Source organism: Tachypleus tridentatus, chromosome 8 (assembly GCF_004210375.1).
Source record: "Tachypleus tridentatus isolate NWPU-2018 chromosome 8, ASM421037v1, whole genome shotgun sequence".
Lineage (NCBI taxonomy): Eukaryota > Metazoa > Arthropoda > Merostomata > Xiphosura > Limulidae > Tachypleus > Tachypleus tridentatus.
The window spans coordinates 93,322,997-93,467,175 of NC_134832.1; the positions used below are offsets into that span (position 1 = coordinate 93,322,997).

Here is a 144,179-nt window from a genome sequence, read left to right on the forward strand (position 1 = left end):
CAAGTTCCACTTTAAACAGAATATACTAATTTTAGAAATATATTTGGTATGTGATATTCTTTATCATTTATCTGTATTTAATAATCTGTCTTTGATATTTATGGTCTCCCCCTTTCTTACTTCCTCACTGCCTCACATTTTTCTTGTCATGTTTTTACAACTCCTTTACTATGGCCTCATTTTATAGCTTTCATATTTCTTGATCCCCAATCTTGTGTGTAATTTCTTTCTGCTTGGGTTACTTTTATTTCTTTATTTTTTGTATTATCTGTTCATTTTTGTTTATCTTTACTCCTTACTCTGTTCTGACCTCTCACCTCTTAACTGAGGCGTCCCGGCTTGGCCAGGCGGTTAAGGCACTCAACTCGTAATATGAGGTTTGTGGGTTCGATTCCCTGTCACACCAAACATGCTCGCCCTTTCAATCGTAGGGGCATTATAATGTCATGGCCAATCCCACTTTTTGTTGGTAAAAGAGGAGCCCAAGAGTTGGCAGTTGGTGGTGATGACTAGCTGCTTTCCCTCTAGTCTTAATTACTTTATATTAGGGACAGCTAGTGCAGATACCCCTTGAGTAGCTTTGTGCAAAATTCAGAAGAAACCAAACCTAAATGAGGGCCTTCATTATGACCTTAGCAATTTTGGCAGAGATATGTATTCTTCTTTGATTGCCACTTTCTTTTTTATTTCTCCTTTCCTGGTTTCCTCTTTTTTTGGGGGGGGGATCTCCTCAGCTAAGTGTCTGCATTCTTTCTCTTATCTTCAGTGCTTTATGTCACCCATTTTCATGCCAATCCAACTCCTTGGAATCCCAGGCTTGAACTGTTTGTCTGCAACCTTGTATTCTTTTTTGATATTTTGGCTCACTAGCCACAGGTAGCTCTATCTGTTACCCATCTTCAGGAGTCATTTTGGACTATTCTTCCCAGTTTATGTACTGTTGTTCATCTGCTCCATTCCCACATGACTAGCTGTAATGTCTCTCAGTGGTAACTCCTCTTTAGAACCAATCTTGGGTTCTCCTACTTTACTCTCTTGGGTTCTTTCTCATCATTTCTCTCTCCACTTTCACACAATGTACCTTACTTCTGCTCACATACATAGCTGTTCTTGTTCAGTGCTGATCTTTATTTGGAAAATTTTTTGCATGCTACGAGCCTTTTATTTCTATATTCCCTCTCGGTTCATGTAGTTTAACTGATTCTCTTGTACAAATTATTGTGTGACAAACCTCTCCTGTAGAAATTATCATGTTACAAATGCCTACTGGATGGTCATATTAACTATTGACATATACATGAATCAGACAAAACTATGTATACAGTTTGATTCTTTAGGTTAACGTGAAAAACACTTATTGTCAGGATTATTTATTTATAACATAAAGTATGGATACTCAAAAATATAAACTATAAGGTAAAATTATACTTTATTACAAATAAATAATGTGATGCATACAATATATATAGTAAAAAAGTAGAGTGAAAGAGATTTGGAATGTTTTATAATTAAAAAATAATCTTCTATATAGAATTCCATGAATAAATTATGGGGAATGTTATATAGATTATATAAATTTCAACTATTCAGATGATTTGTTTGCTATTAATAATTGAATGCACAATCCATTTTTGTTTGGGCAAACAACTTTAGTTAATAGTTTTATAAGCCCAGTATGGTCAGGTGGTTAAGGCTCTTGACTCGTAATCTGAGGGTTGCAGGTTCGAATCCTTGTCACACCATACATGCTTTCTGCCGGGGGGCATTATAATGTTATGGTCAATCCCATTATTTGTTGTTAAAAGAGTAGCCCAAGAGTCTAGCTGCTTTCCCTCTAGTCTTACACTACTAAATTAGGGACAGCTAGTGCAGATGACTCTTGTGTAGCTTTGCACAAAATTCAAAAACGAATGAAATAAACTAACTAATAGTTTTATATGATATATATCAAGTGTTTGAATGCTCTAAGTATACTAAAAAACAATCCTTTAGCTAGATTATAAAGTAAATTAATATATGGAAATTTAATAATTATAATGTACAGAATAGACAAACTGTAATATATAAAATATAAATTTTACCTGTGCAAACACTTTGTTTATTATTGATATTGAACTGAAAATATAAAGCAGAAAGTTCACCTTAACAATAATGCTGTTACTGTTATCACATTAAAAACTATTGAGAATGAAATATATATGTTTTATTGTTTTACAATATTAACCCGCAGTGGCACAGCGGTATGCCTGCAGACTTACAATGCCATAATCCAGGTTTCAGTACCCATTGTTGGCAGATCATAGATAACTCATTGTGTAACTTTGTGCTTAATTACAAACAAACATCATAATATTATGTATACAATACATATATCTAGAGCTACACTGTTTTATATTAATGCATAGAGTTTGAAAATTTTGGTATGAAGTAACCCAACATTTTAGCTTAAAATAAATGTATGCGTGATCACTTGAACAAATCACAAATTATACTATACAGATAGTAAAATGCAATGAAACAAAATATTAATTTTACTGAAAACATTTTGTTACTATGATTTTAATATGTAATTTATATTTGGTTGTTTACATAACTGTAGTTAATGGTTGTATTTTAAATCTATAGTTTCAGGCTAGAATTGAGAAAAGTCCTCTTTGTTGAATGTAAATCAAACAAGTGTATGGATATTCGTATGTGTAAACCATGGTATGTGCTACACATGGTATAACAAATGTGAAGCAACTTCTTCATATTTCCTGGAATATGCTATTAGTTTTAAATTGTGTTTGTTTGTTTGTCAGATACTTTGTTTTGAAACCATATGAAGATAAAACATTAAAAAATAGGTTTTGATACCAGTGGTGTGCACAACACAATCAATCCATTGTGTAGCTTTGCTCTTAACAACAAACAAAGCTTGGTTTGTTTTGTTTTGAATTTTGCAAAAAGCTTTACAAGGGCTATTTGTGAGACAAGGGCAACAAACAATGTCTAAAGGAAGTAATGATCACAACATTTCTTATATTTTTTATTGAAACAATATCCTTCCACCGACATGAGTAAAAGTAGTTGAGCCTGGCATGGCCAGATGTTTAATGCACTCAACTCATAATATGGAGGATCACTGGTTTAAATCCCTGTTGCACCAAATATCCTCCCCTTACCTGCCGTGAGGGTGTTATAATGTTAAATTCCCAATATTTGTTAGTAAAAAGAGTAGCTCATGCAGTGGGTGGTCATGACTAGCTAGCTGCCTTCCCTCTAGTTTTATACTGCTAAATTAGGGAACGGCTAGTGCAGATAGCCCTATTGTAGCTTTGTGTGAAATTCAAAACAAATCAAACCAGTATCTCAAAAACAAGTATATTTCAAGGATACCTGGATAACGCTGACAGTTTGTTCTAGAGGAACCTTTGACTGTCGGGTTCAAGTGATTGTGTAGAAATAAAATTGAAAGCATTGTTTTCTTCTCACTACTTGAAATCTTCATTATCAAATGCTGATATGTGTAGAACAGTGAAAGAATAACCCTACCAGTATCGACTAAAAGTGATATATTCTCATGTGAGTACATTACTATAACGACAAGATCGATGGATTAAGGTATACTTTACACCAATTGTTAATATTGTAAGCAACATTCAAGTACAAGTCACATACATGCTGTTGCACGTACGGAATGCAATGTCTTTTATCTATACGCAAAACACACACACACGTTTGTTCACCATCTCATACAGGTAGTTTGTGGCACTTTATGAACAATGTCAAATGCTTTTGACTGTTTTTCTTTTTTTTTAAAAAGTGTATTAGGTAAAAGCTGAAATATGATGTAACTTACATTATTTTCTCAAACATAATATTTGTTACAATATACTTGTCCCAGGTTTCGATACTTTTGTTTTATTTATTTAATATTACAGCTATAAATCGAGTTTCGATACTCGAGGTGGACGGAGCACAAGCAGCTCTAATTTTGTACTTAATAAAAAGGAAACAAACACATATTATATTATTTTAGCCCCGCAGCCCGAAATAATATACTCTATGTACATAATATATAGATGGTTCAGTCGAAATTTATGATAGCGACTTGCATATTCCAACTGTTACGTATTTTAATTTTACTTCGGACGACTCTCCGATTTATTACTTTATGTACGTTACGTATTACTATCTCAAATAACTAGAAATTTGAAATTCAGCTTATTAGTTAAATAAATGTTAATGTATTAAATTGATGTTATTTGGCAATGAGATTGATATACGCAATTTCGTTTTTTTAACACATATATTTTGATATTTGTTTGTTGGAATTTCGCGCAAAGCTACACGAGGGCTATCTTGGCTAGCCGCCCCTAATTTAGCAGTGTAAGACTAGAGTGAAGGCAGCTGGTCATCACCACCCACCGCAAACTCTTGGGCTACTCTTTTACCAACGAATAGTGGGATTGATCGTAACTTTATAACGCCCCACGGTTGAAAGGGCGAGCATGCTTGGAGCGACGGGGATTCGAACCCGCGACCCTCAGATTTCGATTTGAAAGCCTTTACCCACATGGACATGCCAAGCCATATTTTAATATACAAACATAAAAACAATGCAATTTATCAATTTATAAAAATGGTTATTTCTAATAGTTATTACAAATGATGGTTTGTATACATCAATTTTACAAACACTGAATATATTATCGACGATCCAGGTCCATGATGAATAAATTAATTAGAAGTTGATATTGTTGTACCTCACTTCAGCTAACGTTGTCTTTCTTGACTTGTCTGACACCAGTTAGAAATTCATTTTTTATCGAAGGAGATATTTAATGCCCTCATAGAAATTCTAACGTCTGAAGTAATTCACTGAAGTTGAACGGTTTGTAATGTTTGAAATCTATAACATTCCTGGTCAAATTCTATAGTTATCCGATGGATACGCGTTTATCACAATTATCGCTTCCTAGGCCTATAGCACACTAACTGTAACTGTTCAATAATATTCTTCAAAGTTACTTGGCAGACAGCTTTTTATACAAATCACGCGAGACTCTAGAACTTTCACCAAAGTTCGGTTGGCAACAATATCCTAACGCGTTTTAATTAACAAATATTGTTGCTTTTCACTTTCAAGAATCCTCAGCAAATTTTGAGAACTAGTGGAACTTGTGCAAGAATATATATGTCATATGCAAGAAAGAAAACAATACACAAACAAGCGTAGACACTAAAATAAATGTACAACGGTAAATTCATTACACAAGTGAGTAGGCTGTTGTTACAAATTTGAGCCACGTCGCTAGCATTATGTTTGTCATCTATACATCTGGTTAACAGCGAATTTTAGACCATTCAACAGTGTAATACAGCTAAAATATGTTTATAGCTAAACTATATCTTATAATTATTACCGAGAAAGAATATTCTACACCGAAATTTCTAAACGACGTATATTCAAAAGACAAAGAAATTTGACAAGGAGACGCTTCAGTATTCTTGACAATAAACGACAAAAAATAGTTCATACATTAATTAACAGCAATCGGCTTCAACAAAGCTAATTAAGCCAGTCAGGATAAAGTTCTCCACCGACAAAATAAAGATCGAGTATGGTTAAGAATTGGAAAACACCATTAAAAAAAACGAAACCCAAACTATTGCGATGGAGCAAGCCATATCTATTGGCTCCGAAACATAATAAACAAACATTTGAAGCCAACAAAGACTTACAACCCCAAAACATACAAGCTTTTTCGAACTATACAGTGAAATGTAATGACATATCTTGAGAAAGATGATTCAACTTAATAGCAACCGCATTCGACCGCCTTTAATTGCCAATTCCTCTAACACAGCTCCAATAAATCTTTGTACATCTTGACCTACGTGAACGTGGTCTTTGAAGTCGTAGTTTAGATTGGAAGATTTTTAGAAAATTTGTTATGATGGATGATTGGAGATAGATCTTATTGTTTTACGTAAAACCTCGTTATACTGGACTGCAGCGGCGGTAACAATAATCATAGATATCAAACTAAGCACTATTCGAGGATGGTGGAAGAAATTCCAAAAGAAGGACATAACCAAAATATTCTTTAAAAAAAATAATTACGATTAAACTTCAGTTGCAATGTTGAAAGACAAAAATACGCGTTATAATTACAAGAAAAAAAAATCCTATATAGTGTATTAACGAAAACAGTGACAGACTTATGGGATGTTTAGCCACTCACTTTTTATATTGTTTAGAAAATTACATCACATTGTTGAAAATGTATTATTAAAAACAGTGAAGGTGTAAAAAAAGTGTGGTCAAAAATTGTGAAATAAAAGTTGGTATTCAAGCTAGTACAGTAATGCTTTAATGATAATGGAAGTTTTAATAATAATTCTTTAGGTAAAGCATCGTGATACTATTCTTCATGTTTCACTTAAGTCTGTCTGCCAATTTATACCAACATAGTGGTTTCATATACTCCCATGAGTACATTTATAAAAACCTGTAAAAATGAACAAGTTTTATTTCAGAAAATCAGTTGTACATTAAATATATTTTCATCACAGATTCAACCCAATAAGTTATTTCCTTTCGGTTTAAAATTGTTTCTTTTCGATGATTAAGCAGGCCATTCTGTATTTTGTTTTCATTCAAAAGAATTTTGTAATCACAATTTATTTGCTCTTAATATATATATATTTTTAGCTTCAACAGATGAATAAAGTATACCAATCTCCTGTGGTCAACGTATATTCAGTCGTTAGAAGTTGTCTAAATAATAAAAAAAAAAGAGTATTACATTTATGGCAAAGCTACTAGGGATATATACCACTGTCTGTAATTTTAATAAGCAACCAGAGAGAAGACAGCGGCTAAACAGCATCCTTTTACCCATAATTAATGCTCTAGGATTAACTGTCATTTTTACAACGTACACGAACATTAAAATACGGGTAATATTTTGTGATGTGGTTTAGGTTTGAACCTGTTTCTCAGTTCCGAAATTTAAAGCTCTTTCACATGAGAAACTCGCGCTACGTAAATAAAGGAAAATGACAAAAGACGAAAAAGTAATCACGTTATTAAATGGAAATGTTATTTTTGCAGTGTTCTATTCATAAAATATGTTAATTTCTTTGGTTTTGACATGGTTCTGTTTCATTGATCAAGTGCGTCACAGTAGATGTTGTAGTAAATTGATAAGCGACAACACGAACAATTAAATTTTATTACATTATACGCCTCTTTGAAATTAGCGAGCAGTGCCATAAGAAATGTGTTATGTGAGGAACTACAGGCATTAATGATATTGTATCACATGATGGGAAGTCCAAAACACTGGAATTAAGTCTTATGACAGTTGTAAGCAGTGGGCTGATAAAGAAATCTTGACGATTAAATGTTATTGTTAGGTTCAGAACAACGTAATACGCTATTTTTGTGTTCAGATTAAGGGTATAAAAGAACACATTTTTTATTTTCGCTGCGTTATAGCATGAAATAACATTTCAGACAGACTATTTTTATTTTTAAAAATGAAAGTTGCAATTTTTATTACGGTTTTAGCATACACCTCTGCGCTTTCAAATAGCAAGTTTAACTGGCATAAACCGAAACCATTGTCGGACTTCGTTTACGGGCAACCAGATTCTTCAAAAATTTGGGCAGTCCTTGTTGCAGGATCGGATTCTTGGTATAATTATAGACATCAGGTTAGAATGAATGTATATCTAATACATATATGTTAAGGTTTCTTCTTCTTCTTGTATTTTATTGTAATTATGTAACTGTCGTATCGTATGATTTTCTTTTGTCATAAGTTAATAACTATCAAGTGATGTCAGTATCCACTAAACTAGTTTTGTGTAGAAATAGAATGATAAAGTTATGATCTATAGAATAATGTTTTCTCAACTATAATGGTATTGATTTTTGTTGGGCTTAGACTTGTTCCTACTTTTAGTGAAGCTCATGCTTCAACAACAGAATAAGCTATTTATCCTTCATCATCACATCTGTGAGAATTACGTTGTGGAACATCTGTGATCCAAAGGAACCCCAGCACAAAATTACTATTGTAGTTATAGTAAGCTGTGGATTGAAATTCCAAACACCAGTTTCATTAAAATAGAACTTTTAGTAGGTTAGTATTCATTGTGAATATAAAAATATGTGTATTTTATTTCTAGAAGTGGAAGAAATAAGTAAACAAATCAAATTACAAAATTACATTGTTCCTCAGTATGCATAAAAATAAGTAGTATTAAACCATTTCTTATGAAAAACAGTGTATGAAACAAATGCTGAAGTGTTATTACACTCCTATATTCAAGTCATCATCCACCAATATATGATGACATTACCACAATACTGAAAATTTAAATTTAAAGAAAACTGAAAGTGTATGTTATGGGTTAACTTGGGTCTGACCAAATACAAGTGTATCCTTACAGTAGGCCATGGGATGAAAATCCAGTAAGTATGTTATTTGCAACAATTATCAAACAAGGTTTCTATAAAATAAGGTATACGTAGACATTACAGAGAACACTTGTTGAGGAATGAGACACGCGTACATTCTTACAGCAGTGATCTTATAAACAAGCAGAATAAACGATACTCTACTCTGTTGAAGTTTGGATTGACTTCTACAATTCTCTATAGTGAAATAAATGTTTAGAGTTTGTTTCATGTGGTATAGGTGAATTGCAGGTACAGTGATAGTCAATTATAGTATGGGGTTCATGGTGGCTCCATGTATATATAAGATTATAGCCACATATTCCATCTACCTGTTTCAAAAACAGTAGTATCCTATTGATCTATATTTTATGTTTGACAGTTGTGTGAGTTGATGTAAATTTGTAAAGAGGTATAAACCAAGCAACTTGTTGACGTCAATATGGGCCCCAGGTCTGCTGATGAGGGTTAAATACCAAGAACGCTTGAGTAGTGATTCATTTCAAGCTAATCCTTAAATATTTAGTTTCCTGGTGAATTCATTATATGATAAATCATTTGTAGGCTATTTTAAATTATTTTAGTTATGATCAATGTAATTGTCTCACTTTTGATCAAAAGATATAAAAATTAGCATTTATTTCAACACAAGTAAACTTTTTAGATATTTACATAATAACACTAAAGTAAAACCAATAATATTATTTATTGTTAAGATATTAATTTGGTTTTTATGTAAAACCTGGCTTGCATTGATTTCATATGACATTTTGGGATAATATAGGATGCATTGGTCCATTTCAAGTCTTGTAAACTAAGTTAAAATAATTAAAATAAAAATATTAAAATCATCCCTTATCTTTCATATACTTACCTAGCTTGTTCTTAAACTCACTTAAATTTACTGTCTCTACAGTATATGAAGGCAACTCATTTTAAAGACCAACTGCCCTTTTAGAAAAATAAAACTGCCTTAACTGAAGATGATCTTACTCTGCCAAAATTTATATTCATCTCCCAGCCTTAGTGTTTGCCCTGATAAATATAAAAAAGATGATGCATCAACACTATCAATTCCCTTACCTTGTATGACAACCTTTCCATCCACCATTCTAAAAACCCTAACCCTTCTCTGAACCATTTTCAACAATTTGGTGTTTCTACTAAGGTAAGAAGCTTAAAAATGAACACAGTATTCTAAATGTGGCCTAACCATTGGCCTGTATAATGAAATTATAACAGCTTTAGACTTGTATTCACTATTTCTGTAGATACGACCAAAATTCTATTTGCCCTACCACAGACAACAACTCACAGCTATGATGGCTTTAGAGACTGATCAAGTATTGCACCCAAAATATTTTTCCTTCATAACACTGATAAGGGTAATCTCATTCAAATTATAGTTATAATCCAAATTAAGATAACCCACATGCATTATCTTGCATTTATCATAAATAAAAACCCATCTGCCATTTATTTGATCTGAATCAATTTGTAAATTAGCAGTATTCTCTTCAAAGCCAGCAACACCCAAGATCTATGTATCATATCCATATTTAAGTAACTTATTGACTACTCCTTCAAATAGTTCAAATTAAAGAAGAAGCACCCTAAAATAAGCAAAACTGCTTCTTATTTAACACCTGTGTAAGTACATTACACAAACCTTTAAGTAATAAAACATGAGAACAGATTTCAGCCATTAGCTTGTGAGGCTTTATCACATAGTCAATATAGTTTTACAAAGGAAAAATATTACTTACAGATCATTTGATATTCTTTGAAAAGCTTACTACTTATGTAAATGAAGATAAGTGTGTACATTTGGTGTTTCTGAATTGTCAGAAAGCATATGACAAGATGTCATATAAAGTGTTTATAGAAAAAAGTTATAGGTGTAAGGGATAAGTTAGCAAATTGAATAGAAAAGTGGCTGGATAAAATAAGGCAGAGGGTTGTACAAATGGAGTTCAGTCAAACTGGATTAATGTCATAAGTGGGGTATCTCAGGATCTTTCTTATTCTTGATTTAGATCAATAACAGATGAAGGAGTAGTCAATAAGTTACTTTAACTGCTGATTATATCAAGTTCTTGAGTGTTTTTGGCTGTGAAGAAGATTCTGATGCTTTACAAAAAGATTCATGTCATTTAATAAGTTGGGTAAATAAGTGCCAGATGAGCTTTAATTATAATAAATGCTACTAATTGCATATGAGTTATCATAATTTGAATTATAAGTATAATTTAGATGCAAACAACCTTAACAGTGTCATGAAAGAAAAGAATTTTGGTATAATGATTGATCTGTCTCTTAAGCCATCCAAGCAGTGTGCTGTTACTAGTTTTAGGGCAAATATATCTTTAGGTTGTATCTACAGAAATATTGAATACAGGACCAAAGAGGTTATAATTTCATTATATAGGTCACTAATTAGGCCACATTTAGAATACTGTGTTCAGGTTTGCATTCCTTATGTTAGGAAAGACTGAATTGTTGGAAGGGGCTCAGAGAAACACTACTAGAATGGTACCTGGGATGGAAAGGTTGTCATATAAAGAGAGGTTAATATCCCTGAAATTGTTTTCTCCTGTAAAAAAGAAGAGATAGAAGGGGTGTGATTGAGGTGTTGAAGATTGTTAAGGGAATTGATAGTGTTGGTGCATCATATTTTTTTTTGTATTTAATGGTGATAATGGTAGGACTAGGGGCACAAATATAAATTTAGGTTGGGTAAGAGTCATCTTCAGTCAAGACAGCTTTGTTTTCCTTGACAATGCTGTGTTAATTACAAAATGCATAGTAATCAGAAAGAGCATGATTGTATGTGTAAACACTGTGTGGAGTATGATGACTAAATGAGGATCAAAAATCATTTTAATATAATGTGTTTAACCTGTTTATGTGATTTTATTTGATACTGTTTACATTTTAAAACTAGTGTTCAGTTTCTTGACTTATTTGAAACATAAAGAAAAAAATATATAAAAAGTGATATGTGTTCATTATGGTGTTTTAGCAAATTAATTAGTAATTTTGCTGTATTGTGAATTGGGATTTTTATTTTCAGGCAGATATTTGTCATGCCTACCAGATTCTTCATTCCCACGGAGTGCCAGATGAACATATAATTGTTTTTATGAAGGATGATTTGGCACGTAACACAGAGTAAGTGAATGCTGTATATGTAACATAGATGTTGTGTATATAAAATACTTTGCAGATTTTAGTTTTAATAACATTACTTAAATAAGAACAAGTTTATTACTTTATTGACATTTTATGCAAAGATTAACTTGTTTAAATATTTAGTAGACACATATAAGAATTGTACTGCAACAATTCTTTTATTGTTCAACCAGATTGATCAATACATTAATACAAAGATTCTTATAAACACTAGTATTTATTAAAACTTTCACAAATGAAGAAAGTATAACAACAATTTGAGAATATCAGGCTCATATTTTTACAAATTACATATCTGAACTTCTAACTCAACTACACAATTGTGGCATAAGAAATTAAGCCTCATGAAGAAACTCATCCAGAAAAATAAAACCTAATTTGCAAAATTGTAATTTTCAAACTTTAAGAGTAATCCTAATTTATAAGACATATAAAGTCTAATCACATTTTCAGCAACACCCACTCTATATTTCTGTTTTCAAGTCTCACTTATTAGTCTCCAGTTCCCTTTTATTTGCTACTATACATTAAGATTACATTTAAGGAACTATTACAGGCTATCAACAAAACATCTAACTACCTTATTTACATAGATTAAAATAATTATTTGCACATGATATAGTTATGGTGACCATGACCTCAATGACCTTTTGTCAATCATTTAATGATATTGGATTCTGAGCTGATATCAGGCCTAAACAAAATCAAAAGTTAACCCAACTAAATGACAGAGCAAACATAATAATTAACAGAAAAATGGAATAATATCATCCCACAAGAGTAGATAAAGTTTGAATGTGTTGAATTTCTTGTTGTCTGTTGTTTACTAATCTATGATTATACTTTGTACTTGATGCAAATATATATTACACATTCATTAACTTCAATTCATTGGTCTGGGACTTTGTGTGTGTGTGTGTACATATATATATGTATATTTCTTTTTCGATGCTACATATTAGAACTTACAAGAGAATTTGTAATATACTGGAGTGGTGTTTTTTGTTGCACTTATTTTTTCTAGAATAATAGAGTAGGAAATTACAAATGACAGAAGGTTTTGAAAGAAAATTTATTATGGAGTGATTTTGAATTATTTCATTCTCTGTGGGTTTGAAACAAAGAAAGAGACTGAATAAAATGTGTAACACATTGAAACAGTCTGTATTTTAGGCAAAGATAACTTAGGTTTTAAAAGATGTGGACTACATGACATCTTTTTTGGAAAGTACTCAATATATTTAAAGAAAATCAATATTTGCAAAAATCTCAAATCATTTTTTTCCAGACTGAGAAAACACGGCATTATATTTTAAAAATGAACAAACCCACTTTTAACAGGATGCAGGCACTCCTCATTTCATTAATGGTTATGGTTATTCTCACTTCACTAAGAAATGTTGTCAGGAAAACATCGTCTGACTTGAAACTAAAAAGATTACTGTTTTTTCTACACAGTACGCACTACTTTACAACTATCTTTTCCATGAAAAAAAAGTGACACTCCAGTTGAATGATCCAGTTTAGTTGATAAATAGAATGAAAGAAACTTAGTTGCTCCATTATGCAAGTGTTTTTGACTGACTAAATAGACAATATGTAGGGAAATTTTGAAAAACCTTGTATAAATTAAAGGGATAGAAGACACAAAGTTTGCTTAATTACCAAACTAAAACATTGTGAAATCATTATTATCTTACAAAATAAGTCTGATTAAGTTATTGTCGTGAATATTATTTTCTCATTTTTCTTCATCTTATAAGCAGTGTACATAGTTTGAGGTAAAATATTTGTAACTTAGTACAGATTCTCTTGTATTATATTATCATACTATAATGGAACTCTTGCTTATATGATACTGGAAAAACTTTTTTTATTACACAATGTGTAACCTTCACCTTCACAAAATTTTTATTCTGTGTGCACATAAATTTGCAATAGGGGTCATGATTTTCCTGTTTTGCCTCTGTTTCCCATCATGGAGAACTTTATTTTTCTCCATTCTCAGAGTGCAGATATGATGTCATGAATATGTCACACGGATCTAATGCAGTGATATAATTTAGATTAAGATATAACTAAACATTAAATTCTTCCACTTATTTATGAGTACCTCTGGTGCCAGGCTATATACCTTTTCCTCTTTTTTTCATAAATGTCATTGGCATGCCTGTACTTGAATAAGTCTTTCTTCATTGTTAAGTTAATGATATTAGTTTTACAGAATCATAACTGCAATTATAGAAAAATAAGTGCAACAAGCCCAGTTACTTTGTGTGTGTGTGTCATAACTGCAATTATAGAAAAATAAGTGCAACAAGCCCAGTTACTTTGTGTGTGTGTGTGTAGTTAATCCACTGATTAGTTTGAAAATTATATTTATGTTTCAATTATTTTTAATAGCAAAACTCTGTGTAAGTAGCATCAACATCATGTTTCAGTTTATGCATAGGGCAAAAAAGTGATTTAAAAAATAAATAACTACACTTGCTAGACTTAATGTAAACAGAGGTTCTGTTAATTTGAGTTTTTGATATATTACAAGGGTTTCCTGTTCTTAAATACTGGGTATTTTATATTTTGTTCAGAATTTTTATTGTGTTGCTATAAAAACTGTAAGTCTTATTATTGTTTTCTGTTATTAAATTTTTGTTTATATTCTTATAAGATGTAAATAACTTGATGTTACTGATTACGTTGTTCTCATTGAAAGTAACTTTTTTATGTCACACTTTATCAACACATTTTTATTTGATTTCTATTATGTATTTTAGGAACCCAACACCTGGTAAAATTATCAATAAACCCAGTGGTCCTGATGTTTATCAAGGTGTTTTGAAGGACTACACTGGAAAGGTAAGTTTATTAACACAACATTTAACAATTGTTGGTCCACTAAGATTGTCCCATCCACTTTTAAAAGAAAAAGCTTGAATGCAGCCCAGATACTTTACATATTTATTGAGCTTTTATCCTTAAACTATGATACATTTACTGCATCTACTAGGTTTGAATGCAACTCATTCCAAAAATTAAAAACAAATAACATGTTGGAAAACTAAATTCTTCTAGGATGTTTTTCCATAAATAATTTACATGAAGTTTCAATGTTGATAACATTGCCATAATGATTATGAATTAGAGCTAGAGCACTCAATCATTCTTTGGTTTGTATACACATCAGGTAATTATTCAACCAACATAGAGTAAATGCTGAATGTTCATATGAACATGAACTTAGTGGCAGTGTGTTTCGGTAACATAAAGACATTTGGTACATTATATCATGCTTTTAGGAGGTCAGTCAGTATCTGGGACCTGTTCTAGAGAGATATAGAAAGTCATTTTGTCTTCCATCAATGAAGTTCTTCATAAAAAATGTAAGGATTTGGCAAGTCTTCCTTGTAAAAGTCCATAGTCTGTTAGATATCAGATATAAATCTCTGATTTGAGTTTTGCTGGTATATATTTCTGAATTGATGTTGCTTTCTCTACATGTTCATCAAATCTGGAGGAAAAAATTACTGATAATGTAATAAAGAAAAGCAGTGGTTACTGTTTGCTTAAAGTAATCCTCTACAGAAGTGTATTCTGCATTTGCACATTGGGTTTATTATTGACTAAATCATCACATGCTAACATTAATAGTAGATTTGTTTATAATATTGCTGCTATGCTTAAAGGTATGATGTGAATAATTATCTCAGTTCACTGTTAGTGAAGCCAGTTCTTTATGTTATTGTTCTCTTAGAGAAACACCAGAAACAATATCTTGGCTTGGACCTTGCAAATTTACAGAAGTTTCTTTCAGATAGTAAAGGGAATATTATAAAGTTGTTAAGCAAAACAGATGAATTCAAAGGATACCAGTATATTTAAATAAGCCATAGTTTTTTTCTTATCTTCAGCAACCCAATTGTCATTAAACATTTAAAAATTATCATTGTCATACAGAGTAATCTGATGTGTGAAATAAAGATGGATGACATTAACAGAACTTTTTGCAACTTTCAATATTCTCAACTCAGCATGTAATACACACACATTAAGTAGTGGAAGATGTAATGAAGCTGCTCCATGCTGGATACATTTTTCAGAGATTGTCTTTAATAGTTCCCCACATTTAGGTGAGGATTTAAACTAAATGGTTATTCCTTTAATTTGTTTAATACAATTTGGTATTGGTGGAAATAAATGGGAATTTTACCTGTAAATTGAGTCAAGCACCCTAAACACCTAGCCATGACAGCCCTAGTAATAAATGAAAAAAAACAAACGTTCACAATTTGAATAGTGGCAGAGCTATTACAATATGTTGATTGTAAAATTCATTATTGAATTCTCTGTTCACCCTTGAGTCTAACATTTCTTGAACTCAAAAGAAGTAATATTTTAGATTAATTTGTGGAGCAAATGTGCTCTGAATGTCAAAGTGAAGAAATTCAACCAAGCATGGGTAAATCGGCGGGAGTAACTATGACTCTCTTAAGGTAGCCAAATGCCTCGTCATCTAATTAGTGACCCGCATGAATGGATTAACGAGATTCCCACTGTCCCTATCTACTATCTAGTGAAACCACAGCCAAGGGAACGGGCTTGGAGAAATCAGCGGGGTATATACTCTGATATGATAGCTTACCTCTTCTCACAAAATAACTGTTGGTGCAAATTTTCAATGCTTTCCATTGTCCTTTCACCTCCCACTTCTGCATATCCCCATGCAACCGCCATCCACCAATAGGAGAATAACACAACCCCCATCATAACCAGAGCTCTCTTCACATTTGCACTCTTAAATCACTTCTCAGTTGCCAGTGGTACTGTACAGATGTGCTTGTTTTAGCTTATAGCAGGGGTTCCCAACCTTTTGGCACTCGCAACATGAAAATGTAATTGATGAAATAAAATTAATGTTATCCCTAGCTACTTCTAACAAGGCTTCGCGACCCCTTAGGGGGTCACGACCCACCAGTTGGGAACCCCTGGCTTATAGGTTTGTTGATTTATTTTATTTATACTACATACTTAGGTGTTTTTTTACTGTTTATTCAAATATTTACATTTTGGAATGGTTGAAAGTTTGCTTTTTTCAATTTTTAATATTTTTCTAGGAAAAATTCACACTGTCTATCCTGTAATCATGCTTAATATCAAGTATGTTGTAACCCTTTCTTCTGTGGACCTAGTGTATAATTTCAGATGCCACCAGGTGTTGGTTGTGTATCTCTGTTGTATGCCTAAACAATTACATCATAGGATTGAGTCATGCACAATGTAGAAATGGAGTGTTCTCTTGGACTGCTAGTAGTTTTATCTAGTAGTTTCTTGCTTCATAAATATGTTCCTCCCAGACCATACATTCATGAACTAACACAAGTAAGGCAGATAGAGATTGCTGCCCATCTTTTATGCTTCATGATGTTTAGACTTATCCTACCACTGACCTGATATACAATTTTAGATGCTACCAGGTTTTGGTTGAATGAGTCCATTTATGTCGTGGCTCTGTTTTTCAAAATAGGGTATTGTAGCCACCTGTTGCACTGTTCCAAATGATGTGGTCCTCCAGACTCTTGAACATGTTTTCCCTTCTTTCTTTAAGTAGAATATGGGAGTCCATATCACTTCCCAGTTCCTAGCAACTTGTTGATGGATTATGGAGACTTATCCTCCTAAGTGATGAATCATGCCACTCAATTGAGAGTAAGGTGGTGGCATTCTGCAGGTGTCAATGGCAAATAATACTTGCTACTGTAAACCTGATGTACAATTCCAGATTCTGCATTGTGTTGGTTGAAGCACTTCACTTATATCTGTAATTGTAGTGTACACCTCAGGTTTAAGTGTTCTCCCAACCATCTTTCAGATGTACATTCTCTGTGGGTCTGGTGTTGGTTGGAGATCGTCCAGCTAAGTAAGTCACGTATGCTGGTTGGCATCCCTCTGCTTACTGGGTGACAAATGCTCACTGCTCCCAGGTTTTGAACTGGAGATGCGCATCATATTTGTAGTCCCTCTTCCTACTCTTTGCTGAATGTTGGTTTCCAGCAGATCTGGTGTTATAGCTGAATGCAACATGTTTTCTTACTTGTGAAGCTGGGTATCCTCATCCTACTGTGGACTGAAAGTACTATATCCATTGCCACCAGGTTTTGGACTGGAGATGTCATCCCACTTGGGCTTTTCACCATCATACAATCCATTGGATATTGGTTCCAAGTTGATTTGGTGGTTGTTGTGTTGAGAATGTGCACAAGTGTAGACAGATTTTGATACAGAAGCTTGTCTTCTCTACTAATTCTTTTTTTGAGGTTAAGAAGTAGGTGATGCTGTATCTTCCATGGGTCTGATGTACAATTCCAGATACTGCCCGGTGATGGAGGAGGTTGAATTACCATTATGGTCTTTCACATTCTAGCCAATAAACCTAGTGGTCCCATTAATTGACCATACTTTTCTGGGACTTCTTCATGTTTTTCCATTTTTTATGTTCATAACACAGTCATAAAAGGGCAAAGAGTATACCTAGATTAGATGTGATGCAGTGTGATGTTTTCTGTTTCAGTTTTGTAAATCCTGGTCTCTCTTTGGGTTCTTTCTGAAGGGGTATCATTTTTGTCACTGGCCTTCTACCAGTTCATTGTGGGATTTTGTTTTTTTTGGAGAGGAGATGAGATGTTGTATTGGAAGTTAACATTTTCCTACACTGAAATGTATTTTTGATAGATACTTACCTCTTCTTACATCTCCCACTCAGTCGCCTCACTTCTGATGATGTATGGTGTATGTCTTTTGATCAATCTAGAAGTGATTAATGAGTGCAACTTTGAAGAGAGTGCTGGTTACAATGAGGGTTGTGTTGTACTCCTTTTGATGGAAAGCTGCTTCATGATTATTTATTTGTGAATGTGTAAAAGCAGGAGGTGGAAGGTTAGTAGCAAGCATTAAAGTTGCACCAACAGAGGGCAGTACTGACTGATAATAGCTATTTTGTGACAGGATGTGTCTATCAGAAATACATTTTCAGGTTAGGAAAATGCTAACTTTCATTGGCATTTTAAGTGACAAAAAATGCACACTCCATACACTTTCCTCTCTTGTGTTGTTGTTATTGAATATTTTTATTATTATACTTCCTTATACTAATATTTAGAAATGGTGTATTATTTAATGTGTAATACATTACAGTAGCATTTTCAAACATTTTAAAGAAAAAGAAAGTTACACTAGGTTGCAATCCACCAATATGCTTGTAAACTGCAGCAGATTTTAACGTATTTGTAATTGAATCTAGTTTTTACAAGTAGAAAAAAATAAAAAGCACAGTGTGGTATTTTTTTTATCAGCCTATTATATAGTATGTGGTTTAATATTTGTTTTTAAAAAATATATTTTTTCTGTATGGAGTTACATGTGTACTGTAATTGGTAGTCTGGTGATTATATCTAAATGATATTCATGCTTTTTTACAATAAATAGAGCTGATTTTTCAGTTTACAAAAGGTATTATTCTGTAAAGGTTTATTCAGATGCTTGGAAAACATTGTGTAACGATTCTTCACATTTTCAACTGTTTAAGTGTGGTTTGATCAATTTCCTAAATTTCATTGCAGGATGTCACACCACAGAATTTTTTGAATGTTCTTCAAGGAAATGAAAAAGCAATGAAAGGAGTTGGTAGTGGAAAAGTTCTGAAGAGGTGGGTGTTAATTATCAAGTGAATATAACTGTTTACTGATATTCTATTAGTACTTGAATGTTTGTTTTCATAACAGTTTTATCTATTAAGTGTAAAATATTCTTTTTAGCTCTTCACTTAGAAATATATTTAGCAAGTTTTTATCCATTTTAGATATAAATTTGACAAAAATATATCAAAGGTTTATACACCTGCTTCTCTGATTGTCACTAACATATATAGTTCCATTTATCCTATGTATAGAAGTAATAAATTTATTTTAAAATTGTTTTAAAACACAACTGATGATTAGACACAATATTTAACACTACATTAAATTTTCTGTCAATTATAAAATACACAGTTGATTAAAATCAGATTATGTTTACTAATAGTTAAGTATTGAATATTCTTTCCTTTACTAGTGGGCCAAATGACCATGTATTTGTAAATTTTGCTGACCATGGAGCACCTGGAATAATTGCTTTTCCTAGTGATGTAAGTGATGTTTATATTTTATATTAATATTAAGTATGTTAATAATTTTTATTATTTGCAAACATTAATTTCACGATTTATCTATTCCTCTCAGTTTGGCCCCTCATGGTCAGGTGGCTAAGGAGCTCACCTTGTAATCTGAGGGTCACAGGTTCAAATCCCCGTCACACCAAACATATTCACCCTTTCAACTGTGCACTTATACCTCTATAGACTTGTACAATTTTTCAAAATGTTTCAATTATGTGCAGAATAGTATATGTGATTAAATGATAAAATTTAATACAAAAACATGGAAAGCTGTAATTTTATCATAACACTTTTTTATAATAAACGTTGCTAGTAACCTTTCACAGAGGCTTTCATAGGATAATGTAAATCTGGCTGAATTTTAATTTTTCTGGGCAGTATCATTACAATTATTTTTGTAAGAGGCATGTTGGAATGGCTGCCCTTTATTTGCAAAATGTTTTCACATAACACAAGCCTTGTGCTCCTGTATACCCAAAGGTCAGTGTGGTTCACTTGTGTCTCACCTGCAAATCATCGTCTGACAACCCTCATCAAGAGGTAGTGTGACACACCCTCCTGGAGCATGTGGCTCCTTTTATTGAATTCTACTGAACTATCACTTTAGGATTTTTCAGGAAATAATAGCACTGATTTTCAGTGGGGAGGAAGGGTAGAAAATGTTGACAGAAGGTAACAGTCTATCAGAAATACATATTCAGTATAGGAAAATTATAACTTCTGGTAAAGTACCTCTGGTCAGAGTAAAACAATGAGTCTTTAGGTGTAGAGTGGCTAGGGTGAGACAGGCCATACATAGCAAGTCAACTGCATTTAAAACCCAGCCATCAGACACCAACATCCATGTGGGGTTAGGGAATAGGATAATCCTGTCAGCAAGTCAAGTTGCACACCCCAACCCCCAATCTGTGAATGGGATACATGATTGCAATGTGATTAATTATTTCACCAATCCAGGAACTCGCTATTTAAATGATCAGTATAGTAAATCTGTCTGTGTAATATAAACTTTCATTTAAAACCAATCTGACAAGAACTACCTCCAGTGCAACAACATCCTTCAGATAGCAAAATTATTGAGTGATGGCTTAAGAGGAAGAACTATATTAATTTGCAAGTTCCACCAATGTGACTCACAGGTGGAAAGAACAAGAGTGTAAAGGAGTGAAGGAACAGGGAAACCTATAATACATATGTGAAAACTCAAATTGACTCATGTTTGGATTTTGGTGTCAAAATATTACAACTTTAGGAAATGATGAATCAAAGTACAGCATGTTTTTCAGACTTAGTGTGTGAAATCATGATTCAAAGTTTTTAAAATCATTTTATCATTTATTGTGAAATATTTTGTTGTATCCAATTGATGTACAGTAAACTTAGAAGTGGCAAGATCTTGTTGAAAATTAGGCTTATGTCATTCCTGAAGCACATTTATATCTACATCTAACAGTTTTAAAAATTTTTTTCATGTTACTTTATGTAGGTTTTGAAGGCAACTGATTTAAATAATGCCATAAAGAACATGAACGATAAAAAGATGTATGGAAAGGTAAGTTGTGTTCATCTTGTTTAAGCTAATTTGGTATAATTCTTCATTATATATTTTTTTTATTAAAGAAAAGAACAATTTTGAGTTAATTAGTGAGCATCTATCATTTGGACACCTTTACTCAAGAATGTTTTAATTTGTAAAAACAAAATTATTTCAGTGTATAAAAGTACCTAGCTCAATTCATTTATATTGCAGTAAAAGAACATAACAGTCATTTCTCTTTTGCATTTATTTTTCATTCTGTACACGTGTAGATTCTACACTACTGAAAAGACCTTTACATTCATTGCAATATAGTTAGTTGCCTTTGTTCCTTTGTCATTTCTGGATAGGTAATACCTGTTCTGCCCATGGGATAATATTTGCTGCAATACTGCAAAAATGTTGACAGCACTGTCTTTCAGTGGTAGTTTGGGTAATATTTTGAGGTGGGATTGACAAACATTAGTGTAGGGATCATGTGTCCTGAGAGTATGGTGTTATAAAATTTGATCTCATAGTTAACTCTCTTTCTCTCAAGCACAAGCTCTTAGTCTGTTGAAATGTAAGCCCCTTCTTTGTAAATAGCAAATACTCTCCTAAATTTTAACCTTTAACATTAATCTATATTTCTTAAAAGTCTTTATAAGTTATGAAAATATAAAAAGGTTAAGTATATAGTAGGATAATGCTCTGTCTCCTGTGTATTTTAATTGCATCTGATTATCAATAAAATTGTTTCATTTTCTTTTAAACTTCTGTGTCTTCAAAATTATTCTGTAATTAATATTTTGTTCATCCTCCTATTATTAAATGATCCTTTCCCATTCTCTAAAGCTTACTCATTTATACTTAAATGTTTCATAGTATTATTACAGATATGTTTGTGGTGTACTTTGCTAGACATTAAAATATTTTGATGTCTTTTCTATCTGACCTGTTTTCTTTAACATTAAAAATATGCTGATTTTGGTATGTAACAAATTCTGAATGTTTCAAGGTAGTTATGTTTGGACTAACTCCTCTTTTTCCTTGTCACATTTCATGAGGTACAGACATGAACTCTTTTATTGGTATTTCACTAAAAATATTATCACAGTAGTGGTCTCAAGAAAGTTTTAAGAAGATCTAAAATTTATTATTATTCGTATTTGTTATGCACATGTCTAGGATAGGCTTTATGTAATATGTGTTCCATATAGCTTGTTTCAATTTGATTTTTATTCTAGTAGCTTTTTAATCTAAGATGGATGCTCAGTGAGTTACAATCAGTAAAAAAAAGAGGATAAAGTCTTTCTAGATACTGGTTTTTAATACTTTAACCAAAGTTTCAGACACAGATATAATAATAACATAATATAAAATTGTTAATTTAAAAAGGGAAATGAAGTACAGAAACAAATTGAATAAAATGCAGAAATTATATTTTCAAGACTACAAGTGTGGATTGAAAAAAGAAGTAAACAAACTAGACTTGAAAAAGTGTCTAAATTATTTTCTCAAACTACAAATCCCATTTTGAATTCACATCTATGGTATTTATTAAATAAATGATTAGTTAAACTCTGGATTTTATTCAAATGCAGAAAGTATAGAAATTAAATTATTCAGTGCAAGAAACAAGGTGCTTGAATTAATTTTAGGACTACCCTGTGAAATACTCAGTACTGCATTCATTACTATTGTCCAAGTTTCAGTAACTTAAAGGGGGTGGGCAAAAAAAGTGGTTCCCCTTGAAAATGTTATTTGTTATATTGTTTATTAGATACAGAAAAATATGTAAAACTATATGTTTTAGATCACCTCTGCGAGATCTGATTTTAACACTAGCTTTTGTAAAGAACTGAACTTCTAATGATTTTAGTTACATTTTCTCATAAAAGTATTGTACACCTATTGTAGTTTGTTAGATCTTCTTGTTCTAATTATTCTACATGATGAATAAAAATGTTTCTGTAATTGTGGAGTTGTTAAAAGATATCTTAGAAATAAGAGAATTGATGTTATGGAATGGCCAGGTCATTCATCTGATATAAATCCAATTGAAAATTTGTGGGCTGAGTTAAACCACTTAATGAAAGATCACAAGCCAGACACGGAAGATAAACTCTAAAAAGTACTCAAAGAAAGGTGGCAATCAGTCAGTCAGGAATATCTGTACAAACTCACTGAGAGTATGCCATGTTGATGCAGAGCAGTACTGAAATGCAGTGGAATGCTAACTAAATATTAACTTGTGAAACTGGTTTGTGTTATTTTGAGTTTTGTTTTTAGGATTGATTATTGCAGAGAAACATGTTTGGTCATTTTGTAGGCTAACTGAAATAAGATCTAAGAATTATATTTTATGAGAATATTGAACTAAACTCATGAAAAATTCAGGTATTTATGAAAACCAATGTTAAAATTAGAATATGAGATCACATTTGAACAGATCTCATTGAGTGCATTTTAAAAATATATAGTTTTGCATATTTTCCTGTTATCTGATAAGAAATATAACAAATTAACATTGTAAATTGTTTTCTGTAATGGCTTGTAAAACTATAATTGATAATAATAATAATGCTAGAGAGACTGTTATATATATACAACTTTCTCTTATAAAACAATTTCCAACTAGTATAAAATAGAGCATTTCAAATTAGTATAATAGTGCTTTAAATGGCTTATACCTTTCTGAGAATCATGAATGGCTTTGAAGAGCTTATGTTGGTAGCAAATAAATGTTAAGAATATTTCAGAGAGTGGAAATATTGACTTTCAGAAATTATCTTTAAAAATAGCCCTACAACCTTCACAGGAATTTGTTTAATAGCTGTGCATACATTTTGGCAGAGCATATCTAGGTGTTTTTGCTGTAAGCTTCAATGTTTGAATGGCAGATAACAATGAAATAAATGATGAAATCTCTCCTTCTCTTTCAAGAATTAGTATAAAAATAGTCATATAATCTGTGCAGGAGTTTTTTTTAGTAGGTTTGAATAAAATATTCATTGTCATTGCATCAAATCGATGCATTTTGAATTTTATTTAACAATTGGAAAATCAGCTATTTTGCTATTATCAATATTTTAGCAGTTTTAGTGAGTGAAATAGAGTGTCTTGAGTGCTGTTTTAAGAACAAGTCTGCTTTTCAAGATGTTTTTCCCCACATGTTCTATTAGAATTTTGTGTAATTCCTGGGTGAACCATATTATGAACAACTTCCTTGGTGACCTTCAAAATCTTTTGAGAAAATAGTACTGAAAGCATGAAAATTGTATGACACTGGGTGGATATAGAATTTCAAAATTATAACTTGCTCATCCAAAAATACTCTAAATAAAAGTTTGCAGGAAAGTACGTTTTAGCAGAAAATAATAAATATGATTGTTTTATACTAAGATATGACAATAGTACAACTTCAGATTTATGTTTAAATCTTTCCAGCTGTATTAAAACATAGTGTTCTATAATAATGTATTTAATGAACAAGTTTTTACTATCTCTCAGTGGTATATATCTTGTGGATCTACATTTTCATTGAATTTTATATTACTTATTTCTTTGAAGTGTATATTTAAGGGTATATACTTTTAATGTTTTAGAAGAGGCTTTTTCTCTCATTTTGTATCATCACAATGCCTTTCTTTATCACACATGGTAATGATTTTAGATGGTGTTCTACATTGAAGCTTGTGAGTCAGGATCCATGTTTAAAAACCTGCTATCTGACAACATCAATGGTACAGTAAAAATTTGATATAATTTATTTAAGCATTTTTGCACAGTAGTTTCTATGATATTCTTTTGCTTACAGTTTTTTTAAATTATCTGTTAAATGTTCATAATGCCATTGCATGATGTGATGTTTAAATGAAAACATTAATAAAATCTATATGTATTTTTATAAAATATTCAACACAATAATAATGTCTTATTCTCCAAGTGTTTTCTCATAATGTTTAAGCTATATAAACAATTACAACAATGCTAAAATAGTGGAATGAGGATGATAATCTGATAGTTGTTAAAGTTTTTCACCTCCAGATATGTAATTTTGAAGAAAAAATCATTTTAATTGTGAAATTGTCTTTATAATCATACTGTACTTTGTTGAGTAAAGGCTCTAATTGGGTTAATTTGGGAAATACAGTTGTAGTGTATGATAGGTGAAGGAATGGTCAGTGAATTGCTTTGATTTGTTTATGATATTAAGGCTTTGAGTGTTGATGGCTGTAAGGATGCTGCTACCTTCCAAATGGATTTAAGTCATTTGGTGAGTTAGATGAATAATTGGCTTTTTATTGCAATAAATGTAATGCGAAAAGCTATGATAATTCATCTAAGTATAATTTTCTTGTGAATAATGTTAACAATGTTATGGAAAAAAAAATCTTGGTGTTTCAGTTGATCAGTCTCTTAAGTGAAGCTGTTGCTATTGACAACAGAAATAGTATTTTGGGTTGTATTTACAGAAATACTGAATATAAGTTTCCAGCAATATAGGTTATGGTCATGCAACATTTGGAGTTCTTGATTGAGTGTTGTTCTGCAAAATCAAAAAAAAATTTTTATAAATAATAATAAAGAATAAATTGACATATCTGAAGGAAAACTTTTTCTAATTTACTTTGTGCAAAATTTTGAGCAGACACCATTCATCAAGTAGTAAAGACCACTGAAGGGTGTTTGCTCAAAATGTTGCACAAAATAAATTAGAAAAAAAAAATTATTTAGATGTCTCAGTTTATTCTTTATCCTCATTTGGAGTATTGTGTTCAATTTTGAGCTCTTTACTTTAAGAATCCTAGACTCTGAGTTGCTGGAAAGGATTCAGAGGAGGACTACTAGGATGGAAAGGTGTCATACAAAAACACATTAAAATCTCCTAAGTTGTTCTCTCTTGAAAGAAGATGAATTAAAGTGTATCTGCTTAAGGTGTGCCAAAAAAAGGTGTGAGTTGATAGTATTGATGAATCATATTTTTGTGTATTTCATGGTCAGAATCTTGCAAGAAATTTGCACATATGAATTTTGACAGGATTTACCTTCAGGTGTGGTGGATGAAATAAATTTGAAAGAGATTAAGAGAATGAAGGCTCAGTAATTAAACATACGATCAGAACTGGATTTCAATTGCTTTATTCAAGTGGATAAGATAGCCTGGATGGCAAACCCTTTTTGTCTCCCAAAGGTTGTGTTAATTTAGTTATTAAACTATCAAAAGGAAGGAAATCAAGCCAATTCACCTGTACTTTGTGCATGAGATCTTACACCAATATATATTTTTATTTTGCTACAACTTGATGGTATAATATGGTATAATGATGTCATCATTATTTGTTTCTTCTTCTAGGTGCACACATGCACATTCAGTATTTTTTTATACTATAGTTTGTCTGTGGTTCGGCAAAAGTAAAACAAAAGTAGCATGGCAGTTTTATATGTATTTCTCTGCCTTCATGGAGAAAAGTAAGATAATTTTTTAACTTAAACATATGGCTAAGGGTGTAGGGTAAACTGTCTTTAGTAACATGTCAGTGGTGTTTTTGTTTTCAGTATTTGCAACAACAGCTGCCAATGATAGAGAGTCATCCTATGCATGCTATTATGATGAAGAGAGAAGAACCTATCTGGGTGATGTATATAGTGTAAAATGGATGGAAGATTCAGATCAGGTAGATCTCCATGTTAAATGATGACTAACCTTGGATTTTGTGTTCAGATCACGTGGATCTTCTTGTTAAATGATAACTAACCATGGATGTTTGTGTTCAAATGAGGTAGATCTTGATGTTAAGTGATAACTAACTATGGATATTTGTGCTGAGACTCAACAGATTTCAGTGGTTAATCTTCAATATATTATGTTGTAGATATCCATAAGAGTTGCACAATTTTTTATTTACTAGCTTTATAATAATGTAAACTTTGAAAGTCCAAATTTTAATATAAATATTCTCATGGAAACCTATCACACTATATACATGTAGATATCTTTTTCCACATTATCATATGTATTAAATTTCATTAATTGTGAATTTTAAAATTTTGTTTAAAAAGTATTGAAAGTTTACATTTAGCTTTGGATGTTGCATTTTGTTAGTTTCTCAATCTTGTGGGGATGAGTGACTTTCATGTTGATTTGTTGTTGATAGTGCTCCATCTGGCACAAAAGTGATAAGAAGTTCAGTACTTAAATTAACCATTTCACAGGTTTAATGATGGTAAGCCTGGTAGTGTATGTTGAGAACTTTTCATCTGGGATGATTTAATAAAATGTATTTATTGAAACAGCAAATGCACATGACATGTAGAAAGCTTTTTTCTACCGTATATGGGGGTAATTTGGACTGAGGAATAGTGCATATTGCAAACTAACTTCATACAGAAATATGAATGTGGGGTGTTTTTAGCTTGAGAGTCTATGATTAGGGAATTAGTTACTATACCAGAAGTTTAATTTTCAATGATTACATAGAAGGCAGACATTGTGTGACCATAAAGTGAAATACTCATACAAGGACTTATTAAAGACAACATTTTGTGACTGGAACACAGAAGAACCAAACACTCCAGTATACCCTTAGAGATTTTGAAAGAACTGTTATGAGAATAAAAACGTCTTCATTTGAAGGGGCATAAATTTATATTCAAAATTTACAGCAAATCGAAATGGCCCACAGTAAAATATGAAGCTGTAAGAGTAAAACTTCCACATCACAGAACATCATAAACAGGCACTACTGTGGTAAAATGTAGAAATGGCCCACAGTAAAATATGAAGCTGTAAGAGTAAAACTTCCACATCACAGAACATCATAAACAGGCACTACTGTGGTAAAATGTAGAAATGGCCCACAGTAAAATATGAAGCTGTAAGAGTAAAACTTCCACATCACAGAACATCATAAACAGGCACTACTGTGGTAAAATGTAGAAAGTTTGACATCAAATTCCTACAGAGGAATAGCAGCTTATCTTATTTACAGGACTAGCGTGATTGAAGCTTTATAGGTTTTAGAAGTGATAAATGCCATAGATTACAACTTAGTCATGAAATTCAAAGATTTATTTTCAGTTGGATTCCAAGACATAGATAAAAGAAGAAAATAAAATATCCCATAAGATTAATATTGGAATATAATCCCAACACATCAGTTAGATAGACGAGTCAAACTTGCAAAACAGGCTATTTGGCTATTTCCATCATTATCTAAGTAAAAAAAAATAGCTTACACTCTGGACAGGTCATGCAGCATTCAATTGGCTGATGAATGTTTGCAATCACAAAGACCAGATAGCAAAATGGCTCCAAAATCTTCAAGAGTATAATTTTAACACTGTGCATAACCACAGGCAGAACCATCTATTATTCTGAACTCCATGTATAATAAGAAATGTATGCACTAGTTAAAAAGAAGAGGAGATGGTAAAGATAATCAGTCAGAGTTACAACAGATTATAATATATGATAAAACATCCACAGGTGATGAAGAAGAATTAATGTGGTTCAACACTCAGATAAGTGTTATTATTCACAGATTCATAACAAGTTCATAAAATCATTTATGACAAAACATTCCATACAGCTCCAAAACAAAGATGCACTGAGCATAATGGGGCTTATTATGCCATCAATAGGGCTTGTTATGTCAAAAGTTGAAGATAATGGTAGACAGAAATAATGACTACAGTTAGTATTTTCACAATCTCTACATTTAGAAGCACTCAAACATTTCAAAATCCTTTCAACAGCTGGGTACTTAGATGTTAAGCACACATTAGAGAGAGTATGTTAAGGAACTGTAGAGAATTGGAAAAATCGTTTCAACTATACTTTGAACTAGAAGGTCCATGAAAAATTGCATAAATGCTACAGCATTATTGTGTTGGAGCATCACTTGGGAGAGTTGCTTTTGATGTTTGGTTCTGTGCTTCAGAGTAAAAGAAAGAATAAATACATCATTCTTTCACCAAATGGCTAGATGAATATGCTTTTGCAAACCAGGAAGAAGAAACCATAGCAAGGAAAATCGTCAATGAATTTGTTTTAAGATTTGAGGTGCTTATGGAATTTAAATTTTTGAAATTTTTAAAAACAAAAAGACCAAGACAACAGCAATTATCCATCTCCTGACAGAATGGTACAGAGAGAGAGACAAATGTGCAATTTTAAATCATTTAGCTATTTATGCTTGGATGAACATCAGAAAATGTGGAATCAAATTCTTTCAATTCTATTTATGAGTTGACAACTGGCAGTAGATGAAACTACAGGCAACACAACACCATTGGTGATGTTTGGTAGAGAACTTAAAGTGTCATTAGACTCTCTGTACTCACATCAGAAGAATAGTCACTCGGCAACATATTAGGTAAAGAGAATAACACAGAGAAAAGACTAAAATCAACTAGTGATAAAACTAAAAGTAGCTGCAATGTTAATAAGACTGCATTTTATCAATGTGGTTGTACAGCCCCTGCCTCAAGAGAGTTGATGGGTATTGGAAAGGGCCATATGTTGTACTATAAAGAATCAGTGATGTGGTTTACAAAATTCAGAGGGGTAGAAAATCCAAGCCATTGGTTGCTCACCATGTTTGTCTTTGGAATTATGTTGTTGAGAATATGGCAAGCTGGGCAACTTCAAAGAAGAATATACCAGTAGAAAGTCAACCTGCTCAAGAACTCTGGTTTAACCATTTCCAGAGGAACACTAAAGAGTGGCAAGAAGTCATTTCATGTGTGAATTTAGTGAATGAATGAGTAAGAAGTTCAGTGTCAGTTGAAAGAGTTTTAGTAAATTTATATACATATTATGGATATGTACAAAAAGTCTTGTAACTTCTGTTGAAATATTATTAGGAGGATCATAGTTACTTCATATACTTTAATAATTATTTTACTTTTCATACAAAGTAAGATCTGTAAGTACTGTAAAAATATTAAGAAAGTTACCAAAGGGGCTGAATGACTGAAGGTTATTGTTCTGTTTGTGTATTGAAACTGTTTCAGGTACTTTACAGTTATGGAAAGGGGCTTTTTGTAAGCTCTATTATTATTTTAATTTAGATATTAATTATGATGATGGAATATTTTATAAATTTTGTGTAGTAAGTTGAAAATGAGAATGATATAAATACCCAAATGAGTGAATTAATGAAGAATTTAGTGAATGAATGAGTAAGAAGTTCAGTGCTAGTTGAAAGAGTTTTAGTAAGTAAGAAAGATTGTTTATTACTAGTCAGGTACTGAGGAAATTTTGCATGTATATTTATAGACATATTATGGATATGTACAAAAAGTCTTGTAACTTCTGTTGAAATATTATTAGGAGGATCATAGTTACTTCTTATATACTTTAATAATTATTTTACTTTTCATACAAAGTAAGATCTGTAAATACTGTAAAAATATTAATAATTGTACAATGTATTAAATATAACTGGAAGTAACAACCTAACTATAAAATGCTTTGTATCAATATCATTTAACTGTAATTCATATTTCATGTATAGTTTACCAGTTTGTGTTTTTGCTGAACTTGTCTACTTTCAGGAACAACTTGCCAAAGAAACATTACAGGAACAGTTTTCTATTGTAAAAACTGAAACTAACACCAGCCATGTTCAAGAATATGGTGATCTGGTAAGTTATATATCTTTAATTTAAATAGTATTCATGTAGTAATTGTTTTACAAATATAAGCAAAAAAAAAGATAAAGATATACATAATATATAAAGACAGCAGTTTGTACATCAAGATTATATAGTTCTTTGTGTGCAAATGATGAGTGAGTGAGCTAAACAGGTGTGTGTGTGTATAAAGTCTTTAGTGGCATCATTTGATGCAGAAATCATATTCAAAACCTGTATACAAAGTAAGACAAGTTTATAATTTTTTGCATGTTATTTTCTAACAAATATTTCAACCAGTAACAAATCATAAAATATTTAAATATAAAGATACATTAGTTATTTGTTTACCAGTGAAAAAAGTTACAAAAGATATTACTAAATAAGTTTTAAAATATAACATCTGAATTAATGAAGTTTGGTGTTATCATGGTTTAGAATGTATTAGAATGTCTACATTATTTGTTTGTTTAGACTATTGGGAAAATGCATGTTGGTGAGTTCCAAGGCAGAAAAAGTGTTTCTGTGAACTACTCTCCAAAAATTCCAGTAAGTACAGTATGTATATATATTTTTCAATTTAAATATGAGAGTCATAGAAAAGTAATGTTGAGGTGTATCTTAATTATGAATCTAAAACTCATTTTTCAGCAAAACATTTTAATTGTTTAGTTGAGAAAAATGAAAACATTAATACAGTAAAGATACTGAATTAAAAAATGTATTAGTGTGAAAATCATATACATTTACAAATTTTCAGTTGCTTTGGATCATTACACAGTGGTACCCAAATAAGACATACTTTATTAATTACATAATAGTTTAAGATATAAAACTCATCTATAATAAACTGCTTGAATTTATTCTTGCACATATGCATTTCACATACCTTATATTATGTGAATTATATTAACATAATTTCACAGCTGTCTGAATTTGTGGTTTGCTTTGATATTTAGTATGTATTTGCTAGCCTTAGTTGTTAAGATGAAAGTTTTTAGTTGTAAAGAAGTTTGAAAGGTTTTCACACATACAGACCATAATTTTAACGAAAGAATAGTGGTCAGGAAATGTTGCTAATTTCCTTTTGTTCCAGGTACCTTATTGGCCTCAGTCATTTCTCTATGGTTTCATGGACACTTTCCTATTGGAAAGATTACTGTAATGTACAATAATTACATAAAGTAGATAGGTGAAGATTTTGTCAAGGCTGGCCAGGTGAAAGCATGAGATACCCTACCCCACTTTGCTATAGGAATAACCACCAGTTACATAGGTAGTGCATACATGTCATAAATGGAAAACTTTTGAACAGTTTTATAACTATTCTAAAATACTTTAATTAAGAAAAATTCATGTAATTTTTTCTAAATTCTCATGTATCTTCTGCACTTAGTTATGCTTGTTCATTTTAATTTCATGTCCGAAGTCTGTAAACATGTGCTGTTTCTTTTATACAAGAGAAAGCTACATACAACAGCCTTTGTTCTTAATTAAGTCTTTAGCTAGCATAATTGTATTTCTGTTTGCAGTTTTTGGAAGGTATTATATTCAAAAGACACTACAGAAACCTATACAGGTTGGTCAGGTTAGCTTAGAGTTCTATATAATCCAGTGGATGAACTATTCACACTGTAAATTTGTCAGTTACCTTACTAAGGTTTCATATTGCCTGACTATATAAGTGGGATATTTCTAGAGTTCTGTCTCTTGTTCTTTATTTTTTTCAAGTTTTTTCAATTGTGTTTTAAACTCCTTTCCTTCAACCTGAGCAACTGTACAATAATCACATGAAGCACAACTAGTTTAGGTAACATCACATCATATTATTAATAAATAATTTTATGTTTTAAAATACATTTTTACATGCTTATTTTCTTTTAATATCAAAACCAGTCTTTTAACATTTTATTTTTCTGTTTGACATTAACCCTTTTGCTTCAAGCTCTGTATAATATACGAGTTTGTTTACACATCTGCACACATTAAGTATTTGCACAATAACTTTTGATACAGCATGTGTATCTTCACAAAATTTAGAAGATTTTTAGTAAAGAATACAAGTATTTTGTATACCAAAAATCTGATTTTTAGTGAAATATTTTTAATAAAGATTTGTTTGTGAATATAATCTTTTTAGTTATTAGACTGAGTGCAAAATGATTTCATGTTATGATTAAAAAAAAACTATTCTTCATCCCAGAAATCTTAAATATTATTTGTGTAATCTCTAGAACTTCCTAAATACATTTCAAATGTCTGTTTTTAGTAAGACTTTATATTTTTATAAACTATAAAGTTATTCCCTATAATCTAACTATGTGGGGTCTGTCATTTGACCAACCTTGCGACCATCATAAAAAAATTTATGATAAGTAACAAAACTTAAATATTAATTAAATGCATATTAATATGCATAATATGACTACATATTATGATGGGAAAATACAAATGCTTATTCTAAGTAGCTTAAGTTTCATGATGCTGTATATACATGCATGTGCCTAGTTAATGTAACATAATATGAATTGACACGGAGCATGTGCACTCATTACATATTCAGTAATATAAAACTGACCTTTAGTCTTTCCTGAGGAAGTCTTGGCTGTGCTTTAGTGGACTAGTATTTTGTAATATACAGCCACATTTCAATTATTATACATTATATATATGTATATAGATTATTATTATTTAGAAATAAATTATTAATCTTTTCTTAAAATATAGAAAGTTAATCAAGCAGTAAAGAAAACAATTATCTCTTCTCACTACAACCTTTGTACTTCGTTGCTGCTGGACATAGGTTGCTAAGCCTTTTAAAATTTCACACATGGAGGATATCAAACATAATTATTTTTAGCTTTATATATATAAACAGTTGAATAATCAAATAATACATAACTATACTCATACCATAGAATTCCACTATAATTTATTAAGCTTAGTAACTAAGATGTATTTAGATTTAAAAGAATATGAAATTTCAAACAAACTAAAGACACAACCTACCTTCTAGAAATCCTGAATTGAAAGAATGTGGTAGCCTTTTCACATATTAAAATGGCTTAGAAAACCCCACTGGGGACATTCTAAATTGTTGATTGGTTATTCACGTGTCATATATTGAAGTAAGTGTATATAAGGGACTGGTTTTGAAAATGGAAAGAGGTGAATGGGGCTATTGTGTTTGATTCAGCACATAAGCCACATCTCAGCAAAATAAAAAGATATGAGGTTTATATTTTATAGTCTAGCTTGATAGTATTAGTAAATTGAGTTCCTAGTTTGTAGACATCACAGTCGTCTAATTTTAAACAGTTTTGCATTCGACATACCATGTGACTCACTAAAATGTATATTTAGATGTGGTCTTTTAATATTTACTTTTAAGTTAAGAAATTAGTTCATATTTAATATTAAAATGTGAATTACAATCTACAATTTTATTTCAAACTTATTGACATAAATTCATAAAATAGTAGTTCAATAAAATTTTGAATGCAAGTTAACAAACATGATGACATGGTCTTTGACCTGTGACCCATAACGAAATGGTTAATGAACCTGAATACAACATGTGCGTTCATAGGGAAGGAATATATATTATTGAATATAGTGCTGGTACAAGTTCAAATGGGTGAAGGTATACCAGTTATTTTGTCAAATAATTCTTAATTTCTTGTAAAAAAAAATGTTTTCTGTTAAGAGCACTTAAGCTAATTTTTCACTTTCTTTACTTTGTATTCAGTCTCTTTCTTGCTTCAAATTCAGCCTGTCAATATTCAGACTTCATAATATATTTTGTAACTGGACTTCTAGTGATTTGTGGATGTTACCTGAGAATACTGCAAATGCTGATTTATATCACATACATGTATACAGATATTTTGGAGAATGAATATTTAATTGTTTAATTATTCTTTTTTATTCATATTCATAAATATGTTACCTTACAGCTTGATGCTGTTCCCAGTGAGGATGTACCTCTAGCTATCCATCAAAAACAACTGGCTAAAGCAGGAGTAGAAGAAAAACCACGACTGCAGAAAGAGTATAACAGGCTAATCCAGGTTAGATAATATAGATAGAAAACATGGATATATAATAATATATGTTAGCATATTAACTCATTCAAAGTAAGTGTCTGAAACCAAAATGGTTTAGACTTAGTAGGAATTAAACATATACTCTCATACTTGTGTGTATTCTTGTATAGAATTATAGAATTGTAGCATTTTTTGCTAACACACATGAAATTTGTTTTTCCTATAATTAGTTAATGCCAAGTTTCTCTTTTCTTTTTAATAGCTAGGATGTTCTTTTACATATAATCTATTTCAAAAAAACAAACAGAAAAATAATTAATACTTTATAATATAGTACTTGAGACTTACTTTATAATTGGAAATTTATTTTGAAATATTCAGAATTTCATTAATGTTTTTATTTATTCACCAGAAATATAACACTTCACTAGTTTCTGGAACAAAATTAATATATATATATATATGTCAGGTACACAGAATATATGACTATTTGATGATGTTTTATGATGTTAATGTTACTAGCTGTAGCTAGTATTTTTTTTAAAAATTGTATAACAATTTCCAAAGGACCTTGTCCCTTATGACTCTTTAGAATAAATGTGTGGGTAAAACTACCATCTAAAAATATTGCTATGTGTGATGAACTTACTCATGGATAAAAACACCTTAAAACAAATTTTTATTATTACAATTATGTGATTATTATACTGTTTCAGTACAATATAAGAATATGCTCAGGAAGTGTATTGAAAGTAATGGCAATGTGCTTTAATTTGCAATAAAAAGTTACAAGAATAATTTACATTTGCTTTAGCCTCATTATTGTTGAAATAATTTATGTTATTATATATCAAGAAACCTCATGAGAGTAAGTTAATTAACATATATAAAGAATAGTTTATTTAGTGTGTTACATATTATAATTTTTCTCATTTATTATGTTATGTATGTTACATATTACAATTTTAAATATCTGGAAATTTTAATTTTAATTTGGAAGCTGATTGAATGTTGATATGTATCACATTTATGATATTTGCCAACAAGATTGATACACAGAATTTTCATTTTTAACACAAATATATTTTAATATACAAATAATATTACAATTGATAATAATGATTATTACAAATAATGGTTTATATACAAATGTTTTAGAAACTATACTGAGTCTTCTGTCTGGTTTGGAACTTAATGTTTTATTGATGGTCCTGGTCATGATGAGTGAATTAATTCTGAGTTGATATTGTTACACTTTGCTTAAGCTAATTAGCTATATATTCTTGGCTGGCCTCACACCTCTTATAAACTGATTTTATACTGATGAAGATATTTAATGTTCTTGTATAAATACCAATGTTCAAAGTTAATCCACTAATTTAAATGGGTTGTAATGTTCAAAATCTATAAGTGTTCTTGGTCAGATATCTATAATTGTCAGATTAATAATCGTTTATCGCAATTATAGCATCCAAGGCTTATAGTGTACTGACTGTAGGGACCAAACAATATTTTAAAACTTTTGGCATGTCGATTTATGAGCTGGAAGGTGAGGTTCTAGAAAGTACTGTTGGCAACAATACTGGCAATCACTGATATTTTACATACATCATATGTTGTTTATTCTTATGCTTGCAAGTCTTCTACAAATTTAGAGAATAGGCAGGACTTGCACAATACATATTTGACAATATAAGTTACTTGCTGAATTTCTAAATATATATTAAACTGAAACAAACATAGATATTAAACTAATATTAAATTTGTTACAAGTGGGATAAGTTGATAGGAGGATCTATACAAAACATTTAACAGCAATTTCATAAAGAAACTTAGGTAAACTTCTTCAGTAATTGAGTTTAAATGAAATCAGATGAGTAGTTCAATTTTACAGCTTTAAAGCTTTGAGACCAGTAACAAAATATATGAATCCATTGCCAAATGAAAGTGGCAACCATATTGCCATGGGTATTCTTTACTGGGCATCATACAATGTTTTAGTGTTTTGTATTCAAAATTTTATGAAACTACTTTTTGTTTATGTTATACCAGTTTGAAGCATAAAATCTTAGATACTAATTCACATTTTAATAGTACATAAATGTTAAATTCATAATTTTATAAGGCAGTATTTTTATAAACCTGAATTCCCAAGTGTGACACATTTTCTTTAGGCATCTTCTCTATTTTATCTGCCATTCTTCCAAAAAGTATGAAAATTAAATATAAACCATTCACTATAAAATTATCATTGCTCAAACAAACCCTAATTTTTATAGCCTTCAATTTTGTTCGGTTACAGGGCTATTAAATATAAAGTCAGACTCCTCCTGTCACATCCTCTCTTTTGGGATTTGTTAATACTTCTCTCTTATGTTTAATTATATATTACCCAAAACCAGAAAAAAAATCAAGGTTTCCATCTATCAAATGCCCTATCTTATAATATTGTGTTCTGAAAACACAATGGTCAATTATGCTCAGAGTACAAGCTTTGTTTGTGTGGGAAGGCTAATGATTAGCTAAGATGAACTTGTAAAGGCTCTTGTTGTATAGCCAGAAAAATTTAAGAGTTAGGGAAAATTGTCTTCATTGTGCATGTTATTAGTTTCTGTTTAGTGCATTATTTAATTTAAATAAATAAAAATTTAGTACATTATGACCATTGGTATAAAAAGTAAGGTTAAGTGATAAGGACAATTGATAAAAAACAAATTGGTTAATTACTTTATTTCATGTTTTTCATGTTTATTTATTATTATAAAAGTAACTAAAATGTAAAAAAATGGGGATCTTTTTAGGCTAGTTTAGATTAGAATAGGTAAAATAAATATATAAAAATATTTCATGAGGCACGAATGCGAGCAACTTGGAGTAGCTTGTGGATAATATAATTTGATAGCATAATGTGAGCTGCATTTCCCCCAGGTAATTTACAGCTTATGATATTTACAGCATGGATAGTAGTTAGACATGGTTCAAAGGGCAATAAAACAATTAAATTTAATTATATATATAGGTGTATACTGTTTGTTAAAGTTTAAAGCTACTTAGAATAAATCAATGTAGTTTCACTTTACAATTTGTGGACATTCTAGAAAGAAAAAAGGGTAATTTAGATGTTGTTTTTTTTTGGTTACGAAATTGATCAAATTGACTGATCTAGTATAGAGACAGGGTAGATAAAATATAAAGTTCTACTGAAAACAAATGTTTGAAATGTATTTAAGAGGTTTTATGTATCACACAAAGGAAATTTGAGATTGTTAAGGTAAAATAAAGTATTTTTTTTTATATTAACATGAAAATCACTTTCCGCACAAACTATTCAAATGAAATATTCAATATATTCCTAAACAGATCTTTATTTTGGTTTATTAAAATATTCACTAAAAATGTTTTCTTTTTATGTGAAAAACTTGTTCAATAAAAGACTGACAAATATTGTGAAAACACTGTATTGAAAGTTAAAAGTATTAAATCTATAAAGACATTAAATTAAACAAGAACAAAGAGGTCACATTGGCTAAACCAATGTTAAGAGAGTTAATCATGCATGGCGTGGGTAGCTTTGCATTGGTTTAACAGTTAATGTGCTATGGCTTGAAATAGTGGAACAGGACAATTCATAGCTATCCAAAATGTTGCTTTTATAAAAACAGAATGTGCCAGGTACCTTTTTATTACACATATTTTGGTTACTTTTAATTTTTTTCATTATGGGCTCAGTCTCAGGGATCAACCTTGTAACCATTTTGTGCTTGTTATTTTTCAAGCTCACTAATGTCTTATTTTACTACTTGGAATCTGGAATGAAAAGAAAGGATTTTCGAGTGCAAATACTTTGCAGAGGCTGAAAAAACCAATAAGGGTACATTCTAAGGTTTGATTGGTTATACACATGACATTGGGCAAAGCAGGTGAACATGAGGAGGAATTTTCAAAAAATAGATAAATGTATTACTATTTCAGAAAATAAAAAAGATAGGTGATTCATATCTTAAATTCTAGTTTGTAATTATTGATAATTTGAGTATCTAATTCTTAACTCATACACATCACAAACATCTAATTTGAACCAATGCTGTATTCAATATACCACATAACACAAAAATTTATATAATGTATAATACTAAAATTTGAATTATAACCTACAATTTGATATCAAAATTGTTAACATACATTTATAACAATATTCCAATAAATTTTTAATGTGAATCTACAAATGAGATGACATGACTTTTGATACGTGATCATAAGTAGACCTGTGTCAGTAGGGTTAAAATGTTTGTGATGATGTTTCATTGTCTGAAATTTTAAGTTGGTTTATTCATTATAACTTTTTTAAAGTATAAGATAAAATTCTGCAATCTTAGTATTTGCACTACAATTTTAACTTGAATCTTTTATATTTATAAATGGAGCAGGGTTTAAGGCTTTCAGTCTTTTTGTATTTATAATATGCTTTCAAAAGTTAATATCATTTTTCAGTCATTGATTACTTCAAAAGTATTTTAAATCTATATGTGATGTATGCACAAATATATTTTTCAAAGGCAATTTCCATGTTCCAAATAATATTTATTTAAAAATGCCAGGATATATAGTCAGTAGCATTTTCACCTGTCTCACCAACTCAAGGAGGTTCATAAAATAGGATTCAAGAAGGAAATGGGACTTGCTTCTTGGTTCTGGCAAGGAGAATTAGTTTTTTTCTCTAAGAATTCTCATAGCAGACTAAGCAACGTTTTTATGTGATTACTATTTTGTTGATATGCAGTATAGCTCATTTACATGCAGTTCATGGAAAAAAAACCTTAATAATAAATCAGTTAGTGGTCATGAGCTTTACAAAATACTTTGATAGGTAAGGATTGTATCAGAGAGAGACCAAGGACAGTTTTGAGGTGGATAGGTTGTAGTTCTGACATTCAGCTACCAATTCCTCAAATTTTTTCATACCACATTATTAGCCAGTTGTTGAATGCTTTATTTTTTATTTTACTCACAAGGTAGGATACAGATCCAACTTTACGAGGTTTGATGCATTTTTTTACTCTTTGGATAGAAAATTTCAAAATAAGATAACCATCTTGTCTAATTATTTATTAATGGTGCCCAAATTATAAAAGTGAAATATATTATGTATACCCAGCAAATATTTATTTGGTTTTTTGTTGTTGTTTTTTTAAATAGGCATTCAGCATGGATATTTCAAGCCATTTTTACTAATACTATTTCTACTATGTAACAGTGGTATACATTGGAGTAAATGCTTTTATTGTTAATTTTTTTATTTTTACCATTTCTTACTTATGATTATTTTACCAGAATCGGAACTTTTAAGAAGTAGAATGATGGAGTTAATTATGCTGCTTAGTCATGAAGAAGATGTTATGAACATTTGGAATGAACGCAGTGAACTGACAGAATTTGACTGCTATTATAAGCTGTTGGAATATTTTCACGAAGAATGTTTCGATGTCACTCTGGTATGTATTAGCTGTAAACTGGAAGCTATAGATAATTGACTGATACAAACCTAAGATTGATAATCAGTTTAAATTTACATAAATTACAATAACTTCTGATTAGAGTATGTTATATACTTAAAGTGAAACTAAAATTTAACCGGGACTTCAGTATATTTAATTGAATATACTTAAGTTTCTTTTTATAAATATTAGAATACAGTGTTTAATTAGTTGGGTACCCTCAATGTTAACAACATTTTTTAACTTAATCCCAATATTATCTCATGGAATTTATCCACCTTAGAAAACTTAGGTTAGTCCTAAACATATATTTTTGGCTAAAAATACAAAACAATTTTCATAATAAAGTATGTAGAAAAACAAATATAAATCATAATAAAAAGTAATGATAATTGATATACTAAACAGTTTAGTGCACAGTCAATACATCATATGTTGTGATGAAATTAATTTTAGTTCTTGAAGAACTGTGCTGAAAAACTTGAAGTTATGTAACTTACTCCTCACTTATACAAATTAAGAATAAAATCCTTTATTAGAATATATACAAATCTAGTTTTTATTCATTAAATCTTAAACAACTTTAAACTTGTTGAATCTTTATACAGTTTTTGTATTTTTGGTTGCAGTCTTAACTAGTAATTAGTATTATATCAAAAATGGTAAAATAAAGATGGTAGCATATGAGTTAGTGTTATTGTGATACTACTAAAGTTAAACCTGCATATAAAGTTCACTGTGCCTCAAGGAATAGTTGTGCAAATGAGTTAGGTTATAATTTCTTTAAAGAACTATTAATGTGAATAAAAATGTACAGAAATTACATGTAAACAATGCACACCTTAGTTTTTTCTCGTGTATTTGAGCCAATAATCTGTTGACCACTTCAAATGAAATTACTTAACTATTTCTTTAACCACCTTACACAAATGATTCTCCTAAACTTCAACTTTGTAGTATTTGAAGCAACTTTTCTCATTAACTACTTCCATTATATCCTTAAACAATCTTCTTTATCTTATTATTTCAGACAAGAAACTTTCTTCATTGGACACTTCTTTTATTACCTTGAAGAATTACCTAATATAAATGAAACCTTATTTAACATATAAAACTTACCACATTTCAAACAACTTTCCTCATTGAGTACTTTAAGTATAATCTGAAACACCTCCTTCTTTTCAATAACCTCTTCCCATATCATCTCAAATTCATAACCTTTCTCATTAGGTACTTGTCTTTTCTCAGTCAAATAACTCACCTCATTAACTCATTCCATTATCATATAAAACAAATAATCCACTTCAGTAGTCACTTTGTCTTGGGTGTATACACAACTACTCTTTGAATTTCCTTACCACTTCAAAAACATTATTTTTCACTAGCCACTTCTTTGTTAGTTGTTTACAGTGTTGTTGTAATTGCATTTTTCTTTATTTGAATAGAATCAGTATACACTACGCTACTTGTATTTGTTGGTGAACATGTGTGAAGCTAAGATTCCAGTGGAAAATGTTCAGCAAGCAATGGACCAAGTTTGTACACATCCATCAGTATATGGTATCATATAATACCATTTTTTCCCAATATTAATAAAACCTATACTGGTATTGAATGTACTGAGCTAAAATTGTAATCATTTTATACAAAAGTTAAAATATTATTGTATATGCAATCTGTCTGTTCAACATATAGTTTCTTTTGTTGATGACTTTCATTCACTTTAAGTTTAACCTGATTATTACTTAACAAAATACAAGGTTGTTGGTATAACTATAATGTTTGGGTACTCAAAACCACAGTGTTTGAATTTACATAAGAACTTTTGTTGTACTTCAAAGTAAATGTGATTATATATGTAATAAACATTTAGAGGTCAGAACATTGTATTATCAGTTAAATGTTTGCTAGTATGTATAATAATATCTTTCAAGTTTGCATTATTAACTGCAGCACATCTGATCATTATTTGGAGCTTTCATATTTTTATCCTTTTACAAAAATAAGAAAAAGAATATATACAGAAGTCTTTCAGAATGTTTACTTTGATGTTATTCAGAACTAAGTTATACAAATTTAGTTAACAGAATAAATTTAAAACATTTAATGTAGAATTTTAACACAGCAAGAAAATACAACATATATGTAACATTTCTGTTAAACTGAATCACAGATTAACATCTTAACTTCAGCTTGCATGATCCACTTACTAAGATATCGTACAAAAGTATTATACAATTTCATGTAAAGGCACACAATTTTGACATTTAAAATGACAAAAGTAAGTAGTTTTTACTGTAGCTGACAGATATTTTTGTCACATTACTCTTCCAAAGGTTGTCAGTTGTTTATTTTGTATTTTAATGTTTTTGTATCATGTTTAGAATCATGAAAATCTTCTATGGCAAAAATAAAAAAATAAACTTTTATTTTTATTGTATTGTTTGAATTACTTCCAGATACTGATAACAAAATGAAACTAAGCATGAAAGTATTTAGATCAGCAAGTGTAGGAAGTGTTTAGAAAATAACAGTATGAACATGGACATTAAAAAAACAATGGGTACCATTTTTCACTTTAAACATTCTTAAGTTATAAACTGTATTAGGTATAAGAAATTTAGTGCTTCATTTTCTTTGCAGTGTAACATAAGTTTGCAAGTTAACATATGTTACAGAAATGGTAAATCAGAAGAAAGGAGATTTAATTACAAAACCAATACAAAGTGTATTTCCATATCTCTGAAATGGATGATGCATTCAGAACTGAATATATGGTTAAATTCTTGAATTTATGATAAATTAAAGAATTATCCTTATAATCCAGTATATTCTTTATTATTAATGGACAATTACATAACCTTTAAAATTTTTTTTCAGATAATAACATCGTATTGCAATAAATGCAGATCAACTTAATAGCTACCATTATTTGCTTAAACATCATAGATTTAATGTGTTTGTTCATTGTACGTTTAAAACTCTACTTTTAACGTTCACAAGAATGGACAAAATATTTCAACCTTTTTCTTCACACAAAATTCTGTCAAGACAGAAGAACTGCAAACACACACTGCTGATTAGTTGTACAGAAAAAAAATATTATCAACAGAGAATGTGTTTTAACAACTTGTGTGTAAAAGTAAATTTATCAACCAAACTATGCCTGTTATATACAGCATACCAATGAAGTGCTTTACTCAATGCTGGAATTCATTATGTCAGCTACAATTGCTATTTTTTTAAAAATTACTATGCTCAACCTTAAATAAGCATATATTGTATTACAAATACTTAAACATTAAGTGTGCTTAACTTCCTAGCAAAAGTATATGTTGGTTAGTAGTTGGTGTAGTAAGCTTGCCTAAGATAATTTCATAAAAATAGGAATTATACATTAAAAGAAGAAACACTGATGTTTGCAGGTTTTTTTTATATCAAATAACTAAAAAACATATGTTCATCACCTACCATAGCAAACATTCCTGCCAAGTTTGAGTGAAAACCCATTGAAAAGTATGATAGATACACATATACTGTAGAACTATAGATATATATAAAATATTTAAATGCCTTTTTAAATGAATCAATAAAAGCCATTTTCTCTAAGGTATGATTGTGTATGCTCCACAGTTTTTTCGTGATATCTGCAGTCATTCTACAGACAAGCTATAGCTATTTCTTAGCTGGCCAATATACTTTCTAGATATATCACAGCCATTATATTAGCTACATTGTAAGCACCTTTTTCAGTCTGTTGTTTCTTTATGCAGTCTACATCCACTTAGAGGAAGGCTATAGCCCTTTACAAACAAAGTGCTGCAGTTCTTTATGTATTTTACAATAAGTTCTATAATAACTTTTTGTTTGTTCTGTTGCCATTATACAGGAAGACTATAGATACATGGTACTTAAGTTTCCTGATATCCAACAAGAAATCATTTAAATCAGAAACAGGCAGCATTTCAGGAAATGTTTAGAAAAAAAAAAATGGACATAAAAAAAAACAACACATTGGAATGAATAAAGACAAAACTTTATTTCCAGATCTAACTTTTACTGACTGTCTTGTTTATGTCTCACATTAATAGAACTTTTTGGCTGCTACAACTGGAAAGTGAATTCTGCACAAGATGGTGACAAGTCAACAACTTCCTATATTACTTCTGTTAACTATCATTTATATTACACATATTCAAAAGAGAGATTAATCTAAACTCATACTAATCTACATAAATAGTTGAAATATCCCTCAACTTGAGTATGGTTCATACCCAAGAGGAGCAATATTAAAGAAACAGTGACTGTCGTGTTATATAATGTTTGTCTGAAATAAAAGATTAGCACAAGTTTATAGCCTTTTACATCATGTCTATGTGGACACCAATCACATAAATGTTAAAAAGTAAAAGTTACCTTATTAAAGACTTTTTTTCTTAACTAAAGAAGGGTGAAATGCAAGTTTTTTGAATTGCAGCAATACTTGCCCCTCTAGTTAAGAGCTTTCTTAGGCTCAAATCCATTCATTGCAGTGATGGGCTGCCACATATGCAGGTCAGATTTTGTTTTTTCTTCTGTACACTGCAGCCATGCTGTTTATAGTATTTTGTTGATAATGAAAGGGGCACTGACAAGAAAAAAACAAACATTGTTTGCTAACAGTACTTGAATGGATGATTATTTGTTGTTGTTTTTAATTTTGTGCAAAGCTACATAAGAGCTATCTGCAAAAGCCACCCCTAATTTAACAGTGTGAGACTAGAGGAAAGACAGATAGTTAGCACCACTGACAGCAAACTCTTGAACTACTCTTATACCAACAAATAGTGGGAATAACTGCCACATTATAATGTCCCCACAGAAGGGTGAATATGTTTGGTGTGATGGGGATTTGAAACTTGCAACCCTCAAAACATAAGTTTCCTCACCACCTGGCCATGCTGGGCCAGTGAATGGGTGAAAAGTGCCTCAATGCTCATAAATGCCCTTTACCAATTCAAGCAGGAGATTTAAAAATTAAATTCCATAAACAGCACATGTTCCTAGGTGCTCTGCTGCTTAGACTTTATAGTAATACTGCCAACCTTCAATTGTCCATATTTTTTAGGTGCACAGGAAATCAGTAAGATAGTGATGGTTAAGTGCCTTGTAGCCTCAATGCAGCAGATACTTGGCCATCAATGATAAGCCCCTTCATGATGGATATAAAAGAAAAAAATAAGAGGTTTACTTCGTTTCTTAGGCTGCTAAATATTGGGTAAGGTACTCTTTAAGATTGGAATTTAGTGAATCTCCTTCAAGTGGTGTATCACATAGTACAGATGCTGAAGCAACCATCAACAAAGCACCAATGATGGGATTAAGGTCATCTTCCTCGTATGAGTTCAGGGCACTGGTGAGTGATGTTATTGATACACAAGTAGTCATGCTTGATGATTCCTTAACGATAAAAGGCCCAAGTCTGGCTTCATCAACTCCCAGCATCATCTGTTGAGTTGTTTCTGTGTCTTAAAAAGTATGGTCTCCAATTGAACTGAAAATTCTTCTTGTGCATTACTTGCATTAGTTACAAATCCTAAATGTTATCATTAGTGTAGTTAAGGAGAGACTGGCAGTCTGAGAAGCCAAATAACAAGACGGTTAATTGTCAAATGCACGAGCATTCCAAACTTGGCAACCTGGCACTGAAGACTCTGCACCCATTTTCTTCTTTATCTTTATGAAGTAGTTTCCTCAGCAATGACTGCTGCCAAAACCAAACTGAGGAGTAGGTTGGGTGTATGACAAGCTTTGTGTTTCTATCTTTACAATCAAGCCAAGGTAGAACTTTATTGTGTCAGACAAGTAGATTCACGGATCTTGCAAATATCAACAATTAGTAAGATAAAAAACATTGATTTTTTTTATATTTTGCTGCAATAATAATAATGTATGAACTTCATATAGCCTTTTTTCTTTCATTACTGTTAACTGTATAGTAATACAAGTGGGAGTAGGGTTGGTGGGATTTTCAATAAAAATACACAAAATTATATATTATCGTGTCTGCCAAAGTTCTTAAAGTTGGTTGGTTAGTCTGCAGCCCTAGAAAGGTTGGGAACCACTGACATATACTAACAAAAACTGAGTATTGAGTGGTTCAAGGTTTTCTCAATTAAGGTAACATATACCATTTACATAGTGTTATTTCAGTTTTGTCCTCTTTATCAGAAAAGTAACATTTTTTACTATTTTTTTTGTGTGTGAAAATATATTGAAACACGTGAAGTTAAATTCTGGCACATATCATGTCACATTAACATTGTAGCTAACTTGCATATTATAAAAATAGAGAAATGCCTTATGTATCTGATAATTTCTAGAAACATAATAGAATACTCCTGAAAATGGGTCCAGTCTTTTATGGGTGTGATGAATTAGTCTGAAGTGAGTAAAATCTCTTAAAATTAATTTAAAATCAATTGTGTTATTTTTTTTTCACATTTATAAGGTGTGTGCTACCTTAATATACCTAAAAATGATGGTGGAAAAACGTATGTGAAGAACTACAAATTACATTTCAATGATGCAACTTGAAGAAAGGAGTAAAGATAAAAAAATTATTAAGCATAAAGCTTTCAGGTCAGTAACAGCCCTTCCTCAGAAATATAAATCAAAAAGAAATTTGAAATTTTATAGACAACAATACCACCAGTAGTAATGTGTGACAAAATAGATATGCCATATATGTTGTATCTAACCGAAAAATTAAAGTAATAAGCAATCACACTGTATAAAGAGAATATCTCAAATATAATATATTGTGTTCAAGATAAGTTCATAACTATCTTAAAACTTAATATGAATCTTGAAAACATGTTAATCTACATAAGATACCACTTTAAATATCAGAATTTTGAAAAGTTAAATGGTAAAGAAGTAAAAAACTAACATAACAGTAAAAGCAGTAAACCAAAATGTTTATTTTTTTGTGAAACACCTCCAGAGAAAGTTAGCAAATTCCTGTATCAAACCCTTCTATTGAGACTGGTGACAGATTTCAGTCTTGTCATTCACGTACCCTTCCATACAATTCTGTCCTGATGCAGTTCCAGTTATCATTGTAATCCCAAACAAGACCTTCCAAATTATGTACATTATGGTTGCAGTGTTCAGAAACAGGTTGAATGGTTATATTTCAATCTTATATCCAAGTGGTCTTTACTATTGGAGTCAAGTGTTTCCTCAATTTCTTCAATATATTACTCATTATATGGACAACATTGTAAACAGTAAATAAGATTATTGGACATACATCTAATTTACTCTTTGGTGTTGTGCATGGACCCATCATCCACTTTGTTTCTGTAGAAAAAAACTTCTTTTTATGCATTATTTCAGTACCAACAGGCTGGTACTACAAATGGTACCCCTGACTGGTAATGTCAAACACTACAACATCAAACTCTCAGTAGTACCAGTATCAACTAATGGATAAAATTACATTTGGGAATCCTTGAACTCCTGTGAAACCCATGAAATGAATGAAACAAGTTGAGGCTCTGTTGGGAAATCTTCTTGCAGCATTTCATCATGATATGCTTCATGAAAGTGCTTAGTAAGTTCTTTGTACTTGTCGAAGATCAATTCAGTAATGTAGTCGATGATCGAGCTTCTCATACTCTAGACGGTTATTTCCTTCCAACTTTTCGTTGTAACTTAAGTTCAGGTGTTAAACCATCAGAAGATTTGGAACAGATTGAATATTTTCTTCCTTTACAATTCTTTTCACATCCTATAAAATTGCGAATGAAATTTTCTGTTGACTGTTATGTATTTGGGTAGCCTACAATTTCAATAGTGGTGAAAACTGAGTTTTCTCTACTTAGTGAAAACAGTGGCTTATTTTAATTGGTTACAAAGATAAACTGTAAAAAATCAACAAGAATTGGTACCCCTGGCTGGTGATGTCAGTGTTAACATTTTGTTGTGAATAGCCCCTTCCAATGAGATTCAATTTGAATTATTTACATCTGACATCAACAGTTTAATAGTGACGGCAAATGTGTCTGTCCTTCTGAGCAGACATTAAGAACGATGAGTGTGCAATGCAGTGGATAACACCTTGTAAGGTTGCTATTGTTATGTTGTGTGTAGGTTAAGCACAAAGCTAAACAATGGGCTATTTGTGCTCTGCCCACCACAGGCATCAAAACCTGGATTCTTGCACTGTAAATGTGTAAACATACTCCTGTGCCTCTGGGGAAAACCTAGTAGGGAAAAGACATTGATATGGGTTTTGTATTAGAGTAGTTACCATTTTTTTTGCCTTGCACGTTCTTTATGATTTTAATAAGAATAATTTGTGTCCATTAATGGAAAACTGTATGTAGAATGAATGGAATGATATAGACATGGTTCATACTGGATTGCATAGATCAATTTCAAGCATTTTATAAGGGCTTTCTGAGCATTCTCAGAATGTTTTTCAAGTACTTTTTGAATCTAAAATCTGCATTAATATAAACTGGGTTCAACTGAAATTTTATAGAATTTCTATTTATTTATTCAACATATAAATATAGACAAAAGAAAAGACAAACTTCATATATTGCATTTAACTCTTGCATCATGCATGAATGTTAGATATATCGATATGTTCTGCTATTACAATATTTTCAAGTACCTTTGAAAAAAAAAGCCCATTTTCAAGCAATTTTTAGGATGCAATATTTGCAGCAGAAATAAAGTCGTCAAGACATACAATGGTCCCATCCTAAGTGCAAAAAACATTGTATACAAGACTCAACCAAGTTAATGGATAAGAACTATTGAATTCATTGAGTTTCTCATTTAACACTTCCATATGTGTTAGCATACACCAGTTCCCTCTTTGTACATAAAGCAATACAATTAGTTTGTATTTCAAATTCAAGGTGGACATTAATCAGAACTAAATTTGAAAGAACTATAAGGTTCACAGAAGGGATAGGCAGATCTCATGCAGTGAAAAATTATCTTAATACGATATGATATGTGTTATCATTGATATGCTATTAACTATAATAATTTTAATGATTTCATGTTTTCTTATAATCTCTATGGTGTCTTGAATGTAAAATAGCAATAATCTCACTACTGGTTGATGGTAACTGTTGATTAATATACTTGCCAATGTTTTCTGTACCAGTCTCATAGTTTAATATTGTCAGCTATTATGTATGATTTGTAAAGGAAACAAAAATTTGTTCTAGTTTTCTACTTTAATTCATAATATATGTATTTAAGTATGTGTGTTACATCTACACATGCACAAACGTGTATATATGTGCATGTTATGTTTCTTAAACACACTCTTGTGTAAAATACTACTTATTTATAGTATTAATTATGCTGCAGTTTTTGTTTTTCTTGAATTCCTTTCACATATTTCACACTAAATTTAATAACAGGAGGGTAACATGACCTTCATACATGGTATTCCTTATGAGCACTAGCACATGATTGCAAGCTCATTCTTAATGAGGAAAGAATACTATGCAAGTGAGAGGAAAAGTAGTGCAGAGAGGTATCTATCTAAAATAAATTTTTAGTTAAGGAAAATGTTAGTTTCAGAAATGCTAACAACTTCTCTGTACAAATAAAAGCTAGAATCCTGCACTGAAAATATTGGAGGGGCAGGTGCTGTCAAATTACACAGATGAGCTTCTTCCTCAAATAGTGACAGAAAAAAGGAAACTTACGGAGTGTGACTTCCACAAGACAAGAGATGGTTAATGAACCAGCTGTTAGTGGGAGACTGCATCCTTCTGAAACAGAGATTACTCTTCTGCTCATTTTTCGTTATCTATTTGTTCAATAAATTTGTAGTAAAGGATTTTAGGTAAATCTACTGCCAGTTGGAATGTGTTGCAAAGGTGAAAAGGAACCTAGAATGTGTTATGTGATCAGGGCGTCAGATCACTTTATCTTAGTAGGTGATATGAAATAGATATTGTAGTGACAAGTGGAGGGTGGGAGGAATTATCATCAGCATCTCAAGGCACATCCAAGTCCCATCTCTATGTACATGCCCACTTGTAACTACTTCGGAGATACTATATTGGTATGTCCTGTATTACACTTCCAGGAAAGGCTCCAAGCCCTATATCTAAAATGAGCAGTGGATCAATCTAGTCTCTTAGCAGGGAGAAAGTACCACTCGTAGAAGAAACTTTCCATACTGACAACACCAGTAGCTTGGAAATAGAAAAGTGATCTCCTGTGCTCATTTCATAGATAAGAACACAGGAAAGAGTACATGGACCACAGTCATCTGGGATTAAGGCTGCACTGAAATAATGCAGTGACTTATTATGATTAAGTACAATAAGCATAAGTCAGTTGTAAGATCAGGATTCCATATGACATTGTCTCTTTTTCAATAAAAAGTACAGAAATGATTTTGAACCAAACAAGTTAAAGTGGAAGGGGGAAAAGTCTCAAGAGAAAGAGTCCTGCCATGGTAGAAATGTGTTATGACAAGTTTCATGAAAATTAGTTGTAAGAGCAAGATTGAAACAGACAGTTTGTATGGAACACAAAAGACAATTGGGATCAGAATAATAATACAATGATCAAATAGAGGAGACAGCAATAGGAAAAACAATCACTCATGCTGGCAGCACAAACCTCTGGAAAGAAGGAAATGGACTAGAAACAACATCAATTGGTATACGGCAGAGTAAAGGAGGCATTTAAGGTGAAAATATCCAAAAAAAAAGAAGAAAAGGAGAAACTCTGTCATGAAAAAAACAATTGATACATGAAGCAGGAGGCCAACAGTTCACGGGGGTAGTTGCCCAAAAAGACCCACACAAAAGTCCCAGTAGGGGTGAGATGAGGGGAACAAAAAGAAACAATTTTGGCTGGTAAGTGGCAAAAACTTGTGAACAATATACAATAGCAACCTGCACTGGATGAAACAGACAAGATGAAAAAGCCAGATAAAGTAGAAAGTAAGATGCAGAGAAGTAAAATGACTTGATTGAAGCGTTGCAAAGAGACAAGTGACATTTATATTGAAAAAAGGCAAAAGTAAAAAGCTTTTAAGAGTGAAAAGAGAAAGTGGGCTATTCTGTATGAAAATCCCATAAATCATGCAGGAGAAAGGACAAATTCCATGTGGGAAAATGAATATGTGACACCCTATCATAAAAAAACAAAAAATGAATGACTGAAGAGAGACCTCCAAATTGGAAGTTACAAAAGTAACATGAGGGGTTCCAAAATGGAAACAAATCCAAGAGAAGGCCACAGAATCTAAAAACCACAGGGTGGATCCTGTCGTTATAAGAGAAGCAATATGTCACCATATTCAAATCCTAGGGATGATTGTAAACTCAAGAATGGAAGTCCAGAGCAACAGAAAATGAGTTTTGAGCTATCATTTTCTGCTTTATCTGTGAAGTCCATTAGTGAGTACAATCCAGACAAGACATATTTAAGAAGCAAGAAACAACTTACAAGCAATCTTGCATAATACCCAGTCTCTAGTATATTACAGAACAGTGTTTTTCAATCCTTTTGCTACAGTATGTCACGACCTATTATAGTCACATTCAACATTTCTTAACTGTAACTCCTTCCTTTTTAAAGTAGTGAATATAACTGACTTAAAGGAAAAACTTGTACTTTCACCAGAAATTTTAGTCAGTTGATTTGTTTTGAATATTGCATAAGGCTATACTGGACTTCCTACACTAGCAAAACCTAATTTAGCAGTGAAAGACTAATGGGAAGGCAGCTAATTATCACCACCCACTGTCAACTCCTGGGCTACTCTTTTACCAATGAGTAGTATGATTGACTATTACATTATAACACTCCCATTACTAAAAGGAGTTAGCATGCTTGGTGCAATGTGGATGTGAACCCACAGATTTTAAGCTTCCTAATCACCTGGCCATACCAAACTACAGACAGTTGAGTAAGTTGTTGCTCTAAATAGAAAAGAGATTTTTAACCCACATATAGCTTAGTTAGAAAGCCAGGTAAATTGTAGAGGTTGTATGTATGTATAGAATTTTTTGGTTTTCTAAAATGCATCTTTGAAATCTACAAAAATTAATTTGAAAATTTAGCAAGAATAAATGAATTTTATAATACTACAAGCACTAGGAATAATTGGTTTTCTATTTATACATTTTTTTATTTATTTATGGCATCATGTTTTAAGAAAAGTAACTTAAAATTAAGCATTTATGAGTAAATAGCAGTAATATTTACATACACGTTTATAAGTAGTTACACACACTTTGTACACTTATAATGCTAAATTTTGGCCACCCCAAGAGAATAAGTAACACCCAGATATCTAAAAAAGTTAGTGGATTGATCTGGACTTTGTATAGAACCATATAATAAACATTTTTATGCAGAATTCTCAATGCAGCTGCCATATAAAAAACAAGTCAGTAAATCCTCTCCCACTGTATTCTGAGAGCTAGGATTATGACAAACTTTGTGGGAATGTTCTAGTAATTGCACCATACAAGTCTACATTGTAATGTAACCTTCAAACATGAAGAAAAGTGTTTTGAATGAACTGCAAAACACACCTCGCACTCTGAACAGTTGACACTCTGACTTCATATATTCAAAGGCCAATTTTCATTTAAATTACTTAATTAAATATTATAATTTTTTTCCTAATGAAAAGTTTAATGAAAACTTGAAAAATTTCGTGACAAAAAATTTAAAAGTTATAGCATGGAAACTTTAATGGCAACTTTGAAGTCACATGGTTGGTGTAATTCATACAGTGAGTAGCAAGACAATTAAGCAATGTCCCTTCCCCCCAGGTGGTAATAGGTATTACCTTTCAAGCGTGTGTATGTTTCGTATAGCAAAGCCACAAAGGACTATCTGTTCAGCCCACCGAGGGGAATCAAACCCCTGATTTTAGCGTTGTAAATCTGGAGACATACCGCTGTACTAGCGAGGGGCGATATCTTTCAAGAACAACAAAGAAAACTTGAACCTGAAATAAGATCAACTTAATGTTATTCTCAACCATGTTATGTTAAATTTGCACATATTTAGAACAAATAATAAATTCATTATAAATACTCTGCAAAGTTTCATTAATTATAAATATTGTAATAATACTGCAAAAAGGTAGAAACCTATGATATATCCAAATACCACATTAATAATATTTTTCTACGTTTTCATACAGTTTTTGCATGTAGGTTAGGACATTCTTGTAAACATTTGTTAATCCTTTTTTATGTGTAAAGGTTACAAACTGCAGCCTTAATTGCAGTATGTCTTCAGCTGTGTATCTCCTCACTTTAAACTAGCACTATGTGTTTCTGTGTGGACATCAAGGAAGGTTGTGTATTCAAGAACGTATAAAAGCTGTTTTGTTATAACTTAAACCTTAACTAAGGCCACGTTTTTCGTAGAAATATAAATATGGTATTTCTTCTTTTTGATTTTCACTCCTATTTTGCAGATTTCTTTATACTTTCTACCTTACACATCTTTAGCAACATAACACTCTAATGTTGTTGAATAATTTTGTTTCAAACTATACTTTTGATTGCTCTATTTTCTACTGCCATTTCCACTTGACTTTTTCTTTGCTTATCAGTCCTGAACTTGAGCTGCTGCAGAAATACTTAAGTCTTTCTGTCAGATATCAGCAAACCTGAATATCACATATGGTTGTAATACATATTATCTATTGACATTACAATGTTTTATTTTAAAAGTCAATTTTTCAGTTTTTTTCATATAACAATTTATATGTTTATTACTTCTAGTATTCTAAATGGAAATCTAATGGCATTCAATTTTAGTTTATCATTCTACATCCATTTCATAACTGTGGAGCAAATTCTGTAGGTTTCAGTGAATATTTCTCTTGAAAATTAAGATGCAACACTGAATTTTTAAGTAACTGATGTTTTTGGATGCAACAGTGTAGATCCTGGAAAAATTTTCAGAAGACTTGGAATTTTGTTCTTAGTTAAGAGTAAAACCCTGGAAAGTGTGTTTAAATTTCTCCTACCAAAGAGTAATTGTACATTGTAATTAATTAAAAAAGAGAAATCTTGTACAGTATCATGGGATCAAAGCATTAAACTACTACTCTCACAAACCCATACTTGTACCTAAATCTGTTCTAACTTTCAAGTGTCACTACTGGTGAACTGTACCATATTAAATCATCTTATGTTCTTGCCTATTACAACAGTCAGTGTTTAATAAATTATCAAATACATTACAAGAAACCACTAATTTTCTATGTAAAATACATGTGTAACCTCATTATTAATTAGTAAGTTTAAATACAATGTCAATGGTAATGTTGTATTGTGATTTTAGTTGTTGTTTTTTTTGGCACCACATGCATATTATTAGAGACTCAATAACTAACAGCCATGGACATGCAAGCAATTTCATTTCTAAATAGTTTAGAAAAATGTGTTTATAAGAGCCAATAATGTCCATAAGATATGAGGCACTCAAAATATGTAAACAAAAAATACTATCAACATGTACCTCATTTTCACTGGCAATTAAAGGTAACATGGGAGATCAACATTTAATAAGCATGTTATCATATAATACTTTTAATGAAAAAATTTATGCAACGTAATGAAGTTGGCATCACCTAAAAATGTTCTCATAAAAAATATATTTCAGGTATATCAGAAACATTATAACCTTTTTTTGACAAATTTTCACATTAACACACTTCAAGTGGCACACCTTAAGGACATTAGTGGATTAGTTTATGTTAAAAATAAATATATAATGTGGAAAAAATTAAGTTTCAGAATAATTTCATACTGAATATATATAATTACGATCTTTCTATAAAAGTTTTGAATATTTAGTAATACTTCACTTTAAAATTTAAATGTAACCACAGATACTCTTTAGTTTTCTCACACAAAGCAACTTTTATGTTAACAAACATTTTACATCACAGTGGGGAACTATCAGATGATCCATCTTCAGTTAAATCATCATCAGGGTTTATTCCATAGTGTACTACACTTCCTTTCCTATAAGCCCACGTCATATTTTCTGTGGTGAAGTGAACACCGATGTCTCCTTTACTGCTAACTACTACTACACCACCATATCCCTGGACACGATTTTTCATGTACTCTAATCCTGCCACTGCTGCTTCTTGAGCTATCATTCCTGCAATTTTGAAGATTATATAACATTACTAAAGCATGGGTAAAACAGTAAACATATACATGGGTAACACAAATTACATAATGTCCTAGACATCTCTTTTCAGCTCTGGTGCAACACAAAAAAAAATGCAAGCTGACAAAAACTTCACATTTGCAGTTCACACACGTTTTCAAACTTACAAAAAAATATCAAAAAATAAATATGAATCCAAATCTGTCATTTGATTCATTGTGTTTCTCATTCAAAGTTCTGTCAGTAAACAGAAAATGCAAGATATATTTATTACAGTAGAATACACTGTTTAACCTATAAATGTGCTGCAATTATCACTCCAACATTGTAAAACTACACAGCTGTAATATGTATGTTAAATCTCACTCATAAATAACTGACATAACTTAATCTGTAATTTTACAAGTTTCATAAATTTCAGTAAAACACAAACACCAAACATAGGCTTTTATTGGTAATAACATGACCATAAATCAAGTACAAACCTAACTTTTCTCACATTAACATCTGGTTATTAACACTGACATCTGTTTAAACTTTAATTAAATATTTCACACACTTTATTAATTTTTACTAAAGATACAAAAAAACGTCTACATGGCTGAACATAAAAACAACCAATGTTTTACTGAAGAAAAATATGTAGAAAGGCTGATTGCAGCAAATACAAATGTAAAAGTTAAGGGTAAAAGAAAGACATATGCAACACACACACATATACATAGAATTGTTAATTTTAAGGACAAATAAGCAGTATTTTGTTTTAAAAATACTGTTACTATCTAATTATAAAACAACAATTCCTATAAGTTTGCAAGTCAATGTTAGAGAACAATATGACATGGATTCTATACTTCACAAGCAATCCTTAATTTATCATGTTTTTGTACCTTGTTGCATCAATCCTGTAATATGTCGAGCTAAACATACTCTCATAATGGCCTCCCCATGACCAGTTGTAGATACTGCTCCAATAAAGTCATCAGCAAAACCTCCAGACCCAACACACGGAGTATCCCCAACACGACCTTCTTGTTTAGCAGTAATGCCACCAGTAGAAGTTGCACAAGCAACATGACCTGCAGAATCAACAGCAACAGCTCCTACTGTATCGTGGTCAGAGCTGAAAGAATATAATAGAGTAACTGAAGTTATTTCACACAAAAAACATAAATATTCAGTTCTTTAGATAGCTAAAATATCTGCATAAAATATTAATAATATTTTGAGATATTTGTAATTTATTATTTTACACGTATCAGTTACAAATATAATAACACTGATACATTACAATAGAAACTCGAGTGCCTACTGGTTGCATGCTGAAAATGGTTATTTTTTCACATAAGAAGTTTGCAGAATGCTTAAAAAAATAACAACAACATGGAGTGTAATAATAAATTAAACTGTTGATAGATTACATATGCTACAAGGTGCCTACTCAGATGTAACTGGATGTAATAGAGTCAAGAAACTTCTTATAAAACCAATTTCAGTAATTGTGCTAACAATTAACCACTTAACATATATTCATGCAATTCCTAATGATTTAGCATATTGCAAATATTTTTGCATTACTAATCTACCTAGTGATGTGTCCATGTACATAAACAATGAGGGTCATTCCATGTCAAATCATTCAGATTTTGGAAAATTTTCCAGGTGACCCCCTCAGAATGCCTTGAAAAAATTCACATGTGCTCATCTACCCATATAATGAAAAACTGCCAAAGATCAGATCAATATCTCTAATAGTTTCTGATTTACAGCCCTGTAAACTTCAGTAAATTGTTTTTTTATTTTTGCCAAATTCATTGTCGGGCAACTTTGGCTGCTTAAAGCTGCAAGAGTAATGGTTGGAGAAGACTGAAATTTGCTACACTGACTGAATTAATCTCACAGAATTCAAAAATGGTCTCAAACCAACTTTATCTCTCTTATGATTTGCATAATGACGCTGCAAATTCACCTGAAAACCCCAAATCCTAAAAAACGTTGGTTTATTTAATAAGCCATAGCTCTAAGACATAATATGATAAAAAGCTGAATTTTGTTTTCAAATTTCCTATAACATATCAGTTGATAAATCAGCAATTGTTGTAATTACAAGTTTCTTAGATCTCCTATAAAAATATTTAGTTGCATGCAACTTTTTATGATTTAGCTAAAAATAGCCCTACTTCAGACCACAGTTTTACCATGTCACCAGTTATTCAGCCTTTTCAGATTTTTACCAAATATTCTTACATCTATGAATATGATCTACAAAAAAAAATCAGGATGGTGTTCAACCTACTTTTTGAGTTATAATTTTTCTAAAATATCCTCTGGCCATACGTTGTTTACTTGAAAAAAAACCCTTCAATTCAGGTGTGTTACTGTGTGCAAATATATCTATACAATTTTGAAATAATTTATGAATACCATTGAAATATTCTAATCAGCCTTTACCATACGAACATGAGAAACGAACTGTTCTCATGGCCTGCATGGCCTACAAAGATGAGAGCTAGATTCCTTTCCAACATATTCTTTGTCTGATAAGTATACCTACCATGCAAAGCAGTAGTGCTCGCCACTATGTTCTAAGTCAAAGTGATCTCAACATAATCAAACTCGAATTTCAGAAATTTATTCAAGCTGTCTGAACAAAGCAATGTTTATTTGATGTTGTTAAGGATAATTTATCACCAAAGCAGTTTTTAAGCCATGCTAGGGGGGTTCAGGGGTATGCCCCCCGGGGAAATTTTTTGATAAAAACATAAAAGAAAAGCCTGAATTATGCATTCTGAGACCACCTTTTTGGCAAGTTTCAGAATGGCACACTGAGGTGTTTGTCTTATTTTTTAAATCATAAATAAACATATAGGCCTATATATATAATATACAACTTAAAGTTATCAGGCCCAGCAAAGTAGACTTCATCATACATTCACCGTGATATTAAAGTTGAATCAAACTGTGTTGTAAATGTCCTGGGAAGAATGAACAGGCGTTTGAGCCTTTCATATATATTCGATTGTATTTCTCTAGTTCTGACAAAACTTGCTGTATGAAAAGAGTGTTCAATCAGAAATTTGCATTTGACCATTTGTTGTGTGTGAAATTATCTGCCATGCAATTATGGATCTTCATGAAACTTCATAGGTGGCAACTGAACTTGTCTAAAAAGTTTGGGTCCATGGGAAGGGGTTTAACACCCAAACCCCCCCTTGACTATGCCCCTGACTCTTGCAGTTTGAAACAGCCAAAGTTGCCCTAAAATGTATTTGCCAAAAATTAAAAAAAAAATTAATTTAATTTTATAGGGCTGTAAATCAGAAACTATTAGAGATATTGATCTAATCTTTGGCAATTTTTCATTATATAGGTAGATGAGCACGTTAATTTTTTACAAGGCATTCTGTGAGGGTCACCTGCAGCCCACTGGATGATTTGACATGGAATGACCCTATTTTAGTTAAAACCTGTGATACCCATGAGTTTCCCTGAAAAACACACTTGGAAAGAATGTTTTCAAGATGTATCTTTATATTTTTTGCACATGTGTTCTGCACAAATAAATCTGTTTTTATATATTTATACTGCTATAATTTATTTAAGAAAGGCTAATAGCTTAACCCTATCACAATAGGTTTGTATATTTTTACACCACTGTGTATGCAAGATATATACTATAACTGAAAGTGAAAGTACTTAATGTATCTTCAGGAAATTTGATAAGCTTTCTGAAAATATTAAGTCTTTTGGAGACAAAAAATTCAAAATTGTAATTAAGTATTTTCACTAGAACTTTGTCTATAATTATATGATATCAGTGTTGACTTCTCAGAGTGCAAAGTGATTTTCATGTTAAAATTAAATTTTTCATTTCAAGGTTTTGAAATTTCCTTTTCACAGTACTTAAAACCTTCTAAATACATTTTATTTTAATTTTCAGAAAACTATATTATCTGTTATGTTCTATACTACAAGTGTACAGGGTTGATTGATTTGATAAGCCTTGTAACCACTATAAAAAGGTCAGTAAATAGTTCTAAATTACCCTTTTTTTATTCCTGGAATGAAAGTTTAACAGTAAACAACAACTGTTATCCTGGTTAGCTTAAAGCTTGTAACAAGATACATCTGTATATACTTAAATTCTATTGTTTAACTACCTGCAGAACTATTTTTTACAAATAATCTCACCAAATAAATATTAAATCACTGAAGGAATAAATGTGTAGCTCATGTTACCCTATCAAATTATGTAAAGTACAGGCTAGTCACAAGCATACTTCCTGAAAAAGTTTTTGTATTACTATTTTTTCTTTACTTTAATTAATCTAACCCAACAAGTTTCTACTTTTCACATTTTAGTTACTATTATAATAAAGAATACCTAAGATATACAGTGCTTATAACAGTCTTCTTTTTGTTATATTACTGTTGAATGTTGATGAAACTGAAGCCTACTTTTTGATATTAATGGTTTGGTTTATTGCAAATTTCACACAAACCTACCAAATAAAATAGGGTTAAAAATGACTAAATAATGTTCTCAAACACACTATTTGTATTTTAAACATCTGAAATACAGGAATATTCCCATATCTTAAATAAATGTTTTATAAAGGTTTTACCTGTGTTTCAATCCATCACTTACAGCAGTCATGAATGTTTTAAAATAATTTAGTCTTTCACAAGCAAATTTTGTAACAAGTGCTTCTGGTTTTGTAGCTGGCATTCCAACTTCATCAGCAAACTTATGAGCCCCATCACCAATCATAAGAACATGATCACTCTAAAAAACACAATAAGATACTAAAACTACAGTCATAGCCATATTACAAGTGTTTGTGAACCAATAAACATCAAACTGAAAATGACAAAGCATCAGAAAAGATTACAAAATTGTACAGGTAAACACAAACAATAAATAATTTCAACTATATGGTCAATTTATCATTAATACAATTCATTATTATACAAAATACTAAAGAAAACAAATTAGATAACATACCACTATTTTTTTAGTTTAAGCATTTATAAGCAGACTTCACTTTTCACTTTTTCTTGTTCCTGAGCAGAAAGTGTTATTTTCCAATTGCTTATGCCTAAAGTAAATGAAAAAATACCTATTTTTCTCTTCAAACTTTGCTTTTGTGACCTGGGTAATAAAATTTTCAAATTTACCCATTTTCCTGAACATTCCAAGTAGATTCATACTACCCCAACCAAAGAGACCTAAATGACTCGATCAGAGATCTTGGTCTAACAAAGTCGAATGCTGAGCTTTTGACATCTAGGCTCAAGAAGTGGGATTTGTTAGATGAAAGTGTGTAAGTCACAAGTCAAAGGAAGCGTCACTGACATTTTTCAAGCTTCTTCACACTTAAAGGTTGGCTCTGCTTTTACCATAATGTAGCCACTCTGTGTGAGGCAACTGGAATTGCCTGTAACCTGAACAAGTGGTGCCTCTTCATTGATAGCTCATCCAAAAGTCTCAAAGCTGTGCTGTTCCATAACTGGAATGAATATCTGTCTTTTCCCCTGGCTCATTCTGTGCACCTCAAAGAGGAATACGCAGTGCCAAGATCTTGTTAGAAGCCTTGAAGTATAATTACTATGGCTGGAAGGTTATCGGAGACTTCAAAATGGTGGAATCCCTGATGGGGTTCAAGGAGGTTTTACCAAGTTTTCATGTTATCTTTGCCTTTGGGACAGCAGGGACACTGCAGTGCACTACAACAGGAAGCACTGACCACAATGGATCAATTTCTCTGAGGAGGCACAATGTCAAGTGGACCTCCAGAAGGTGTTGTTCCCACCATTTTAAATAAAATTGGGTCTTATGAAACAATTTGTCACAGCTCTTGATAAGGAGTGTGCAGCCTTCAAATACCTTCGAGATTTCTTCCCTAAGTTGTCTGAGGCAAAGGTCAAAGCTGGTGTTTTCATTAGATCATAAATAAAGAAGATCCTGGAGTGCATAGAATTCCCCAAGAAGCTCTGTAGGAAGGAAAAAAATCTTGGGGCAGCTATGTTGCAGTGGTTTGGGGCTTCTTGGGTAATCAAAAGGCCAAAAATTATGTGGAACTGGTTGAGGCTATGGTGAAGAACTATGGCAAAATTAGCTGCAGGATGTCCCTGAAAGTCCATATCCTTGACATTCATCTTGATAAATTCAAGCAGAGCATATTCAGTGGAGCAAGGTGAGCACTTCCACCAAGATATATTGGACTTTGAATGCTGCTACCAAGGATCGTATGACCAAAACATAATGGGAGACTATATTTGGGGGCTGATACGTGAAAGTGATTTACATTACAGTCACAAATCTTGAAAAACTACTCACTTCTAAACATTTTTGTTCACTTTTCATTACTTTAGTATAAATACATGTAAATCTTGTTGATTCATATGTTGTCTTATTCAGACCTTATGTAGATGAAAATGTGCAAATTTGCTCGTTTTTACATAGAAAATAGGTTAATTTCTAAATTTTATTATCCAGGTCACAAAAGCAAAGTTTGAAGGGAATAATGATCATTTTCTGTACTTTTACAACATAAGCAATTAAGAAATAACACATCCTGTCCAGGAACAAAATTTGTGTTACACAGTGTAATTATTTGATTTTAATTACAAAAGTTCATGTTTGTCTTTAACTTGTTTTATATTTGTATTTATCAAACAGCCTGAAATAAATATACAAGCTTTTAAGTTGCTGAATTATAACCTTACTGGAAGCTTTTGAATTGATGTTAATACTACAGTTAATAATAGTGTATAGTTATATATATAATAAGTTAATAGTGAAAGTAATAGAAATTTATCAGTAGTGTTAGCAGAATTCCACTTGTATCACCTCCAATCACCATTACAACATCCCAAATCCAACTCTGTTCTGAGTAAAAGTTTCACAAATTACAGATCTTTAATCATATTTAACATAATTTCGAACATCATGAATCATTTGTATGGAAAATGTTTGATAAAAATCCTTTATCTAATGAACTTTTACATTTATTCATTTTATTTATCATATGAATGTCAGTATTATTCTTTACATCTTATATATTTAGTCTTGTACATGTTCTGAGAAACAATTTTATTTCCAACAATGAAAGAAGCACTTAACTAACTGACATATGATGAAGGTCCTGAAACGAGTTATGTTTTTATAAATATTTTATTGATGATGTTATGTTTTTAATAGAATAATATTTATTAATTTTATACAGAAAAACTGTATTTGAAAATAATATGAAGTAATATACTTATATTCATCAACAAAAATTCAGTAGTAATAAAGAAATTTGTACTATTGGAGGGAGAAAAACCACAGAGCACACTAATCATAATTTTAGGTGTTATAAGTTTTGTATAACTTTGCATCTAAGTAGATTTTCATGTACATCAGCTTAGAATAAACAAAGGAACTTACTCCTAAAATATTGTATCTGAAGACAGAACTTCCTCTAACTTTTCAAATGTACATATATTTGCTACAAATTTTAAAATAGTTTTATAATTCTGGTATTTAAACAATTTCAACTTAGATATTTTAGAATCAATATTTTGTCATTTTAAGATATTTATTTAAAAAAAAAAGGTTGAAATTTCATTTCTAATGAATTGTGCCTGGAAATATAATCCCACTTGCTACTTGAAGTTGTCAATTTTTTGTCCGTCCCAAAGAACAACTCTTTTTGCTAAGAACCCATCACCTCTTGAGATATATATTATCCACTTCTTGATTTTCTTATCTTTCCATATTTACTTATTGAACAGTTTTGAAAAATAGCTATAAAAATTAAATATGGCTGGATATTGCAGGAATTAGAATATCAAGTAATAGTAAAAGTAGAGCAATGTATATATATGCAATATGAAACAAAAACATCAAATGAATGGAGGTTGCACACAACTTAATAAAGGCATCTTGCTGATGTTCTTTGTTTAAAATTACAGCTTTTATATTTTAACAGATATACTATGGATTTACTGAGTTGAAATATGTGCAAAGAAATTTTAAAAATTGTGTTCAGTGAATAAAGTCATCATCAAATAAGATAAGGTTACTGTTTAGTATGATAGGTGATTTAAATAATATTCAGAAGACTCAAATCTTCACTGAATATTATTTTTTAATATTTATCTTATTGAAAAAGGGTACATAAATAAATCATCTAAGTGGTTTGTCATTTCTAACTGCAACTGTGATATGTTTTGATGTAAGTGAATCACTCAATAAGTAAAAACTGTCCTTAAAATTTGTGGCAAAATATTATTTTTTAGAAAAAATGTTTTTTCATAAAACACACAAATAGCAGTCTCCAGAAGAGATTTATCATGTGATATCAAGAAAAAACTGAAAATTACTTAAAAAAGAAAAATCAAAACAAGATGAAGGAAAGTAAGAAAATTAATATAATGTTTTTTTTTGTGACATATACTAATTGGTTAAATGTTATCAATTAGTTATCGCCCAGCTTTACCCCACCGGTAAGAAAAGCATCTCTCTGTGAACAGATAGAAGTCTGAAAAAAGTAGAGGAAGAGAGATGCAGGCTCATGAGGAATCAATCCAACATCAGTAAGTTAAAGTCCTGGAAAGTAAGAAATAAAAGAAAATTTGATGATTAGACATATTCCATATATTTGCAGAGTCCATTAAAGAGCATAACTTGCTAAACTAAACAAGCAAAGTCTCAGAGAAAAAAAAAAGGTTGCAGTAGAGGGTGCCTCTCATGATAGGACTAAGAGGAATCAGACCATCATATCTAAGTGAAAATGCAGACTTAACAATTATATCATACATCAAGAAGCTCCAAGAACATAGTTGAAAATGGAAAGTGTTTGATATAAGTAAGTAACTAAGAACCGACATGAACTTTTTTGTTTTCAAATTCTGCACAAGGCTACACAAGGACATTATCCATTTATAATTTAGGAGTGATAGGCCACAGCTAGTCAATATCACCCACCATTGACTCTTGAGCTATTCATTTACCAATTATAGGGATTTGAACCCATGACCTGTAGATTAGGAGTTCAGTGTCATAACTACCAGATCATGCCAAGCCCCAGTAGATACAACTGCAGTAAGAGTTAAATGTGACATACCTGAGCAGCAAAAACATAGGAGGAATTACCTGATCCTCATCAGAGACACAAGTATAAAATCATGGTGTGGGAAGAACTAGTCAAAGTTATGCAAAGACAAGGCAGACACAGCAGAAGCTACAGAACCAGAAATTCATGAGCCCTGGGCCTGCAATGAATAATGTGGAATAGAACCAACTTTGATGTACAATAGTTTTAGCATCACTCACTGTCAGATTAACTCCAGTGACCACTGTAGAAGAATAACATAACTCCTAGTGAGAAATGCCTGGACCTCAGGAGAGTTTAGAAATGTAAAAACAAGAATTTATATGTTGCAAGATATAAGAAAATGAGTTAACTGAATGTATTATTATTAGTGGTTCTGTTTTTATTTATTGTTTTTTTTAAGTTCTTTTGTACAAAACCAAGATTCATTACCAGCATCTGCCTACCCTTCTATCATATCATGGTCACTTCAATTTAAAAGGCAGATGTAACCCAATAGTTATCTTTAGCAAAATCAGTGACAAAGTAACATCTCTAAACAACCTAGTGTCGAAAAAAAAAGTAAAAGCTTTTGGTTTACCCAAAATACTCAAAAAGTACTTTGCAAGGGAGATATACTACCCTTCTATTGGTAGAGGGGTATAAACTAATGCTTCATAGACTAACACAGTTCACATTAATACATTTAGGAGTGAAAGCTCACTTAAAGACTTCGTGCATGCTCTTAAACCTTTCAGCAATATTGTGAAGAGACAAGTAACATAACTTGAGGAATTGTTGTTATAATTTTCCTATACTGAAATTGTATTTGGATAGGTACTTACCTCTTCATATCAAATTAACTATTTAAATCCATTGTTGCCCTCTATATGACACATTTTTTTCTTTACATATGCCACAAATCTTCTGTTGCCCCCTATTGGAATCAAATGATTCCAACTGTCCCTCATGAAAATCATCAAGCATCACCTATTCACAAAGAGGGGCATGACTTCCTCTACATTCCTCTACCCAATCTTCACTTTTAAAGTTTGACAATTATTAAGATTTTGTAAAATTTGTAGTAAATTACAATATTTCCATATTAATGTCAAACTATTAATCCAAAAATTAATATTCAATGGATTTAACAATGAAAGTCTGAATAAAATGTATTAAATACATATAAAAAGTAAAGCAACAAGTTTTGCTTCAAAGTCAAAGTTTCTTATGAGCAGTTTTACTTTTTAATAAGGTTATTTAAACAACTTCTCACTACTTTTGTATGGATGAACACCTTATGACATATAAAGGCTCATGATGGTTGGGAGTTATACCAATTACTTTAGATAACTTGGTTGGACTTGTACAACTCTATACTAGTGTAATTTATCTACGTCCCACTAATTACATTCAATTAATACTTTACTACTATAAAAGAGACTGGAATGCCAACTTCAGTAAGTTTATCTTCCTTACCCTCAAGTGGTAGTACATTATTCTTTTTTTTTTCAGGAATTAGTCACCTTCCCAGAACTGTCTGCAGGCAGTGAATGGTGATATAGATGTGGGGCATTGTGGGCTTGAGTACCCACATCTCATTATCCTAACTCAGTGATTCTCAACCTGTGTGCCGCGAAAGATTGGTGGGTGTGCTACGGTGTTTTTGAAACACATTCAACTTTCTTGGGATTTTACTAGCAAGTTGAACACATCAGTTAATAAAAGCTACAATAGAGACACTCTGAAACCTTCCAAAACATTTGATGGTTTTCACTGAACTCGAGCACTGAGAAGTTCATACTTAAATTTCATTCTCGACTGCAACGGTTTGACTGTTGGTTTAATTGTGGTGCAACAAGTGCTTCGTACATCATAAATGATGCATCAAACAATCAAACTGATTTCTGGAACGCGTTTTCATTCTGAGGTAAGCTACAGCTACTATGCTGTAGGTAGGAATTTTATATCAACTGTAGAACTTCATGCTTATCATGTACGAATTTATCATTTATCTATGGAAAAATATTTAAGTAAGTCTGGTGCTGCAAAGGAAAATGTGTTGAATCAAAAGCAAGGAATAAAACAAAGTACAAAAACAAATACATTGAATACGATTTTATTGCTTTGGAACTGGAACATTCTCAATTACGATACTGCCAACTCTGCAATGCAGCTTTATCGAACAAGGCACTTGTTCCTAGCAAACTGAAGAGACACTTGGAAACAAAACATTCAGCTGTGAAGGATAAACCAAAAGAATACTTCGAGAATCTTGCGGCTCAACAACATGAACAATCAAGAAAGCTTGTGAACTACATGAAGCTGCCCGAGAAAGAATTGATTGCAAGTTATAAGGTTGCTCAATTGTTGGCAAAATGCAAGAAAGCACATATACGGAGGCCGAATCAGCCATTGTGCCAGCATTAGCAATCATCTTTGAAACTATGCTTGGAACGGATGCCGCCAAAAAAGGTTAAGCAAGTTCCACTGTCCAATGACACAACTTTCACAGAATTGTAGACTTGTTGTCGGATTTGAAGGATCAAGTCTGCGAACACTTCGAAGCACCTGAAGATGAATTGTCTCTGCTATGGTCTCTTGAAGTTGATGAATCTACTGAGGTTAGTGGAAAAGCTCAAGTTCTGGCTTTTGTTAGATTCATAAAAGATGGAAAAATCATAAATGAATACTTTATTTGCAAATATTTAAAAAGTACAGTGAAAGGCCAAGACATTTTCGAGTTGGTGAATGAAAACATTTTGCTCTTCAAATTACATTGAAATAACTGTGTCAGCATTTGCACCGATGGCTGTCCTTCAATGTAAGGAAAAATGAAGGGATTCATCACTCGGTTGCGTCAACAAAATCCAAACATTAGGATTGTTCACTGCATGATTCACAGATAGGAGCTCACCTTCAAATTTTTGCCAAAAGATTTGCAGTCTGTTATGAATCAAGTTATTCAAATGGTGAATTTCATCAAGTCTCAGCCACTTCAATCTCAACTTTTCTCTCTTCTCTGTGAGGCGATGGATTCAGACTACAAAAAGCAACTGTATTACACTTGATGGCTTTCGAAAGGAAAGGTGTTAAAGCGTCTTGTCCAACTAAAAAACTGAAATAATTTCTTTCTTGGAGGTTGAGGAAGCAGGCTTTGAATTTTCTTTTCATGATGAGATCTGGTAGCTGAAGGTTCAATTTATCTCCGACTTGTTTGACAAATTAAATTCTATGAACTTAAGTCTCCAAAGACCATCTGAAAACATTATTACTGCAATGTCCAAACTGAAGGCTTTCGATGAAAAGGTAATGTTGTGGAATAATAAGATCTCGAAAGGAGTCCTTGATTGTTTTCCTTCTGTTAACGAATGTCCATCAAAGAAGAAAATTGTCCCTCAAATTTTGAACACATTAAGCGACCTACAGTCCGCACTAAAACATTACTTCCCCTCACTTGCTGTCGACGAATATAACTGGGTGACCTATCCATTCGGAATCAACAAGGCAACAAATCTTACAACTGAGGAGGAAGAACATCTCATTGATTTACAAAACGACAAATTTTATTAGTCATTGTTTCCCGAAAAGAGTTTGTATGAGTTTTGGATCTCCATTAAAAATTCATATCCTGCGATCAGTTCAAAAGCAGTTGAAGTTCTGCTTTCATTTGCATCTTCGTGGTTTTACGAAATTGGATTTTCAGCATTGACCAAAATTAAAGCCAGAAAGAGAGAGAGGCTTCTTGCAGTTGATGATGAAATGTGAGCTTGTTTGTCTATCCGAGAGCCTCGCTTCAATTTGCTTTGCTCTCAGAAGCAGGCACAAGCGTCACATTGAAAACATATGTAAAAATAAAAAGTTTTGATTTTTCTGCTATACCTCAAAAATCGTTAAAAAGCCTTAAAACGACACTCACGGCTAAAGCAAGCCAATTTGCCAATGTGCAAATGACATTAATATCACTTGGTTTGACCGTGATTTTCGTTCTAAGGCTTTTTAAGTTAACTCTTCTGTGTTACGTATATCTAAACATGATGCACAATGACATTATGCTTGCTTTGGCCATAATTTTCGTTCTAAGGCTTTTAACACTTGCCATATAATGTGTACCTAAGAAAATTGTTAAGGCTTTTCCAGGTGTGTCGCAAAAATTTTCTGATTGTCGTAGTGTGCCACAAGTCAGAAAAGGTTGAGAACCACTGTCCTAACTTGTATTCCTTTTGATTATTTGATTCAATGTTCTTATGAATTTCTTCATGTGAGACTGGAAAATGGAGGTTAAGAATAATAGGCATTGCATCCTCACCATAATATGGATCTTAGGGCACATTTTATTATTTCACATTATAGTTTGACCCTGGGCATCTTTTTAATTTATGCAACATCCTTAATTTAATTTTGTTTTTTCTAAATTTAAATTCCATTTTTCACAAGTTTGGATTTGGTGTTTTTAACACAGTCCTTGTTTTTATTTTATTTTGCTTGGCTGTTTAAGTATTAGGTTTTTTTTATATGTACATACAGAAAATTATACATACATACATACATGCAGACACAAACATACTGGGAGATATTTGTTGCTTTTTTTCTTACTTTTTGATGAAAATTTCAGCTCTCCATCTTACCTTTACTTTTATCATTAATTTAAATTATCCATAAAGAAAGTATCAACATGTGTTATATAGTATATGTTTCCCAGCTGTTATTCAATTTTTTTTCATTTTCTTGAATAATTTATAGTGAATTCTGCATTGTAGTTCTTTTTTAATGTTTATATCATGTACAGAAATTTAAACAGGTTGCTGACATCACTTTGTTCAATCCTCCAGCTTATATGGACATCTGAATCAAATAATTTTGCAACCAAACTTTAAAATGTTTAAGCATGGTAGTTGCAAAAGAAATCTTTTTCAACAAAATTATATATTACAATATCATAACACTATATTAAAATTATGGTACCAACAACATACTTTGAATATTTGTTTATTCTATACAAGGAGTGATTTTTGATTTTAATAAAATATTTTACTGTTGTGCTCACAAATGATAAAAAGAATATATGTTCTTAATATAGCACCTGAAATAAAACACACACACTTTAAACTTTAAGAACTGACCAGTAAAATGTTACCTAACATTACTTTATACACATTAGTGTAATTTTTACTAACCTTTTCCATAATATGGCGTGACAGAGTTACAGGATTGGCTACCTTAGAAATTCCTGCAACTGAACCTGCTTTCATTCGTGTTCCTTCCATAATAAGTGCATCTAGTTCTATTTTCCCAGTACGGGTTAAAGAAGCCCCTAAACCTGTTCAGAAAAGAAGAACCAATTTTTAACAAAAATAAATATGAGATGTAAAAAATAATAAAAGTACTTGTTCTTGGTACCTCCCTATGGAACACAAAGAGCAAGAATAATATCACAAAAATTCTTAAAGTGATCAAATGTAGAATGTGTTAAAAATCTTAGTGTTGGACCCATGTGTTGTGGTTTTATTTAAAATGGAAAAATAGAAACTTCTCCTACACTTAATCCTCCTCTTCTGATTGTTTTCCACACATAAGGATTTATTCTACAAGGTTAACCCAAACACTTAAGTCCCACACACAAAAGAATTTGTTGAGACATGTTAAATATGACCCCCACCTCCTCAAGCACTGAATATGCACTGCAAAACTATCCAACACGCAAGGCAAGCACAAGTACTTTGACCTTTGTACAATAACAAACTAAACAGCAAACAGTTTGCATGCAGCTATCCACAATCAACTTCTAACACATTTCATTAGTGATGATACACTGCATGAGAATAAAGCCACATGAAATTAACACATGATTAACTCTTTCACCTCAGGTAGTTCAGAGTTACACACAATTGCATTCAAAATTTAATTACACTATTTTATTATCAATTTGCATAAATATACTCAGCATCAGAACATACATAATAAATAAACTTTTTAGTATAATTTGAGCTTAAGTTCTTAGTTTTATAGATATATTTTAAAATTTTTGTCTCTTCCACAGCGAGAGAACTGTGATGCTTGTTACTTATGTCTTCCCTCTTTTATAATTTTTTCCACCCCACCAAGAAGTACAAAATTTATTGTAAATTGCCTATTATAATGTATTCATCACTTAGGTAAAGAATAATATACACTGCCTTCAATCTTATTTAGTTACAGAACAATAAAATTGAAAATCAGACCCCTTTTGCCACATCCACCTGTCACATTCTTTCAGAATTTCCCAATAACCCTCACTGATATTTAAGACTGCATTATTTATAACCTATTGAAAGCTCAATTCCTTCTCTATGAAAAGACATATTATACTACATTTCTCTCTATTTTTCTTCCATGTGGTTGAAGCTTAATTCCCACATGAAATACACTGACAAGCTTAGCTGAATTCTAATGCCTTTTGTCACATAGTTAGATTGATTGATTGTTTTGAAAGTAAGCACAAAGCCCACCAAGGGTATTGAAACCAGGTTTCTAGTGGTGTGAGTCCATAGATATACTGCTATACCACTGAGGGGCTGCACAGATAGAAAGTCAGAAAAATTATGATAGTTATGAACATTTTTGCCTTTTTGCTTGTTATTATTCTGTGCTTTTTGGTGCATTATTCAAATAAATAAGAATTATTTAATGCTGTAGTACAATCTGTGTAAAAAGTAGGACTGTGTTTCATTGATAGCTAGTCAAGAGCAAAAAAAAACGTCCGAGGGAATACTTCATTTCTTGTTTTTCATGTGTATTCTTTATTATTATGAAAGTAACTCTAAGGTAAAAACTGAAAACTTTTTAGGTTAGATAAAAGTAAAATTAATAATAATAATATTAATGACTTTTTAACAGGTACAACTGTAAGCAGTCTGTGCATTATTTGATACCGTAATGTGTACTTCACATTCACCAAATGATGTGAAAATTATATGACATGAATTGTTTAAAGGGCAATAGAACAATAAACCAAGTATAAATAGATACATAATGTGGTTTTCTGTTACAATTCATTCCCAAAAGAAATTAGGGGAAATTATTATTGCCTAATTTGTTATGGTAATTACAAGGTTGGTCAAATCAACTAACCTCATACACAGTTAGGTTAAAGAAAATAAGTAAAATATAAAGTTTTTCTGAAAAAAAGTTGACATTTATTTAGAACATTTTATGGATTATGCAAATAATACTTAAACATTTTCAGATGAAGAAAAGTATTTTTAGTCTTAACATGAAAAATACTTTGCACCTGTAAAGGGAAACAACATGCAGTGTAAATTATAAATAAAGATTTTCATTGAACACTTTGCTCTTTTTCACTTGCAGAAGGTAAATATGTAGTGTACGTCATAAATATAGTTTTTCATTGACAATGAGGTGCACTTTTATCCTCTTTTTTGTAATTCATTAAATACCACTTATTAAGAAAAAACAGAGAGTCCGGGTCCCTTCAATATGGGACCCTAGCAAGAATCCTGGTACTAGATAATAACTTTTAGATGTAATAAAAAGCAAGATACACTTAAAACTAGGAGAATATTGCCAGTCCATGTTCATAGACATACTGCACCTTTAGCACCCCAATGTCCTGTGCCACATCAGTCACCCAATAAAATCCCAACCTACCCCCCCAAAATAATTTTTTTTGAAAGAAATCCTACATATTTCAGGTCCTACAAATCTATATTTTCGAGAAATTTGATCTAATTCACAATTACAAATACTTTTCCATTGCTTCCTTAATGATTTTTGGGTTGATGTGTCAAATATAATACATGTACAATACACTGAATTTACATAACTTATGCTATTTTACAGTTTTGTTAAATACGTTCATGAATAAGGCACAGATGTTTTCTTAAAACAGTTTACAGTATTCTTAGTTAATTGATTTCTTTATACAAAGTAAATACATAATCTTATACTAGATATACCTGCATTAAACACAGGATCATCTTCCATAACTCTAACTGCTGCTTCTACAGCATCCAATGCTGTTCCATTACTTGACTGCAGGACTTCATAACCACAGTTAGCTGCTCTTTTTACTCCCTCTAACTTTAACTGTATTTCATCAGGTGGAACTGTAGCAGCCCCACCATGGATCACCACAACAGGCATGATGCTTCTTCTGGCTGCTGGAGATCGAGGATGCTTATGTAAAAATCGAGGAGAAGTACAAGGAGAAGATTTAGGAGAGTTGATAGGAGAATTTCGAAGTCTCACAGATACAGACATTCTGAAACACTTGGACTAGACACCCTCCAAGACACAACAAATAGTGTTGGTCAAGAATGAGTATCCTGAAAGTTAATCAACAGATGGGAAATATCCAAACACAGATGAGTTTTCAACATTTAATGCACGTATAAACTGGGACAACTGAAATGTACCTGTTCAAAGATTAATGTATATATAATTTCATTTAATAAACAAAACAATAACTAAATATAGTTGAATTAGTTATTTTCAACTAAATATACAATAAAAGCACATACATATATTATTTTTTAAATGATTTAGGTCAGGGGTGTGCAACAGGCGGCCCGCGGGCCACAACCTGGCCCGCCAAGCCATTTAGTGTGGCCCTGGTTGTTGTAATCTAACCATGTGGCCTGATCTGTAATCCAACGCAAATGGAATATTTTTAAAAGCATCGATCCTACGGGATTCCCAGGCTTCGACTCGACAAACTTCTAAAATTATCTTTGCTAGAGAGGAGCAGGCCGAATTCGATTGGTCGGCCTCCTTAGGGCATGAATAGGTGACGTGCACTAGCACTATTGTCTACGACTCAACGTCATGTCCTGAACCTCGCCTTCGCCCGCTGGCGACAATTTTCCCTAACCTCTGCTGTCCGTCATTCATTATTGGTGAAAATTTTATTACCTTTTACAGTTACTACAAGAGATTGAAGGTAAATTGATTATTATTTAGCATATTGTTGTGACTTTACTGAATTTATTAAAATTTTTGCTTTCAGATGCATCTGATTCTATGTACAGTGTTACCTCGTTATTCGCGAGGGTTACGTTCTTTACCCTCCCGCGAATAGCGAAAAAACCGCGAATATTGGATGCAGTTTTAAAACGTATATGTATGCGATTATATACTATATGAAATGCTTCCCAAACACTAATGATACTTATACTCATTGATGCAGTAATAATGTAGCAATATTGCATACTGTTATGTATTTCACTAAATTGTACCGTGCGTTACCGGGCTGTGCTTTGCCGTTTGCGTTGTTGGGGACGCTGAGGCAGTCAGCCAATAGCAGTCCAATCTTGTTTGGTGAAGACGACAATTGATAAAACGGCTTGATTGAGTAAATACAACAGAAATCTCCTCGAAAAGCCCTTTCAGTCTCTGTGACCTACAAAAACGCAGTTCGCGCATAACCCGCGAATGGCGAACCGCGAATAGGCGAGGTCACACTGTATTTTGCTATTCTCAATTAATTTAAGTACCGGAAGGCTATGATCGGGATGCCAATTTAGAAACATGTGTTTCTGTCCATAAGAGGTTCCACGTGTAAATAAATTCTATGTTTTTTTCTACTTTGCTATTTTCGTGAGAATAATTTTTGTTTTGATTTCAGGGCTAGTAAAATGTCAGCAGTTAAGAAACGAAAAATTGATGATGAGGGAAGGTTATTCAACAGTGAATGGTGCACAAAATATCTTGTTGTCCCACATAATCAAGGTGTTGTCTGCCTCGTCTGTCAAACTACAATTGCAGTCATGAAAGAGTACAATATTAAGCGACATTACGCAACTAAGCACTCCTCCCAGTTTGATGAAATTGTTGGTCAGGCACGAAAGGACAAAATTGAACATTTAAAACATCCATTGAAAAGCAACAAGGTGTTTTACCACTTTCAAGAAAAATTCAGAACTGGTGACAAAACTGAGTTTTAAGCTTTGTGAATGTATGGCAGAAAAGGGAAAGCCTTTCAGTGATGGAGAATTTATTAAAATTGTTTAACAATATTCACAGAATATGCATGTCCAGAGAAAAATATTTGGTGGAGCAAACTAGCCTTTCCGCTTTACTGTCTCATGCAGGACAAAAGATCTTTCAGAGGACATCAAAGAAACTTTGAAAGAGAGATTGAATTAGGTGTGAAGCTTTCAGTCTGGCTTTGGATGAAAGCACTGATATCAATGACACATCCCAACTTGTCATTTTCATCAGAGCTGTTACTGCAGGCTTTGATGTTTTCGAAGAGTTTTAGATATGGCAAGCCTTTCCTCCACAACCACAGGACAGGATATTTGTGAACAAGTGCTTAAGGTTGTAGAAAAGTTTGAACTGAATCCTTATAAATTATGTGGTGTTACAACAGATGGTGCTCCTTCCATGACAGGTAGGACAAATGGATTCACCAAGAAATTTCTAACTGCAATTGGAGCACAAGGCGTGGTTGTAAGCCATTGCATTATTCACCAAGAGAACTTGTGCACCAAAGTTCTGGATTTTGCAGAAGTCATGAAAAATGTCATCCAATGCGTAAATTATATTCGAACACGAGGATTAAATCATCGACAATTTAAAACTTTTTAGATGAGCTGGACAGTGAGTATTCAGATGTTTTGTACTTCTCTGCTGTACGTTGGCTTAGTAGAGCTGCTACTTTGAAGAGATTCTGGAATCTGGCTGAGAGGAGATTAAGTTCTTCATGGAGAGCAAACGTCAGAATGTGGACTTCTTGAGCAATGAGAACTGGCTGAATGACTTAGCATTCCTCACAGACATTACACAGCATCTGTCTGATTTAAACTTAAAACTACAAGGGAAAAGTCAACTTGTGAATAAGTTGTTTGAGCATATTTGTGCTTTTGAGAAGAAATTGGAACTTTTCCAGGTTCAGTTGAGAAGAGCCATATTGACCCATTTTACATGTCTTGCAACCAGGAAACTGGAATTTCCTAATCTGGATTGCAACAAATATGGAACCAGTGTACAAAAGCTGCGTGATGAGTTTGCAAACAGATTTCCAGATTTCAGACAAACTGAAATTAGATTGAAATTGTTCGCTCAACCTTTTGATTTGGCAGTGGAAGACAGTCCTGATGATTGCCAAATGGAACTCATTGAACTGCAGGCTGACATGGACACTAAAAGGAAATTCTCTGAAAACAGTTTGCTAGACTTTACAAACTCTGTGTGCGTGAAAGTTTCCCAATTTGTCCCGTCATGCACAAAGAATTGCCTCCCTTTTTGGTAGCACCTACTGCTGTGAGCAATTTTTCTCCAAAATGAAGCTCATCAAAACCAAATGTAGAAGTCAGCTGACTGATGAACATTTGACCAGTCAGTTAAGAGTGGCAACCACTTCTGTCAAAGCTGATATTGACAAGCTCTGCAAGGACTCTAAATTTCAAGTGTCGCACTAAAATGATCACTCATGCAAAAATATAAAATATTATTGCTTGCATTTTGAGAATTTTTTTTAATTTATTGTGCATGTACACGAATAAGCTTGTTTTTTAAGTGGCCCCGCTTGATTGATGAAGTTGGTTATATGGCCCACCGACGAAAAATGTTGCACACCCCTGATTTAGGTAGTCTTCATTATGAACAAAGAGTGGTGAAATGAGCTGCAACTGCATGGTCAGCTTAACACATACAAAGAAAACGTGAAGAACTAATCAACAAAAGTAGCACAGGAAAGAATAATTATTATAGTTTCAAGATTTAAGAATTATAAATATGCAAGAGACTTTTTTCTTATTTATATAGAAATAAGTTTCTGAAGTTAAAAATTAACCTTGAAGATTATAAAGTTATTTACTTTCTTTGACTTTAAAGTATTTTACAATTCTTAATTTATTCCATTTCATTTTATGTCCATTGGCTCATCAACTAATCTTTGGAACAGTCAAACTAGTAGCAGCTGAATAAACTAAGGTATAAATTTTCTTATGATTCATTTTGTGCATGTTCATTATCCTCATAGACTATCAACTGTTCATTTAACAGCCATCATTATTTAAGAACATTACCTCAAATTTATAAAGTATTTGAAGCTAATGTTATTGTTAATTCCACAAGAAATTTGTAGTATGTAGTATTATTAAACTTGGATTTAGTTTTTATTCACAGGACTTTATAAGTTTCCACTTAATTTGCTTTCATGTCAAAACTTTTGGTTACATTTTATGTTTTTATTTTTAAATATGTAAATAATCATATAACAGTGTTTAGAGATGACAAGGTCCTACTGATCTATCTAGGGTGTCCCATTCTCTAAACTAAACTATTAAATAAAAAATAAACAAATCTCAAAGCCAGTCCTTATAATCTATTTGACCTCATAAAAATTAGTCACATTCAAAATGGATCAAAAGTTGAAGAAGTTGCAACTTTGCATGATTTTTACTTTTTAAATAAAACTATTACTCTTAATAATCCAATGCAATAACTGCAGAATACTGAGCACACTTGTGACTATTTTTGTATTGTATTATTAGCTGTAGCATATTTACTCATGGAATAGTTCTGAGTTTGTGTAGTTGCTTTTTAATTTTGTTTTTCAAATACAAACTTTTAATTCATTTATGGCTCTGTCATCTCTTGAGCAATTTAACATCTAACGTTTTGGACTCAGAAGATCAAATCCTTTTGATTGCTGTATTTGACTATACCCAAGGTATCACAGATTAATTTATTCTAATGCTGCCTTTTATAAAAGAATGTCATGTGCCATGGGTATTGAATATTTCCTCTTGTTTTAATATTCTTATATTATGTAATGAAAACTAATATCAGTCCAAATCGTGGGATTTAAGTAATTTTCTAAAAAATATCAGAAGAAACAACAAAACCATGTTTTCTAACATAGATGTAACATTGTAAATTCTGATAAAATAAAAGGCCTGGGGGAATTTTCTTCTCTTTTAACCATGTTTGCAAAAACGTGTGCCAAAAGCTGTCATAATGAAATGTCTTTTTGCTTGCTGATAGTGTACAAAGTCACACACAAGTGGCTACTGTATTGCCTGGGTTAGTATTTTATTAGTCATTACCAAGCATTGTCCATCCCTCTAACTAACACTGAATGTTACATGAATGGCTGGTCGGTTGTTTGGCATTTACTAGCACAGAGCAACTGCTGGGCTCTTGGTATCAAACAAATAAACCTGTAAAATGCAAAAATTAATCACAATAAAACAGTGGCGCAAAGATCAGATAAAAACATAAATAGAACTAAAACAGCCAATAGCTCTTAAAATTTAAAACAGAACTGAGGTGGATAGTGTCATCATCACCAATGACACTGTCCAATGTCAAGAGTAAATCCACAGTAAAAACATGTCTAAAATGGTGCTGTAACTCACAGTCATAATGACAACATGACAGTAAAATGTGAGCTATTGTGACATGAGTATCACACAGACCACACATTGATATATCAGCCCCAGATAAAAGAAAACAATGAGTTAAAACCTGTGATCAATGCATAGCCTAAGAACAAGTTTGTCCTTTGGATCCTTACAGAAACAAGATGGTCAAAGTGCAATAAAAGATTTTATCTGTTATCACATTACTCACTCCAAGTAGACTGCCAACTGGTGTGAAGAGCCAAGCCTTGAATACAGGACCATAGTCCACGTATGGAACAAGCATGACAGTGATAGCACCAGAACAGACAGACTTAACTACAGCATCAGCAAGCTTATTCCCACAAATATCAACATGACCTGTTATACAGATAAAATAGATAAAAGTGAATGATAAAGAGAAATGGGCCAGTCAGATTTGAACATCAACAAGAACAGGGTGAAAACTAACATGAAGCAATTCCAGGGCCAATGCAGATCTAAGCAAATCACTATAAACAGTACAATTGGTGTACTGAATAGTTTCTACATGATCCAGGGCAAGAGAAATGACATAACATTTGGTAATTAACACAGAAACTGTAGGGGAATCCTGTGTGTAACCACCGAATCACAAAAAAACCATGGCAAAGCCACAGAGTAACCTGAGTTTGAACAAACTGTATATATGGAAATGGAAGAATGATTCATAAGATGTTTGGCAAATAGTTGATGGTACTTTCAAATGGGAGTATCTGTCTTCCTCAAATGACTCAAAGGTCACATTTTGGAATGGTAATAAGCCATGGTGGAATGGGTTGACCAGTGGAGACTGCAATGTCATCCAAGGACACACCCAATTCATCCAGCTGCACTTGAATATGAAGACCAAAAGGAAAAATGGCAAACCATCTATTCTGAAAAAGCATAACCTATTGAGGAAGGAATACACAAAAAGTGGGAGACTGTGGTAAGAACCAAAGCTTTGAAGGATACAGCAAAGAAAGTTGCAAGCAGTGGAGGTGTATAGGAAGTTTGTGTACAAACTCAACTGGAGAAGTGTGAAAAGCCCCTGCACAGAGCCAAAGTCCCAGGTGGCAAACAGGGTCCAACATCTTTAGGGAGAGGTCCTTACACAACCACATACTCATAGTCCAGTTTAGATTGAATGAGGGCACAATAGATCTTTAGCACAGAACATTGATCTACTCCTCAAGAGGTAGAAGAGAAGACATTCAGTACCCTTGTACACATGACTTATAGTTGCCAAAGATAAGCCCCAAAAACACTGCTTCAGAAACCATGTGAAGAACAACATCACTGAGACATAGCTTGGTATTGGAGTGAATACCCCACTAATGGCAAAAGTGTATGCAAATGATTTTAGAGAAAAAAATGGTAAAACCATCTGCTGCTGCTCAATAAAACTCATTCTTGATGTCTAACATCTCATGGGCCATACGTCAATGGTAGGAGGGAGATGTGCAGTAATATCATTAATATTTACACATAAAAGTGTGACACTTAAGACACAACCCTGTGGGACTCCAAGTTTCTGTAAGAAAGAATGTGGAAGTGTCAAGCCCACATGGATTTGGAATCACCTGTCCATTTAAAAGTTATGTATAAAAGTGGGTAAATGGCCACACATCCCATATAATTGGAGGTCTCTATGGAATAGCTCCTCACATCAATATTCCAGAGGGAATTATTGATTCACCAAGATTAAAAAGGGAGAGGGTAACTATTTAATGAGAACATCAAGGTATGATTGATCACAGGTCTTTCCAGGAGACAGGTAGAAAGAACAAACTGTGATGGTATGGCCCAAGGAAACATGAATGGTTACAGCCTTCAAGGATGTATTGAGTTGCAAAGATAGGGCAAGCACGTGCTGGCCAACCAACAATGCTATGCTTCCATGCACTGATCCATTACACAACCTGTCGCTGCCGTATTAAAAAAACTGATGAAAGGTAACTATATTGGCAGGTTTCAAAAACGTTTCCTCATAGGAAAGATGTTCAGAATGATAAGAATCAATCAGTGCCTTGGTGTCATCCAAATTAGAACGAAAACCTCGACATTTCCACTGTATTACAGTGGCCATTTTTACTTAGGTGGAGAGTCCTTCTGTTTTTGACCACATCTCTTCTCTTTAATAGAAGAAGGTCTATTGACCTCCATGGATTCTGCCTTGGGTCAAGTGGGTAGGTCTCTGTTGGCAGACAAAGATTCGAGTGACTGAGGGTGTAAATGAATAATTGTTCTGCATCTCAAGAGCAGAGAAGAAGATGGACCTGAAGAAATGCCAGAATCCAGAGCCAAAGGAAGTGGATCTGGGAAGCCACTAGAAGAAGTGGTGGAGACAGAGTTGGGAGTAGACATCAACTCGTCAACTCTCTTAGCCACTGGGGGCAAAAGACCCTTCACATGGTTGGAAAATGACTCTGTCAGAGACACTGAGAGATTCTTCTGCACTCTCACTGTAGCAGTGCAACAGAATGCAGCAGAATAAATCTGAGATGGAATTGGAGCAATAACTTACTAGCCTCTGAATAGAAGATATTTTTTACAGTCTTCAACTATTGTACACCTCTTTCTCCTCCACCTACTTAAGGCAAGAACTAAAGTAAAAGGGGTACGAACCACTACAGTTAACGTAGTGTGTTTCCAGTTCACACTCGTAGGCATTGTGGTCTTTGTCACCACAATGAGCAGATGACAAAGAACTACAACACGATGTTTTCAAGTGACCAAACTGCTGACACTTGAAACATGTGAGTAAGTTGGAAATATATGGCTATACCTTGGAGTTTAAGTATCCTGCCTTGATAGTGGCTGGTTGCTGGAGCAATGTAAATGTCAAAATAAGTACATTTGTAGGTAGCATTAGATCATCCTTCCGTGTGGAGATACAACACACTGCAGAAATGCTTTTGCTAGAGAAACCACCAAGGATATCCTACTTAGGAATATTCTTTAAATCTCTCTATAACTCCTCTTGAGGAATTCAAAGTTGCATGAGAGTAACCTTGATGAGTATATCCCAATGGTCTTCAAATTCAGGAGAAGTTTGGTGTGTTATGGTGTTGATGTTTCCACTAAAACGTCTCAAGAGCACAACTTTTTGATTGACTGGGGTGAGCCAGCAAGCCCTTCCAATTCCTTTTGCATAAAAGAGGGAGACATCTGCCCTAAGTATTTCTCATTCTTCACTCATTATACGAGAAATGCTTAGGGCAGATGTTGCCAGTGCCCACTGTCCCTACCCACCAATGAGCCCTACGAGGGGATGCATTGCAGTGCCAAACAAGAATATTGCAGCAACATGAGGGTTTCATGAGCACTATACACAAACTCCAGCATCAGAAACAATGTCCATAACACCTGTTAAAACATTTAACACTAATACTCAGTTGATTCTCGCCCAAGTGTACCAACCGATTGACTCTGGGAGACCACCCCAAAGTCGCAAGTCTGCAGAAAAGTGCTGTTCTGTGGATGGACTCCTAAACCAGCAGGATCCTCTCCTCCCTTTCATGTGTCGCCACTACATACACGAATCCACCTCAAGGGGTATATGAATGGCTTTCACAAGCAGTACATCAAAAATAAATAAGACTATAAAATAATGAGTTACAATAGTCTTTCTTAGATACAACTGATCAAGCTGCCACTGACATGATAATAAAAAACGCATCTGACAGGAAATGGTTATCTAAAGGATCAACAGCCAGATAATGTACAATAAAGATCAGAACTGTGCCAGTTGCTATTTCTAGGGGCTGATATTAACAATTTATATACTGTGTAGGTAATCAGATAATGTAGCAAATTGGTACACAGTATAATAAGTTATGATGGATAACACTTCAATAAAAATAACTAAATTTTGTGTGTATTTCATGCAAAATAATTTATTCATCACATATTCTAAAGACGGCTTGTATAGGTATTAAAACTTTAATTAAAATAAAATACAGAACAACGTTTCGACCTTCTTAGGCCATCTTTAGGTTGACAAAGAGAGTTTGCAACTGACCATTGCTGAACACATGTTTTCGCAGTAACACCAAAAAGTATTCCACCTATCAAAATGTAAACCTGTCTGGAAGACTTAGCCAAAAGACTAGTAATACGAGGGCTGTTCAAAAAATGAACTGTTTGAATTGCGCGGCTCCAGTTGGTTCCAGGGGAATCCGCCTGGTGTCGCTAGGTTCGCACAGATCAGCTGATTACGACGCCATTTCCCGATTGCAGATATCTTCATTTGTGTATTAGCTACGCGGTTTTAAGTGAAGTGCGATTTTTTTGTTTGGCGGATTTCAGAATGAATGACCTGAAGGAGCAACGACTCACTGTGAAATTTTGTGTTAAACTTGGAAACTCTGCGACTGAAACTTTTGCTATGCTTAACACGGCTTACGGTGATGTTGCTATGAAGCGTACGGCATGTTTCAAGTGGCATGAACGTTTTAAGGATGGTCGACAGTCCATTGAAGATGATGAGCGTCCTGGACGTCCTTCCACGTCAACTGACGACCCACACGTCGACAAAATCAACACCCTGGTGCAAGCAAATCGACGTCTGACTGTCAGGGAGCTTGCTGAAGAGTGTGGGATATCAGTTGGATCTTGTTACGAGATTTTGACCGAAAAATTGAAGATGCACCGCGTTGCTGCGAAATTTGTGCCTCAGAACTCGTGAGTTTTTGGCCAAACACTCGATCACTGTTCTTCCCCACCCCCCTACTCACCTGTCCTTGCTCCTTGCGATTTTTTCTTGTTCCCCAAACTCAAAAGACCCTTAAAAGGAAGAAGATTTGAGACGATTCCCGAGATTAAGGCAAATGCGACGAAGGAGCTGGAGGACATTACAAAAGAAGCGTACCAGGACTGTTTCAACAAGTGGAAACACCGTTGGAATAAGTGTGTGCGTTGGAGAGGAGAGTACTTTGAAGGGGTCCCAGACCTGTAACTTTTAAATAAAGTACATTTTGTTTTATGACGTCAGTCCGCGTATTTTTTGAACAGCCCTCGTACATTCTACACAAAGAAAGCACCAGTTAAACAACGAAAAACAGCTTCCACATAAAAGACAACTTTGACAATAATTCATTTCAACAACCAACAACCTATCTTTCGAGGTAGGACTAAAAACAGTTTCCCCAGAACACCTCAAAACAGTATCTTAAACAACTTTTTCAAACAATTCTCACACAAAACCGTCAACATAATTTCGCAGAAAAGAAAGAGAAAACAAACTTACACAGAAAGTTATTAATTATTTAAGCAACTTAAACAGGACAACACATCAAAATTCTAAAAGCAGATAAAGGCAAAGCAAAAGTAATAATGGACATAAACGAGTACATTAAAAACTGAATAACAACTTATCAGATACAAACAAATTTAAGCCAATACTCCTAAATCCAACAAAAACATATGAAAACCAACTAAACAAAATGCTACTACAAATGAAAAACAACAACAACATAATCTGAGAAAACCTTATTCCTACCTATGCAAGACCAACTAATGCACACCACAACAATCGGCACTCTCAAACCTCACAAACCCGACTGTCCACTATGAACAAAAATGTCAACTTACGAATCATTCAACTACAACCTCAGTAAATACAAAGCGTGGAGATTTTCTAAATGTGTAACATCAGCCAGATTTTTTTCAAAGATTCTTTTAATTTAAATCTATTCTTGATCAACCAAACCATAAAGCCAGTTTTGATGTAATCTCCCTCTTCACAGAAGTACCATCCACCGAAGCCTGCAAGATAGCTTTATAACTTTATGTCCAAGATCCCCACCCATTAATACACACTCCCAGAAACAAATTAGCAATTATTACAGAATTCACTACCACCAAAACTAACTTTATGCTCAATGGCCAAAACTACAGTTACGACAGAAAGTGTTCGTACCCCTGCGTCGTGAGTAGTTTTTTCCTCATAACTTGAAAAGTAGCACGATTTGGATAATGAAAGTAAGGTATATTATAAATATTATACTAACAAACATCTACATAATTTTTTATGTAAATTAAACGACAAATAAACTGTTTATAAATAAATTACCAAACATAGAAGGGGCAGAAAGTGTTCATGCGTACACTTTAACGGTCAGTTGTGTAGTCTTTCAGGTGAATTACTCGGCGCAATCTCTCCTCATAGCCCTCCATGATCGTTTGACAGTACTCGACTGGTATTTACTTCCATTCTTCTTTACAGAAGACCTACAACTCTTGCAAATTTCTCGGATGACGCTAATGAACCCTGGTCTTCAACTCATGCCAAACGTTTTTAATTGGGTTGAGATCGGATGACTACGATGGAAACTCCAGAACGCTTATATGGTTCCTCTGCAACCATGATTGCACACATTTCGATGTGTGCTTAGGGTCATTGTCGTGCTGGAAGATCCAACGACGCCCAAGCCGCAAGTTCCGAGCATCATTCTTGATATAAGTGTCTAATATATCAACGTAGTCTTCTTTTTTCATGATTCTGTTGAGGCGGTGAAGGCCACCTACACCAAAAGAGCTGAAGGAACCCCATAGCATGATCGAGCCACCTCCATGTTTAACTGTAGAGACGGTGTTCTTTGGAAGATTTTGTTCCCCTTTCTTACGGAAAACATAGCGAACATCATTGTGACCGAAAAGCTCGATTTTAGTCTCGTCTGACCAAAGAATACTCTTCCAATAGGTAAAGGGTTTATCTACATGCTTTCTTGCACACATCAATCGCGCCTATAATGAACAGGCTTTAAATATGGAGTTCTACGAGGACGGCATGCTTTGAACCCAGAAGAGCGTAACATGTTAGTAACTGTAGAGGTGCTTACTTCAACCCCAGTTTCCCTTACCAGTTTCTGTATGTTATTACGTGTTAAACGAGGCTTCTTACTAACTTTTCTGAGAACCTTCCTCTTGGTTCTCTCTGGAATTTTGGTGCGGCGTCCGGAACGAGGGAGGTTAGCAGTTGATCCTGTGAGCTTAAACTTGGCAATTATGCTTTGAACAGTAAATTCCGGCACATTAAGATGTGTAGCAATACCGGAAAGAGACACACGAGACTTGTATTTTACAATAATTCGGTGTTTTAAATCACTGGACAGTTGTTTCCTGTTCGCCATGATGACGATACAGATAATGACCGAGACGGCGCTAAATTGCCGGAAGTAAGTTTTTTGCCAGCTAAATTCCAATAATTATGAACCCAGTGTCTAGTTCTGGAATGGTATAATGTAATTTGTTCGCCAAACTAAACAAAATTTTTACGGAAATATCAGTTTTTTCACACGTTCTGAACTGTACGAACATTTTCTGCTCCCCTATTTTTTTGTTATTTGTTTATAAACAGTTTATTTGTCGTTAAATTTACATAAAAATTTATGTAGATATGTGTTAGTATAATATTTATAATATACTACACTTCTATTAGCCTAATCGTGATACTTTTAAGATATGAGCAAAAAACCACTCGGGACGTTGGGGTACGAACACTTTCTGTCGTAACTCTACTTACAAATAAATGGTTTAAGTACGGGCAATCCCGCGTTACCAGTTCTAGCCAATATTTACATGACACACATTAAACCTCAAGCGATCAATTCAGCCTCACACTCACCACTATACCGGTACGGATATCTTGACGATACAATTGTTGGATTTACATCTACAGAGCACGCGTAGTTTTTCAACCACGTCAGCTCTATACACCCCAACAATAAGTTCACCTGTGAAAAGGAAAAACACTAACCAAATAGCATTTCTCAACCTTAAGATCACAGGAACCGATACACAATTCAAAATAGAAATCCACAGAAAAACACCCACACTCGATCATGCATTCCCTGGGACTCAGCACATAAAACAAAACAAAAACTCAACATATTAAGAAACCAAATAAACACAGCCACAAAACTATGTTCACCCGATAAAATTAATGATGAAATCAACCAAATAAAACTTGCAACAATAAATTTATACACACACACCTAGACCAACAATACAGTAAAAAACAAACAATAATCAATTCAAATAAACAACAAGCTATAAAATCTTACACTGCTGCATACCATATATTCCCTATATTAGCGAAAAAATAACTAACATTTGGAAAACTTATAACAAAATTTATTCATATACCAGGTGCAAAACTAAAATCCTTACTGTGTAAAAACTACACTGACAAACACAATACTAACACTATTTATAAAATATAATGCAACAACTGCCACGACTTCTATATCAGAGATACAAGCAGAAAAATGGAAACCAGATTCAAAGAGCACAAGCAAACATCTTCGCGCATTTTTAACACTGCAAATCAAATAAGCACAACATAACCATAGAAAATACCAACATACTGAATAGGAAAACAAATACACAGAAATGCAAAATTAAAGAAGTCCTACTTATACAAGAACCCAAACTAAAATTAAACCAATGTAAAGGAACACCTTTATATATATATATATATATTAATTAATAACCTAACATCTAATTGCAACACCCCTACAATCCGCCCTCCAGTGGCTCAGCGGTATGTATGCGGACTTACAACGCTAAAAACCGGGTTTCGATACCCGCGGTGGGCAGAGCACAGATAGTCCATTGGGTAGCTTTGTGCTTAATTCAAAACAACAACAACCCTACAATCCAGTATCCGTTTACACTCTCATTCCAAAGACATGTGCCCAGAAACGGTTAATTGCAAACACTTTTTGTTAACCTGAAGATGACGTAAGGAGGTCAAAACGTTGTTCTTGTTCTGTACTTTATTCTAATTAAAGCTTTAATACCCATACTAACTGTCATGAGAATACATTTTTACTTCAAGTGGGTTTCTCATCATCATGAATTTATTCATCAATCACACTTATTTCGTAAACATTTATGTATCACATTTTCACTACATACATAAAAACACTACACACTGACAAAATTTATTTTGTAAAAATTCGTACATCTTTGTTTTGCACATTTAATTGAGTTACTCTGAATGTTAAGTTTTCTACTCATGACTTTAGTATAAATTTATAAAATAACGTGCAATAAATATCCATAATTCTACACCAGAAAAACTGGAAGACAAGTGGAAGCTGGATTTACCGAATATAGTAATAAAGAAAATCATATTTACCACCGTTGAAACTAAAAAATCCACAGTACATATATGTACAGAACACTGTAATTTTAAACAAAGAACCAAACATAGGAAACTATCTTAACTGAACAAAACAGCCTCCTTTTAAACCAAAATTCAACCCTCTCTGTTTTGTTGCTTTCGTCACAACTTTAGTCAATATCAAAGTCCACGTCACGATTCTATATCAGTATTTAGAACATTTTCTTCTTCCCAGCGAATCCCTGTTTCCCACTTGATGCATTCGCAGCTTTCCTAAATATCCTCACATCCTACTAGTAGATCCTAAGTTACCTAACACCTAAGCCACTAGCTCAAAATCTACTACATTTACTTAAAAAAACCCCCAAAAAAAACCCGCTAATTCCGTAGGCAGGACCAGACAAGAAGTTTCTGACTGCACCCTGGTTATTTACAGGACCGGAAAGTTTTCAAATCAAAATATCTATGTGTACGTACCAAGGTACACATACTAAGCTGCGAAGCAATCTATGGTCATGTGAGCTCTTTGTTCCATACTGTATGCGGTGTATTTATCTGTTTCTGTAGATTATATTACTAATATCAAGAACTCACTGTAAAGTGATCATTATTCGATCGTCGACCGCAATAATTAAGGCCGTCTATCGCATCTGTCAAGAAGCTGATCATGGGAGATCAGATCCGTATAAAATCGTTTGGTGCATAGAAAAAAAAAGTCTTTAAAAGGAAATCGTTATTAGGAGGGGTTGTATCCACGAGGAACCACTGTATCTCTAGAAGTAAAGCTTTAAATGGCAACTATTATATGTTATTGATGAAAAAATACACTATTTTCGTAATATTTCAAAACAAACAGTAGTATTTCAGCTAAACAACTGAATCCTTTGCATCATTTTAGGCATTTCATTATAACTCAAATGCGTAACGTATAGAGAAAATAGGCATGCTACGAAAAGTTACAGCGCCACACACGCACACATATACATGCAATAAGAAAAACTGAAGTGTACAATTAGTGAATGTACGAGTTATATCACGAAGACTGACCAAGAATACGTTAACAAGGTAGATATTTATAATATATATAAACAATGCTACTACAGCCGTATGATTGTTGATGAAAACCTCATTAGAGATACTGAGAACAAGATTTATTCTACAGACGGCTGGTATTGGTATTAAAACTTTATTTTAATTAAATTGTTAATACCCATACCAGCCGTCCGTAGAATAATTTTTTTACTTCAAGTGGGTTACTCGTTACCATTAGAACAAGACTGTTATCAACAGATTGATGCTGTTGCAGCAAAGCAAAAGCTATATGGAATGTTTACATTAATTTGGATACAGTTACTAAAAAGAGATAAGTTGGAACTTTGATGTAGGATCTATAATAAAAAATGTGAGAAGAGATACAAGTGAATAGGCTATCGATTTACCATATTTATAACCAATGGCTAAGTGGTTTTGATTCTGATTTCAATAATCATGAGATAGCAAAAACTGATCAATTATCATATCATCTTGCAGGTAGATGTCTACACTATCTGAAAAGTTATAAGCACACCAGAAAGATTTTGTATAACAACCCCTATATTTGGAGCCAAAAAATTAGTTGTCTGATGCTCACAAAAGTCTGGAGTTACTACAGTGGTGACTGAAAGCAGAATACCTGCAAAAGTCTTCTGGCAAAGAACTGAAAGTTCTAGCTATATTGAAGTTCTCCTGGAAGTTTCCAGTCTGTGAACAAGACAGTCTACAACCATGATGCATGCATCTAATGTTTTCTACTTAAACTCAGTGTAGGTAAATTATTACCATCTCTTTCTAGAATTGAATAAATAGCTAGAATCAAACATATAATGTCAAGATATGAAAACTGAATTTAATCAACGTAATAATCAATTATCTATTGGTAGTGTTTAGCAATTTAATATATGTTACTAAAAGCATAATCAAAGAAAAATTATCAGTTCTAATTGATGAATTTGATAGTTTTATGCTAATATGTTCCAAGATAGCTTAGGTTATCTCAATGTAACCAAGTATTTTTATACAGCGTGTTAGAAGGTGTTTTGAATCTCAGTCTCAGAGTCAGTTCTTTATTTTAACTGCAAATGTTCTTGAGTTAGTGACTTTTTTTCACTCACAACTATATTTCTGTATTTAATATAAATCCATTGCAACTGGTGGTTAAATCTATTTCCAGTGAGTAGCCTACATTCTCACCTGTTACATAATCTCTTTTAGAACATTGAAGGAAACAACCATGGTGGAGATGATTGACAACAAGGTAAAATGATAGCCAACAGTTAAAAAGAAAACAGGAAACAAAGAGTAGTACAATAGTACAAGTATAGCCCTGAGGTAGTCTTAATAAAGAGATGGGGGGAAAACTGATTATATAAAATTGAATAATAAGATTAAAAATGAAAGTAGGGAAGCTGATCCTCTAAAAAAACTACAATATTCTGAATCACTTTTCAGAAACTTAACTTGACTAATACTCACTCTGAAAAATTTCATAAAGGTTATAACAAGAAAAGATTTTCCATTTTCAGACCTTGTATGGTATAATGTTCAATAATTTTTATTCCATCAGCATTCTGTCAAAGTTCAATTATAGGGATATACAAAATTAGTATATGGTTTACACAAATTTAGCATAAACACTGAAAATTAAAGATAACAAGGTGTTATGTAACAAATATTCAGGAAAATTTGAATTAAGATTTGTCCCATCAGATATTAAGGATTTATAACTAAATAGTTAGTATTGATTTGTCTACTGTCACCAACAAGAGTAAACTAAAATACATTTAGAAACCTGATTTTATATTTTCAACTGTCATTTAATTTCATTGTTTATAAACCATTAATGTGTGCATTGATATACATGTATATCATAAACATAGTGGTATTTATAGTAGGTTTATTTGTTTTGAATTTCATGCAAAGCTACAGAAGGGCTATCTGCACTAGCTGTCCCTAATTCAGCAGTGTAAGACCAGAGGAAAGACAACTAGTCATCACTACCCACTCCAACTCTTGGGCTACTCTTTTACCAATGAATTGTGGGTTTGACCATTACATTATAATGCTCCATGGCTGAAAGAGTGAGCATGTTTGGTGTAACAGGGATTTGAACACGCAACCCTCAGATTACAGGGTCAAGTGCCTCAACTTAAAAAAAATTAATGGTGTCGACCAATTTCATTACAGTGACAGTTTCAAACGGAGTATCTATTTTAATAAGTATTATCTTGTACACACATAAAAAACAGGGTAGGTTAGCAGAGATTCTAATGAGTAATAAAATAAAATATTATATGAAAATATACACTAATAAAGTTATTTATCCCTACAAAGATACAAGGTAGAAGTACAGAGCTCTTTGTAAGTGAAAACATTCAGCAATCATTATTGCTACTGACAATCAGAAAAGTCAGCTGGCTGTCATCTATGAGGTTTTTTTCTGCACTAAGCATCAATGCATTTTTTGTGGGCATTTTTAGTTCATCTTCCTTGAGAAAAATGTATTACTTAATTTGATTTATCATTTTAAGGATAAATTATATATGTAACTGAAATGGATAACCTTTTTGTTTGAGTATGATTGTGACTGGTTTTATTTTATGATGTATTAAAAGTAGGACAAAATTACATATTTACACAAAAAAACAACACTTAAAATTATTAAATTGTTAAACAAAAACAAAAAAACACTCAGATATAATGGAGAGCAACTATGCATAAAAGATTGTACACTTTAACCATATAGTTTTTATACAGTAACTGAATTTCATGTTTAGAAAGTAACTTTTTTAAAAAATCATTTAATAAAAGTTACCCAAGTGCAATGCCTGTTATTAAATCTTTAATGTATTTATTTTTACTAGAAGTTATTTTTAGAGTATTTTTTACCAGTCTTTAAAAACACACATAGAACATTCTTTCAGCATGTGTATAAAGGTGAAGGAAAACCTGAAGTTCCTTTCGAAATCCTACTCTTACCATTATTTTCTCAAGAGAAAAGTTATCTTAACCTGTCTACATGTGACAACCTTTTGTTCCCATAACAATTCTACTAGCACCACTTTACTGATTTCTTAAACTCCTTGTCAATATCCTTTCTTAGACAAAGTAACTAAAATCTGAACTGTACTCCAAATGAGCTAAGCATAACGAAAAATATGAATATATAATGTAAAAATCTCTCTTGACCTAAAATTGCTATGTATAAATACACCTTAGTTTCACTATTAACAATGTTGCATCAAGATCATTTACTTTCAGTCAAGGTATTATATTGATTCCCATCTACATCAAAAGAATGATCCACATTACACCTCAAATGTATTAATTACTACATTGCAATAACTATATTTAAATGCCATCTGCCAACTTATTGGTTGATGTAGATTATTCTGCAAGGATATGGCATAACAGACATATATTCACTAAAACGACATAAATAATTATTACATGCGTTTTTTAAAACTTTCATTCTTAATTTTACTTTGTAAACATTACTGCAATTGTGCAAAGTTAATGATAAATTATAAAGTATTGTAATTGTCTTCAGAATATCTTTTTCTGTATCCTGTAATTATGTCACAAAGAATGTACTTAAATGAAAACTTGTTTAAATAATACATGATATTAACTTGAACTGGCAAACTATGATAGTTTCCTTCAATTATACTGCCCTACTTTCTAGCTGAGATTGTGAAACTCAGTGTCCTACCTATGTTGTACAGAGCAGACATGTACACCTTACCTATCACAGTGATACAGCAAGTAACAGGCCTACATTAACACAAATTATGGAACCCAAAATTGTTACCAACAGTTCTATTTCCTTTTAAAAAAATATTCCTAATTTTTTTTATATATGGAAAAAGTATTAATGTTTCAATGCTTCATAAAAGCTAATTTCATTTTCATAAAATGCACCAAAAAACATCCATCTCAGAGCATCAAAGTTTAAACAAATTTTAGCTGAAACACTCTTAGTTCCTCTTTGCTTGGTTGCTTCATAAGATTATTGCTTATCTTCATAAATGAAAATAAAAAGTGTTTTTTGTTACATCTTTGTTCTGTAGCATTTCAAGATTTTCAATACAGCTTGAAATATTGCAGAGTTTGATGTCATCCACTAACATGCAGCATAATGTAGAAATGAAAAACAAAAGATCCAGTTTGACTTGACTCTATTAATCACTTCACTGTTAGATGTTCTTTTCTGGAAATGAGCTCAAAAGTTCTATTTTATTTTGCTTTTTGATAGCCTATAATCATTCACTAATAAAACAAAAGTTCTATTATGACATGTTATCATATTTCTGCACAAAACAGACTCAAAAAATAAAATTAAATATGTGGATTTATAGATGATATATACATAAGCATTACTTCAATAAAACTACAGTAAAAATTTGAAATGTTTTTTCTATTGTTTATGATACATAATTCAGATCAAATTTGATAGAGATCTAGCAAGGACTGATTATAACACATAAAAACATACTAATAAATTTGGGCAAATAATTAAAAATATGATGAGAAAAAGTCTGATTAAATTAACTTAGTCAAATATTATTTTGAAACACAGAGATTGCCTATTTTATCTCGAGCAAATAATGGAAAAGGTTAATAATTTTCCTTCTCTTATTCTCAATATAATGAATTCATCTATCCTCAATCCCACTGATGTGGTTTTCTCAACTAACCTTCTCTTTAGCACATACATCAAATCCACACTCTTTCCTTTAGTCAGTATTAATTTGAAAAATAGTTAAAAAACTAGTGAGTCTTCTCATTAGTGAATCTATGCTGACTCTTGTTCATGACAATGCATTTCATTAAATAATTTTACAAAACTTTTTTTAAATAAGACTTGAATTAGTTTTACCTCATAGATAAAGATCAACGAGTCTATAATTTTAATAGCAATACTTATCATCCCTTTAAAAATTGTAATAATGTTAGAAAAATTTAACACTTATGAACCTGCTGTCTATTGACCCACCAAAAATGAAAGAGGGAGGTTTCATATTTGATCTCTCCTGTCTTTTAGTTTACTATCCTAGAATAGACATATTTTGATGCTTATGTATTTTCAATCTTACAATTACTTTACTTATTATAAATACTAGGCCGGTCAACGAATGTCAGAACGGCACTCGAATATTTGTGGGCGAAAATTCGTGAATATCCGAATATTCGTGCATATACTTGTTAGATCGTTTTAGAATTATTAATTAATAATTAACTTACCTTAAATTGCAATATTTATGCCAGTAAAGAGTAGAAATAACTTGTTTTTCATCATTTACTGAAGTTTACATTCTTTTCTTGAACTTCCTGTCACAGTGCACCATGGGTAATGTATTACTGTAAACCATATTGTTGCTGCTCTGTTCAATGTGAGCCCTCTGTACAAAAGCTGACTTCTGGCACCTGTGACCTGTTTTTTCTTATTTTGATGCTGTAAAATTGTTGTCCATTATTATTTTATTTATGTAATTATATTACTATACTGTGTTGAATAAAATACTTGTCAAAATAATTATTGTTGTTTGTTTTCTTTTATTCTACACACTGGGGAAACAACATTATTAATAAACATGAACTTTATTAATGAACATAAAAAAACATCAGAAAACAATTAACACTAAACAAGTTAAAATAGACATAAAATACTGAGTTTATGCTGCAGCCACATAGACCTGTTCCACATCCTGGTCAATTATTAATGCTCTGTCCATTGTTACTTGGAAAATATTAAAAGTTAAACACTAACAATAAAAACATTTGTAAAAAAACCTCATAAAACAACTTTCACTGAAAATACTGAGTGTATGCACATTCCTGTTCATGGTGTTTCCTCCTTTACATTTGAGGATGGAAGCCCAGGAAGTTGGGGATAAACTGGATTAGAGACCTGTGAGCTAGTACTGGCAGCACTGGCAGCACTCGAAGGGGTACAGGTAACTGTAACTGCAGGGAGAGCATCAGATGCAGGGAGAAAATCAGAAGGGACTGTCATGTTGGCTTTGACTGCTGACTTCAAGTTCTTGTTCAGGAACACCAATTGATCCACATGTTCAGGGTTAAGGGAAGCCCTTAGCTTGCTGACGGTCAAACCTGCTGTGCTGAATGTATCGTTCGCTTGGTACTGATGTACCAGGTATAGACAGGTATTTCTTAGCAACTGAAGCAATTGATGGAAACCTTGACCTGTACACAGACCACCACTGAAGAGGGTTTGGTGGCCTTAGAGGCTCTCTGACAAAATCAGCCAACTCTTCCTCAACTGAAGAAACATCACTGCCTTCTGTCAAGTCTACTGTATCACCCATTACATAACTCAAAACTTTGACATAATGGGTTTTTTACAGGTGGTTCTGTTACCTCATCTGCCTCAGGTTCCTTCTTGACTTCTGCAGTGTTGCTTGATCTCCTGATTTCTTCTGCTATGTTGGCATGAAGTTCCTTTCTCTGACTTTCGGTTAAAAATTTTAGACTTTTATATCTAGGATCAAGTGCTGAAGCTTTCAGCAGGGAACTATTCAGACCTTCATTAATGATTCCTCCATCTTCTGACAAGAATTTAAATCTTTTCACCAATCCCATACTGATTGTTTTTTTCAACTGCTTAGCTAGTGCTTTGTCTTCCTCTGTGGTCTTAAGGTCCTCCATCATGTCTGTCAGCAGAGGGTAAATTGAGGACCCTGTGGGAAGATCTTCCTTCCCAAGAATTTCAGTGGCTTCTGCAAAAGGATGAAGTATTGGGATTATTGTATGCATCGTGTCCCAAAAGACATCATCAATGTCAAATCTTTCTTCACTTTTTGCAATGGTAGCGTCTACCAACACTGCATATATGGGCACTCTGAGCTCTACCAGTCGCTGCACCATCTCCAGCGCAGAGTTCCATCTTGTAGAGCAATCCTGTATAAGGTTCTTTGCAATGATGGGACCCTTCTTTACTTGTTCCTTCTGGGCTTCAGTAGCCATCTGAACTTACTTTTGTTTTAGGGCACTTGTGGCCAGAACAGAATGGTTGAAGAATGTAACCAACCTTCTCCCTGCCCCAAGGGCTTTTGCAATGGGTGCAAGCTTAAGCCCATCTTGCAGAGCTAACTGAAGGCTGTGGGCAAAACAGCCAGAGTGAGAAATGCCTAACTTTTCTGCTGCCACAAGCATATTTGCAGCATTATCAGTAGTTAAGTGGACAATATTGTTGTTGTTTAGAAATTCAGAACACAGATTGTGAATTTCAGAAGCAATATTTTGACCTGTGTGTCTATCAGAAAAGAGTCTGGTGCCCAGAACATTTGAGTGCATTTTCCATTGCAAGTCAATGTGTTGTTCTGTGATAGTAATGTAACCTTGCATTGCATTACTAGTCCACAAATCAGTGGTCAGTGAAACATGCTGGTCTCTCAGTTCTCCAATCATCTCTGTCTTGGCATCATTGTACAGTTTTGTAAGGTAGTTACCAACAGTATTTCTACAAGGAACTTTGTATGATGGGTTTAACTGGTTTGCAAAATATCTAAATCCTACACCCTCAACAAAACTGAGTGGTCTAAGATCTACAGCACACATAAGAGCCAGGCTCCTGTTTATTCTCTCAGTGCTGTGTACATTCATTTTGGTAGCACAGGGATTCAGCTGCAGGAGTGTTGTTTGTCTCAGTGTAGGTGCAGCAGTAACATTTTTAGAGTCCTGCAAATGCAGGTGAATAATTAATTATATATTTGCTAGCTATACATAAAATAAATATAAAACATATATTTAAAAAAAATGGGATAATATAATTTTAAACACAGAATATTCCTGCAGGTTCAGAAATGTCAAACAGCCATGTGCTCACTGCTCACCTGTTTGTTGGAAGTTAGGGAAATTCCACTATGCCTGTTACTCATATGATTTCTTAGGTTTGTTGTACCTCCACAAAATGACAGGTTTGCTTTGCAGAGCTGACACTCTGCCTTCTTTCCATCTAGTTTAAAATACTTCCAAACAGCAGACTTTCTGCCTTGATCCTCCATATTTAAAGTCTTTTGGCGCCAAAGTAGCAACTTTAAGAAGGTTTACTGTAATCTTGTACCCACAATGCAATGTTCACAAAAGTTGGATTTCCTTTTCCTCTTTAGCAGACAACTACCAAAAAAAGTTAAATAAAGTGTTATTTATTCAGATTTGACTTCATTTTTCTACAATGGTAAGTTAATATTTATTAATATTAATTAGGCGAATTTCCGAATATTATTGCATTCGAATATTCGCGGAAAAAGATCCATATACGAAGCTTCGATTACTCTTGCCGGCTGTAATAAATACATTAATATCTGATTCAGTTCAACTGCAATATTTGCTACTGAATGCTCAGAAATAGAAATCCTTGTAGCATCCCCTTTTGGAAAAACTGAATAGAATATTTAAAAGCTCAGCCTTCCCAAAGTCTTCAACAATGATATTACCTTCTGTATCAATCATTTTAATAACCCAATCACCATTCTTATATCTTGCTTCTCTTGCTGTTACTATTAGTTTTATCATAGTTAGTTTGCTCCCCTTCTTTTAAGTCAAAAAACAAACGGATTTTATAAATTTTTTAAAACCAGATCCACAGTCTTCCTATAGTCCTTCAAATATTCCATGCAATTTATTAGCTTAATTTTCTTAAGATCATGGTATCTATCCATAGTTTCAATCTTCTATGTCTTTGAGTAAGCCTGTGATGTCAGGTCTCTACTGTCAGTGGTATTGTTATCCTTTTTAAGGACACGTTTAAGGCACTCGACTCATAATCTGAGGATTGTGGGTTCGAATCTCCGTCACACCAAAATGCTCGTCCTTTCAGCCGTGGGGGCGTTATAATGTACGACCAATCCCACTATTCTTTGGCAAAAGAGTAGCCCAAACGTTGGCAGTGGGTGGTGATGACTAGCTGCCTTCCCTCTAGTTTTACACTGCTATATTATGGGCGACTAGCGCAGATGGCCCTCGTGTAAAAGGATATAATGAGCTCTCTATAATTCACAAATCAATTCTATTAGTATCACTATAGCATCGTTTTGATCTCCCCTTTTTATTATTTTTAAGAAAGAAAATATCCTATCGCTCCTAAAGAAATTATTTATTATTATATAAAAACTACACATTAATTATTACACGTTCCGCGTTTTACATAAAATCTAACAATAGCAACAACATACCTTCTTCTTCGAAATTTGATAATTGTTTGGACCGGTATTTTATGTTCAGGTTCAGCGTTGACTTCTAACTCCCTATCAAAAATTATTTTGGTTACCAGAATAACCGAAAAAATAATTTGTTATTAATTAGTTTGTTTTTGAATTTCGCGCAAAGCTACACGAGGATTATCTGCGATAGCTGTCCCTAATTTAGCAGTGTAAGACTAGAGAGAAGGGAGTTAGTCATCACCACCCACCGCCAACTCCTGGGCTACTCTTTAACCAACGAATAGTGGAATTGACCGTAACATTATAACGCCCCCACGGCTGAAAGTGCGAGCATGTTTGGTGCGACCGGGGTTCGAACCCGCGACCCTCAGATTACGAGCCGAACGGCTTAATAAACCTGGCCATGCCGGGCATCTTGTTAATTATTTATTCTAGTTGTAGTTTGATAAATACATTCATTTTTGTTTATTTTATGTTGTATTCATTATAATTGTAGTGTGATGTATATTTACATCATAATAAAGAATTTTAGCATTTTAATTTAGTATATTTTTGTTTTTTCTCGAACTGGATGAGTGAGCTGTTGTGAAAAACTTACAAAACTGAATCATACCTGGAAAGTTTGGGAAGCATTGGTTTAAACAATTGGTGTAAGGTCTCCATGGTTGAAAGAATGTCAGGAATGGGTTTCGAAGAATTCAAGGTGGGTAGTGCACGACAAAGTGTAAGGATGTTTTATAAAGAGAATGAGCCAATATCCAGTGAAAAATCTTTAATCCCACAGCTTTCACCTTACGATTTAAATTCAAGATTAATTTAATACGCCCTACTGAGCAAAAGTCCAGCCTTAATGCTAACAGAAGTAAACAGTTTATTCGCTGTTTCTAATGATCGGTATCTAGGTCCTTTGGGTTGACCTGGGAGGGACTGGTACTATCTTGACCTCTTCCTCCGGCGTTTATGCTATTATTAATGATTTTATGTTTAGGAAACTGTTAAATGTTGAACGCAACATAAAAGAGAGTATTGCTTTTACAAATGTTCATTGATATGAATTTAAAATTCCTATCAAAACGCTTGTCATTTACACTGGAACAAACCCACTATATAAATAGTCTACATACACCACTGTTTTTCATGTTGCTGACTTATTCTAAGTATATTTATATAAATACCATTTTAATACAAAATATTATAAACAACAAAATGATGATTTATGTAAGTCTAGCAATAGGTAGTATATTACTAAATTTGTGGTACATATTTAAGGGTGGAAGGTAGTTAGGTTCATTTTCATCATGCATCATACAGCGATCTAATGCGCGCAACATTTCATTTTTATACAAGTTTTTCTTCAAGTACGTGAATGAGCAGCTTAGAGATTTGTCATAGAGTACTTGTATATTTGCAAATTTATGTAACAATTTAGAGTTTGTTAAGCGGAGGTATTTATATATAAGTATTGCATTTTCTTGTATTGGTAGTTTAATTTGCACTCCAGTGGCTCAGCGGTATGTCTGTGAACTTACAACGCTAAAAACCGGGTTTCGATACTTGTGGTGGGCAGAGCACAGATAGCCCATTGTGTAGTTTTGTGCTTCATTCAAACCAATAACAATAGTTTAATTTTCTTGGGTGTGACACTGATCCAGGCTGACTCTATAATTGGTCGTATATATTGTTCATTTATTTTTAACTTGTCAGTTCGTGTTGTTCCTGTATTATTTTCTGACATACTTCTAATTTGATTTGTTCTTTGCTAGATTTTGTTTGACATTTCATGTATCAGGTAATCCCATAAGTAATTTCCGAAATTTTAACACAGAAAATGCATCATCATTTCTGTCTTTGTAGAAGGCTTTAATGACTAAAATATGGAGGAGGACGTGTATAAAAATGTTCAGACAAATAAAAGAAACTTACCCAAATCCACTTTTTCAGATTATTAATCAAATAAACCCTTATGAAGACGGATGTGTCTGAAGAGCACATTAGGCATATAATGTTTTATGAGTTAAAAAAGGCAATAGTGCAGCAGAAACTCCACGAAAAATTCAAGGTGTTTTTTGTGCGGAGTCTCCCAATGAAAGCAAATTTCAAAGTGGTTTCAAAAATTCAGATCAGTTGACTACAGATAAAGTGATTCGCCATGTTCAGGTCGTCCTGTTGAGTTTAATAATGACTTGCTGCTGGCTGCACTTGGTGAAGATTGTGTTGTAACAGTTGAAGAACTAGCACAGAAGCTTAATTCAACCCATTTAACAGTCCGCCGTCATCTTCAACAGCTTGGAAAGGTGTCAAAACTTGGAAAATAGGTCCCCCATGATTTGGCAGAAGTCAACCTGAGAGCAAAAGTGGATATTTGCACTTCTCTGCACTCTCGTGAACGTAACTCACCTTTTTTTTTTTTGGATAGGTTAGTGATTGGAGATGAAAAATGGATATTTTATAAGAATGTTAAGCGCCACAGACAATGGCTTAGTGCAGGTAAACTGGTTAAAGTACAGCCCAATATGAGTCTTCACCCAAGGAAAGTCTTGTTAAGCGTTTGGTGAGATATTGTTAGTATGATCCACTTTGCGTTGCTGCCACTCAATGTAACAATTACATGAGACTTTGTTGTCAACAGTTAGAGCGCTTGAATGTTGCACTGACAGAAAAGAGGACTACTTTCATCAATCGTAAAAGTGTTATGTTACACCAGGATAATGCACGGCCCCATACAGCAAGGATCACATCTATAAAGATTGTAGAGCTAGACTGGGAAAAACTTCCACATCCTCCTTATTCTCCATACCTTGCTCATCTGATTATCATCTATTCCGAAGATTGCAGAACTATCTTGATGGAAAAGAGCTTGGAACACATGAAAATGTCAAAGCCATCCTCTCTACATTCTTTTCTTTCAAATCGCAAGAATTTTATAGAAGTGAATCGTTGGCAGAAAGTAATTAATAATAATGGAACATACATTATTGATTAAATAACATTGAAAGCGTTTGAAATCCTTTCTCTTTTTCTGAACCTAAAATCGGACATTACTTAAGGGATGACCTGATATATACTTTTGCAGGTTAATTTTGTGTTATAAGTGACATCAAGAAAGTTTGTTAATGTAGCTGTTTGGAGAATTGCTCCGTTAAGATAGTTTTAGGTTAATTTTAATTAGTTTATTTTGTGCTGCCGGTACTTAGGTCCCTCGCTGGGACAGCGGTAGGTCTAAGGGTTTACAGTGCTAAAATCAAGGGTTCGATTCTCCTCGGTGGACACAGCCGACAGCTCGATGTGGCTTTGCTATAACGAAAACATACACACGCCAGTACTAAAATTTGTGTTTTTGGTATATTAATTTTTTATTCGATTCTTGTTTATTTGTTTGTTTTTTGAATTTCACACAAAGCTACTCGACGGCTATCTGCGCTAGCCGTCCCTCATTTAGTAGTGTAAGACTAGAGGGAAGGCAGCTAGTCTTCATCACCCACCGCCAACTCTTGGGCTACTCTTTTACCAAAGAACAGTGGGATTGACCATCACATTATAACGCCCCTACGGCCGAAAGGACGAGCATGTTTGGTGCGACGAGGATTCGAACCCGCGACCCTCAGATTGCTTCAGTTATAATTATTCACATCTGGATCGTTTTGTATTTGGAAAATGCTTCGTAGATGTTCTTTAAATATTTCAGCCTTTTGCGCGTTAGTATATGCTGTTTCATTACCATGGACTCGTACTGGGTAGGGTTTTGATGCTTTTTGTTTTGTGTGAATTTTTCAGGTGATTTCCGAATTTTTGTGAATTATCTTCTTCGTTTAAGGTAGTTTCCTTGTTTTAGTGATTTTATTTCATTTCTAATTTTGATTCATAGTTCATTCATGTGTGATTTTAAAGTTATATCTCTTGTGTTTATATATATTATGTTTTCGTCATTTGCGTCTTTCTTTAATCATATTTATTATGTTTTTGTGTGGTTTCCATGTGTGTATTGTTGTTTTGGGATAGCTATTTCTGCTGCTTTAGTGACGCATTCAGTTATTACAACTGAATCTACAACAGCAGACCTTATAGTTCAAAATCAGTGTGTCCCCCAAAGTGTTTTGTTGAACAATAAATGATACAAATTTGAAGGGATCTTTACTTCCACGTATTCACGTATACCTTAACAACAATGATAACTGCCTGCTTAATTTTTCCACAGAAACAAACTGTTGAGCAAGTTGGCAACTACTGCTTGCAGCTCCACAATTATACTTCATTCAAGTGCTTGACGGAGTCCACAGCATTTCAGTTATTTGTTTAGTGAATATAGTTGGTTGTTTTATTTACGAATATACATGAAACAAACATTTACGTAGATTATAATCTGAACTAGTATATGGATAATCATGAAAGTTGTTGTTTTGAATTAAGCACAAAGCTGCACAATGGGCTATCTGTGCTCTGTCTACCACGGGTATGGAAACACGGTTTATAGCGTTGTAAGTCCACCGACATACCGTTGAGCCATTGGGGGGCCATCATGAAAGTAAATTATAAACTATATTATACAAATAATGTAATGCATAACATATAGTGCAATAAATAAAACACTAATATTGCGTATTCCAATGTTTTGCTTGTTATCTAAGAAAGAGATCTTGTAGTGAAACTGTAATGTATAAAATTAATCATAACGTTAATACAGAAACTGTGTGTGTGTTTTTCTTATAGCAAAGTCACATCAGGCTATCTGCTGAATACAGAAACTAATACCACGTTAAGGTCTAGAATAGTTTTATGTATTGTTGCGTAACATGATGCAGCTTGATAACCATATTCATCCAAGATCAATAACACCCTATGGTGGTTCGCTTGCACAGTTGGTATAACATAGATGATCTCATCCTCCGCCACCTAATGACACACTTTGTAACTTCTCGCCTTCTGGCACCAATATGAGGAAGACATCACCGGTCACGTGGCTCCTGTCTTTAAACAATACTTCATTATCGGGCGACATCATATCGATCTATGTTCACTGAAAATCATGAAAATAGTGACTAAAACTTTACCGCGAGCGGGGCGAAGGGAGATATCAATATATCAGTGACCACTCCATTTGAAGAAAGCAGACTTTCCTTTAAAAACTAAATTCCTCTCACAATATTTTTGTTTTTTTGGAAGACCCCACCCCTTCATTGAAGCAGTAACTTTCTATGTAGTTTGAACGAACTGTAGTTACTTTTATGTGTACAAGGCTTCATATATCTTGACAAGATGGAGGTTATGTTCGGTTCACAAAATCTGAAACAGCTGGAGAACCCAACAGCATTAATAATATTCTCAAAAAAATGACAACAGTACCATTTAACATTTAAGGTAAGTTTGTGCCTGCAAAGCTCAAAGTAGATAAACATAAGACAGTCCTGTTCAGCCACAGTGAATCAACACTGAACACAGGAAAGTAGTATATAACAGAAGTTAATGGTTATCTGAACTAAACTAGGCTACTTGCTAACAACGTTTCTTCGGACAAACAACAAATAACTTGTTTGTGATAGAAAGTAACAAAAGTTTTGCTGGACATCAAATTAAAAGAAAAATTATATTAATAATAGTACTATTAGGAACAAGAAATGTATATAAATATGTAATAATATTACCAGTAATTGCTATAAGCGTGTATTTACAATAAGTAATAACATTACACACACACACATGTATGTATTGGTACGTGTGTTTTCTTATAGAAAATCCACATGGGGTTATCCGCTGTGTACAGCGAGAAGAATCGAACTTCTGATTTTAGCGTCATAAATCTGAAGACTACCGTTGTCACAGCGTGAGATATATACATATTTACATACATAATCAGTATCAACACTATTTCTCATAGGAAGTATATTATAAATAAATACATTTTCCCATAAGTAGAAAAAGGTATATAACACTTAAACTTTAAAAGAATTATCTTTATTCAGTTTATGATCTGACTATCTAAACTTAAAACTCTCATTACAAAATGTATATCCTTGTAGTTGCGTGAGATTGTAAAAACAATGTCCAAATACATTTATGTATTCCGTACCTTAAGATATTTTAATTCATTATGTTTGACACCACTTTTGTTCTTGAAATCAGAAACAGTCTCAGGGCTGGAGACAGCTGTTACTTTAAAGACTTTATAACGATCACTTTCTCTTGAGATATATGAATTCAATGCCATATATTCAAATCTATTTCTTTAAGAATTATTATTTTTAGCAAATTATTCTTCCCTGGTGATAGCAGAGAACGTTCTTAATTTATATTAACAAGTCTATAAACATTTATTTATAAATGTTGTGAAACTCCTATCAGACTTGTGTAATATTCAATGCATGTTGCAGTGTGTACTATTAGTCTAATGGAATTTTAGTAACATTGTTGCAGTTTAAAACGTTCCTGTTTCGAACACACGACTCTTCTATTATAATTATATTAATTTTTTTCTGTCCTGCAAATGCGAACGTTCCTTCCTATCTAAATGCGTATACACAAGCATTTCATTTCAAAGTATGTAATTAAAAGGTAGATATAAATATACTTGAGTAGGTTTTTTTGTACAACGACACATTAAAGGGTTATCAAAAATTTTGTAAATATCCAATGTTAGGTCGAATAAACACATCACAAGTTTATTTACTGTTACTACTCGTACAGTAAAGTTTAACTCTAACTAAACTAAAGCAAAAACGTACACAAGTTACAGTCTTAAGTTATTTTTACATGATATAAAGCGTATTTAATAAAGGCTTAATTAATGTTAGGCCTTTTGTACGCATATCTATACAGTTTTGTTAGATTTGCTAAAACGCGACCTTTTTCACAAAAATAAAGCGCACACTGAAGCGCCTTCAAGTTTAACTGAATGTAAGAATTAAGTTAAAATAAAACAAGAAAGTTATTTGAGGTGATTAGATATGAAAAATAATTTTATCTCGAAAATAATATAGTAAAATGAAAATACAGATAAATATTTCATATTTAAAGGTATTATTATTATAACAATGGTACGTAAAACACCATTTAAAACCTGTTTACATTTTCTTGGCCAGGTGGGTTAAGGCGTTCGACTCGTAATCTAAGGGTCGCGGGTTCGAATCCCCGTCACACCAAACATGTTCGATCTTTCAGACGTGGGAGCGTTATAATTTACGATCAATCCCACTTTTCGTTGGTAAAAGAGTGGTCCAAGAGTTGGCGGTAGGTGGTGATGACCAGCTGCCTTCCCTCTGGTATTACACTGCTAAATTAGGGACGGCTAGCGCAGATAGCTCTTGTGTAGCTTTGCGCGAAATTGAAGACAAACAAACAAAACACATTTTATTGGAGCTTGTAGTACACATAACAAGATCCCAGATCTGAAATATGTTAAAGCATTTATTAACACTTTGCTATTATTATGTGAAACACATACTCCTCGTATCAGAACTGCTTTGACACTAATTCTATTATAAACGTAGTTTTAACATTTTTCTATTTATTAATAAAGTAACAAATCGCTGTTACTAAGAGGTTTAGTTGCTTAGTCAGTATGTAAAAAAGCTGTTATTTGAAGCTAGCTTTTCGTTTCGTGCAGCCTTGGTTTTAATGTTTATTTTAAGGACCTGAGGCCGCTCGTTCATTGACGTTGGCAAACACAGCTGTACTTTTCACCATTATATGTCACAAGTTAATGCACTTGTTTATTTGGTAGAGTTGGTCTTCTCTGATGAATCTTCCTCAACGGCACGAGGAGTTTGTTCCCAATATATATTGGGATCTATCAGCAATATATATAAAAAGATTAAACTTTTCACCTATTCTGTTTTACGTAAGTGACAAATGTAAATCGCTACTATATTAAACGCCTCCTTATTGGCCCCGCATGGCCAAGCGTGTTAAGGCGTGCGACTCCTAATCAGAGGGTCGCGGGTTCACATCATCGTCGCGCCAAACATGCTCGCCCTTTCAGCCGTGGGGGCGTTATTATGTGTCGGTCAATCGCACTATTGGTTGGTATAAAAGTAGTCCAAGAGTTGACGGTAGGTGATGATGACTAGCTACCTTCCTTCTAGTCTTATATTATTAAATTAGGGACGGCTAGCACAGATAGCCCTCGAGTTGCTTTGTGCGAAATTCAAAAAACAAACAAAATAAGTGCCTTAATTGTTGATACTAGAGGTACTGTAAAGGAAGAACCCAAATATTTTCAACTTATATTATAATGGAATTTTTTTTTTTTTTTACTAAATACAGCTTTAATTTATTTCACTCATTTTATGCACGTTCATTGTTAACAGTTCGTAAGCTAGGAGCTAAACTGGATAGAATCTTAAATCCCTTTATACTGTAAACCAAGGATTAATGTGGAAAGTTCTGAATCTCTTTGCTGTTTAGTATAATATAACAAAATTTATGATACAGAATAATTATATTTGCATATATTTAAATTGTCGAGGTTTCTATGACAAAAACTGTAACATTATTTTTGTCTTGTTGTTGATTTTTATAAATATTTGTTATTGTGATTGGTTCGCATTTACACGTACACACAGCGGAAGGTTTACAGAGTTACAACGCTAAAATTAAGGTTTCGATTCCCCTAGGTGGATACAGCAGATAGCTCGATGGGGCTTTGCAATAGATAAAACATGCACACATATATATGAAAACATTAAGACATAATTTGTGTTTTACACATTTCACAACCTCACTAAATTTATCTACAGGGTGGCCCGTAAGTCCCTACCCATCCTTATATCTTATGTATCCAGTGTATCTGTGTGGTGTCACCAGTATTCTAGCGCTCATGTACCCATGTACTTGTTACAATACGCTCTTCAAGTGTAAATGGGCTTACATCGGTCATATTTCTCTGAAAAAAAAAATGAAAGTTTAAGGATGCGTTGTGGTTAAAATATCTACACTTTCGTAATATATTTTTTTTTATGAATGCTGACAGCATTTTAACAATGTGATTTTAACTTTTCTACAGACTTTACTAGATTGGAAATGTAATTTTGTCTGACATCAGTAAAGTGTGTTTTTGTCATATTATAAATTTAATTTTTCAGACTCTTATCCAATAGTTTACGTACTTTCCACTCACTAACGTACGTGTTGTGTTGGTAATTTGAGTCGTTAAAATCAAATGTCTTACTAGCATTGTTTTTTGAATTTCGCACAAAGCTACTCGAGGGCTATCTATGCTAGCTGTCCCTAATTTAGCAGTGTAACACTAGAGGGAAGGCAACTAGTCATTACCACCCACCGCCAACTCTAGGGGTACTCTTTTACCAACAAATAGTGGGATTGACCGTAACATTATAACGCCCCCACAGCTGAAAGGGCGAGCATGTTTGGCGCGACGGGGATGCGAACCCGCGACCTTTAGATTAGGAGTCGCACGCATTAACACGCTTGGCCATGCCGGGCCTCTCTTACTATCAAGTTTTTAATCTTTTAACCTTTTAGTTAAGTGGTAAAGTACTTTTCTAATGAACAAGGATATAAAAATTGAATTAACGTCAACGTTCCATGTGGTATAAATACTTATTTTCACTGGTAAAAACCAAAGATTCTAATAATCATGGCCCGGCATGGCCAGGTAGGTTAAGGCACTCAACTCGTAATTTGAGGATCGCGGGTTCGAATCCCCATTGCACCAAACATGTTCGCTCTTTCAGCCTTGGGGCGCTATATAATGTGACAGTCAATCCCACTATTTGTTGGTAAAAGAGTAGCCCAAGAGTTCGGAGTGGATAGTGATGACTAGCTGTCTTCCCTCTAGTCTTACACTACTAAATTAAGGACAGCTAGCGCAGATAGTCCTCATGTAGTCCTCGTTTGCGCGAAATTGAAAAAAACAAACAAAACAAACTTATAGCCATAACAGTATCCCACCACACTTTCTCAATAATAAAGTCGTCAACCAGACGTATACGTGTATTTTTCCTGTTATTAGGATAAATTATTTCCATTCTGTATTTCCTGTAGGACATTTTGACGGTTGCAATATTATTACTTATCACATATGGCTTATTTTTATTGATTGTTCTCATGCATTCAATTATTTTACATCTTCCTTTTGTTGAAATTATATGGACAACTTCTTTCACATTTCTCAAAAAGAACCGACAGAGGCTGCATACTGACAAAGATGTTGCAGCTTTTTACTTGTCTCTCGTCATTATGTGCAAAGTGAACCTTAGCACGAAGATCGTGAGTTTCGTAAATATTGTTATTGACACGAACCTCTCACATTTGGCTATTAAAATTAGAAGGTACGTTAGCATACTCTTCGGTATTGTGAGTCTTCAACTAAACGAGTGACTAAAGGCAAAACTACTTTTCTGACAAAGTCTTCGATTCCTAAATAAATATTTACCCGTTGTGTTTGCATTTCTTTGTCTTTGAAATTTTCGCGTTTCATGGCCGGTTTTAAATCTGTGAGTGTGGTGACAGTCGCTTTCATTTACAAAATGAATATTATTCTTTGTAATCTCCTAAAATTCACAAATGATGCATAGCTATGGAAAAGAATAACTAGAAGTTGATATTAAGCTTGTTGACAAAATGCACTTTTCTGTGAAACCAATTGATAGGCAAGAACGACATTAAACGTTGTCATTTCGATCTACGTGTACACTGCTGTAGAAAATCTACTAATCGAGTCTTATTTACAGGCGATTGAAGTAACCGATTTTGTATTGTTTTTATTTCCTCTGTTTCGCTTGAATACTGAAGTAAACCTAGTTGCAACGTTATTATGACTACTTTAAACACATTTTTATGAGTTTTTGACACATAGGTCTTATACAACTGTACCAAATGGCGAAGCTATTGTTTATATGCTTCTTTCACTGTAGCCCCCCAGTGGCTCAGTGGTGTGTCTGCGAACTTACAACGCTAAAAACCGGGTTTCGATACCCGTGGTGGGCAAAGCACAAATAGCCCATTGTGTAGCTTTGTACTTAATTCAGAACAACAACAACAATCTTTCTCTGTATGTTTATATCCAAACTTATTTTGTGCTAGTCTTGTTGTAATATCCTGCACAACTCGACTTGAAGTAAAATAATTTCCTGTCACTTACAAAACCAAAATTAAATAAATTTGAAAGTACAAAAATTGTTCAGTAACTTGTAATAAATCAGTCTAAACATCAGAGAGCTGTTCAATAAAAAGTTGTAATAACTGGTATTAGACCAACTAATCTGAAATAGACTTTAAAAAAACTAAAAGTCCAAAAATGAATTTCCTCTTTCATAAAATATAGAAGTTTGACGCTACCAGTAGAGGAAAAAAACCCACTTCCAAATCATGTGCAGAAACTTATGTGTGAAGTCCATAATAAATTCTTATCAGAATTAGCTCCATACTTGGAGCGAATGTAAAATATTCACTGTGTCTCAGCGGCAATTCTGCAGGTTTTCGTTCTTCGTAGCAGGCACAACACCAATAACCTGTTGTTTAATTGTTTTATTTTGTTTTTCTGAACTAGACACAAAGCGAAATTGAAAGTCAACTCGCTAATGAAACTATTTAATTCTAAACTATTTTTCATAAGTGTGTGTGTGTGTTTTCTTATAGCAAAGCAACATCGAGCTATCTGCTGAGTCCACCGAGAGGAATCGAACACCTGATTTTGGTATCGTAAATACGTAAACTTACTGCTGTATAAGTGGGGGACGTTTTCTTAGGCTGCTCGGCATGGCTAGGTGGCTAAGGCATTCGACTCGTAATGCGAGGGTCGCGGGTTCGAATCCCCGTCACACCAAACATGCTCGCCCATTCAGCCATGGGGTGCGTTACAATGTGACGGTCAATCCCACTATTTGTTGGTAAAATAGTAGCCCAAGAGTTGGCGGTGGTGATGACTAGCTGCCTTCCATCTAGTCTTACACTGCTAAATTAGGGACGGCTAGCGCAGATAGCCCTCGTGTAGCTTTACGTGAAATTCAAAACAAACTAAATCAAACTTTTTCCTAGATACTAATAAAGATTAGAACGCAGTTTCATCGTTTGTATATCCTCGCTGTTAATGATATTTTCAGCCGTAAACTTCACGACGTTAGGCTATATGTTATTTATAACAATGGAAAAAACATTATAAGAAAAGTATAATAGTAAAGACAGAAAGTAAAAATAATAATATTAGATACTTTAAGCCTTCTGACCATAAACTTTTATTTGTTTTTGTTTGTTTTTTGAATTTTGCACAAAGCTACTCAAGGGCTATCTGTGCTAGCCGTCCCTAATTTAGCAGTGTAAGACTAGAGGGAAGGCAGATAGTCATCACCATCCACCGCCAACTCTTAGGCTACTCTTTTACCAACGAATAGTGGGATTGATCGTCACTTATAACGCCCCCACGGCTGGGAGGGCGAGCATGTTTAGCGCGACGGGGATGCAAACCCGCGACCATCAGATTACGAGTCGCACGTCTTAACACGCTTGGCCATGCCTGGCGACCATAAACGTAACATTAGTCTATGTCTTACTTACGGAACATGCAAACACTAGGTGTCGTCTTCAGTACTGTTGGAGTTTTAAGCTTCGTTGAACAATTAACTGTGCGGCCGTGTGTAAGCAGGTATTTTTACATCTTCCTAGGCCCGGCATGGCCAGCGTGTTCCATGCTACTCAACAACACTATGACTAACGTTTAAAGTCATATTCAAAATTATACATAGTTAGTTCGACATCAATAAAACTTAACTTTGAAAGTAAGTCTTGTTACAAAGTTTCATATAACTCGATAACACCACGACCTAAAATATGAAATTATGACGTGTCTGCAAAGTTCCATAAAGTAAGCGTACCACAAAAATAGCTTAAAAAAGGAACACAACTTACAACGTCCCTCACAGGAAGGGATAGGTGTTAATTACCTTCCGATTCTACTCTGAATTATTTAATTTCACTAATTATGAAGCATGAGAAGGTCAGATTTGGTTGAAACCAAGACCTGAAACATTTACTTTTACCTCTGCCAGTCTCAAACCCAACAGTTTAACAAACACATTTTCTAGTCTTAAATCAGTTCAAGTATTAAAAAAAACAACATCTCGTATAGTTGGGAGCGTGGACGAGAAAAAAAAATATCAACATATTCGTGAACTATATTAATAAAATACAAATAAACTGGCGATATTTACCTGCTTACGTAATAGCACGATTATGAGTTACATGCCGAGAAATTGTGATCTTTTTATTAGATCAATGCAGCTTTCTGAAATCACGTGATACAATATTTACACATATTCTTCGCACTTGGAAACAGTCATTCAGCAAAACGACGACAATATTTACCAAGTCGTTATTAGCCCACTGTTTGATTAGCGTCAGGTTTCTCCAAAGTGACGTGCACCACGCTGAGTCTATATCTTCTGTCATTATTGGACAGACACTAAGCTGATGTTCTAGTCATTATTCTTTTTAGATATTATTTCCTCCTTTCCACTGTTTATAATTTTGACAATAAATATGGACCTTGTTTATAAGATTTGTATTTTTTTTTTCATACTAGACGGTGAATTACGTTTATTTCATAAACAAATGTAAGAAAAACCCTTCTCTTTCGTATGGCTATTTATTATACTTGAAATTACTAATATTTTATCAACATTTTTTGCCACTATATAATATTTGACATATGTTAACGTTTCACAAGCAAATTTATCGGCGTACGTATAAGAGAACAAAGAATTACGAGAGCCTTTCTAATAAAATGAGAAAATGTTCTGTTAGGTTTGGAAATTTATGGAGGTTCATAAAGCTTCAGTTGTTCATACTGTGTTTAGAAAGAAAACTTGTGTTTTATATGAACCAAACTGGCATATTAATTCCTGCGTGTGATCTTTGATAAAGTACTAAAAACAATTTTTGTTTGTTTTTTCTACTACGTAGGCTGAAAAATATACTGCAAACTGGGGGGAGGATATCATTAGTCAGTTTAGATACTGAGTTAAAAGATGGGGCATTCGACTCGTAATCCGAGGGTCGCGGGTTCGCATCCCCGTCGCGCCAAACATGCTCGCCCTTTCAGCCGTGGGGGCGTTACAATGTGACGGTCAATCCCACTATTTGTTGGTAAAAGAGTAGCCCAAGAGTTGGCGGTCGGTGGTGATGACTAGCTGCCTTCCCTCTAGTCTTACACTGCTAAATTAGGGTCGGCCAGCACAGATAGCCCTCGAGTAGCTTTGTGCGAAATTCAAAAACAAAAACAAAACATCTTCCTAAAACGTTTTGTGACGAATGAAAACCGAACAGCTCCAACAGTGTAACTTTAAAATGTAGAGGAAAAATGCATTTTGTTATTGAATTATATAGGAAGTTAACTATAAAAAAACTGTATATATTTCAACCGTTTTTTTATATGCTATTTCCGCAATTATACCTTTTGGAGCCGTTCTTCGAATATTACACATTTTAATGTTTGCTTTGTTTCTGTTTTGTGTGCTTCGAATGTAGTGATTATTAATTATTTGTTAATAACAGTTGTATCCGCCGTAATTGTAGATTACGTTTATAAAAAAAAAATATGCTTTATCCCAAATTAGTATATAACATCGGTTAGATAGTTTAGAAAAATAGATCAATGAAATATGTTCTTTTAAAATAGGCAGACAATCATCTTTAAATGAATCCATTATTACTTACCATATCCTAACAAAATGTTGTAATTTCAATTCACATCTTTATTGTAGTTAATGGTATATATTAACCAATTTTAACTTGTTTTCTTAGCGCCAAGCTACAAAACTGGTTACCAACCTACTTACGCGGGGTTTTAGTGGTAGAAGTTCGTAAGCTGGTTGCTTATTCAAAAGAGAACCGTAGGTAATGAACGACTGTTGATCTAAAACAGGTTTTAAACTAACATACTTCGGCTTTTCCTCCTTTATCCACGCCACAGTTTAGTCAACTTTTATTTCTGTCTAGTGTTTATTTAGTGATTTAAATTCGTCTGTTGTAGAACTTGTGAAAATTTTTACTTTCTAAGTACAGATTTGTAAAATACTATAAAACGTTTATCAAATACCATGTAAGTTTACAGCAAGTTCATATTGCTGTTGTAAGTGGCACGTATATGTTATAGTGAATGAGCATTAGCGGATAATCTGCATATTTTCGGATGTTATGCATAATAATAATGTCACTATCCGGCGAACTTGTATTCTTCCCTTTGGATAATATGCACATTGACTGGTTAATTTACAAAATTTAATTAATTAAAAAATAAGCATGTTTTCCACACACTCTGGTTAGTGTGCCTAATGACGAGTAGATATGCACATTTCCTAAATATACACTTTAACCATAATATACTATACACTTGTTCTATTTCACAATTATATATTACGCTTTGGATTTAATATTTTATTTATTATCTCTTCCTATATCTACAAGTAAAAATAGTACTTACTCGTTTGTGTCAAATTTCACGCTCAACTTTGCTTCCTACAACAAACACGTCGTTTGCATATCCTCCAAAAACGCTGTTTCTAAAATCTCCAGTTTGTGTGACAAAAACATTCAACAGCCCTTACTTGTTCTATTTCATATTCTCTTAAACTAACGTTACCTAGTCAACTCAAACTGCGCCTTGCCCTGATTATAGAGGGCATTCTTTCATCAGTCAAACAATTGTGGATAGTTTAGAAATATCTGTGGTATGTCTCTTAACTCTACCTTCATCTCCATCCGCCGCATTAGTAAAGTGCCCTAAAATGTTATGAGTTAAAATAACACATTAAAATGCTAAAACTATGGCCCTTCACTACTTTACTTCTGTCAGAATTTCATCCATTCTCCTGGAGACGCTAAATCAAGTGTGTATTCATAAAAATGTGGAAAGATTGTTAATAAAACGAATATATATATAATATATATAAAACGAATCAAAGTTTTCGCAACTGGCATTTCTACGATATTCCTGCGTATCCTATTATCATCATCTAGTAAAATTGACAAGTTAATCATTACAATGGTATTGTCCTCTGGTTTAAATAACATAAGTAGAATAACGTGGAGTTCTCCTTCAGACCATTATTCACTGTTTTCACTATCAAATATTGGTCGCTACTGGCTGCTTATCTCGTAATGTTTATCACGTGACTAATCAATGAATCCTTGCACTATTACACTTTCCTAATTTCTTTACTGTTACTCTTTACCTATGTATGTTTCTCCCCTTCCCTTGGGTTGAATGTTCCAAAGTTTGTTCTAGACTCTTTTTCCAATTTCATCATTAGACGTATGCTCAATTTAAATATTCTGAAATTAACTGCAACTACCCTAATGCTAATGGCAATATTTTATGCCTGTTTACTGCAAAAAAACCCGTCTTTAATTAAAGTCGACATTACCATTTATATTCACCCAAAGGGTTCTGAAGATATGCTACATCTCTTCCATACTCCCCATAATATCGCTCACAAATTTTCATAATAATTTAACCACTACCTTACCTATTTTACCTTTAATCAATCCCTAAATATTTCAGCTTGCTAAACGTCTTTATATTACGCGACTAATAAGTAGCTTCATTTCCGAAACGCTAAACAATTTTCCTCCCAACATCTCGTCTATTCGTAATTTTCTTAAAGATGTCGACATTTACACTACCAAAAGTAGGTCAGTACCTAACAAAGCTATTTTGACTTTTTTACTTTGTAAGCCTAAACACCTTCTGCCACTTCACCCTCACAATTCAACATTTAATTGTCGACTGTATATTCCCTCACACAGAGAGTTTGTCCATACCCGAGATCCTCTCCTCAAACTCAATACAAATGGCATCACTCATGCAGTCTATCAACTGTTCCATTAGTGATCTACAAATAGTTAATTATCAGTTTTATATTCCTCTTTTTGATTTAATTCTGATCATAATATATTTAGCATTTAAAAAAAACTATATACCAAGTGTGATTTGAACTAACAACTGGCCCGGCAGAGCCAAGTGATTAGGATGCTCGACGTGTAATCTGAAGGACGCATTTTCGAATACCGTCTCACCAAACATGCTCGCCCTGAGGTGCGTTATAATGTGACGATAAAAGAATAACCTAAGAGTTGGCGGTGGGCGGTGATGAATAGCTGCTCTCCTTCTAGTCTTACACCGTAAATTAGGAACGACTAGTGAAGATAGCCCTCGCGTAATTTTGCGCGAAATTGAAACGAACCACCGGCGTTGTCCAATTTCAAATAATTATAATCAGGTTGTTACAGATATTTACAAATTCCATTTTTCGGTAACAATTTAGACTCTTAGATTAAAACTAACAATTATTTTCAATATGAAGTATTCCACCTTTTAATTGTCTATTGCACTGTTGATACTTCTAGCTACGATACTGTCGATCCTCTTGGCAAATCCTTGTCGACCAATTGATTACCATAAAAATACTTACAAAGATTATTTACTAGATGAAGGTGTATCTTAGATATCGTTTTAAAACTTTTCCGACGTTTTTTTTTTTATATCACTTTACGTCCTTTTTAGCTTTATCTCTCCATTCAGATTATCTCCTTGTAACTTGATAGTCTACAATTATCACTGTGAAATCATGAATCTTTGGATCTGTTGCATTTTGACTACACTAACAAATTTAATAATCCAGTTTTTCTTCATAACTGCACTGCTAAAATAAAATGTAAGTTTTTTCTAACACATTTATTTACAAGAAATGCTCCCTTAAAATATGTTTTTAATTTCTAAGCGAAATAACTTACTCCAAACTCTATATCTGTATTATGTTCCAATGTGCTTCTTAGAACATTTCCCATCATTTTTTGGTTGCTGTAACTAGAGTGTTACACCAATATAACAAACTTTCACATTGGAGCTACTAATGAGGAGCACTTTTAAACTTTTTTAAAACCCCGGGTTTTCTTTTTTATACGTTTATGTTTTTTAACTCGTAAAATTCTACTTAACCCTCCATTACAACAGTTATCTTAACTCACATATTAATTTCTTTCTTTATAACTTCTAAGGGTAACTTTACCATAAATATTGTGGGAAAAACCATCAGAAGCATAGGCTAGTCATGGTAGGATGTCATAAGGTTACAATCCACAAACACTACTTAAACTTTACAGTTTTCATACCTCCTGCTTTATATTATGACTGAATGAATATATATATTTCATGTCACAGGAAAATTTAGCCGTTTATAAGTTCTTCAAAACTATACTATTCGTATTACTTATCGCCTGCCTTTCTTTTAAGACTTTTATATGCAATTTCCTGTCTTCTTCTGATTTCATCAGACTTTTCATACTTCTGTGCAAAATTTTATCGCAAAGCTACCTCTACAATGATCTCAATACACTTTTACTGTCCTTACACACTCTTTGTTGCATTAAAACGGGTCAGTGTACTTCGAATCCATCGCTTCCAGTTAACTTTTCAGTTCTGTTCATGAATGTTATTCTTGTATGTTCTTCTTAACTCTCACATCTGTAAGCTCTTATTCTAGTGTAGTCTCTTTCTGTTTATTGCTTATCATAATCTAACATGTTTTTAATTTATTTTAAAACATATAAAAACAGTAGTTAAATGCATATTAGAATAACAGGCAGAAGAATTATCGTTTCATTACGTTTGACATTTCTGTTTAGTTCTGAGTATTATTGAAGTTTATTATTCAGAAGTCACTATATTGGTTGGTGATGTCTGTTTCAATATTCATGATATACAGATATATATATATATTTATTTATTTTCAATAGAGCTCCTCAACAAAGATTTATTGATGTTGTTACAAAGCATAGGTTTATTTCATTGCATGAATAGAACTATAGCAGTCAAAATATTAAAAAAATATATATCGTGAAAGAGTGGATGTCATCATTTTTCAGCTATTATAGATCATTAAAGGACATTAAAAATGTATTTTTAGTTGTGAGTTGCCTCTAATCTGGATATCCACATAGAAGGTCTTTAAATAAAGGTTGGCATATCTAAAAATAAAAGACTCATTCCTCCGATATTTACTTGAGAAGGTCAAGAGAACTGTGAGATATATTTCATGAAAACTGATTTATCGCAGAAACGCGACAGTTGTTTTTCTCATAATATTATATGGTTTTTATGGTCTCACAACAACTAGTTTGTGGTTCAATATAGTCAGATTCACAAGAACGATAAATCTACTTTTATCATCTCACCGTTCCAAGGTAGTTTGTACGTAGGATGCTGTGTGGGAAAAGAAGACAAGCCATTCAGAATAATCCCATATCCATAATGATATAAGGTTGCTTGTTTACCAGGTGTATTAGTCACTTACATATCTTAAGTGGTTCAATGAATACTTCCGCCTATGTTAAGATCCTTAAAAGAAGAACGGTTCCATCAGTAGGATGACTGTTTCCAGATGACAAACATATATTTCAAGACTCCATGTCAACACTGTTATAGGCTGGTGCGTAGAAAATCGTGTATCGAAAATGAGACTGGCAAACACAACCACCCGACGTAAACCCAATAGAAATCTTCTGGACTTCAATTAAATGTTATACAAATAAACTACATTCAGTAAGAAAAGGTGAATTAAATAACGTAATTATTGCCTCTGGGAATCATATGATGAGGACATAAGAGCTCTAAAAAATGTTACCAATATACATTAAAAATGTGCCATGGTGTTGAAAAATAAAGCATATCATACCAAATATTAGATGCGTACACATTAGAAAGCACATTAATAAAGTGTTGTGCCTTGTTGCTTATGGTTAATAAGGTTTCACTTTGTCTTTTACGTATCTGTTTGTACAGCGGTAAGTCTACGAGTTTACAACGCTAAAATCAGGGGTTCAATTCTTCTCGGTGGACACAACAGATAGCCCGATGTGGCTTTACCATAAGAAAACACCCATACACACGTATCTGTTCTTATAAAAGCTTCATGAAACTATGTTTTGACTTAATTCATTCTCTGATAAAATAACAGAAATCAGTTTCACCAATGAATTAGCTTAACGTATGACATCATAGTAGAAAATAATTATCTGACAAGTGACTTTTGACAGTCAACGTACATTAAGTGCATTACCTTTAATTGTTTCTTAGAACAATGAAATAATATGATTAAGAGAAAATAATGAAAGAAAAATAACTATTTTGATAAGCAAAATATATTCTAGTAAAACGTGTTTCAAAAATACTTTCTTGGTTTGTATTATAAAACTCTGTGGTATTGTTTCTTGATGAATCTTCAGTAAACAGTGGTAATATTTTATCTTTTGGGCCCACATCAACAATTCTGGTGAAATTATTTAATTAAGTTTAGATTCACAGACAAGAATAAGAAATAAAGTGGTTACAAATAACTTTTTTTCCAACTTAGTAAATCATAGGTTTGTTTTGTATTCCGCGAAAGCTATCTATACTACTAGTCCCTAATTTACAAGCGTAAGACTAGAGAGAAGGCAATTAGTCATCAACACCCACCGCCAACTCTTTGTTCCTGCTCTTTTTCCAACGACTAGTGAGGTTGACCGTCATATTATGATGCCCCCACGGATGAAAAGACGAGAACGTTTTGTGTGACGGGAATTTGAACCCACGTCCTTAATGCCTTAACCACCTGGCCATACAAAACCCTCTATCAATAGAAAGTGCAGGGCAATTGCATGGTCGTCAAATAGCGCAAAGAAAGATATGACTACACAGTGCATGAGGATCTAAAATCGTGTTAAGATAATACATGTATACATAAATCTTCGTAGGTCCTAGGTTTTTTTGTTTTGTTTTTAGAATCTTTAAATCGAAAGCAAAATAACAATTGTTTAAAGCTTTAAAACTGCAAAATTAATGATGGATGGACTTAAGAAAACATCAAATATAATACATATATAAAACGGTAAAGTGTTCAAATTCTCTGGAGACATGATTTGTCTTACCTCACCAATCTTAAAATCACGATTTTTTTTTTTTTGCTTTACAAAAGTCAAGACAAAAATAAGCTCAGTCTGCCCCATCGTAATACACAGAATAATTTCAATATTTCTTGAAACCCAATAGGATACCACTCTCACCTGTTTTATCGTTAATTTCATTACTATCTTCATATTTTTCACAACAGGACTACATCTAATCCTCCACATTCAAAAGAGCCATTTTTATTTTGCTTACAGTCACGAGATCGTTCTTACACATTTATTCAATATCATCAAAGAACTCTCATTTTTTATGATGTTAAAAACAGTACCAAGCTTAATATCCTCACAGAGTTATTAAGATTAGTTTCGACTTCCTTTACAGTTACAAAATTATCATTGTTATTTTTATCACCTTGAGTACGGGTCTACTTTCATTTTCGTCACAAAAGACCTGGCCCGGCATGGCCAAGCGCATAAGGCGTGCGCTTCGTAATCTGAGGGTCGCGGGTTCGCGCCCTCCCAGCCGTGGGGGCGTTATAAAGTGAAGGTCAATCCCACTATTCGTTGGTAAAAGAGTAGCCCAAGAGTTAACGGTGGGTGGTGATGACTAGCTGCCTTCCCTCTAGTCTTACACTGCAAAATTAGGAACGGCTAGCACAGATAGCCCTCGAGTAGCTTTGTGCAAAATTCGCAAAAGACTACTGCAATTTCTTTTTATTTTCTTTTGAATTTCGCGCAAAGCTACACAAGGGATATCTGCACTAGCCGTCCCTAATTTAGCAGTATAAGACTAGAGGGAAGGCAGCTAGTCATCACCACCCACCGCCAATTCTTGAGCTATTCTTTTACCGACGAATAGTGTGATTGACCATCACATTATAACGACTCCACGGCTGAAAGGGCGAGCATGTTTGGTGCGACGGGGATTCGAACCCGGGCCCTTCGATTACGAGTGGAACGCCTTAACACGCTTGGCCATGCCGGACCGCTGTAAATCCTCCTCACAGTCTCAAGTGGGACATTATAACATTTCTTTACTGCCTTGCACATTTCTCACATTGCTATATTAAATGTACAGCTGTCATATGTATATATATAGATATGTATTCATTACTACATCAAATGTATGAGTGTTATGTGTACATGTAGATATGTGTGCATTGCTGTATCAAACGCACAGCTATCATATATAAATATTCGTGCATTGTTAAATCGAACATAGAATTGTCGTGTATATATACAAACATATCTGGACATTTTCAATAAAATAAGATATATAAATTGTTAAACTTTAACAGCATAGGATGATAAATACTTTTTGAACTTTATCTTATTTATATTATTATCACTCTAAAACAAACCAAAATGTGCTTGGCCAGATAACATTGTGACACTTTTATCATAAGCAATAAGGAATACTTCACAAGTTGTTTTGGAGAAATTCAAGTAAAACAAATTCGCATAACTCGTTTCCAATGTTTGTACTATTAAATGTCTAAAAAAAAGAGGGTTTATAATTTAATCTGTTAAAATTGTAACTTTTATTAACACGTATAATAACAGAATGCAGATGCTTTTATAGAGATAGATTTCTGTTCTGCGAAACTTTATAATACGAATGACAGTTTCAGGATATTTAGGTATTACAATAAATGTATCGTTATTCGGGAAGATCTATTCAGCATATTTGAATTATAACAATGAATGAAACTCTCTCTAGATTCAAATAGTACAGTAGGCCCAGTGAAAGAGTCCACATACCAAACACAACATTTTACAATTTGTTCAAAGCATATTTATTAATTTTTCGCATTATGTATGATGCTGAAAAACGAAGTGAAAGGATGCTCGTGTAACTTATTATACTTATTCTCCGACTGTCAGCATGTTAAACTGACAGAAGTGTTTCGTATAGGATTTTATGTTTATAAGATGTGCAGGTTATGAAAATATAATTAATTTTCTACGAAAGTTTCTCAATATTTCCTTGACTTCAAACTTTATATTTTGTCTCTTAATAACATAATGTAAATACAATGTGGCAAGATTAGAAAACATTACCAGTGAAATTCCATATATCACTAACATGGTTTGCCTGCTAAATATACTTTACGGAGTGAAAAAGGTTTGAAATTCCCTAGGCTATCCTAACTTCAATAAGAAAAAAGGCCAGTCTTTATCAAGATAGTTGTTCACATTCTATTAAATAAACGAGAAGAAAGTTCTTAGCAACCGCAATAAGCAATAAACACAACTTATATAAATTCATAAACTACTTCACATTGATAGCGTATACAGAGAAACAAGTCTTACCGATAATTCAACATTGTGTAAACAGAACTGAAGTGCGAAAGAACAAAACAAAATTCCGCACGTCATCCTAAACTGTGATGAGGACAATCAAAGCTAGATATCTAAAAACAAGATAAACCTTATTCCCTTGGACGGGTCCGGCATGGCCAAGCGTGTTAAGGCGTTCGACTCGTAATCCGAGCGTCGCGGGTTCGAATCCCGGTCGCACCAAACATGCTCGCCCTTTCAGCCGTGGGGGCGTTATAATGTGATGGTCAATCCCACTATTCGTTGGTAAAAGAGCAGCTCAAGAGTTGGCGATGAGCGGTGATGACTAGCTGCCTTCCCTCTAGTCTTACACTGCTAAATTAGGAACGGCTACCGCAGATAGCCCTCGAGTAGCTTTACGCGAAATTCAAAACAAACAATTTCCTTGGACGAGATTCCATGTTTAATATTAAAACAACCTAAAGACAAAAGACCTAGGTGTACGTTTAAACAAAAATCAGTTTTCAACTAATCTGTTGCTTTTTACGAGCAATGCAAAATTCCAAATATTAAAATAAATTTAGAATCAGAATCTTTACAAGTTACTAGACTTTATTTTATTGTTACCTTGTAGACAAATGCATAGGCAGATTTATTTTCGAAATAGTTTATAATATGCACTGAGTGAAATAATTGGGGTAGGTTTTAAACATAGAACTGAGTAAGGTGATAAACTTTCAGCTAACAAATAAAAATATTTGCTTTGCAAGACAAATTAGGCTCGGCATGGCCAAGCGTGTTAAAGCGTGCGACTCGTAATCTGAGGGTCGCGGGTTCGCATCCCTGTCGCGCCAAACATGCTCGCCCTTTCAGCCGTGGGGGCGTTATAATGTTGCGGTCAATCCCACTATTCGTTGGTAAAAGAGTAGCCCAAGAGTTGGCGGTGGGTGGTGATGCCTTCCCTCTAGTCTCACACTGCTAAATTAGGGACGGCTAGTACAGATAGCCTTCGAGTAGCTTTGTGCGAAATTCAAAAACAAACAAACAAAGCAAGACAAATTACCCCTTTAAAGTAAGAGAGATAATTATCTCAGTTATTTTAGAGTTTGGAATATTTTCATTCTTATCAAAAACATACAGTTTCGCTAGTTTTTCTGAAGCGTAACATGAAGGGATTGACACTGTCTTTTTGAACAAATAAATCATGGGTAATTAAATGGCTCTGTTCTGGTTGTGTCTTAATAAATTAATGCATGTGGTATACACATACGTTTTCGCCGTGTAGTCCTGACAATTCAACGATGTTTGCTTTTGCTAATGAACTGCCTTGCTTCACGAACAACAGTTATCTATCATCACAGGGTATCCTTAGCATGTGAAGCACATTAATATTGTTGCAGATAGAAGGTTTAGCGTTGTGACAATGTATCTCGCTAGTTATCACTATTTTGAGTACCATGTCCAAATATTTACAGTCTTGTACGCAGTGACTAATAATCTATCATTCTAGTGCTTTGTCCAAATGCAGGTAGTGTTTTTAAAGGAGTGATATATTGACAGTGTTTATAGATATTACATTAATTGTTTTCACACTGATTTTTAGTATCCGTTCGAGAGTTCGTTTGTCTCCTGTTTACGGTGGCCACTTCCTGCGCTGCTTTAGAAATTCTGTGCACCACGCAAGCATATCTCAAAATTCGCTTTCGAAATGATAGAACAGGCATGAATAATGTTTATACCAAATATTATTTCACAAGCAGTAATATCCTTCACAATTCAAAATGTGACGTAACATAAAAATAAAAATATAGATTTACCGTATGTCACTGTTGAGCGGCTCTTCATATGACCAAATGTTCAACAATTACTTTTCGAGGTAGGCGGTACTAGTAACTCGGAGTTTTGGCTCCCAGTGAAACCAAGAGTGCAACTGAATTTTTTTATTGTCCATTACATTTTATTGTCAGTTGATAGATTAATTTAGACATTTCTCGTCACTGGGTACAGGTACTTTTGCTTGTTTTGCTATATGTTAAAATCGTTTGTTCCTAACATAATTTAAATCGAGTCAAGCTCGAAGGACGCTCATACAGACTCAAAGATGGCGAAATCCGCCATGCATTGTGCGTATACCAGATTGTCACTAAAGTTACATGAACGAGTTAATGGTTGTTAATACACACCTTCTTTTAGTCATATAAGCAAACAGATATTATAAGTGTTATACGTTGTTTAATTTCTTTTAATAAATAGAATTTATTTTAAATTCAAGCCTATAAACCTATTAAAAGTTGCATTATTATATACTACGTATAATTTAAACCTGCAATGAGTGTATACTTACCTTATCTTAGGCCTACTGGGAATTCATATTTAAACTATACAAGGATTGCCATCACATAAACTACATTTGAAAATCGGCGTTGTCGTCATGTTTATTAAAAATATTTGTATTAAGAAAGAAAATTGTGTGTATCAATCTTGTTGGCAAAATCATAAATTTAATAATATTAATATTTAATTAACTTCTAAATTAAAATTAAAACTTCCAGTTATTTGAAACAGTAATAAGTAACGTATGTAACCTAATAATTCGGAGACTCGTTAGAGATAAATTATAATACGTAACAATTTCCATTGCAATAAATTTCGCAGTAAAGCTGTCATATGAAAAAAAAAACATTTCCTTGCAGATTTTCCATAACCCTTCTAGTGTTATAAGAATTACAGTTTCCCAGAGCTCGTTTCAACAGTTCTATCACATATAAATCATACAACTTGACAGGTAAGTCTTTATATGTTATTGCATAAATTGCCATTTGATTCTACAATTGCTTGATATATATAACAGTAATCAAAACACTTTATTTTAATAGCAATAGAGATAACATATTACTTGTCCCAACAATGTTTATCTCTGGCCTCAACTTATGAATAAGTGATGTCTCTGTTATTTTGAGTTTTTGTTCAGCATTGGTTCTTGCTAAGATCTTGAACCAGACGGAATGAACAACTCACTTTCTCTTAGGGTATGTTCAAGTACATCTGGCATAATGTGGGATCTTAAGTTAACGTGTTCTTTCAATAAATAAGGCAGATATAAAATGATTGACGTATTGCTATACATGCTATTTTGCTTTTAATTTTTAGTTTTTGGAATTTGTGTCCATTCTCCTAATCCCTAACTTGTCCACCTGCCGTAGTATTCAGTGATGATCATGAACCTCTTTGGAAACGTTTCCTGACTTCATTTGCCACATTTGGAGTGATCTATTGACTAGTAAAAGTAACACGAGACTTGTGATAGTTATCATGGTACATATACACTTCAGCAGGTGTCATCACATACTGTTAATTTTCTCCTCAGTTGGTCGTATTCATAATGTTTTGTATAGTTGGTCTTCATTTCCTAGATTTGTTGCAGAGGCAGTTTGTGTAGTGTGACTTGTGTTACTTATACAGACAGGATTCTCATTGATTATGTTATGTCCTGTTGTTTTCATCTCTCAAAAGGCACTGCACTTCGCTTGCCACAGCTGTGGTATAACTTACTACAAGTTTCTGGATAGTCTTGGCTCCTCAGATTGATCCATATTCCTTTTGTTTCATAATGCCATTAATTTCGAGGAATACTTCCTGTTGTAAATTCTAAGTCTCCGGTATGTACAAATCTTTACGATATGAATGTATAAATATTTTGCGCCCGAATAGGGTGTTACAAAAATAGATCAATTTTGGGTGACACTATTACCTACGAGTGCCAAACAATGTTGAAATACAGTGCAGGCACGTGCCGTTTCTCTGTGACTTAATATCTATTCTGACCTTGAAATGACTTGTTTATTAAATATTAAAAATATTTTTACTGACTTTATACCAGTTATTAAGAGTGTGTCGTGCGACCAAATCAACTTGATGCAGGACACACTGTATGTTATTAACATTAGTGATAGTTTAGCAATTTTCCATTTTCCATAGCTCGGACTGTGGTAGTTCAAACTATTAAATATTTTAAGAGGGTGTGCATTATTGGACACTTACTTCAGAGTACAGAGGCATTAAGACATAGGCGAGAAACAAAATTTCTATCTTTTATTCATTTTTTTCCTTTTTCTTCGCACCAAAAGTACGGATACTTTGTTTGAAGGAAAAACACAGCTTTCACGGATGTTTCAAAGTTTGTAGATTGATAGACCTTTATAACCTATAATAAGATGCCAGCTTTGGTCTAAGTATTAGCCACATGAGTAAAGTTATTAAACTAAAAAACTATAGGATGAAAGTACATGCAAATACACAAATATCGGATAGACCAAAAACTAGATTAGCAGTTCCAGCTCAAGTTTTCAAAACAGTCATATAGGTGGATGGTTATCATCATTCATTATTCATTGCCAAATCTTCAACCACTATTTTACTAAATTTTATGTTTTATACAATTCTCCTAATTAAGCAGTATTTAGCGTAGTATAGTATTAGCATAATTAATATATGCTTGTTACGTCTGTACTGAGTGCATGCGGGTGATAAAAAGAAACTGTTTTTTCTAGTTTCCATGGCGTTACTACAAAAAAAAGGTATTAATTCTGTTTTAGATATCAAAGGCTATCACCATATAATTTTAAGAATCTGATTGGTTCCGTAAAGTGGAAGTCTCTTACGAATAATAGGGTTGCGATCTTAATGATAAAGTGTCACTTTCTTACTTGCTGTGGTTTGTTAGTGCGTATTGACAAAATGGTAATGATATCCTATCAAAAACACCTCGTTGTGAAAAAAGGGGGCGCCAAAAAAGGATTGAGCGTGCAACTTAAAGAAAGGAAATCAAAATTGGTGGCGAAATAGGTAGCTTTATTTATGGCATTGATAATAATTGTACAGGAAGTATTCATTCATTTCTTAGCCAGGCTGCGTATTTTGTTTTAACCATCATCATGACTTAAGATAAACAAAAATACGAGGCCTGGCTAACTAATGAACGAATACTTCCTGCACAATTCTAATCAATGCTTTAAGTGTAGCTATAAGTTTGGTCGCCAATTTTGATTTTGTTTTTTTAAGTCACAAGCTCAGTTATTTTTTAGCAGAGCCTTTTTTTATCAACCTAAGGTGTTTTTGATTATGTACCTACAACTAGGCTTTTGGCAAAATCTGTACAAAATCGTGTATCATGTAAAGAACAAACTCTGAGTTACTCAACATGAATTTTGATTTGTTTGAATTGTTTAGAACTTCGTGCTAAACTGCATGAGGGCTATCTGCGCTAGTTGTCTCTAATTTATCAGCGCAGCCTAGAAGGTAAGTAACTAGTTAATACCACCCACCGCCAACTCTTGGGCTACTCTTTTACCAACAAACATAGGGATTGGGCGTCACATTATAATACACATATGGCTGAAAGAGTGATCATCTTTGATGACGGGCTATCACTTTTGAAGAGTGAAATTTGTACTTGTACTGCATCCATTATTGACAATTCTAGTTTCTACCTTTCAATACAGCTTCTAATAAAACACTAAGTTTCGCTTCAATCCTTTTTATGGAGTGTACTTCATCAAAACTATGATTTTCAAACGTTTATCATGTGGCATTTCTTGTAGGCATAGAATTATGCTGTTGTGACACTGGCTGGTTGATTATGTGACAGTTGATCAAAAAGTATATTATCAATACATACTGTAACAGAATCCATAATATAATATTTGCATTTTATGATAATTTAATTCATTGTTTTTACTTTTCTAATGTTATATGTACACTCTACATTATCTTAAATAATTTTTATTCAAGTGGCTTTGGTATTGAACAATGTCGTTTCATTACTGACATTGGTACATGGTGATGCTCTGTTGTATTGATATTTTGATATTGTTACTGTGCAATCAACATTTTGTTGGTATTAGCATTGCTACTGAGCAATGTTCTGTTGGTACGACATTGTTACTGAAAAATGTTCTATTGGCACTACATTGTTACTGAGCAATGCTCTATTTGTATCTCAACTGATGAAAGCTGTGTAGGAAGATTATACTAAATAAGAACAAAGTTTCAACATTTTATTACATATCTTTAGCTTTTAAAATAAAAACTTTAGTCTTAATATTAATAATTGTCTTATAAAAATTGGCATTCTAGATTCATTACCCACTGTAAGGGTTACATTACCGCATGTTTCGCACAGAGTGTTTTCTGCTAAAGTTCGACAGAGTAGGTTTTAACAAGTTTGAAATCTGGAAATGTTGTAAGTTATAATAATACATTTAGTTAGTATAGATAAGTTTCCACTTGATGTCTGTTGTAAAATATTCTTCACTTCAATTATAAAGAAAGCCTGATAATTGACACGAACACACACAGACCAGCGGACTGCTTGAATGGACATGCACAATAGTCGACCACTGCAAACATCAGAAACGAGATAGAATTGCTCGCTTCGTTTTCCTCTTCTCCTTACTGTGTTTACTGAGTACTTACTTGAAGTTTGGAAACTGTCTTATTTGATTTTCACGTGGTTTGGCACATTTGCGCATGCCATTTCCCTCCTGGTGTTCTCCTGGAAGCACAATGTAACACCATGGTGTCGTTCTTTCCTTGTTTGTACTAATATGAGTATGACTAACTCTAGGGTAGAAAATTTGTCGCAGACCATTCTCGGTTGCAGCTATCTGTTTCTGGTTCTGACAACATAGGTTGTAGCTGTCTGTTTCTGGTTCGAATAACATGGGTTGTAGCTGTCTGTTTCTGGTTCGAATAACATGGGTTGTAGCTGTCTGTTTCTGGTTCTAATAACATCTATAACACCAAAATATGAAACAATTCTTTTACTGCATTAACTGATGGTTATACGGTAGTCTAGAAAACATCTTGTGTTTGAAGTGATTGGGAAGATGCACATGAATATGTGCGAGAACCAATCCTTCTAATCTGTAAACTCCAGTGTTTTTAGAATGAGGGTAAATATGGGACAATATCATATTATTCATGATGAAGACTTTTTCTTCTTCTTGGAATGCTCATTCTGTGTAGAAGGAAGTTATTTTATCAAACAGAGTGTGAACCTAAGCTTGTTCACTGAGAGTTTGGAATTAGACACTTGCAACCTAAGTTTCTGCCTTTGACTGAGATCCGTGCGCTGTATCTTCGACAACAGGTATATATATATATATATATATACACATATATATCAGTATTTCGCTGATATTTGAATAATATCGAAGTAACTAAAATTGATTGTCCTTAATTATTGTATTTCATCATACATAGCTCAATACAAACTGCCCGCCGCCTAGTGGCACTGAATAAGTATGCAGTTTATAATTTTAAAAACCAGGTTTAGATACCCGTGATGATTAGAGCACAGATACCACATTGTATAGATTTGCACTTAACGATAAACTAAAGCTAAATGCCCAGACAGAGAAACCTTTTTTCATTATAGCGACTTCCTATCTTGTAGAACATTTTAAAATCTCACCCCGTTGCTGCTGTATTTGTTTTTAACTGGCTGTATTATTTTTCTTACGAGGCAAATGTTAAGGAAAGGTAGAGTGTACACTTCGTTCAAATCTAAGTGTATTTTTCTTATAGCAAAGCTACATCGGGTTATCTGCCGAGTCCACCGAGGGGAATCGAACTCCTGATTTTAGCGTTGTAAATCCGTAAACTTACTGCTGTACTACCGGGGAACATTGTTCAAATCTATAAAATAAATTAATATTTCTCCTTTACATAGTACTCGTACAGCCTTTGATTTTATATCATTCTATTTAAGGCTCAAATTCTGAAAAAATGTTTAGAACATGTTCGAAAACTATAATACATAAAGTATTGTGTAAATAATATCATAGCTACTAGCAGAAGAGACCCGCAAAACATTTGTGGTAAAATTATTATCTTTACTGCAACAGCACTTCTTTAAATACAGGATTTCAAGAATAATACAAAATAATTCTAATCGCGATCACCAAAATCTATAACATTAGATACACCGTTGTTAAGTACAACCTGTATTCGATAAAGAGACAAATTAACGTTTTAACTTGTGTACATTTTTTGGTTTAGTTCATTTAGGGCTAAACCATATCATACTTAATAATATCAGTAAATAGACTTAATATATTATTTTACAACCTAACGTTAGAACTTTTTAAAATATTTTATACTATTTTAATATGTTGTTGTACAAAACGTCTACTGAAGTATATTAACATCTGCAGCGTCTTTTTCTTCATTATTACGATTCAGTTCCTGTTTTGGACCAGGAGGGGTTAGGTTCGGGGTTGACCTGTTCCTCCCTCTCTGGTACTGTTATTTTGTAATAACCCTTGATATGTTTTTACTTTACTCACAGCATGTTAAATTTTGTTCATTGTCTGCAGTTTTAATTAACATAACATTTTTGTGCTATCACATACACACGCACACACACATAATCCCATTTTTTACCTTCAAAACTCTTTTAAAATAAAGCTACGTTTATGTTTACGCTTCAGTTCTCCTTGCATTGTTTGGCTTGTTGAGTTTCTATTTATGATGTTTAGAGGTCAAAGTTGCTTAAGATTAGCTTCATAATGTATTATGTAACCCATAGTTTGTTACTCAGCTTATTTAGTTAGTAATTTTCTTGTAATATTGAAACGTGTTATCTTAAGTCCACATTTTATTTACTTCCATGCGCATTTTCATCACTGACAAAAATTGAGTATAATTATATTTATAATTAGAGTATATTGTAATTGCCAATGTTTTGCATAAATTTCATGCTTTTTTATTTTTTACCGAAACAAAGGGTTACAATAATGAATAATAAAGCTGTTATTATTGTTATGCCTCCATATAAATGATCGAGTGACATGATTGTTGCATATTTATACATCTATCACATATCCAGAGTTTGTCATCAGTTATTAATATGAACACATCTGTTGAAAGTGCGATTTCATAATGCAAACAGTGGTATGTATTTACAGTGACGTTAATACATATAAATATTGGGAATATCACCAAGTAGTTTTAAATAAATCCAGGGCCGGCGTGACGTGTTTTGCCGCCTTGCACAAACTCTGACTGTACCGCCCATCCACGCTCTTACTCCACGTAGGAATTTACACAATTACCTCACCAAGAGCCAACCGATCTCTACAAATGGACGTGCTTCCTTCCCGGTTGAGACAGCCTTGTTTATAACTTGTGAAAACTCGCAACCTTTATTGAAAAAACAATAATTTATTACTAAAAAAATATTTTAATTTAGGGAAATTTACAAAAAAAAAAAAAAAAAATTCAATATCAAATATTAAACATACTGGATGAGCCATACTTATCTATATATTATTTGTTTGTTATTAGGCACAAAGCTACACAAAAGACTGTCTCTGCACTGCCCACTAGGGGCACCATACACGGTTTTATGTAGTGTAAGTTCCTAGACATACCACTGGGGTGGGCTTTAAATTAAGATTTACTAACATAATGTGACATCTTTTTAATTGTTTTTTGTTTCAGAATCAAACGATTATTTTCGCTGGGAAAGTCGTTCAGTTATTTACCAACATTGTAAACTGGTGTTTGAATTCACCAGTTTGTAAAAAGTTACATGATATACGAAGTTCAACTTATAAAATTTCACAGTGTTTCAAATTACTAAATGATCGACATGGAATTATATCTAAATGTAATAAGCCATGAGATTAGATGATAGATTCATATATTAGGCCCACCGTGGCCAGTTGGTTAAGGCACTCGACTCGTAATCCGAGAGTCGCGGTTTTGAATTCCCGTCACCCTCTCAGCCGTGGGGGCGTTATATTATTACGGTCAATCCCACTATTCGTTGGTAAAAGAGTAGTCCAAGAATTGGCGGTGGGTGGTGGTGACTAGCTGCCTTCCCTCTAGTCTTACACTACAAAATTAGGGACGGTCAGCGCAGATAGCTCTCGTGTAGCTTTAAGCGAATTTCAAAACAAACCAAATCGTTCAATCTTAATATCATACGAGAATGTTCATAAGATTTAATGGGTTTCAGGGTTACTTTCATACTACATCAAGTATTTCCGCAGGGATTATATAGTTCTTATTTTCATGTGGTATGTAAGAAGATAACTGAAAAGTTTTACTAGCACGGCTATTTTTGTTACGTTACGTTATGCACAGATGCGAACAATTACGCTAACCCTTTTCTTAACTTCACGTACGTGTTGTATATGTCGAAGGTGTTATTTGTTGTATTATCTCGTCTTGCTAAATAAAACACGAGACGAGGAGAGACTTCCTGTCGTATATAGTATTCTTCACACCCACAAGTAGCTAGTGTTTATTAAATTTCACACACTGCTTCAGTATATACATGCCTGATGGAAGAATACGTTGCATCAGGCGTGAAAATGTGTTCATTATTAACAAATAATGTGTCTCCACAAGGAATCAAAAGTCGTCAGTTAAATTTATTCATGTTTTATCTTAATAAGGCTAAGATTTTGAGATTCATCTAAAATAATACCAAAACTATCCTGAAAAGAGAATTTTATCGTATTTTTGTATAAGATAATAATAATAATAGATTAGTTGTAACAGATATCTTTATAAAAAAACTGTACAGTTGGAACTAAACAAATCGCTTTGGGAATTTTTACCATTAACAAAACCACTTGTAATACAATACTGCTTTACGAACACTAAACGTACCTCTAAAACATTAAATGACTTATTCTAATAAGTGTACTTCATTTATCAGAATATGAAAATTTGAACAAGCACCTGTAAAACACAAATTACAAAATACATTTTTAAATAGCTCTGATGCAAATATACGTTTGATTTCATTATATATATTTCTCGACTATTTTGTACACATTGAGGTATCACTACCTCTTTCAAAAAATTGAATGCGTTTGTCAAAAATTTATTAACTTTATCAAAAGTTAATCGTCCCCTAGCGGGAATAAAAAAATCTATGGACTTACAATACTAAAGTTCAGGGATCGATAAACTGGAATATTAGTTCGATAGTTTTAGTTTGCAAGAAGTAAATGTATTGTAATTTTTATGTCGCTGTAATAAGCATTTTAAACGCTGAGCCGAAAGATAAATGCTTATTCTAATATTTAATTAAGCGTTCTCAGTTTTCATGGATAACATGAGACAGAAATACGTGTTACGTTAATTATAATTAAGCCACCAAACTTTATCGTCTAGAATATAATTTGTATTTTAATTAATTCTTTGTAGGCTGATTTTAGCCAAATGTTTAAAAAATATATAGTGAACAAAATATACACAGTTGGATGTTGCTGTATATGTACTTTAAATAATAAAAACATTGTATAACGTCATAGTGATTTAATGCGCTTGACACTTAATTCTTAAATAATTTGGGATTTTAACTTAATATATTTGATTTTTATACCATGTAAAATTGTGAAACAAACTGTCACACTCTTCAAGGATACAAGTGGTTGAATTCATTATATCAAAACAATTTTCAATGAGCAAATCAGTAAGTCACAGGACAACCACAGTCAGTATACATTTATGGTGAAACAGCCTCTATTAGAATCACATTTTGTACATTCTTTGGTGTTTCCTAAGTTGTGTGATGCCAATGAAAAACTGATATCTTTTAAATACTATATTGTATCTATTCCAGATTTAAAATATTCACACACTTAGATCATAAAGTTGTCTTCAGATAGGGATTTCAGAATTTCATTGACAGGAATATCCCTCATAATCAGTGTCATGGGAAAACCAAGAAATAAAGATCGACTTGAGACACCAGAATTAACCAGAAAACGAGCAGCAACAAGTCCTACCGATATAGAAAATAGTACTTAACTCAATGATTGTAACAAAACTAGAACCAGAATTGCAACTCCTACGTAAATTATTCGAATCTCATGGTGTTTTGATGACAATGCATTATGTAACGACTCTCGTAACAAGCGAGAATCTGAGATATTGGCAAAAGCTCTCCACGATTCCAACGCAATAGCATGTAATATTATCAGGAAAGAGGATCTTCCACGTGGTTAAAAAGCCAACAGCGTATAGATTCACTGAGATAAGGCCCCAGATGCAGCTGTAGATATTTATACTAAGTTATATTCTATGAAGGGCAATAATTAGGTACATTTAAACATAAATCTAACGTACAAATGATAAAAATACACAATACTGACTACACAGAATACCTGTACAACCACATTTTCTTGTGACAAGCATAAATAGCTTTTCGTGTGAGTGTGCAAATTTGTAATTTTCAGCAAATATTGTCTTTTAATCGTAATATTAGTGTTTTATATTAACAATTGCTTAATGTTAACTGTTTAATGTCAACAATTGTTTGATGTTAACAACTGTTTTATGTTAACAATTGTTTAATGTTAACAGCTGTTTTATGTTAACAATTGTTTAATGTTAACAGCTGTTTTATGTTAAAATTGTTTAATGTTAATAATTGTTATATGTTAACAACTGTTTTATGTTAACAATTGTTTAATGTTAACAGCTGTTTAATGTTAATAATTGTTATATGTTAACAACTGTTTTATGTTAACACTTTTTTAATGTTAACTTTTATTTTAACAATTCTTTAATGCTAAAAACTGTTTAATATTAACAACTGTTTTATGTTAACAATTCTTTAATGTTAACAACTGTTTATGTTAACAACACTATGTAACACAAAGTGTATTTCTGGATAGTATGTATTATTTCTTAATTGCTTATGTTGTAGAAGTGCAGAAAATGGCCATTATTCCCTTCAAACTTTGCTTTTGTGATCTGGATAATGAAATTTAAAAATTAACCCATTTTCTATGTAAAAAGGGGCATATTTGCACATTTTTATTTACATAACGTCTGAATAGAACAACATATGAATCAATATTTACATGTATTTATACTGAAGTTATACAATAATGTTTAGAAGTGAGTAGTTTCTCGAGATGGCTGCTTTCTCTCTGGCGGAGTGGGTACAGGAAGCTCAGGGCAGTGTGGCACTGGGGCAATGGATGATGGAAGGTCTGGATACATGATAGCAGATGTATTCTTGCCAGCCCGACGTTTGGAAGGGTACATCATGCAGAAGTAGCAATTGCTTGAGTGGTCAGTGGGCTTACGCCAAATTCTTGAATAGTGAACTTCATGGCTCTCTTTTCCCCTCTGTACCATCCTGCAAAAGAGGCAAGTAAAATTATTATGAAGAATAAATTTCTTCATCCACAACTAATATGTAAGAGGTCCATGCAAAATATTTTATATGTGATATTTTTTCTATACTATAGGAAATTAAAAAACAAAAATTAAAAGGTCTAAAGTTTCTATAATACAAAATATTAATATTCAAGCAAGCAAAAGTTGTCCGTCTTGCCTTCTAGAGTTTTTTTTTTTGCAGTGCTCGCAGGTAAAATGAGGTGCCCAGGGTTTGTCTTGATCCCCAACAGGCATGTAGAAATATGCCTTGTAGGCTTCACACGGATGCTGTCACAGAGTACTTTTTCGCTCTTGTCTTGATAAATTGGCCACATACATGGCAGAATGCGTCTGGAGAATGCTTACAGCTTCTTGATGCCATCTCTGATAAAATCAGATAGGTCTATGTGTTCACTTAGGCAGCTAGAACTAAACTGAAGTTGTGAGTGATGAGCCCCTGTATATATATCACTATGGAAAGTTTTAGAAAATTCTAAAAGGTTCTTGAAAATTCTCGTAAGTTCTACAACATTCTATAAAATTCTTGTAAGTTCGAGAAAATTCTCTATCAGCTACTTAGCACTGAACCTACCTGGAATGTTCTGGAAAATGGGTAAATTTGAAAATTGCATTGACCAAGTCACAAAAGCAAAGTTTGAAGAGAAAAATAGGTATTTTCTTTTTCATTTAGGCATAAGCAATTGGGATATAGCACTTTCTGCCCAGGAACAAGAGAGAATAAACATTTTATTACATAGTGCAATTATTTAATGTTAAAAATTATTTTATATTAACAATTGTTTAATATTAATAATTGTTCAATGTTAATAGCTGTTTAATGTTAACAATTATTTAATACCAACAATTGTTTTATGTTAACAAAGTTTTAATGTCAACAGTTGTTTAATGTTAACAACTATTTTTGTTTTATGTTAACAATTGTTTAATGTTAACAACTGTTTCTACTGATGAAACATATTTAAGAAAATCGTTCTTCATATCCAACTCCATCACGGCTCTTCAATACTATAATTAATCTTCATAACATACACACATAAAAATACTAAATCGTAGCTGCACACTTTCACAAACGTGTCTTTTTATCAAGAAGACGAAAACATAAAGCATTTACTGTTATATTGAAATGATGTTTGCAATCATGTTATTTACTTGTCCATAAAAAATGCTATATAGGTATCTGTATGACTCTCTTTTTACTCAAATATTAGCTACTACCTAAATGCTGCTAACAAGTTGTCTTTCTTTATTCGTCTTGACTAGATAGGTATACGTAGGTACAGATTTAGTAGCTACGCTTTTACTATGAATGTTATTAGTGATGACATTAGAATGGACATCAACTCAAACTTGTAAACTTGTAGAGCTTATACCTCTTGACTAGTTGACCCGAAAAATATTTGTGTGACCTTGAGTTAATTGTACAATTTTTTGAATAATTCAAATACATTAAACATAATGTGCCCTTTGTTTTGTGTAAAGCATCTTATATTTAAACTAGGAGTAATTGAGTTTTATTTCATGAAATTATGGAAAGATATTTATGTTTTTTACACCAGACTTAAGTAACTGTCCATCAAAAAATGATTGTGTTATATCTCAATATGTGTTCAATTCTAGAAGATGTGTCCTGCATTTCAGAAGTAAAGATGAGAAGATCCTTTAAGGCCTCTCATCTCTCCGACTTAGCAGCTGTGGTTTCCATATTTGTGTAGCATCGAACTATAGAGAACTGGCTTCATGTGATCTGAAATTTAGGGCGTTAAAATCGAAATATGTGGACCGCTGAACAGGCTTAACAAATAATGTTGAAAGTTAAGAATTTATTCAATTTTTCTAACATTTTCCGGTGAAAGAAACTCAAATACTGTTTTCAATTTTAAGAATAGAACAAAACTAACATTTTTTACTATTTTATTGTCCATACAAAAAAAGAAGTTACCAGGTAGTGGCATTCTTGAAACACACCTCGATATTTGTGTTTTAGGGTAAATATTGATCCAGTATTAATAGTTCCATATTAAGGTAAGTATTGATCCAGTATTTGCTGTTTGTTATTAGGATAAATATTTGATTCATTATTAACTATTCATTACTTTATGCAGAAGGTAAAGAGTGTGTATATTTGCTGATACGGGAGAAATATAAAACTAGCCTTTATTGGCATGAGAAGGAAATATTGTTTTTATAAATAAATAACTAAAGACATTTAACGATATAGAACATAGTATTTACACATAGTAATTGTAACAAGCAGTAGAGGCAACTCCCGTCTAAATTATTCGAATCACCATGGTGTTTTGATAACAGCGCATTTTATATAATGACTCTCCCTGGACATCAGGGGGTAATGAGCAAACACGGAGAGCGAATGTTTGTAGAAGAATGTGTGCAAGTTACTTTCAGTTTGATATCTTACTGCGGCTATTAAAGCTGTGAAAAGTCTACGATGGAGTCATCGTTTGAACAAACAAAGAATATATGCTTAACATCGAATAAACCTATAACACATCGTCCCTTTATGGAATCATATATGTATATTAAAATGATTACAGTCGTTATACTAGTACTGACTAAACTTTCTATGTCCTTGAAAGTGAAGATCCGGAACGTCTCATTGAGTAACATATTAATTACAATATTCAACAATGATATTTAATTTATTTATTACTTTACCAAGGATAATAAACAACGTGAGCTAGTATTAATGATGTATAAACAATATTTTCTAGATAACATATTGCTTACTAGCTGTAATGCAGTTAAACGAATATGATATTTTTTGAACACTTGATTGCATTTATACTTAGTGTCATTGGTCATTTTAAGCTATCGAGTTAAAATAATTATGACTATTTTTAATGCTAAAGAAACGCCACTGTCTTTACTGATTCACTGTTTAAACTTCTGATTTATTTGTCTGTTACCAGATTTTAACTTAAAGCTACTAAGGGTTATTTGCGCTAATGACCCCTGCAATTGGTAGAATTTAGGGAAGGCAGTTAGTCAACGTCACCCAACACCAGTTTTTGGGCTACTCTTGTTTAACCTAATAGTAAGATCTAAGTATTACACCCTTTTGGAGCACATAAGGCCCTTAATATGCGAAGTTCGACTTTATTTTTTTTTTTATTTTTTGACTCTTACGAGACGCGAACAACAGATTCATAGCCCAGAACGCAAACTATTAAATCACTTTTGACCGTTAATCTTCAACCAACAGTCATGTTTTCTCAGTATGATAATGCTTTTACATTCTCGATAGTAGCTAACAAAATATTTTATTGTTTCAATCCATAAATAATCGTCTCGATTCGCATAAAACTGAGTAACTTTTGTCTATATAAAATCTCCCCTGCGTTTCAGTACTGTTAAAAACAGTATTTAGAAAAAAAAATTAAACAACACAGAAACATAATCATTTACGTTAATACAATACAATCATGATCAGTTGTGTAAACACAAGTAAGAACAAAAATACAGTAAGAGACAGAGATAGCACCTTTTGTATGGATTCCGGCATGGCTAGGTGGTTAAGGAACTCGACTCGTAATCCCAGGGTCGCGGGTTCAAATTCCCGTCACACCAAACATGCTTGCCTTTTCATCCGCGGGAGTCTTATAATGTGACGTCACTATTTGCTGGTAAAAGAGTAGCCAAACAGTTGGCGGTGGGTCGTGATGACTAGCTGCTTTCTCTCTAGTCTTACACTGCTAAATTAGGGACGGATAGCGCAGATAGCCCTCGAGTAGCTTTGCGCGAAATTCAAAACAAACAATCGTTAGAACACGATTATAAAGTGTATCACAATAAACGAGACAACATAAAGAAATTGCTACACACAAAGACACGAGAACAACGTGTGGAACCCTCCATCTAATATCATATTGACATAATCCTTGAAAGCAGTATGTCTTTTTTTTTTTTAATTATTGGTACCTTTATACATTTTATTGTACTTTTAATGTGTGTTATATTATTAGTTGTAATAAGTTCGGAAGTTTGAGTCCCAGGGAATTCCATTTGAGTATTCCTTACAAATTGATAAGCAACTAGAATAAATATAAATATTTTCTGGAATCATACATTTGGAATCATAGCTCCTAAAGTATTCTTTCAACAGAAGACGTGTCCTCTGGGAAGCCATGAAGAAAGACCTAGCGAGATAACGGTTATATCAGAGTTTGTGTCAATAAGTGAACAGTTGGCAGCTGGTGTCTGTCCGGGCTGCTTCAAAATAAACATGATTTATAACTTGGTTATAAATACAATCTTATTGTGTTAATCTTCCTGTGTTTACTGAAACACTGTTTTGAAAAAAAACAACTAGCAAACAAGTAAAGAAAACACTTTTCAAAAAAGGAAGTAAATGTAGGGATGGCGAACATCAATTTCTGAAAAACTATATAATGAATACAGTAATAATTATATTTGCATCACCCCTACATAGTAGTACAGGCATACAGTGTCATGTAATGTTTACAGACAAGAATAGGAAAAATGAAAATCATTTGTGATTGAATAGTTGCATATATTACGGCATGTCAGTTCTTGCCTGTGATAATATATATGGATGATACACAGGCACACAGCGTAATGTAATGTTGAAGAAAATAATTGGATAAATTGTGATTGAATAGTTGTATATATTGCTATATGTTAATTCTTGCCTTGCTGTTATGTTGATATGATGCAAATTCCATTACTGTTACCTTGTTTGCTTTGTGTCTGAAGGATTGATATTGGTCATCTCTATATTTACTTCCTTTGTACGTTGCACGTTTGTATTAATGTTTTTCACACTATCCTTTCAAGCCGTCTTCAGACTTTATTCTTATATACAATGCATGCCTATTTTTGTCTGGGTCCTACTTCCCATATAACCCCCTCTCATTGACATACATTTCATTCTTTTTGCAGTGTAGCTTGTATCTTAGTTTTATCACTAATTTTATCTTTTATACGCGACGCGTTTGCACGTTGGCCTTTTTTTTTTCGAAAGTCGCTTTGTATAGGTTTACATGTATGTTGAGTTATGTACTTCCTCAAGATACGAAGTCAATTAATCTTAGTTTTGATAAACGCACACTTTATATATTCAAACCATGTCGCTATATATAAACAACTCAATTTCTAAGTAGCTGAAATTATCTATTTCTCACCTTTAGTCGTTTCTCGACCCTGCACAACAAAGTTTTTGCTTCTTGAACACTGTTGGGTGTTCCTTATAGATTTTTGGCTGCTGATCACAAAAATCACATCCAGATTTGCCCATCACGTATCGGTTCATCGAAATCTTCAGTTTTGTCATGTTTTTTCTTATATTTCTGTCCAAACATTTCCATTTCTGTAAGAGATCTATGAACAATGTTTTGTGCAGTCTGAGCATGTCCAGGCATGAAATCAGGCCAGGTTGGAAGCTGTTTTGTTGAAGTATGCAGCCCGGGCATGCCTGGGCAGGCCGGATCCAACTTGGCACTGTCTCAGCAGCTATAAAAGTGGCTCTTGGATACACAGATGCTGCTTATTGGATTAATATAGACCTTATAGTGTGTACGTATTGTTTCAGAATATAGCGTTGCCTCAGTAGCACTGTAACAAGTAAGTTAGATGTTATAGACGTTTTACAGGATGATTGGCGTCGGTCAGTATATCTCGTTAATGTCGTAACAGCCGCGATACATTCTGCTATATTTTTGGCGAGTTTATGCTTGTTCATCAGAGACGCTCAATGACTGCTCTTGTGAAGAAAGCATATTATCTGTACTTCGGCTGTAAAATTGGTGATCAAGACCAGGAATGGGCACCCCACATTTGTTGTGCGACATGTGCTGTTTGTCTGAGAGCTTGGCTCAGAGGCACTCGAAAGGCAATTCTGTTTGCTGTCCCGATGATATGGCGAAAACAGAAAGACCACGTGACGAACTGTTACTTCTGTTTGACTAATGTGTCTGGGATTCGAATCCCCGAATCCCTAATTCCCTCTGCCAAAAACAAGAAGTCAATTGAATACCCTAATCTGCCTTCAGCAATGAAATTCGTGCCACATGACGACAGTCTCCAAAACCACTAGAGGAATGAACCTTAGACGAACCAGATGAAGAAACTGCAATGCAGGGAACTGGCAGTGACATTGATCCGGATTTTGAACCGTGCTCCTCAGGCGATCCACATCTCATAACACAGTCAGAATTAAACGATCTGGTCAGAGATTTGGGTCTGTCAAAAGCAAAAGCCGAATTGCTGGGTTTGAGAGTACAGGAATGGTGTTTGTTGTCACAAGGTACGAAAATTTCTGTTTTTCGAAGCCGCCAAGATAATATAAACAAATTCTTTGCACAAATTGACAGTCTCTGTTTATGTGTTTACATCTAAAGATTGTTCTCTGCTTTGGGTTATGTCCATGACCCGCAAGAGTGGCGTCTAACAGATTGATTCATCAATGTTAAGCCTCAAAGCTGTTCTGTTACACAATGACAACGTTCACCCTTAAATATCTGTTGGCTATGCAGCACACATGAAAGAAACCTACGAGAACATGGCATTATTGCTGAAGCACATCCAGTACAGCAAGTACAACTGGAATATCTGTGGAGATCTGAAAGTCGTTGCTCTATTACTGGGACTGCAGCTCGCCTATACAAAGTACTGTTGTTTCATCTGTGAATGGGATAGTCGTGCCAAAGAGTCACATTATTCTAGACAGGGCTGGTCACTCCGTAAAAAGTTAGTTCCAGGATAGAAAAGTGTGGCGCGTAAACCGCTTGTCGACCCGGCAAAGATTTTTTGCCTTCTCTTCACATAAAATTGGGACTTATGAAGAGTTTCGTGAAAGCAATGAACAAAGAAGGCGAAGGTTTTCGTTATTTAAGACAGATGTTCTCAAGAATAACTGAGGCCAAGAGGGCATTTTTGTTGGCCCTCAGATCAGACATGTTATAATTATGAGTGACAAGCAGTTCGAAGATTTGTTAGTTGAGCCGGGAAAGCTTTCAAAGACGTTGTTGACAATTTTTTTGACAATTACAGAGCCCCACATTACATTCATCTGGTAGACAAACTTCTTAAAGCATACAAAACAATGAAGTGCAACATGTCACTCAAGATTCATTTCCTCCAATCACACTTGGACTTCTTCCCCGCAAATCTCGGTGCTGTCAGTGACGAACACGGTGAAAGTTTTCACCAGGATATCGCTACAATGGAAAAACGATATCAGGGCAAATGGAATCAGTCAGTGCTTGCTGACTAGTGTTGGACACTGCAACGTGGTGCACCGGACATTGAATACAAACGAAAATCAGGAGCAAAACACTTTTAATTATGTTGAACTTATTAACGTATTGGAAACCTAAACGCAATTAAATATGTTATTGCCGGTAAACAGTTAACTGTCTATTTCTCAGAGTTCCTACGTGATGAAGCAAAACCAAAACTATATTTGTGCTCACCCACCAGGTACCTGCCACAATCAGCAAAAACTTTTCAGGAAGTAAAATATTTCAAAAAAATTGTTGTGTGCAGTGTTATTAGAGCAAATCGTTACTAATGGACTTATTTTCTTCGCTGAGACGAATAACCTCCTATGAAATATTCAGAACGCCTACCAGTGAAAACGTCAAACTACTGACCAGCTCGTCAGACTTACCGAATCCCTATTCCAAGCCTTGAACCGGAACCAGTTAGCCGTGAGCATATTACTTGATGTCAGGCGAGCCTTTGATTCTCTGTGACATAACGGTGTCCTTTATAAGCTGTTCTTCATGAACATTCTGTATACCTTTGTCCATTGGATAGCTAGCTTTATAAATAACCGTTTCGCCGAAGTCAAAGTTAACAATGAACTTTCTCACTCGTTTCCCTTACTAGCTGGAGTCCCACAAGGGTTCGTGCTCAACTCTTTATTACACATTATTTTTGTAAATGACATTCCTTTCCACATCATCACTCATACTCATGATTAACAATACGCCGATGACGTAGCAGTTTGGAGTACGTCCACTAACCCGGTTACAGTCGCTATCGTGTACACTGTACAGACTACCATCAACGCTGTCACGCAATCTTATGACAAATGGCGGGTAGCACTGAAGCCTCATAAATCTCGAGCCATTTTATTTTATAAATGCTTTAAAAAGAAAAAGAAAAGAACATCCAAGATACAAATTAAAATTCATGATATTGTGATCCCCTTCTACAAATCTATTAAATTTCTAGATATCCATTCTAATTCTAAACTTACCTGTTCAACCCATATGAACATAATTGCATCACGTATCAGTCACCGCATCTCCTTCCTTCGAAGGATCAGAGGTATAAACAAAGGTTGCATCCCTCACACCACTATGTTTATGTACAAAGTATACATTAGATCTTTGGACGTGTATGGTCGCATGCTACTCTGTAACATGCCCGACTCTCTCTTTAAAACATTACAAGCATTACAATACACGGCTATCAGGACTGTCTGTCTTCCGTTTGCCATGCTATACTCCCTATTGTTACCTCCATAAAATATACGACGTACCACCTATTAAAACACGTTTACTTCATCTAGCCACTAAATTTTATAAAAAAAAAGCAGTAAACTTTAATTCGCTTACAGCCCAGTTCAGCGATTTATCAGCTACCTCCTCCTTTTGGCAAACGCACATTTTACCCATTAGTACACTCAACCCTATTTAATAATGTATTCTATCTCAATTTAGTAATGATTATAATGTCTAATTATCTTTTTTGTTTACAGCTCAGGCACAAACCAGATAGTTTTCGGCATCTGGTTAGTGAAAGTGAGTTTTTCTCAGGGTACTCCCATTTTCCACCTATATCTAAATTACCGGCTATTAGGATTTACAGATACCTTCTCTCATGTTGTTATTTATTTTGTTTGTTTTTGAAATCAATGTTTAACCTCTCGCGGACCACCAGAGGACCTTTGCCACCAGATTACCGCATAATCTCGTAAACTTTACATTTTGTAGGTTTAGCTATTAATCACTAGCCCAGTTAAATTTAACTTCGCGTGTAGGGCGAAGATAAGGTCTCTTCTGAGCGCCCTCGATTGCTTTGCATCTCTTTTTGAGATGGTAAGTGGTAAATCGGAATATCTGCCACTATCTTTAGTTTTATCAGCGGATGTGTTGGCAATATCCTTCCAATAGGTACTCCGTATAAAACGTTCGTGTAGGCTGCATACATAGCTTGTTTGTTTTGGAATTTTGCACAAAGCTACTCGAGGGCTATCTGTGCTAGCCGTCCCTAATTTAGCAGTGTAAGACTAGAGGGAAAGCAGCTAGTCATCACCACCCACCGCCAACTCTTGGGCTACTCTTTTACCAACGAATAGTGGGATTGACCGTCACATTATATAGCCCCCACGGCTGGGAGGGCGAGCATGTTTGGCGCGAGTTGGGCGCGAACCCGCGACCCTCAGATTACGAAGCGCACGCCTTAACGCGCTAGGCCATGCCGGGCCATCATACATAGCAATTTACGAATTCAAAATTTATTATACGTGTGATTTTTATCATTTATTTAGTATTATATCTATACACTAGCCTATAGTGTATGGCGATTGAGATACAACATTCACTTTTCTGAATTTTATTTCTAGCACAAACTGCTTTCTGGCGTATTCCAGACCACTAGAATTAAAATATCTGTGCCTTTTCAAATTGATTACAGTTTCTCCCGAAATCGTGAGAATAACACTATACAACAGTTCTGCCCAATAAAAACACATGAGCATATAATAACAGGAATAATAAGTACTGGTTGGTTAGTAATTCAGTAAACAAAATTATTTCTTCTTTCTTTATTTTATGAGTGTACATAAACTTAAATAATTAGACTACAGAACATTGATGAATAAGGACTTGAGGTATTGTGTGTATGAATGTGGGAAGTTGTTGTTACATGGATTATGTCCCGATGTTTGTCATTAACATAGTTTAATCAGAACACGCATACCTTTTCTCCTGCTAATAGTCACAATTCTGGAATCACCATCACTCTCAATTAGATGAACTCCTGTTTTGTTTTCAAAATATTAAATCCACCACACAAGTTCGAATGAATTGTCCTCTGTAAAATTTTAACATAAAGCATTACGTGGTATGAAAATATCAAGTAGTTAAAATTGTATCAATCTCAATTTAAGTGATGGCTTTACATGTAATGATAGTTTATTCAACTTGTTGATTATAAACGTATATCATAAATCACAAGTGAATTAACTTACGCATCAAGCTG

At 33.2% G+C, this 144,179-nt stretch overlaps 3 protein-coding genes across 11 annotated transcripts; 1 reads left to right on the forward strand and 2 right to left on the reverse strand.

Annotated features, from left to right (window-relative positions):
- Positions 1-7,211: 7,211 nt before the first annotated feature.
- On the forward strand, positions 7,212-40,549 carry LOC143222958 (legumain-like). The gene is made up of 12 exons (XM_076450194.1): positions 7,212-7,707; positions 11,529-11,626; positions 14,422-14,503; positions 19,261-19,346; positions 19,751-19,823; positions 21,340-21,405; positions 25,046-25,115; positions 26,932-27,050; positions 30,934-31,023; positions 31,486-31,560; positions 34,968-35,081; positions 40,389-40,549. The coding sequence occupies exons 1-12, from the start codon at positions 7,531-7,533 to the stop codon at positions 40,401-40,403; spliced, it is 1,065 nt and encodes a 354-aa protein (XP_076306309.1). The 5' UTR covers positions 7,212-7,530; the 3' UTR covers positions 40,404-40,549.
- Positions 40,550-49,074: 8,525 nt separating this feature from the next.
- Positions 49,075-96,624, reverse strand: LOC143222959 (isoaspartyl peptidase/L-asparaginase). Of its 9 annotated transcripts, none has more exons than XM_076450197.1 (7): positions 96,216-96,624; positions 93,604-93,814; positions 72,780-73,148; positions 70,002-70,144; positions 60,370-60,530; positions 56,635-56,867; positions 49,075-55,732 (listed from the first exon to the last, which is right to left on the reverse strand). In XM_076450197.1, exons 3-7 carry the CDS (start codon positions 73,081-73,083, stop codon positions 55,509-55,511), a joined length of 1,065 nt encoding a protein of 354 aa, XP_076306312.1. In that variant the 5' UTR covers positions 73,084-73,148; positions 93,604-93,814; positions 96,216-96,624; the 3' UTR covers positions 49,075-55,508. The 9 variants fall into 9 exon arrangements, with proteins under 9 accessions (XP_076306312.1, XP_076306311.1, XP_076306316.1 ...); XM_076450196.1 differs by having other exon boundaries at positions 72,780-73,238; positions 96,216-96,623; XM_076450201.1 differs by lacking the exons at positions 93,604-93,814; positions 96,216-96,624 and adding an exon at positions 87,340-87,750.
- On the reverse strand, positions 94,202-95,527 carry LOC143223965 (E3 SUMO-protein ligase ZBED1-like). Its single transcript, XM_076452434.1, has 2 exons — positions 94,741-95,527; positions 94,202-94,540 (listed from the first exon to the last, which is right to left on the reverse strand). Exons 1-2 carry the CDS (start codon positions 95,344-95,346, stop codon positions 94,202-94,204), a joined length of 945 nt encoding a protein of 314 aa, XP_076308549.1. The 5' UTR covers positions 95,347-95,527.
- Positions 96,625-144,179: the final 47,555 nt, after the last annotated feature.

Coding starts and splice junctions, on each gene's coding strand:
- LOC143223965 (XM_076452434.1), bottom strand. CDS start 95,346: ATGGCTACTGAAGCCCAGAAGGAACAAGTAAAGAAGGGTCCCATCATT. Junction 94,541..94,740: donor AGGAACCTGAGGCAGATGAG/GTAACAGAACCA, acceptor CAATTGCTTCAG/TTGCTAAGAAATACCTGTCT.
- LOC143222958 (XM_076450194.1), top strand. CDS start 7,531: ATGAAAGTTGCAATTTTTATTACGGTTTTAGCATACACCTCTGCGCTT. Junction 19,347..19,750: donor AGTGGAAAAGTTCTGAAGAG/GTGGGTGTTAAT, acceptor TTCCTTTACTAG/TGGGCCAAATGACCATGTAT. Junction 25,116..26,931: donor GCTATCTGACAACATCAATG/GTACAGTAAAAA, acceptor TTTTGTTTTCAG/TATTTGCAACAACAGCTGCC.
- LOC143222959 (XM_076450197.1), bottom strand. CDS start 73,083: ATGTCTGTATCTGTGAGACTTCGAAATTCTCCTATCAACTCTCCTAAA. Junction 56,868..60,369: donor AGTGATGGATTGAAACACAG/GTAAAACCTTTA, acceptor ATATTCTTTCAG/CTCTGACCACGATACAGTAG. Junction 55,733..56,634: donor TACAGGATTGATGCAACAAG/GTACAAAAACAT, acceptor TCAAAATTGCAG/GAATGATAGCTCAAGAAGCA.